Genomic DNA, 144,179 nt, shown 5'->3' with positions numbered 1-144,179 from the left:
GCTTTATTGAATAAGCAATATGCAATGTGAGTCCAGGTCCCACTGGTGTGGGTACTTAGTAACTGAAGGGGAGGGCAGAGGGATAGCAGCACGGGGAATGAGGGTTTGTGCTGGTCTGTAACTGTGCGGGGTATGAGGGTCCGCAACTGCAGACGGGAGGGAAAGTCGAAGTGTGAAGAAAAAGTGGCACAGGGGGTGGTGCGAGGGGCTGGCGTCCCGTCCCCCCGCAGTGCACCTCTCACCTGTGTCTGTGTGGTCGTCACGGACGGTCCCGCGGCGTTCCTGTGAGTATCCTAGCCGGAGCACTGACAGCGTGTGAGCTGTGCTGTGTGCCGGGCTCTGGTGTGATGACGTGTGCGCAGCTTCTGGGTCCCGGCGCCTGGTTGCCAGGGCAACCCCGGCCGCGTTCAACTACGTCCTGGTGCAAGCTCTACTCCCAGCCGGGAGGAGACTTGTAGGTGGCGGATGTCTGAATGCGAATGCGAATGTCCAACGCGTTTCAACCGCTGTGCGGTCTTCTTCAAGGATAATGCACATGGAGTGGTGTCCATTTCTTATGGAGTACAAATGTCCCGCCCTCTGCTCAGATTGGCTGTGTGCACAGGTGGGAGTGTTCATTACTGGATTACGTAATGCCAGCCTCTCATGTGTTGTGCATTATGTCGCTTTTGTGCAGTGCCTGGAGTGTATCACAATGCATTTGGGATGGAAAAAATCACAAGGTGGATGATATGATCAGTTTATATATGAAACATGATGAGAGTAATTACTCTGTATCACAGGTTTGCGAGGGGAATAAACTCATTATCCCAGTGTGCCATTGTTAAATTCAATGTTGAGGCCTATGGGGTGTAATGTTTTAAGGGTAAACATCCAGTATAATTCTCTTTTATTTAAGACGTCAGTGTGGTCACCCCCTCTCCAATTGATGTCGGGGGCTTCAATGGCGGTAAAGACTAGTCCCTTGGGGTTGGATTGGTGTGTCTCTTTAAAGTGCATAGATACACTATGCTTGGTGTAACCCATTTTGATATTACGAATGTGCTCATAAATTCTGATTTTTAGGGTCCTTGTGGTTCTACCGACATACTCTAATCCACAAGGACATGTTCACAATCAAGACAGCATCTTATCATAACTTCCATCATGACCCATTCCAAGATCGACACGATGCTCTGTTTCTGGATTTCCATCTAAATTCATGATTACCATCATCTGTTTTAAACAGGGTAATTTATAAGAAAGGTATTTCTACACAGGTGATGGTAATCATGAATTAAGAGGGAAGTCCAGGAATAGAGCATTCTGTCCCTCCGGGAGAAGGTCATGTTGGGAGGTACTGTATGTCTAATGTGGGGTACACACCAGAACGACTACAATCGTCCATGACCGATAGACGACCATGGAACGATTTACCTTCGACTTCCTGGGAGCTCCTGGGCCGTCCCCAGCAAACGATTTGCAAAAAGTGTGTTTTTTGGCGGAACGATCTTGATCCGATCCCGATGCGACCGTGATGGTCGTAAAGATGGTCAGATCGCAAGTTTTTGCAAGAACCCCTTTCGACCATCGTCAGATTCGCCTTTGAAATCTAAATAAAGGGGCTGAACTAGCTGAGGTGATAGGAATAGGAGCAGCCATTTTAAACCAGTGTATTTCTGCTTTGTGACTAGTGAGGCTTGGTGTATACCTGCTGAATGCTTCACATAGCTATTTTACATTCCTTTGTTTTGCCTGCCATTACAAAGTGTCTTTTAACCCTGCACTGACACTGTCCTCTATGGAGAACGCAGTGATAGGTCATCACCAGCAAGATTACCTGCTCTATTATGCTGTGCTGAAGCTCAGGCGTCAGAGGGCCCAGCGTAGGAGAGGAAGATCATGATGGACAAAGCAGTGGCTACTGAAGCATCAGACTCAGTCTCACATGCCACTGCTCAGGGATATCAGGGAAAATAACCTGGACAACTACCGTAACTTTTTGCGGATGAATGATGTCACCTTCCAGGAATTGCTGTATCTAGTGACTTCCCACATTGAGAAGCAGGATACCAAGTATCGCATGGCTATCCCTGCTGAGGAACGACTGGTGGTGACTCAGAGGTTTCTGGCGACAGAACGGTCTCTTGCTGACCTTAAGTTTGGATCCCTCATCTCCCCGCAAGTTTTGGGCCTCATCATCCCGGAGACCTGCAAAGCCAATGTGAAGGTGCTGCAGTACCAGTATTGCAAGGTAAGGAGGAAAAATACACCGAACACTTTATTGTGCAAACAAAATTGTTTTATTGATAAATTAGGCCTAGGACAGAAACAGGTTTTTTAGGCCTTTAATATATAAAACATTTGTAAATATATAGAAAAATGTATAATTATTGTGTTAACACAAATATATCATAATACTGTATAAAAAATATATTTGAAAAATCACACTACTATATATAAACATTTAAGTATCACCCAGTTTTAACTTACCCAATAAGTATGGGCTGTGTGGCAGAGGTTCTCTGCCGCAGATATTTAAAGGCTGTGGCACACATGGCGCATGGCGCAGATGCAATGGGTCCGGCCCCATTGATGTGCACCATGCACCATGTGAGCAGTGGCCTTCACATATCTGCAGCTGAGACCATTTCTGTCACACAGTACCCCATACTTCTTTTAAATGGCAAAATAGACTATAGTTTACAGATCCTCAAAAACAGGAGACTCCGGATCGTCCGCCAGTAAAGAAGAATATACTGTAGGTGACGGTAGTTGGCTGTTTGAGGCGGCTGTGTGGGGGTTGATTGGGTGGGTGTTGGAGGAAATTGTGTGCTGGAAGAATCTGGTACGGTGGTTGGGGGAGTAGGCTCCGGTGTTTCTTGTGAAATAGCCATGCCAAATAATTTGGTGTCACTTCGCAGATAACATAAACTGCCCTGATACACCAACTCCATGCATAATTTCTCAAATTTAAGTTGCTGGTCAGGAGCCATGTGGCGTACACACTCTGCCACGTAAGTGAAATAGTTGTTATGTTTGTCAGGGTTCCTTTCTAGGACCCGCTGTGCCCGCGCCAGAAATTCTTCCTCTACTGCTTCTCCTTTTTTCCCCTTGCCACACAGTTTTTTAGCACGTTGAAGTGGTGGAGTGGGTTCCAGAGTGGGTGGCGGAGTGGGTGCCGGAGTAGCAGCTTCACTCAATGGGCATGGATTATCAGACAGCTGAGACAGGTCCGGGGTTAGAGGTGAGTCATCGCCAAGCTGTAAAAAAAAATGAAAAACCACAAGTACTAATCAATTGTATTTACTTTTAATTTCAGCTCCCTATCAGAGTGAATGAATGGAAAGTCATCGCAGAGGAGTTTGAACAGCGATGGAACTTCCCAAATTGTGGAGGAGCCATTGATGGGAAACATGTCTGCATAGCCCAGCCTATCAATAGTGGTTCCTACTACTTTAATTACAAGGGCTATTTTAGTATTGTACTAATGGCTGTGGTTAATGCGAACTATGAGTTCATCTTCCTGGATGTAGGAAGGAATGAGCATGCATCAGATGGTGGCACTTTCAAGGACACAAAGTTTTATGAAAGACTCACGGCCAACACACTTCACTTGCCGTCTGTACAGGAAATTAAAGAGTGGCTTAATTTTGTGTTTGTGGCAGGCGAGGCTTTTGGCCTGCACGAGCACTTAATGAAGCCATATGGACAAAGGGGCCTTAACCATCAAAAAAGGATTTGGAACTACAGGCTATCCAGGGCACTGCATGTTGTTGAAAATGCTTTTGGAATCCTGGCTAGCCGGTTTCGCATATTCCACACTGCCATCAACCTGAAGGTGGACAAAATTGACTGGATTGTCACAGCCTGCTGTGTCCTGCACAATTTACTACGCAGAAAAGCCACACAGCAAAGGGCTAAAGGCACAGCACTCCAAGAAGACCCAGATCTGCCAGAGGAGGTAGTGCAGATATCCTCCTTGCAAACCCCAACACAACACTTCACGGGGAGTGCACGAGCCAAACAGGTGAGGGAACAGTACATGGCCTACTTTAATGGAGAGGGGACTGTGGATTGGTGGGAGGAATTGATTAGATAGGCAACAAACTTGACCAATGTGTATGTACTTACCAAGACGGATTGCGAATTCTCATCCTCATTCGCCGTCACTTGGGTTCTCATGTTCCACCATCAGGACTACTCCTGTCCTTATCGACTTCTGGCTGAGGGTGAATGTCATCCTCTCATAGTATCAGAGGGAGGTTTGTTACACCTGGTCGACTCCAGCACCAAACTTCTTGGAAGCCTCCATTTTTTGTGTTCCTTCAGGAAAACTGACCTGAGATTTTGAATGCGTTTTTGCACCCATTCTGCATTGGCCTCCGGGTGGAATAGGAGGCTGAAGTGAGCCAAATCCTCCAGGGCATGGTTTCTTTTAATTTTGTTTGAATACTCCTTGGACTTTGTTCTCCACAGGCATTCGTGGGAACGGTACCACTCAATAAAACCTTCCACGAATTCCTGCTCTTTCGCAGTAGACATGGTGACTGTAAAAAGTAAAAAATATTTGTTGTTAAATTTATATCCATGTTTAATATAGTTCGTTTTATAGTTATAGTTTTATAGTTATAGTTATCAATTCACCTAGTTCATATGTTTAAAGTATTTAAAATGTTAATAAACTTTTATGAAAAACACTATACATTTTATTGCGCACATTGCTATTCACACACACAGGTGAATGGAGCCTAGGACACAGCACATAAAAATCAGTAATGGTGGGCAATGGTTATATATATACACAGACAGGTGAATGGGGCCTAGCACACAGCACATACAAATCAGCAATGGTGGGCAATGTTTTTATATATATATATATATATATATATATATATATATACACTATATATACACAGACAGGTGAATGGAGCCTAGCACACAGTGCCTAAAAATCAGCAATGGTGGGCATTTCTGCGTTTAGTCACAGAGACTTCTTCAGAGGGCTCTGACGAAGTCTCTGTGACTAAACACGTTGGGGCATGGCCTGGCGTCGGTCTAGCTGCAGTACAAGCAAGAGTGTGTAACCGAGTGTAACCGCTCCCACAAACGCTGCCCGGAGCATCCGGCATACGCTGTCATCACCCGAGGTTGTGCCTAACCGCTGATTGTGGTACGTGATACCATTTCTCATGTGTACCTGATGGTAACTTTTTAAATGTCTGCACAATAAATTATATAAGCACAATGGAGCGCTCCTTTCTCTCTTCATAGAATAAATATATATATACACACACACACAGGTGAATGGGGCCTACCCTAGCCCACAGTGACATGGGGCCTTATTCTGGTTGGAGCGGCCGGGCCGTACGTGTACGTCCCGGGGTTTTTTCATGATCTGCGCATGTGCAGATACGCTAATGCGCCGGCGCGAACACTCCACAACGCTTACGGCCGGGCTCTCAACGTGCGAAAAAACCTGTACGCGAGTGTACGGGTAATGGGGCGGCATAGGGGCGTGTTGATGGGAGCGGCCGAAATAATGAGGGAAAATGGGCGTAAATATGGGCGTACACGGGGGTGTGCACCAAAAATGAGCGGTGCTACTACCGCACGATCGACTAAGGCACCGTTCATTTCGGACACCAAACAGGCGGCCGCCAACCGCCAGCTCAAACCACCCCTACAGATACCGCATGCCAGCGTGCGCCTGAGTTGGCTAATTAACGCTGATTACTACTCAAACACATACACCTGAATGTAATAAGCAATGCTGCAGTCTATTAAGTCCAAACCATGATTTCACTACCTGCAAGCCACACATACAGCACGCAAACACATTGGAAGCTTATGTTTCTATACTTCTCCACATTTAAAGGTTTGTTTAATTTAAGGTAAGAATCTTTTTATACGCTAAGGTAGGTATTTGCTAAACAGTTAGACACATTCACTACCTGCTTTCATAGACTTTACGCAGTAGCACACTCAATCTACACAAGTCGACATGTGTCAACGTGTTTACTCTAATACTAACATAGGTTTTGTATTTAGGATACAATAACATAAACCACATCTAACACCTACAAAGGATGTTTCAGCAATGTTTTAAGCCCATGACCACTATTTTGCACACAATCTTTGTATAGTACCCAAAATAATGACCTGTACCACTATCTCATCTGCTATGATTTGGATTTGACTACACTCTGGATGTAAGATGCCACCAATCACATTATTGCACTCTCATCTCTCTAACAAAGGATTCCTACATCTGCTTATGACACTGTCAAATCATATATATTTAAAAAGTTATGCATGTTTGTTCACAAGCTAATTTATCATGTTTGGCCCATTCACACATCTTTTTTTAGGGAGGACACATATGCATTCCTACACAAATGTACCTTTTCACCCTTGTTTGTCTGCCTCACCCACTCCATGAGGAAAGCATTGTTCTGGACCTGCTTTTACCTACTACTGTAGGAGCTACCTCACCTGCACACAAACTGCTTTCTCACCTATTAAGTTGCTCTGCACATGTGCTGACACAAACTAATTAGCAGGGAAAAGTTGGATAGGAACATGGGAATGGCCATGGAGAGGGTTACACATGGGAAACTTCGACCACACTTCAACAAATGTTCAAAAATACCCTGGTCAGTAAGTACACATAAATCTAGTATTTGTTTCACACAAGAAATGACACATACCACAATTTAGATTTAATTAGTAAAATAAATTTATTTGCTGTTCAGCATCACAGCTTGACACTTTAATGTGAGAAATCAAATAAACAAATAAAATAGACACACAAATAATAAAACAGCCAGAACAAGAGGTTGCATATCTCCAAACATGTGTTACCCTGCAAATGCAATGGTGAAAGAAATGGGGACACCAGAATACGTACTGCAACAACCAGGGTGAATACTAAGCAAGATACACACCACCAAAAAAAAAATTTGTAGAGGTCAAAATACGAACTTTCATGCCCATGGCACGCAAATGGATCGATGGCCAACTCAGGAAGCGGATGTCCAGTGCAATTAAAACCTTTGGCCTCCAACCACAGAGGAAGTGAACCAGGTCTCATTTGGGCCCTTTTTTCCCCCTTTTAGATGGGGCCTTGGGGACAGGGGCCTTTGGCTCAGCTGGCTTTCGGCGTCTTTCCCTAGTCGACACAGGAGGGTCAGCCGAGGTGGAAGGTTGGGGAGCAGCTTGGGGTGGGGCAGCAGATGGGGGATTGTCCCTTAGGGACCTGGCGGTGGACAGCTGCTCCGCAAGAAGTTCATTCTGGCGGCTGAGGTGTTGGCCAATGCTTACTATGCCAGCCGCCAGAGTTTCATTAATGCGGTTCAAGGCCTCAACCTGCAGCTGGTTTGTGGCCTTCCACTCCGCCAGAAAATCCGCCACCTGCTGCTGACGGATCGCAGCATCCACCCCTTGCTGCTCGATCCTGTCCAGCGTCACCAACAGGCTCTCATTCCATGTCTCCTGTGGCTGGGGCTGGGGGCGACGTCTTGGTGGAGGCTGGACCACTTGCTCCACCTGTGGCTCTGCAGAGGAAGATGCTGCCGGTACATCCAGGCTTTCTGCTTCTGCTAGGATAAGAATTGAAAACAATGTCACCATCACATACGCAATAAAAAATATCTTTCTAAATACAATGCATTACTGTGACTTACCATCAAAAGCAGCAGCAAAGACCTCCGCCGGGAGCTCACTGTCCATATTGGAGATCCCCCTGATCTCCCCCACATCAATCACGTCACAGGAGTCCAGCTCCAGGGGGGTATACTCCAAATGGTCAGGCATAGGACCTCTCCCGGTGGACATGCTGTGGTTGTACCGGTCAGTCATCTTCCTCTTCAGTGCACTTTTGAAGTCAGTCCACCTACAAGTTTAAAAATACAAATATCACCATGAGATATGTGCACCACTGTGCTACGTGTAGGGTTACCACCTAGTCCCTTTAATTCCGGACACATGTTACTTACACAGGTTCTGTGGCAGTTTAAAATTAGGTGAAGTGGAGTCTTGAAGTCAGCCAGCCACAGAACCTGTGTAATTAATATGTGTCCGGAATTAAAGAGACTATGTGGTACCCCTAGCTACGTGACATTTCCTAGTGTGGGTGATCTTATGTTTTTTTGCCATATGTGTCCCACACACACATTCATGTCTCAATTAGGAGGCATTTCAGTGTCTCATCTCATTCATTAGGCCACTAAATGCACATACATACATCACTATGCAGAAATGACATCATCCATGGCCAAATTAGGCACCTCCACCTGGTGTGAAACTACACATTCCACCATAGCTTGACAATGTGGTTATTATGGAGTAATTTAACTATGGAATGGCATACTGGGATGTGTAGTTTCTCATCAGCTACATGTGCACAGTTTGCTCATTCTTGTTTCAGTAGCATCATATGGAACATGTTACAACAACTCTTTCAAAAACACACTTTCTCTTGTCCCATCACATACTTCACATGAGCAGAACTGTGCCCATAACCTCACATCACACCAATGGTGCATGTTTCATATATCAATGTGGGTTATTAGACATGGTTGTGTTCACATGTGACATTGAAGTGTAGCACTATCTACAAACACACCTTTCTATTAGTCTCAAAACATACATGTAACATATGTACACACATATGACATTATCAGGGGGACAAAGACCAGGGCAATTTTTCAGCAGTCTCCAGCAGGAACTGAGGCCCTTATTCTAGTTCACTCTTTCTGCCCAAATATTTCTTTGATGGACAAAACCATGTGCACTGCAGGTGAGGCAGGTGTAAAACCCCACCCAAATCTGATTATCTCTGCACAAGTAACACCTGCCTCACCTGCAGTGCACATGGTTTTGTCCATCTAAGAAATATTTGGCCAGAAAGAGTGAACTAGAATAAGGGCCTCAGTTCCTGCTGGAGACTGCTGAAAAATTGCCCTGACAAACACACTAACCTTTTCTTCACCGCGTCCCAAGTTCTGACCACTGGTGCCACCTGGTTCACTTCCTCTGTGATCTTGTCCCAAAGGTTTCTCCTTGCACTGGCACCCGGCTTCCTGGTTGCCAATTCAATCCATTTGCGTGCCCTGGGCACTAGAATTCGCATTTCGGCCTCTACAAATGCAGGGTTTCTCTTTCTGGTGGTGGTATCCTGCTCAGTCATCACCCTAGATGTTGCAGCACGTTTTCTGGTGGCCCCAGTTCTCTCACCATGCACCTGCTGGGTCACACCTGTTTGGAGAGATGCAACCTCTTGTTCTGGCTGGTTGCTTGGCCCTTGTGGAGCTGGTGGAGGTTCACCAGGGCCTGTTACTGAGGGGCCCGCTTGATCTTGCAGGCTACTCCTCTCTTGGGCCCTCCTTCTCCTTCTCCGCTCCTGTTCCCTCTTGTTCAGTGCATCAAGCAGGGATTGTGCTGTAGCTCTCTGCAGAGCGTCCTCTGCTGCTGAATCGTCAGAGTCAGACATGTTTGCAGCAATTGTGGCCTGCATCTGACTGAATATTTATATGTTAATTTCCCGCCATGAACAAGGGGGCGTATATTTTTCCACGCAATATAGATGCAAATTTACGCCGATATTTCCCGCCGATAATTCCCGCTTAAATTACGCAGGTCTCAACGCACCTGATCAAACACCTGTATATGCACATACACAGGTTGTGGAGCATTGTGCTACATCGTTAAATGTGGGCACCTGTCATTCCAATGCGCATGTGCAGATACGCTAATGCGCCGGCGCGAACACTCCACAACGCTTACGGCCGGGCTCTCAACGTGCGAAAAAACCTGTACGCGAGTGTACGGGTAATGGGGCGGCATAGGGGCGTGTTGATGGGAGCGGCCGAAATAATGAGGGAAAATGGGCGTAAATATGGGCATACACGGGGGTGTGCACCAAAAATGAGCGGTGCTACTACCGCACGATCGACTAAGGCACCGTTCATTTCGGACACCAAACAGGCGGCCGCCAACCGCCAGCTCAAACCACCCCTACAGATACCGCATGCCAGCGTGCGCCTGAGTTGGCTAATTAACGCTGATTACTACTCAAACACATACACCTGAATGTAATAAGCAATGCTGCAGTCTATTAAGTCCAAACCATGATTTCACTACCTGCAAGCCACACATACAGCACGCAAACACATTGGAAGCTTATGTTTCTATACTTCTCCACATTTAAAGGTTTGTTTAATTTAAGGTAAGAATCTTTTTATACGCTAAGGTAGGTATTTGCTAAACAGTTAGACACATTCACTACCTGCTTTCATAGACTTTACGCAGTAGCACACTCAATCTACACAAGTCGACATGTGTCAACGTGTTTACTCTAATACTAACATAGGTTTTGTATTTAGGATACAATAACATAAACCACATCTAACACCTACAAAGGATGTTTCAGCAATGTTTTAAGCCCATGACCACTATTTTGCACACAATCTTTGTATAGTACCCAAAATAATGACCTGTACCACTATCTCATCTGCTATGATTTGGATTTGACTACACTCTGGATGTAAGATGCCACCAATCACATTATTGCACTCTCATCTCTCTAACAAAGGATTCCTACATCTGCTTATGACACTGTCAAATCATATATATTTAAAAAGTTATGCATGTTTGTTCACAAGCTAATTTATCATGTTTGGCCCATTCACACATCTTTTTTTAGGGAGGACACATATGCATTCCTACACAAATGTACCTTTTCACCCTTGTTTGTCTGCCTCACCCACTCCATGAGGAAAGCATTGTTCTGGACCTGCTTTTACCTACTACTGTAGGAGCTACCTCACCTGCACACAAACTGCTTTCTCACCTATTAAGTTGCTCTGCACATGTGCTGACACAAACTAATTAGCAGGGAAAAGTTGGATAGGAACATGGGAATGGCCATGGAGAGGGTTACACATGGGAAACTTCGACCACACTTCAACAAATGTTCAAAAATACCCTGGTCAGTAAGTACACATAAATCTAGTATTTGTTTCACACAAGAAATGACACATACCACAATTTAGATTTAATTAGTAAAATAAATTGATTTGCTGTTCAGCATCACAGCTTGACACTTTAATGTGAGAAATCAAATAAACAAATAAAATAGACACACAAATAATAAAACAGCCAGAACAAGAGGTTGCATATCTCCAAACATGTGTTACCCTGCAAATGCAATGGTGAAAGAAATGGGGACACCAGAATACGTACTGCAACAACCAGGGTGAATACTAAGCAAGATACACACCACCAAAAAAAAAATTTGTAGAGGTCAAAATACGAACTTTCATGCCCATGGCACGCAAATGGATCGATGGCCAACTCAGGAAGCGGATGTCCAGTGCAATTAAAACCTTTGGCCTCCAACCACAGAGGAAGTGAACCAGGTCTCATTTGGGCCCTTTTTTCCCCCTTTTAGATGGGGCCTTGGGGACAGGGGCCTTTGGCTCAGCTGGCTTTCGGCGTCTTTCCCTAGTCGACACAGGAGGGTCAGCCGAGGTGGAAGGTTGGGGAGCAGCTTGGGGTGGGGCAGCAGATGGGGGATTGTCCCTTAGGGACCTGGCGGTGGACAGCTGCTCCGCAAGAAGTTCATTCTGGCGGCTGAGGTGTTGGCCAATGCTTACTATGCCAGCCGCCAGAGTTTCATTAATGCGGTTCAAGGCCTCAACCTGCAGCTGGTTTGTGGCCTTCCACTCCGCCAGAAAATCCGCCACCTGCTGCTGACGGATCGCAGCATCCACCCCTTGCTGCTCGATCCTGTCCAGCGTCACCAACAGGCTCTCATTCCATGTCTCCTGTGGCTGGGGCTGGGGGCGACGTCTTGGTGGAGGCTGGACCACTTGCTCCACCTGTGGCTCTGCAGAGGAAGATGCTGCCGGTACATCCAGGCTTTCTGCTTCTGCTAGGATAAGAATTGAAAACAATGTCACCATCACATACGCAATAAAAAATATCTTTCTAAATACAATGCATTACTGTGACTTACCATCAAAAGCAGCAGCAAAGACCTCCGCCGGGAGCTCACTGTCCATATTGGAGATCCCCCTGATCTCCCCCACATCAATCACGTCACAGGAGTCCAGCTCCAGGGGGGTATACTCCAAATGGTCAGGCATAGGACCTCTCCCGGTGGACATGCTGTGGTTGTACCGGTCAGTCATCTTCCTCTTCAGTGCACTTTTGAAGTCAGTCCACCTACAAGTTTAAAAATACAAATATCACCATGAGATATGTGCACCACTGTGCTACGTGTAGGGTTACCACCTAGTCCCTTTAATTCCGGACACATGTTACTTACACAGGTTCTGTGGCAGTTTAAAATTAGGTGAAGTGGAGTCTTGAAGTCAGCCAGCCACAGAACCTGTGTAATTAATATGTGTCCGGAATTAAAGAGACTATGTGGTACCCCTAGCTACGTGACATTTCCTAGTGTGGGTGATCTTATGTTTTTTTGCCATATGTGTCCCACACACACATTCATGTCTCAATTAGGAGGCATTTCAGTGTCTCATCTCATTCATTAGGCCACTAAATGCACATACATACATCACTATGCAGAAATGACATCATCCATGGCCAAATTAGGCACCTCCACCTGGTGTGAAACTACACATTCCACCATAGCTTGACAATGTGGTTATTATGGAGTAATTTAACTATGGAATGGCATACTGGGATGTGTAGTTTCTCATCAGCTACATGTGCACAGTTTGCTCATTCTTGTTTCAGTAGCATCATATGGAACATGTTACAACAACTCTTTCAAAAACACACTTTCTCTTGTCCCATCACATACTTCACATGAGCAGAACTGTGCCCATAACCTCACATCACACCAATGGTGCATGTTTCATATATCAATGTGGGTTATTAGACATGGTTGTGTTCACATGTGACATTGAAGTGTAGCACTATCTACAAACACACCTTTCTATTAGTCTCAAAACATACATGTAACATATGTACACACATATGACATTATCAGGGGGACAAAGACCAGGGCAATTTTTCAGCAGTCTCCAGCAGGAACTGAGGCCCTTATTCTAGTTCACTCTTTCTGCCCAAATATTTCTTTGATGGACAAAACCATGTGCACTGCAGGTGAGGCAGGTGTAAAACCCCACCCAAATCTGATTATCTCTGCACAAGTAACACCTGCCTCACCTGCAGTGCACATGGTTTTGTCCATCTAAGAAATATTTGGCCAGAAAGAGTGAACTAGAATAAGGGCCTCAGTTCCTGCTGGAGACTGCTGAAAAATTGCCCTGACAAACACACTAACCTTTTCTTCACCGCGTCCCAAGTTCTGACCACTGGTGCCACCTGGTTCACTTCCTCTGTGATCTTGTCCCAAAGGTTTCTCCTTGCACTGGCACCCGGCTTCCTGGTTGCCAATTCAATCCATTCGCGTGCCCTGGGCACTAGAATTCGCATTTCGGCCTCTACAAATGCAGGGTTTCTCTTTCTGGTGGTGGTATCCTGCTCAGTCATCACCCTAGATGTTGCAGCACGTTTTCTGGTGGCCCCAGTTCTCTCACCATGCACCTGCTGGGTCACACCTGTTTGGAGAGATGCAACCTCTTGTTCTGGCTGGTTGCTTGGCCCTTGTGGAGCTGGTGGAGGTTCACCAGGGCCTGTTACTGAGGGGCCCGCTTGATCTTGCAGGCTACTCCTCTCTTGGGCCCTCCTTCTCCGCTCCTGTTCCCTCTTGTTCAGTGCATCAAGCAGGGATTGTGCTGTAGCTCTCTGCAGAGCGTCCTCTGCTGCTGAATCGTCAGAGTCAGACATGTTTGCAGCAATTGTGGCCTGCATCTGACTGAATATTTATATGTTAATTTCCCGCCATGAACAAGGGGGCGTATATTTTTCCACGCAATATAGATGCAAATTTACGCCGATATTTCCCGCCGATAATTCCCACTTAAATTATGCAGGTCTCAACGCACCTGATCAAACACCTGTATATGCACATACACAGGTTGTGGAGCATTGTGCTACATCGTTAAATGTGGGCACCTGTCATTCCAATGACGAGTGTTGTCAGCTGGTATCTGTTGGAGTTCGTGTATGCTTTGTGAGTCACATTTCAAAACATCACGTTATAATGCTTTCCTTACATATGTACTGTGTATGAAATTGTCATACAGCAACATGTTGCATTGTGGCCCTTTAGGCAGCGTAGTTATAAGTAGAGGGTTGCGTGTATTATTTTCCGCCTACTGTATATACAGTACTCCTCTCCATGCATATCGGTGCATCGTGCCCCCTTTAAGCAGCGTAGTTATAAGTAGAGGGTTGCGTGTATTATTTTCCGCCTACTGTATATACAGTACTCCTCTCCATGCATATCGGTGCATCGTGCCCCCTTTAAGCAGCGTAGTTATAAGTAGAGGGTTGCGTGTATTATTTTCCGCCTACTGTATATACAGTACTCCTCTCCATGCATATCGGTGCATCGTGCCCCCTTTAATCAGCGTAGTTATAAGTAGAGGGTTGCGTGTATTATTTTCCGCACACTGTAAATACAGTACTTCTCTCTTCATTGAATGCATGCTGTTGGTTGTGGTGTGTGTATATCGGAACGGTCCGCGTAAGTTTCTATGCGCATCCAGTTTGTTACTGTAAGAGGGATTAATAAAGTTAATACCAAACAAACAATTTTTTCGACCAATCAGCAAGCACCAAAAGTGATATATGTACCTGCAATTAATAACTGCGCCATTGCCACTATGACGTCTAATCGTGCTAGGCCCTTTTCCACCCCTGAGCTGTTGGCCCTGGTCGACGTTATGGACCGTCACCTGGGGCCCAGGGGCCCATATGTTAGCAATGCCGACAATGGCGGGCGTATACTGCTGCCCGCCGCCTGATCTTCTCTACGACCGGCGTCCGCAGAAGCCTGGGGCAGGTTGAGCGGCGCTGGTCAGACCTGCGCCGGCGGCAGCCGGTTCTTCTCAGCAGCCTTCGCCGCCATATTGCCCGATGTAAGTTTTGATTACTAGTATGTCAGTGTTTTTTAGCAATGTTTTGTGTACTTTTTATAAATATGTTCCTGAGTATGGGGGTGTATATGGGGGTGTATATGGGGGGTATATGGGGGGTATATGGGGTGTATATGGGGGTATATGGGGGTGTATATGGGGGGTATATGGGGTGTATATGGGGGTATATGGGGGTGTATATGGGTGTATATGGGTGTATATGGGTGTATGGGGGTGTATATGGGTGTATATGGGTGTATATGGGTGTATGGGGGTGTATATGGGTGTATATGGGGGGTATATGGGTGTATATGGGTGTATAGGGGGTGTATATGGGGTGTATAGGGGGGGTTTAAGTAGTTGATCAGTTTTTGGGTGTAGGATATCAAATAGTTTGCATGATAAATGTCTGAAATATCACAGCAATGATAATTTTGAAGGTTATGAGCATGACTAATGTGAATTTTTCTTTCCCCCTTTTTTATGAAACCCAATCTTCGATTTCTATGCCATCAACATGAACATTTCAGCACGGGCAAGGGCACGCATGGAAGCCCGGGAGCAGGCAGCCCGGGACCAGGCAGCCCGGGACCAGGCAGCCCTGGAGGAGGAAGAGGAGGAGGAGGAAGAAGAGGAGGAGGAAGAGGAGAAGGAGGAAGAAGAGGAGGAGGAAGAGGAGGAGGAGGAGGAGAAGAAAGAGGAGGAGGAAGAGGAGGAGGAGGAAGAAGAGGAGGAGGAAGAAGAGGAGGAGGAAGAAGAGGAGACACTGGGTGCAGTTTGGACCCACACAATTTCCCCATCCCCTTCCCCCTCCACAACCCCCACCCCCTCCACAACCCCCACCCCCTCCACAACCCCCTCCCCAACCCACACCCCCTCCCCCTCCCCAACACTGGAGACACTGGGTGCAGCTTGGACCCACACAATTTCCCCATCCCCTTCCCCCTCCACAACCCCCACCACCTCCGCAACCCCCACCCCCTCCACAACCCCCACCCCCTCCACAACCCCCCCCCCCTCCCCAAACCATGTTTAAGTTATGTTTTTTTTTTTTTAGCTAAATGTTTTGTGCATGGGTGGGGTAGTGCTGCAGCTTCACCTATCTGCCAATGTGACAATGATTTATGGTGCTGAGCATCGGGAGCCAAGGCACACTGATTGCACAAGTGTGCAGTGCATTTCTGGGAGTTGACTAAGTCCCATGACACTTTGCACCAGAGGACAGAGGCTGAGAAGTTTGTGCTGAGCTCTGATTGGTGGAGCTCATTACATGCTTCTCAGGTCCATGGAGAACAGCAGCAGCAGCTTAGTCATAGGAGGGTCTTTAATCAGAGGCAGCACTAGGACTGTGAGGTCTCCTCCAGAGTAAGGGGCAGAGGGACAAACACAGGCTTTTCATGTGGTGTGTGTATATATATATATATATATATATATATATATATATCCCCTGCAGGTAACCATTGACCAAGTTTATTCTGCCTTTACTCTGTGTTTTGACAGTATAATATTCGCCCATGCAGTGTGCGGCCAGTAATGACAAGTGCAAGGGGGCCCCCCGCTCTAAAGTACCCCGGGCCCCCCAAAGGCTTAATCTGCCACTGGTGCAACTTAAATGTAGAGATTGTTTTGGTAATAGTGTGTGAGGCCATGCGGATGCATGCTTTACAAACATAGCTGTAGGCCTATAATTTGTACAGCAATGTCCTAAATTTAAAATACTAAGGAGTGCTTAAGCCACAACAATGTCATAACCCTTAAATAGCACAGGCTAATTGTGAGGTTAGAGGACAGTCCCCCAAAACCAAAGTACCAATTGGGATACAGCATACATTCATTGATGAAGGAGTAATTGAATTAATGTTATTTACTATGTACAGTATGTGTGTGTTAACATATTATTTTTTAGTACTGTGTTTACAGCAGACCCATCTTCAATGTAGTTTACAAATGTATGTGGCCTTCACACATAACTCTGAACTTTTTATTATGTACAAATACAACAAACATTTGTGTATGTTATATATTAATTATTTTTTTTTATCCCTTCACTACAGACACTGAACAGCACCAGGAGGAGGTCGCCAGAATCATGAGGGAAATGTTCCTGACCCTCCTCTATTTATTTATTCTTTTTGGGCAACTGGAGGCCCTCATTTAATTTATTTTTATCCCCCCCCCCCCCCTTATTATGTTTGTTACAAATAAAAGTTTCGATTCTGTTATAAATTGCCTGTGTTTTTACTAATAAATATGTTAAAGGGCTTGTAAGGGTAGGTACATACAGATGTGTACTGTACGTTATACTTGTAATTTGAGGTGAGGGGTAATGATTGATGTGTGAATGTGTGTGCTTTTGAGTAAAATAACACATAGTGAAAATGCATGCATGTTTAATGTTGTTTGATTAAAACATCACACATAACATCAGGGTAGGTATACATGTTACACATTGTGGACAAAGTAATTATGGACATAATTTAGTACATATACAGAAACACCAACATAACTTGATGTAAAAGTAACAGCAATATGGGGACACATAGATAGTGATTAAAATGCCACATTAGAACATAACAAATATACATGTAATGAGGGTTCAAATGTAGTTTTATTAGGTCTTTATTAAGGTAGACAATTGAGTTAATAGAAAACAATAATTGAATAACAAATAGATTAATTAATCAATTGTCAGATTAGTAGTTGAGAGGCAAGATTTGCAGGTCCATATATGTGAAGGGTATGCCAGCGTGCACGGACGTACGCTCACTCTCACGAGCGGTGACAAAAGCTGAGTTTTCCATTGAAAACAATAGGGACCCGTCCGTGCAAGCTGGCGTACGCTCAGATCTCCGCAAGAAGTCGTTGGGAAGACGGACGAGAGACGTCCGTAAACGGCGCCGCACGCTTAGTTGTACGCCAGTTGTCGGAGTGTAAGGGCTGGGCCGTCCGTGTACGTTGCCGTACGCTCATCTGTACGCCACTCCCCATCTACGGTATTTCTGCCCGTACGTAAGCGGCTGATTTGTGGGTGGACCTAACCCTAACGGCCGCGTACGGCTAGCGTGCGGTAATGGCGAACGTACGCACGTTTGGCCGCTCCAATCAGAATAACCTCCATGGTCAGGTGCCCGGGTGATGGAACAAACTAGTGCTCTAATAACAGACTATATACATTGGTGGCATCAGTGGGCATGCATAGGAGAGCAGTGGGAGAGCAAACATACCAGTTTGTTGTTCTGGGAGATGAGCCAAGAAGGAGAGTCCAACTGCTGCGCCAGCGCTGTTTGCAATGTGGAAAAACATGGTGCTGGGGGGAGTGTTTAGGAAATGCCACTCAAATAGGCTCGGTCGCACGACGGTCGCCCTGACGGATGGAAGCAAAAAACACTCACGACCGGCACGCAATGGACAGTCAGTCGGGCTGGTATTGACGGATCCTACATGCAGCACGTAGGACCCACGACGCGACCAAACGAGTGGCGGGTACACGCATTGGATCGGAATCGGAACAAAGAAATTACAAAAAAGCCCAAAAGTACATACAATCTACATACAACCGATCGGCATTGTATCAGGTTTGATGGGATTGAGGGGAAATCGTCCTGGTGTGTACCCAGCATTATTTAGAGACCCTTCTTTGGATTGTAGCCATATTCCTAACTAGTCTTAATTCAGGATTCAAGAAGAAAAACAATAAAATACTCTCTGACAAAACCAAGGTTGTTTATTACCAGCAAACTGGAGGCCATCTTTTCATATGAATTGGTTATCTGAGCTCCTAGTAGCTTTTCCCATGGCTTCTTGTACACATAAAGCCATTAATCTTTGAAGTGACTCTTGTTCTCCTTGTAACTCATTTTTACTGTAATGTAGTATTTGTCTTGTGTTAACTCCTATATTCAGAAGAATGAATGTGTGTGTGTATATCTATACATAATACAGTATATTAGGGTCAGAACCTGTAAGAGTGGAGAACTTCTTTGAAGGTACAGTAATGTAATAAATGACTAATCTTTCCCGAGGCTAAGATTGTATAATACAATATATTGCTGAATGCGTAACCGCCTATCTGACAGTCATGGTATAGTGTAACAAAATAGGAGCGTTTATAAAACTTGACTTAGAACTTACATAAAGGCCTTTTACAAAGTGGCCATATGAATGCTGCTAGAACAGGGCTGTTCTGCTCTTACAATTATTCATTATTAATATATACCTGGGGATGCAATCTGTACAGGTGTAGGATAGTACACAATAAATAGTTTTATGAATAGATAGAAATATAATATACTAAATAAGAGTTATCATCCAATGGTTAATATGCAAATAATTATGCTAATTTGTTGGAAAAGATCAAAGGGATAGATAATACTCATGCAACTTACAGTATAACACTTGAAATCATAGCAGAATTTTAAGATTACTATTAATCCCTTTACAATTTCCCCAGCTCCTTAACTTTGCCTCTTTCTGTAGAAGACAGGTCAGACTCTTATTTAACAAACATAGGGCAGCTTGTCACGGAGCTATGACTTTTGTCAACATTATTCTGATACCAAAGCTAGATAGTAACTCCACCTCTATTTACAGACCAATATTTTTGCTAAATGTTGACTTTGCTAAACTTTTAACAAAATAAACTTACCCAATTGTTTTTCTTCCCTGATACATCTAAATTAAGTTGTCGTTACACTAGGATGGCCAGCACGCAACAACTGGGGAACCATTAATTTGACCCATACTGTTAGGATGTGATTCTGGTTGGTTTGCAAAAGCAAACTCCTTCTTTATTGGACAGAACCATGTGCACCGCAGGTGGGGCTGATGTAACAGGTGCAGAGAGAGTTACATTTGGGTGATTTATTTTGTTTCTGTGCACAGTAAATACTGGCTGCTTCATTCTTACACTGCATTTTAGATTTCAGTTTTAACACACCCCACCCAAATCTATCTCTCTCTGCAAATGTTAAATCAGCCCCACCTGCAGTGCACATGGTTTTGTCCATTAAAGAAGAAGTTAGCTTTTGCTGAGGTCCAGGGCCATCTTAACGCATTGGCTTACTGGACAGCTGCCTAGGGCTCCACAATTCTAGGAACCTTCGAGCAGGAGTTTGCTGGTGCCTCCAGAGTTTCTTGTGAGGCTAGTTGAGATTGCTTCCTGGCTGCTTTGATTGTGAATTACAGAAAATCAGAGCTTCTGGGAAACATTCTCTACTGGCCTGCAGCCAAACAGTTACTGTCATTAAGCATGCTAATTCCTGGGTGGCAGATAGTAGGTGGAGAGACACAGCAGGAAGTTGTGATTGTTTTTTTACTTAAGTAGGGGCCCCACCCCCTGTAACATTATAACATTGACAACAGGAGGCACTGCTCCCACTGCCTCTAAAACCAACAAAGACAACTTTATGTTGTAAAAATGAATTAAATTATATAATGCAAATACTTATGAAAAATAATATGTGCAAATTGTAAAGCGTGACGGAATATGCTTTGCTATATAAGAAACTGTAAATAAATTAATAAATAATAATAAATATTATTTTATTTGGTTTATCATTAATGACAGGGGAGGCCCTGCCTCCCCTGACTGCATGTCCCTGTGGTATGGGACATGTTGGGACATATACATAATCTAAAATAACACCCTTCCTGAAAAAGCTGGTTACCACCTGCAAATGCCGGCATCCTGTCAATCAACTTGCGAACGGCTAAGATGGCCTTGTGCATGCGCACTACAATTCGTACGCATGCACAATCAATCAATAATCATTCGGGTTGCAAATTTGCAGCCCAGCCATCAGGTCTGACTAACCCCCTAAATTGCTGCAGTCCTGTAGTCTGCCAAGTTATCCCCATGTGTCCACCCATATCTGCTATAGATTGTAAATTCATATGAGCAGGGCCCCTGTGTCTTTTCTATAGAATTGTGCAAATTGCATACTGTAATTAATTATGTATTGATGTGACAACATGTTTGTGTCAGTATATATTTCTGTAAATTATTCCATTTTATTCCTGTCGTTTTATGGAACCCTTGGGGCAGCTTTTAAATAATAAAAAAATAATCCTAAAATGCAGATATAGTTTAATTTGACATTTGTAAAAAAAAAAAACAATCAAAAACACAAATGTGAAAATATTCATACCTCAACGGAACATAAGATGCTTGAAAAAATATTGTCTTTTGCTACGCAGCTAAGGGTAAGCTATTATTCTCTGTTATCAACCATTTCAGAGTTTATGAGCTTCATTGTCTGTTTTCTTACAATAGATTTATAGACTGTCGTGCGGAGGAAAAACATCTTCACTTATTATGACAATCCTACACGTACACATTTGTGAATGTTACTAACTGATATTTTATATAAGACAACTTGCATTTTCTAAGGGAAGTAAATCTATTAGTGGAACTTATGAGAAGTATAAACAAAAATGGTTTTGTCCCACTTGGCCTTTTTAACAGTGATTTCAAATAACAAAGGGGACAGTCATCCTGGACCCCTAAGTTCATAGAAGCCCCAAGGCTCAGAGACACACAAAAAGGAGAAACGTTTCCTAAATTTGACCTACATAGCAAGGTAATCCCCGACAGTGAACTTCTTGCCTTTAACACCCAGCGGCCTTCATTACCTTGTATGCATTATTGCAATGAATGACATCATGTTACCATTACATGCAACACTGTCCCAAAGCCGGCTCTTCTGCCCAACCTCCCTGCCTGCTGCTGGCTGCTAGCAGAAGAAGCAAGCTGGAGAATTAGCAGCAACAGGGCCGTCTTAACTGCATTGTGGGCCCTTAGCAAAGCAATGCACTGGGCTCCTACTTAAGTAAGAACTTTCTGTGGTGTCTCTCCTCCTGCTATCAGCCACCCAGCAATTAGCATGCTTATAGCCAGTAACTGGCTGCAGGCCGATTGAGAATGTTTCCAATCAGCTTTGATTTTGTGGAATTCACAATCACAGCAGCCAGGCAGCAATCTCTACTAGCCTCACAAGAAACGCCGGAGGCACCAACAAACCCCCGAAGGCCCCAGAATAGGGAAGCCATAGGGCTTCTGTCCATTAAGCCCAGAAGTTATGATGACCCTGAGCAGAAAAACTGCCTGTCTGCTCTGCTGACTTCAAGACACTTTTCTCTGAGGCAGCAGGTGCTCCATAAATTAGAAGTAGATTCTGATTGGTTACCCATAGCAACATGACATGTGAAATATAACTCCCATCTTAGTAAATTTCCCCTCAATGAGCTACCCCCAGTCCCTTTGTTCCCTTGAATAGATGCAGCAAGCACAGCATCTATTCACCGCTGCTCTGGTAGCAATCCCAATTTCTGCACCCTCCCCCCTATTGCGGAACACTGTGGCCCATTAGAGAGACAGTGGGATAGTCCCAAAAAAAGTGATTGTTTTGCGAACAACGGGACAGTTAGGAGGTATGCATTCAACAAATCCTGTTCCATACATATAAGAACATCTTATATGCCAAAATCTCAGACAAAAAACTACAAAACCTTTTAGTCATCACATTTGACTATTGCAATAATAACCTTATTAGACTTCTAAACAGTCTTTTACCCCTGCAATGTATTTCCCTATTTTTAATGATTTCCCTAGCTAATGTCTCCTGATATATTGATGTTATCCTCACATACAGTATTGATTTCACATTTTGTCATAACAATGTTAAATCTAGTAAAATAGCATACTGTAGTTGCAGCATGGGCACATAATCCTGTTTACCAGTGGTTTCCAAACTGTGTGCCGTGGCAATGCAAAATTATTTATGGTCATTGTAATAGGACAGTGGTAGCCAACCCTAGCCCTCGAGAGCTACCAACAGTTCACATTTTCCAGACAACCTAGCTGCTGCACAGCTGCACTCATTAATCACTGACACATTTTAAAAGATACACATATGGAGCTAATTAGCTCACTTGTGATTCTGGGAGGAGACCTGCAAAACATGCACTGTTGGTAGCTCTCGAGGACTAGGGTTGGCTACCCCAGTAATAGGCAAAACCAGAGCTTATGGCTGTCAATCTTAAACTATATGAAAAAACCTAAGTGAATCCTGTCCTTGCCCACATTATTAAACCTAAGGATGACATACAGTATAAACCCAATTTATTTACTTTAATATTGTTTTTATAAATTTCTCAATAAGAAACTTTTTTATCCTAGGGGAGCCGTTAAAACTTTTTTGATATTCCGGGGTGGCGTGATTCAAAAAAGTTTGGGAACCACTGCTGTATACACTTAAGTATAACCAGAAAAAGGAACTCTAAAGGCATGGATTAAATAAAAGTATGTATTTTCTTAAAATAATGAAAATTGAATTGATTAAATTAACAAATCTTTCCCCAATATTTTATTATAGAACTGCAAACATAATATAGATTTTAGAGGATAAAGCATTACCCATTAATAAAGAACATCAAGTAATTACAGAACAATATAATAAAGTTTTATTACATTGCAATATATCAGTCCATTCTTGTAAGAACAAACAAACGTTTGTGTTTAACCCTTTGAGTGCCAACATCTCTGTGAGATATGTTCAAAATATCCGATAAAATTGCCAGTGCCATTTGTTATATAAATTTAAATATAATATGCTGGCTGTGTAAAAAAAAAGATTATATTTCCTATATAAGGTAAACATTACAGGTCATTGTGATGAACGAAAATGTTTGCTTGCCAATTTTCACACCTATTTTGACAAATGCACTTGGTACTCAAAGGGTAAAAACTCACACATAAAACTAATGGATTAAAAAGTAATATAGATCAATGCAATAACATAGGAGTATATTTAAAAAACAAAACAAAAAACCCTGTATTTAATATTGACAGATCAAAATGGAAGTCTTTCTAACTTTAAAACTTTTAAAATGTACTATGAAGCTGTACGAAAAGAATCTATAGAGTCAAGTGCATGTTCTAATTTTTCTACCCTTTTATCTTTATTCATGGACTTCTCTAGCCTATACATATGGACTTCTCTAGCCTATACATATACCTATTTTGGCATCAGTGAAGTCAAAGATAAAGTGTCTGAAGATATCCTTTGTGATAAAAAAGGTTTTCGAAGCAGCCGCAGTAAGTTTAGCCAACAGTAACTTTCTTCCTCAAGGTGAATCACGGCTAGACACAGTGGAATGAATATCCCACAATGCCTATCCTGATGTAATCTTAAATGGTATCTTGAGCACCTCAACTATGTAGACCTGTAATAACAGCCAAAAATGTTGGACTTCTGCACAATGCAATGTATCAATTCAGCTGATGTAACCATCGAAAAATGTAATTTAGTTGTTATGCATTTAATGAAACTTCAGAGCTGATAATATGCAAATAAAGGTATGACAAGTTATTGGTGTGTTTGCTTTAATTTATCAAATGTAAGAATTTGTTAAGTACGGTATTCTTCTCCATAAAATGATCTATTAAACGAATACGTTTGATACAGAGATGCCAAAGTATTAGAAGCAAAGCCTCTAGTGAAGTTATCATTATGAATCATTTCAGCAGAATTAGGGTACTTATTTCCTAGCAGGGCGCCCAGATTTCCTACATACGCTCAGTAGTTAATTTAGTTCATTTATTCACTGCACCCTGAGTGAAATCGCATCGTATGGCCCTTTTTTGTGGCGTGAGATGTGAGATGAGATAGATACGATCTCAGTAGTTTATATGTTAAAACACCTAAAACAGCACCACTCTCCATGTCACCCCGAAGCGTGGCGAGCCCCGTGAGGGGCGGTGGAACGCATCCTCCAACCTTTTCATACCCCCACTATCCACGTCGGCGTGGAGATGATTTTATATAGTGTGACGAGCGCATCGAGCCACCGAGTCCGAAGCGTGGTGAGTGCAGCGAGCCCCGCGAGGGGACGCGTAATACATGTAAAGTAATCCGCGTACGTTCGACACGCTTCGGGCTCGGTGGCTCGCTGCGCTCGCCACACTATATAAGATCATAAGACCATGCCGACGTGGAAAGTGGAGGTATGAAAAGGTTGGAGGATGCGTTCTGCTGCGCTCGCCACGCTTCGGGGTGACGTGGAGAGTGGTGGTGTTTTACCATATGAACTACTGAGATCTCATCTCATCTGATCTCATCTCATCTAATCTTATCTGATCTCATCTGCGATGCGATTTCACTCAGGGTGCAGTGAATAAATAAACTAAATTAACTACTGAGATCGCATCGCGCACATCGCAAGGCACAAAAAGCCGTGCGATGCAATGTGCGATGCGATTTCACTACGCAGAATAGCCCACTAAGCAAATAGCTTAGTGGGCGCCCTGCTAGGAAACAATTACCGAAATTAGTCTCCAGGCAGCACAGGTAGCAGTACATTTGCAGGAAATGTTGAAGGTTGCATATGTAAAATGCTAGCAAGAGGCGTGTCAGGACACCCTACTTGAGCTATCGGTGTACATACATAATGATCTGCATTTTTCAACCAATCAAGTGAATATCTGTCAGTAGTTGCTAATGCATATATAAGTGTGCATGGTAGATTTATACCACATTTAGCAGAGGGTTGAGTTAATTTAAATAAAGTGATCCTCATTTTTTTATCTGCCCAAAGAAACTTGCTGATTGGCTTATTCATTATGTTTTTAAGTCTATCAGAAAGCAACAGAAGTAACATTTATATTGGTTACAGGAGTCAGGGAAACAATATCATCTTAATTAGATGACATCTACCTAAATCGGATAAAGGCAGATGATCATTAATCTGCAAAGCTGCAGATGACTGCTAGTAGATAGCCAATGGTACCCATGCTCAGTCATTCGATAATCGCTCAATTTGCAAATTCACTAATTAGCGATCAACCCTGAATCAGACCCCAAATCAGGATATTGTACTCTATATAAATGTAATTGATTAACAGGAATCTTTATTCCTAAGTATTTAAAGGTGGATTTGGACCAATTAAAAAGAAACAAGGTACAGGTGTAGCCACGCTCATCGCTACCATACCAATCACCATGTGTGACATCTGTGATGATCGTGGCGATCCCGTAGCCACACGTGTGTGTCTAATTCGCTCCCGCAGCCATAGAAACACATTGAGCGGTGATAGCGTAGCAATTCCACACTGCGAGTGTTACATTGGCACATCAATCAAGCACAAGTGGCCATGGCGCAGCCACGATGAGTGCGGCTATATGTACCCCATTTTGTCTTTGCTGTTTTATGTAGCGCAAGAGCCTCAGTTTTTGTTTTGTTAATCATTAATCCCAAAATGTCATGAAAATCTGATATCATAAAAAACAGCTTTGGGATTGCTAAAATATACAAAAGATCATCAGTGTATGCTGTCACTTTTAGTTCATGAGAGCCAATAATCACACCTTGCCAATTGGTTCACCTATAAAATGTATAAGTGGATCCAGCGCTAGATTAAAAAGGTGATAGGAGACATTCCTGTCTGGTACCAATATATAGTTGAAATTAGGTGGTATTTAAATTATTCACCACAATAAATGCCTCAGGATTGTTATATAAAGTTCTAAAAAGGGTAATAAAAGTGTCCCCAAAATTCCTAATTAAATAAAACAAAACTAGTATACGGTAAACACATTATAGTGATGATATATATACTTGCTGTAATTGCTCCTTTAAAAGAAATGCATATACTCACTCATATGATGAATTGTACGTTTTTGAGGTTGTACAGCTCTGAGGTTGGCCCACCCCTAACCTATATACTTGGTTTTATAGCCCCCATTATCATCGCTATCAGACCGCGCTTGCATCAGCTCTGTCTTTGGTGCAAAAGAACAGTCTTAAAACATTGAATTTCCACATACACAATTGTGCACAGCCTCCAGTTCCTTCAACATACCCTCACTGAGCTTCGGCTACATACGAATACCCCCATTACAACCCAGTTACAGACCTTCAGCCACAAGTGGAGATGAGACTTGGTTATGCCAGAGCATTAAATATGCATTTGGCAAACAGATTTGCATCACATTTGCCTATCCTCATGGAAGCTGCGGTATCTCGATTTGCTTTCATTATTTATACATTGCTGATTATGTCTGTCCTTTTACAACTGCACTTACCTCCTTCTCTGTTTCCTTCTCCTTCTTTGGATTCCAAGTGGTTTAAATAATTCTGATTAAAACTTTTTTTGTCATCTTCATAATAATGAATCGTCAGATAAGTGCAGATATTTACAGAGGAGGTGCAGAGACAATCAGATAAGTCTGTCTAGGGAGCACAATATCATTTTTCTACACAGTAACATGAAGACTATAAATAAAGCATTGTATGTACAACAGTAGACCACCCTGACTTCCTCTAATGTCATCTAACACAAAAACATATTTCTTACATTAGCTTTAAAGTATACACTGCTTAATTCATATGTGCTTTCTGTGGGTCATTAGGCTTCTCCCCCTACCAATATAAATGTCAAAGATACAGTATGAAAGGCAGCAGTGTAATCAGTAAGACATATCATAGGCTAAGTGGCATGGGATAGCCTAGCCACAGTTATGGGGCCAGATGACCTAAGCTTCAAAAGTGATAAAATGTAGAGTAATAAACAACCAAGCAATCAACTCCTGTCTGACATTTTTCAAACACAGTCTGTGACATGCCAGGTAGGAACTGATTGGCTGGCTGTTTATAACTCTCCATTTTATAATTTTTGAAGCTTAGTGCATCTGGCCCATTGTTTGCCGCATGTCCCAAGCCCCCAATGGGGAAATGGGAAATCAAACATTTTTAACATGTTTATATTTCCCGATAACCGATGGATCCCAATTTATTGCAGATTGACGGGCAACAGATCAGGATCGGTCTGCCTGATATTTGTGCACCATTTCTCTGCATATCAGAACTAATTTGTTAATAAAAAGGGTGAATACATGCTAGCAAATTTTGGATAAAAACACCACCTGCTTTGGAAATCAATTAGTCTTATTACCCACTGAGTGTAATCATGCTACTTTGTACTATATAATTAATTTATTTATTACTCCACAGTGGCATAACAATGGCACTGCAGCCCAAGTGGTAACTTGGGGGATCCGGCACTGTAGGGGGTACATGGTCTCTGCAGAATCCAATGGGTATGGCCATCCATATAGAAGCTGCTGAAAATGTCCATCCAAAAATGGCCATCGTCTTGGAGGATACAGATGCTAGAGGTTATACTGGACATTTAATTTAGTATGCATTTAGGAATTTAGGTTAAAAAAATATAATAAATACTACTGCTCCTTCAGCACCTTAGTTCATGGGTAGATTCACCCTGTCATTTTAGACATAGCTCCTTTTGTAGCTGAGGACCATGGCTTTCCAACGAGCCTTGCCCTGCTTCTCTAGGCCCGTGGGAACCAGAGATACCGCCAGGGAAATCTGGAACATTTTCCCCATAGGATAACATGGAACATGCTAATTCCGCCCCCCACCTGGTTCCGATGGCTGCCAGCATCACAGAAGCTTGTGGTTGATCTCATTCGAACCCACATCACTGGGCCTTCAATCTGATACCAAGCTCGTCCATATGGATCAATTGGTTCCAGAGATATTGCAGTAATCCATTTTTTTTATTTCTGAAATGTAATTTCATGGCTGTTCTTTGAGGGCAGATTACTCTGGAAACAAACGGCCCAGTTTCACATGACCAAAACCATTTGAAGCCCACTTTAAAGTTCATCAATATGATACTGATCTCATGTAAATGGGTCAGTTGATTCCGAAGATATAGCCGCTTAAATGATATAGCTGGTGAAAGGGAGGGGAGGAGATGGTTTTCTCTCAGGGACTAGGCTGCTGTGAAAGGGGCCAACCGGGAATGTCCCTGCATGATTCTGGGACCATATTCCCGTGTAAGGCCTTGAATTTTCTGGTGTGGTATTATTTCAAAAAGCCGGGACCTGCAGTGCTCTGAATACAGCCAGGCAGCCTCCCGCTCTCTGTCCCCCAGTTACAGCGAGCAAATATTCCCCTTTGGCAACGAGCATGTAATCCCACATGGCAACGAGCTTGAAACCCCTGGCAATGGGCATGGAACCCTTGGCAATGAGCATGTAGGTAAGCAGCACTTATGTAGCATAATTTGTAATAGGCATTATGGTGTTTGGCATAATATGTAATGGACATTATGGTGTGTGGCTTAACATGTAATGGCCATTATGGTGTAAATTTTTAATGCGCGCCTTTGGCGTGCACTGTCCCTGTTTATGAAGCATATTGTGAATTTTGGCTTAAGCTGTGTGGCATTATGTGAATTTTGGCTCTATCCATGTAGCATTATGTTAATTTTGGCTCAATCTGTGTGGCATTATGTGAATTTTAGCTCAATCCGTGTGGCATTATATGAATTTTGGCCCAATTCATGTGGCATTGTGTGAATTTTGGCTCAACCCATGTGGCATTATCTGAATCTTGGCTCATTCCATTTGGCATCATGTAAGGGGCAAATATAATGGGGTCTAGTATTTTGTTGCATAATGTGTATAAGTTGTATATGGTGTGGTATACTACACTCAAGGACACCCCACCTTTTTGAGTGACCACACCCCCTTTTCCAGAGCGCACAACTACATGCTTCACTTTTGTCGCCAAGGTGGGCCTGTGTATTCCCGCCCTCTCTCTCGACGCTCTCTTAGCAAGTACACTGGCAGCACTAACACCCCCCTCTCCCCCTCTCAAACCCTATCCTATCATGGTGCCCCCCCTCCCCCCTGTCATTTTCTTCTGGTTCCGCCCCTGCCTTAGTTTGTTGTAGTTAGCATGTACATTAAAAAGTGATACACAGAGCATATAAGAGCTGGCATACTAATATTACTTTCCTCAGATTTATCTGTCTGTTTACTAAATCATTTGAGTGAATTATTGTGGGCTTCACACTGCAGCCAACCCATTGAAACCAGTGTGAATGACATGACCTGGGCCATGCTTATATAGCTGCTTATTATTAGCAAGCTCAGCAGCACCTGGGGATGACTTCATTTTAAAGTCACGTGTCTGAAAGGTGTATAAATAGGAAATATTTACAAAACCAGAACATTTATTCCACTTACTATTTTAAAACTACCTTTCAAAGTCACTGGTGATCGACAGCATGTGACACTATTGGGTACAATTACAAGTTTCGGTTTATAGAAGTGTAGATGTTACCCATAGCAACCAATGAGATAGTAGCTATTATCATCTAGAAACTGCTACATACAGTAAAACTGATTGGTTGTTATGTGAAACATCTACACTTCTATAAACCTAGTATAGGGATTTGCTTATGGAGGGGCAAGAAATAGACCGGCGCTTGATTGGGGGATAATGGGGAGGAAATGAAGGGGGGGGGGGGTCAAGGTGGGTTTCACAGAGTGACGAACAAGAGTGTAGAGATAGAAAAGGAAATGAAAATAAATATAAAATAAAATAAAGATAAAAAAAAAAAAATCCTTGAAAAAGCGTCCTAGTGACGTGAAACGCTTTGGATCGTTTTAAAAAGAACCCCCAGGGTAGAAGAAGACTTGTCAAACGCTTCCTCGCTACTTCTACAAGTTGCCGAAGAGACGGTGACGTCACCCGCCGGAGCTCCGACACGCTGGAACCAGCAAACAGCGCATTGCCGCAGCATCGCTTGGCTGCACAAGGGAGCTCCAATAACGGACTCCAGGTACTTTAGATAGAGTTAGCACAGTACAGGTCAACCTCTGGGACATTCTAAAACACCTCAAAGGGGCTGTAAAACATTAAAGCCATTTTTTATTTTTTTTATTTTATTATTTATTTATTTTTTATTTTTTTATTTTTTTTATCTTTATTTTATTTTATATTTATTTTCATTTCCTTTTCTATCTCTACTCTCTTGTTCGTCACTCTGTGAAACCCACCTCGACCCCCCCCCCCCCCATTTCATTTCCTCCCCATTATCCCCCAATCAAGCGCCGGTCTATTTCTTGCCCCTCCATAAGCAAATCCCTATACTACCATTGACCACAGGACCTGGCAGCTTCAACATAAGCGCAAGTACTGTTTTGTAGGAGCAATTCCTACATATTCCGTTCACTTCTATAAACCTGCACTTTGGTAAAAATATACCTACTGTATGTTTCTTAAATGCTCTACATTTTCTTAAATAGCTTTTGTTTACACTACTACATTGTCTCCATTATTAGCCAGCCAGTGGCCACTATTGTTGAACAAAGACAGTCCTTCAGTGTGTCTCCGGAAAATATACTTTAAGTGTTTTTTTTAACTGTAAATTATTGTTAATTATAGAAATGTAATATAATGTGAGAAGAAAAAAAATACATAATGTAGCCTATTTTAACCTATTTTTAAGGAAATGCAGAGCCAAAACAAAAACCAAAGCATAGTCAAATGCAAAAAATTGCTTTGGACATTATGAGTATGACTTACCTGTATGGGTATTTATAGGCTGTAACTACCCATTCCCGAGTGTGCAGCCCGTTGCTTTTCTGTCCTGGGCAATCTCCTCTACAGCCATTTTCTGCAATGCATCCAGGGTACTCCAGAATGCCACGTGGAGCCCTTCCCGCCAGCTCATATCTGTGGGATCTGCCATGTTGCTATGAGTCAGTATTTCCTCCACTGTTAATACAGCATCTTGTACCACCATAACCAGCATGATGGCCCGTGCAAACTCCAATGCTAATATAGCATCCAGTAACATCCGTACCAGCTCAGTGTCAAGTGCAACTCTCACTGCAAATACAGCATCTAAAACCACCAGTATCAGCCTGTTGTCCAGAGCAATCTTTGTTTGACATAACATTTAGAACCACTGCCACTGGCCCACAATCCATAGCAAATCTCACTATTTGTACAGTGGCCAGTACTTCCAATACCAGTCCAATGTCCAGAACAATTCACGCTACTAATAAAGCATCCAGTAAAACCGATACCAGTCCAGTGTCTAAATTAAGCTGCACTGAGATGAACAAAATTGCGAGTTCGTACTTACAATAGTGCAGAAAAGTTGTTGGCAAATAACAGTAATTTGTGTTTAAAATTTTAGCTTGGTGGGATAATTTTTACTATCCCCAGCAGGCGCTTGAAGTTATGAAAATTTGACACAAATTTGAATATTTTCTAATAAGGTGAAGGCACATATTCTAGCAATGACGTTGTTTTCAGGTGAAAACACTTCAGTTGAACTCCAGAGAGGCTGCTTAAGATTTGGCACTTGATATGCCAAATTATCCATGCAATAAATTGCATGCAATTTATTTCATGTGTATCCCTGGGGAGCTGTCAGCGGTGGGGGCGTGCAGGGGGGGCCGTGCGGTGTGATGCAGGCAGCAGGGTCCCTGCGGTGCTGGGCATTAAGTCAGCGAGTGGGGTCCGTGCGGCGGATGGGAACTAAGTAGTGCTATTCGCCGGGCATCGGTGCGGGAAGCACTGCTGAATTTGAAAACACTGGTCAGACACTGATTGGCTGACCCCGCTGCCCGCCCTGCACCACATGGATGCAGCTTCCCAGCCGCCGCTGCCTGGACCCCACTGCTGCACATAGGTGTGTGACAGCGGTGCTTCACCACTGTCACACACCTGCGGATCGGACCAACACATCGTGGGTGCTAAAAAGCACCCGCGATGTGCCACTGATGGGTCCGATTTGAGAGATTGAACCTGTAGCAGGTTCAATCTGTAGGGTCCGATCCAATGTGCACGGGACTGCGCATCGGGTTGGAGGGGATGTGAAACACATCCGATTTGGACCAATTTCTCTGCCAGTCTGGATCAAGCGAAATTGGCCCAAATCGGACAAGTATATGGCACCTTTAGTGTCTTGTTGCATAGTTAAACTGTAAAATGTGTGCAGCTCTTTGTGTCCTTCTATGTATAATGGTAACTCAGAACTGATAACTGCTGCACTGCGAGTTCTGCCCTTACCCAACCCAACCAAGCCAATCATCCTGTGGCTTCTGGACCGCGAGTGCCTATTGGCTAGCGCGGTCCAGCGGGAGATGTGAATTTTGGTACTTGTGTATTAGCAGGGCGCCCACTAAGCTATTTGCTTAGTGGGCTATTCTGAGTAGTGAAATCGCATCGCATACAATTTTTCTGTGCGATGCGATTACACGTTTTCATACCCCCACCTTTTCATACCCCCACTATCCACGTTGGAGTGGAGATGATTTTATAAAGTGTGGCGAGCACAGTGAGACACCGAGCCCGTAGCGTGGCGAGCTCCGCGAGGGGACGCGTAATACATGTACAGCGTAAGGGGGGGGACGCGTAATACATGTACAGCGTCCCCTCGCAGGGCTCGCTGCGCTCACCATGCTTCGGGCTTTTTAAACTTCGACTCCATGCCGACGTGGATAGTGTGGGTGTGCATGGGTGCTTTAAAATTAAGTACCATCACATCTCATGATATGGGTGCTTATACAATGAAAAATCGCATTGCATCGCATTGCACAGAAAAATTGTATGCAATGTGATGCGATTTTCCTACGGTGCCATATGTATGTAAATTGCAAATACACAAGTACCTGAATTTTAAATAGCAGCACTGTGCATGTCTCCCGGACACAGTGGGGAGCCGGGATAGGGCAGGCCCAGCGACAGGGGGGTGCGCGGATTGCACCACTGCCTCTGGGGGGTTTAACTGCAAGCTGCATCTGTTAGCTCGGGCGGGGGCTTCGGTGCACGGACACTGTTTTCCCGACCCGGGGGGGTGCCGACCTCACACTGCCCCTGACAGCAGTGTGTGGTATAATGTTGGGCCTCGCCCACTTTTCACTGTGCAGGAGCCTCACCTACTACAAATGGGGGGGCGCAAAACATGCCCTTGCTCCGGGCACCGTGGCACCTAGCTACACCACTGCTGTTCACACTATGAAGGAGGCAGCTCTTGGAGATAGCTTCAGCTCCAAGCGCTGCCTCCTCCTCTGCCCCGATGACCTGCTGCGGCTCCACTATGTCTGACATCAGCCGGGTCGACCCAGCATTTGCAATATGAAAGGGGGTATTGCAATTTTGCTTTTTCAGCCAACCCTAATGTAGAAGCCTTCTTGTCTTCACAAGTGCCAGTGAAGTGTTTAGATTACCAAGTGAGTACTGTAATATTGAATGAGCTGTAAAGCTCATTATAATTTATAACCTTATTTGGCATTAGTATTAAGGATAAATGGATACTAATATGCCTTGGTTTTGTATTTTTATGTATTTTCTTTTACTGACATTTGAATACAAATTGTTTTATATAGTGTTTAGATTATCTACATACACACAAAACTGTAACATGAAAGATAGTAAAATGAAAATGAGTGAGTAAAAATGTTGAAACCATACTGAATGTTCTGAGTTTATAAAATTATAAAAATGTACATCCTACTGCTTAATGTTTCAAATAGCAGATATTCTGTAGTATTAGGTTAAGGTGTATTGTTGCTATGAGCTGGGATTTGCAATCCTCTGAGGTTCATCCACTGACGCTTCTGAACTTCCCAAGGAACAGATCAGACATGCAACCTGTGCCTTTCAGTGGCATGGTAACACAACCAACATCAACACCTCTTAGAGAGTTGCAGGTTGATTTATCAAGAAGTGAAAAGCGTGGAGTGAACCAGTGTAGAAGTTGCCCATGGCAACCGATCAGCTATGAGGAAGCATTTATTATGTACATTCTATAAAATGAAAAGTAGATACTGATGGTTGCTATGGGCAATGTATCCACTAATCCATTTACCACTCTCTTTTTCCTGCTTTGCACGTAACCCATTGATTACATTTGTAGCACGCAATCTGGATGCACTGCCCATTAATATTCCCATGAGACTTAAAAGTCAGTGTCAGAAAAATGAGTGTTTACAACAGTGGCGTAACAATAGCCCCGCAGACCCCGCGGTTGCAGGGAGGCGATGTATAGGTGTGGGCGCCGGGGTCTGCAGGGCTATTGTAATGCCGCTGCCAGGGAGCTCAACTGTGGTCGGAGCCCAGGACCCGCAGAAGATTTGTCTGCGCCACGGTCCCGGCTCCCCTGTCCCCTCCTGGCTTCTGCTTCTAATCTAAACAGACCATAACAAAATGTCTGCCCACATACAGCAGAAAATTGTCTGCTGTATGGGGGCAGACATTTTGTGATGGTCTGTTTTCATTAGACGCTGGACTCGGAGCCAGGAGCAGACAGGGGATCCGGGACCACAGACAAATCCTCTGTGGGTCCCGGGCTCCGACCACAGGTGAGCTCCCGGCAGTCAGCAATACAGGGTGGGGGGTTAACTGTGAGAGGGGGTGCTGCCGAAATTTCGGCAGGGTGCGCACAATTTTTAGTTACACCACTGGTTTACAAACTATGAATACAGTTGTCTATACTATTTATTACTGTGCATTATGAAAATATAATATTTTTACATTAATTACACAAAGCTGTAAGGGGAAACGGCTACTGCATGCAGTAGATAGCTGGGAACAAGCACAGCCCTCCCTGGCAGCTACCTGCTAGGCAAAACCACAACCTCACTTCTTGTTGCTGCCTGCATTTAAGATGCATAGTACTGTCCCATGAGTGCTGCCAATGCAGGAGCCAAACCCAAAACTTGCAGCAACCTTGCTTTCAAATTCACTCCTCCTATACTCATGGCACACACCCCCTCCCAGCCACAGAACATCCACTTGTGCCGTATGCTTGAAGCCCCCTGCTCATTTATACGCCACTCGCTTATTCCCTTTTTCAGTCATCTCTCGGAAATGAGAGAGATGGTGTTGGGACAGAGAGATGAAAGATAGCGAAGGAGATAAACATTGAAGGACAGAGACAGAGATGATGAAGATGATGACAGTGCATAGTATAGGGAACATGATACACACAGTTCTGCATATGCAAATGACATCACTATCTGGGTGCGGTGAGTGCGGCCCGCACCTTTGTGACACACTCTAAACGGGTGACACCAAAGTGCAGGCTCTTCTGCAGTGACAGGTGCTGGGTACTGCAGTGTGATATTCTCCTGCAGTGCTTGGCTCCTGTCAGTGATAAAGATGCCACTGTATGTAAACTCTGGAGCAACCTATGCCCATTTTCCATTCATCACCAGAACCATTATTTTCAACTGTACATACTTTAAGGACCTGGAACTGGATTTGCTGCTGAACTCTACATACTGCATACATCATTATACAGCCATCAACAACTTGCTGTTGCCCATAGAATAATATTAGAGTTATATTGTACCTAATGGATAAAAATGATGTTGTTATCCTCTGTTAGTATAATAGATTTTAAATGATACCAATTTCCTGAATTAGATACAATTAATTTAAAATCTTTGCAACATCTGGATGCTAATTTGTGAGTAGCTCTAATCCCTAGGCACGTCATAGGGAAATGTCTAAGCGCACACTGTGGGAGCATAGCAATTTCTGTCTGTATGGGCAAATATGGGAGAATGCTACATAATAATAATCCTAATAATAACATTAAAATATTCAGAGTTATAAAACTATTGTCCATATACTGTAAATTTAGATTCACCAGTAGTTTGAATTCTATGAGAATAATATACTGGATGAAATAATTCTAGTGACAAAACAATGATCATAGAATACGTGATATAAGATATGTGGATTTTATGTATCACGGGTAACATCTGACACAATTTATACAGCAGCAAATTAGAGTGTAAGCTTAAAGGCCCATACACACTGAGAGATTTTCACAGGAGTAAATTACTTTCTATAGTAGAAGTCTATGGAAAGCTGTTCATTTGTTCTGTCAAATAGGATGAAGGCCGGCAGTGGCCGGTGATAATGTGGGAACGTGCATCAGCGCTCACCGGTCATTGCCCGGCCATACAGACTAGGCAGTTTTGAGCTGAAAGCAGCTCAAATGGCAAAAATGGCCTGAGAGATACCTGTGAATATCTGGATGAATGAGACCTATAAGGTGAGAGTGTCTCATTGTACGATACCAGAATAGTTATGTGTCTTTATTATGGAAATGCTATTCTGATTTATTATTAATAAATATTTTATTTATTGAAAAATACCTCTGTTACGGAATCCTTTCTGTTTATCTGGTTCAATATCAACCCGTTACGAGAGTTGTGAACTAAAACTTGGAAAGGGAACTTATTCGCCTTAAAGAAACCTTGATATGATTCATACAGCCATGTGTTAGGTATGCCTAACCATGTGTGGATCAATGGTGATTGGAAGGTGCACACTGCATGTAAATCAACCTAAAGATACCTTCATAAACATGATACCTTGCACTTGGGTTTGAGTACAGAACGCTACGAAGTGATGATAATATGTGTCTTTTACTTTATTTTATAAAAAATTCCTGACACAGAACCTTTTTCTATGTAATTTTGGGTTAATACATATCCTCCAATGAGAAACACCACAGAAAAAGCTTGAATGAAGGGAGCCAATTGGAAAATAAACCTTTATGTGGTTGATACAACTGAATAAGGAACGCCAACTTTACTATGACGTCACCAAGGGTTGATGGATGGTGAACTGGACAGGATATACCACACCTAATCCACAAAAAAAGATGCCTATATGATCGTGACACTCCTCATCTTGGTGTGAGTATGGTACACTGACAGAGACTGAAAGAAAAAACTATTGCAGCATCATTTTGGATGAACTGTCCCTTGTTTTAGACTCTCTACACTAGTATAGCTACTGATTGATTTATTGATTTATTGATTTGGAGGAGGACATACACGGAATACAGCATTGTCTTCTGAGTGGCATATATAAGGAGGAATCTGTGATTTTGATTAAGCAGTCAAAATTGCTTAGACGAATCGCCCTGTGTTTACACCCCTTAAGTTAGATTTTAAGTGTTACTTTATTCTAATAAATACCAATAATTTCTAAAACAGGCTGGATCTGTTTGGTAAAATAGTGTTATGAATCTATTTTTTATCAAGCAGGATCCTACAATGTAGAATCATTTATTGTGTGACATCAACTGAACATACTATTTAACTGGAATAAATATACTGGCACCTTAATGGGAAGAAAATATTTTCAAGGGGAATCTTTCCCTTTATGAATCTGGAAACTGTTCAGCACACTTTTATATACAGATTACAAATGGAGGGGGATTTGGCTGTACAAGTTTCTCACATTACTATTTTCAGTTGTGAACTAAGGACTTCTTCTGTAAGTTAAGAAAGAGTGCTTCTTTCTGATTGGTGGAGGTATTTTATATATTAGCTATGATGGGACAGTCTTCACAGTTGTGGCAACCATTGCCTCCATCTAGATCTCTTACGTTGTCCTCTCATTAATTTAAAGTTAGTTATTTGCCAGTCAAAATGACTGAAAAACATTAGAGTAATGTCAGCACCGGCGGCTGTGTGTGCCCAAACGGAGCAACAAGTGAATTACTCTGTCTGGCACCATCTAGTGGATGTCAGCGCACAGCACACTTGAATACCCTTCATAGAGGTGAGGTGAAGCATTAGCCCTTTATTATACAGGATAAAATAGATTTATGTACATGAGGGCATTAGTTCTTTGAATGTATTTTAAATGTACCGTATATACTCGAGTATAAGTTGACCCGAATATAAGCCAAGGCACCTAGTTTTACAACAAAAAACTGGGAAAACGTATTGACTCAAGTGGGACCCTCACTCGAGTATAAGCTGAGGGGGGCTTTTTCAGCATAAAAACTGTTCTGAAAAAGTAGGCTTATACTAGAGTATATATGATATTTTAATCTTTTACCAGACCCATACTGAGCAGGTCCAGATATAGTGGTCCTCTACAAAGGGACTTTAACAGTATAGCCATTACACACATTGGGGTTAATTCTAAATTGGGAACAAAGCAAAAACTTTGCACATTGGCAAAACTATGTTGCACTGCAGGTGGGGCATATTTAAAATGTAAATAAAGATTTACGGATCTATTTACTAAACCTTGGAGAAAAATAAGCTGCAGAGAGAGAAATTACCAACCAAATTTTATTTTTGAAACACAGTCAGTAATATGGCAATTATTAGCTGGTTGGTTGGCACTTTAACTCTCCAAGGGTTAATAGACACCTAAGATATTATACGGGCCCAGTATTTGTGGGCTACATGCAAAAGCAGCTAATACTTACCTTGCATGCAAATTAAATCAAGGTGAAAAAGGAGGTAAGGAGAATGGAGCGTATAACAGTGCTTAGTGCATTGTGTACATAGCTTTATTACTTAATACACAAGTTGTGTTTAAGGGATATATTTTATAGATCCAATATTTACCCGTAAACAAAACCAAAGTTCCAATCTTACAGACTTACTTTGTGTGAATGAATGAGTGACCATGAGTCTATTGGTGACAGCCTGTTACAGCATTTACAGCCAACATAAAGAGAGTTTAACATAAAAAGTAAATGTATTACAAGTAAAGGCAATGACTTGTCATTCAGGTGATCCTTCCACACCTTCTCACAAACTAATACTCATACACTGTGTATTGCATGAATTTCTGTACATTCAGCGAGATTTCCTTCAGAGTGATGACCCTAACATCCATTGAACAACTATGCTTCAATAGCCTCATAATTAGGAGCCTAATACCCTTTCTTTATCACACAGTCCTAAGCAAAGCAGGCTCCATAAAACTCTATCATGAGACGAATTGGGATTCTCACATCGGTAACAAGTTGAACATGATCGATATATGACTAGGACATGCTAATCTACATTAAATAGAACGTGACAGCAGATTAAAACCATTTGGCTCATCTAGTCTGCCCATTTTTTAACTACAGTACTGTATACTGGCTAATAAATTTTTGCATCAAGAGAATGGGAACAAACTCCTACTATTGGTACCTAGTCCTAACCAAATGACACAAATTCTACCACCCTGCCTTTTCTCTCTGCAAGAGAAATGATCAGATGGACAGAGGCGTATTTAGACCTCATGGGGCCCTAAGCAAGACACCAATTTGGGGGCCTCGTTTCTGAAACTATCCCCAGTAAGTGCCTTCCCCCACACTAAACAGGCAGGCCTCTGCTTAGTGTGCCCCCTCTTGCCAGTTTATGCCCCCCATCCTGCAACCACACACACACACCACCACCCGATTGTTGCAGATAGATAGTGGTGATACTAGTGTACTTAAATTCACCCTGAAGCCACTGGACACAGACGGACACAGACAATCACAGACAGCCGGCCAGGAGTATTCAGCCAGCCTAATGCTCTGATGTTCTTTTGGTGCCCTCCCAGCTACTTGATTCATCCTTGCCGACTGGGAGCATGGAAATGCTGTGCCCTAATAGGCTGCTTTGGTTACCTAGTGGTAAATACACTACTGTGCTTGACAGATGACAGGCATTTTTCATCAAATTTGGAGAGATTTTGGTCTAATGTCAATGCTCTTATTACATATCTGCCAAGCATCAATGTCTTGTTCTACTTTCAATATTTTCTCCTCACTCCCCCTCTTTCAGACTACGTAATCTGATAGATGAAAATTGATGATTTCTGCTTTATAGCTGGCGTTTGGAAATCTCAGACCCTTCTATCATGAATGCTCTCAAGAATACAATCAGGTCCATTTATGAGATGGAATTCATGAGACATTCCCAAGTTTCACATGATAAAACTTGGGACACTAGGGCCCAACAAAAAAATAATACCTTTTGCTGTCCTAAATAGATATATTCTGGAAAGCATGACTTGGACCATCGCTTGAGAAGTTACTAAGGGACCCCTCCCCAAACCCCTTACTTTAATACTCCCCGTGTGTAGGAGTAATGGCTGTTGAACTTTCTTTATTAACTTTATGGGGGGTATGCAATCCCAGATCATGGCTGTTGATCCCTTCGGACAGCTGTGATCCAGGCCCGTTTGTGTTTTGCCCTACAGCAAATTGGCAGGTGGGATTCAATGTCCCATCTGCCGCTCTGCGAAAAGTGGGCGTGTCCATGTAAATGGCCGTGGATTGTCGATCTGTGGTCGGAATTTTTATAATCCTTGCCCGTTATGGGCAGAACGGGCGTGGATTATAAACGGTAAAGACAGCATTGAATAGGGCCCCGCCGCTATTAATAAGTCAGAAATTGCATACCCCTCTAATACTCCCTCTGCATTGGAGTAATGCCTGTTGTGGATTCTTTGTCTTTCCTTTGTACCATTTGATGCCTTTGATAAAGTTTTTTTTTTAAATGAATGAATACCACAATATAACTACAACAGTAAATCAGTTGGTCATACCCTTTCATTTAATAATTAAGAAAAGCTTATACTGTAATTCTAGAATTTCTCTAAATTTGTACTAGACTTTATTTTTTTACTTGGTCTGCAGAGGAAACCTTAATGTAATTTACATCCTCTGACAGCAGCTATGGAAGACCTTAACATTTTAGATGGATGGGGAACCTATGTCGGCAGGACTTCTGAAACAATTGGAGGAAGGTATTTTAAGACCAGATTCATCTTTCAGTCTAATGTGCATCCACATCCATTTAATAGACATAACTTACTGCATTTCATACATTTATAGCTTTGAAAAAAAAAAGTACGAATGACATTACTTTGGCTATTGTTTATTGATAATTAGCGTACAACGTCAGTTTTAAAGTATTTCTTCCTTCTCATATATCCAGTATAACTACAAGAATACAGACTTTATTATTATGCCATCTCCTAAGACTTAAACCCTTGCATTCACCACTAAATATTTTAACTTAACACATAAATGTACAATGCTTCAGACGTTTTTGGCCAGTTGAAAGCTTTGGTAGTAACTAAAATGGCATGGATTTATCCAATATTATTCTACTCATTTCAGCAATTTGTAACAAAACATTTCTGCAGATAAAATCTAGTGTATGTGTCATAATAGCATATGAGGAATGAGTCTTAAACTAAAGTGAGTACAGCTGTTACACCTTTTGTGTTTGCACCGTATGGAATGAGACGTCCGGCATGACTGAGAAGCTCTGAGATGAGCGCACTGTATTTTTCTTTGCATTTGCATTTCAGTTGCATCACAGATTCAGCGAATAGCTGCTCAGAGTATACCAGAGACATTGTCACATTGGGCTATGACTTTAATCACACGGGAGATGGTATACCACACGTACAATGGCTCAGGTGAAGCACAAAGGAATTTGGCCTGAGAAAAGGTGAAGCTGCTTACATCTGAGCCCATGTTTTTACCAGAAATTAAGGTGTACATATACTAAGATGGGAATTCTATTGAAGATGGGATATTTCTCATAGCAACCAATCAGATTCTATTATTTATTTAGCACTTTCTAGAAGATAATATAAATAATCTGATTGGTTGCTATGCGCAACATCCCATCTTCAATAGAACTCCTATCTTAGTAAATTATCCCTGTCTCAGTGGCAAATAAATATACTGTAGCCACAGTATATATACACCCACAATTTTGTTTTGTCACATCTAGTGCTTTTTAGTCTGCCAAAATGACACATTGAGGGCTATTCTGATTTATTTGGCAAGGCTGCGAATTCACAGCCTTGCAAGGCCGCCCGCAACCCCCCCCCCCCACACACACACACCCCTCGCACTGGGTTTGCCGGCACTGGCTGCGAATGGCTGTATAACAAAACATCCATTCTTAGGCTAGGGGGAACCACCCACATTGTCGACCATCAAATGATGTCCAAGGTGCATGCATATCTAAGTGACTCTCAGGTCATTTAGATAAACGTGGGTGGGCATCGGCATCTGCCCACCCCCCTGAACCCGCTTTACCGGGTGAGTCACATGGGAAAGCCCAGCGTTCTCATGGGAACACCCATGAAATGCTGGGCACTTCCATTGGAAAATCGTCCGGCTCTCTGCCGCACACCCCACACCCTGTTCGCCCTGGCCGCATGCACCTTGCGAGCGCATGGGGGATCTGAATGGACCTGAATCAGGTCCATTAGGAGCAAAAATAATCTTAGAATGGCCAAGTCACAGGCTCCATGACGGGGCCACAGTGTATAACAGCACATCTATTTTTCATTCATCTCTTTCATTTCTTGAGTTATATAATTGCTAAAATCAGAAATAAATAGACGTTTTCTTGGAGAGAAAAGTAAAAGAGAAATTAGAAGGAAAGTCCAAATGCCCAAATGTACTAGTTGGCATTGTTGAACAAATGTATGTCAATGTGCTTTGCCATAGCATGTCTAGCACCATAATTGTATCCTATAGTCATAACTCTCTTATCCATGGAGACAGCTCTTCCTTTAAAACATATGTAAAGCAATGAATCCATCTCTGGTTCAGAGCAGGATCCTTACTACAAGTCTTTATCTCTTGCGTAAAGGTTAAGTACTTCCTCTCTATAATAATAAACTTCCTCTTGGTAGGGATTTTATTGCTACTCAAATCATAGTTTCCATTTAGAATAACCTGTAATTACTTATAATGAGGTACAATAACATCTTAAGATTGGAATATTGCTATGACAATTGAAACACACGTTTTATACACTAAAGCATAGAAACAGTTGATGCACTTTTAAAGAAGAAATAGCAAAATAAAACACACATTATTAAGAGTAAAATGCCATCAGCAGAAGAAATGTGACTTCCCATTATAGGGTGTGATTCACAGTTGTACGGAATTGCACAGGCATCTGGTGGAAATAGACGCCTCTTGCCTGCTTCTGCGTCCTCAGAGACAGAAAAGGATCAGTACAAAATGCATTGCTTCCCCAGCTCACTGAATGGTATTAGTAACCATTCTTAAAAACTACATGATAATAGAATTCATAGATATTGGTAACATATATTTGTGCAAATGTAGAATAAGCCCCCAAGCTGTTGTCAAGGCTCCTCTGTATATGTGGGGTCCCTAGTGCTAATCATGTAGTATTCAAGACTGGTTACTAATACCACTCAGTGAGCTGAGGGAACATTGCATTTTTTACTTACCCAGTATTATCCCCTCCCTTTTATGCACCTGAATGGTATTACTAAACTAATTGAGCATCTACCATTACTGTATATATACATGACAGAAATGGATCACTCTGTGGGACCATCAATCATCTGAGTAACCTTGGGTTTACTTAGAATCACCATCTCAGATCCACAGCAATGCCAGTAAATCTGCATCAGCAGATATAGAAGCTGACATTGGCTCTTCCAGTCTTATAAAAAGAACCAACAGGGTGGATGATAGATTCCTAGGTAGCCCTCTTCATGTACTAAATACACATAGTAAACTAAAACAAAAATTAACAACACTAAAGATAAAATGTGTCTAAAGTATGTGAGATGTAGTATCTACAATGATCATCCGCAGTGTTGGTTACAAAAAGTCCTTTCTCCTTTTTCTTTCCTCCTCACATATGGTTGGAACATTTGGAAGGAACAAAAAGGATCAATATAGTGTAGTAAGTCATGAAATGTTCAAAATGGTCCCTCTGGTGAAAAAAAGATTCCAAACAGGGGGTGGGTTCCTTATAGAGCCATCGTAGTGTGCATGGAAGGTGGTAATGGATGCTTACAGAAGGCTTACATTTGTCTAGGTACGGAAAACATATAAAGGTGTATTTCAACTCAACATGCAGTTTGAAAAGAAGGTCAATGGCTCACATGTATGCTTACATAAGCTGGCAGTGTATCCTCATGTAATGGTTTATTTGTGGAATCCTCTAGAGGTGGTGTTTTAATCATGGGCAATACAGTATTAAAGGTCAAACTGTTTTATTCTTTAAAAAACAAACAGTAACCACAGGGCGTCACATAATGATGTACAATACAAAAGATATACCATGGAGATTAAGAACCTGGGTAAAGCTCACCATAAGTAGATCTTAAGTGGATGATGTGGACACTGAGTGATGGACAGGACAAAACCGACCCATTTTGTCAATAAGTGTCTTTATCAAGGTGTTATAATATGGACTGGTCACATCTGCTCCCTTACCCAATCAGGCTGCGGCTCAAAGAGAAATACTTAATTCAGCAGCAGACTGTTTGTTAAAAAAAATAACTCCAAAGAGTATATGGAAAATGTCACTTTACTTCACTTCATTAAAATAAAAGTCAGTGATTATATGTAAATCATTTGTATTGTCTCTTCAGTGCTTAGGACACATACATCTCTAATGTGGTAAGGAATAGTCTTGTTCATCTTTAGCTATCATGCCATTTAAAAAAAAAAACTAAACATTTTTGATTCATCTGCAAAGGTGCGGCACCCAGAACTGGTGTGGCAAGCGGAAGCAGTGCGGCCGGCAGGGCGGACTGTGCAGAGCTGCACAGCTGGGGGGTAGAAGAAGCTGGGCAGTGCCTGATTCAATCCTCACCTCGGGATTGGCCACCCTAATCTTCATGCTCATCCATGTTCTCCAAATTGGAAGCAGTGGAAAGTAATGGCTAATGATCATCAATTCTTCTTCTAAAATCCTCAGAAATTGCCCAGAACTGTCATTCTCTCCTTTGGGATGCAAGCATCGGTATCCTGACCGCCGGACATCCGTATGTATCCCCTTAAATTGACCTGAAAAAAAAAATTTTGTTCACACTTTTTAGCACTACTATAAATTCCAGGATTTATTATGTCTTAAAAGCCCTGTGATAACCAAAAAAATAAGGACCACCACCAAATGTTCCAACATTTTTGGTCCTATACACACATTATGCATTAGACCAGTGGTTCCCAAACTGTGTGCCGTGGCACCCTGGGGTGCCGCAGAGCACTTGCAGGGGTGCCCTGGGATGGTGGTCCAGGAACATTTCATTTTATTTATGGTCAATGTAATAGGGAAAATCAGTGCTTGTGGTTCCAATCATACAATATGTGAACAAACCGAAGTGAATCCTGTCCCTCACCACATAACTGGACCTAAGGATCACAAATAAACACAAATTATTTAATTTAATATATATTTGTTCAAAGAATTCAATAAGAAACTTTTGGCCTAGGGGTGCCACGAAAAAAATTCTGATACTCCAGGGCGCCGTGATTTCAAAAAGTTTGGGAACCTCTGCATTAGACACATTATTGCACATATCCTATGTTTAGAATTCCTTTAGCTACTCAGGGGTAACCAGCTCTGCCACTTACAAGCAGCAAATTAACAACATAATGCATGCTAAAAGAGATGAAACAACACACACACAAGTATGTGACATAAAAAACAGGTTGAAAGCTTTCGCCTCTGCTCGTGTCATTGTTTGTAAACAACCCACACTAATTATAACAATAAATAATCTTCCTTGTTATCAGTAACATAAATAAGGTCGCAAAACCGATTTGTATTATAATAAAACAAGTAGTAACACAGTTATTAATATCATGTTTTATGTATAGTTGTTCTTATGTAAAGTTTAAGTTTTACTTTAAATTTACCGTCAATGAAGTAGGAGTAAATACAGAAACAATACATAATACGGTACTTGTTTCCTAGCACGGCCACAATCTTAAGTAATCGTGTCCCTTAATTAAGGGACACGATTACCCCCGATGGACCCGATTTCTTTTGAAATCAGGTCCATTTAGCCGGCTAGGAGACAATATCGGGGGCATCGCGTCGGTCGGGACCATTAACATTGGTCCCGACGCGACCGACGCGATGCCCCCGATATTTCCATAGACTTCAATGTTAAAAAAAAATTTAACATTGAAATCTTGTCGGGAAAGGTAAAATATCGGGGGCATCGCGTCGGTCGGGACCATTAACATTGGTCCCGACGCGATGCGACGCGATGCACCCGATTTTTGCATAGGCTTCAATGTTAAAAAAAATTTTAACATTGAAATGCTGTAAAAATGTGAAAAAATGTGAAATGGGCCAATATGACCCATTTCACATTATAGATGTCCCCGTCGTCACCCCACGATAGACGCCAACCCGAAGCGTGGCGAGCGCAGCGAGCCCGCGAGGGGCGGCGGTACGCGTCCTCCGACCTTTTCATGCCCTACTATCCACGTCGGCGTGGAGTGAGAATAGAATAGTGTGGCGAGCGCAGCGAGCCACCGAGCCCGAAGCGTGGCGAGCGCAGCGAGCCCCGCGAGGGGACGCGGATACCTTCACAGTTATACGCGTCCCCTTGCGGGCTTCACAGGTGTCCGTGGCGACGCGGACACCTGTGAAGCCCGCGAAGGGACGCGTTTACCTGTGAAGGTATCCGCGTCCCCTCGCGGGGCTCGCTGCTCTCGCCACGCTTCGGGCTCGGTGGCTCGCTGCGCTCGCCACACTATTCTATTCTCACTCCACGCCGACGTGGATAGTAGGGCATGAAAAGGTCGGAGGACGCGTACCGCCGCCCCTCGCGGGCTCGCTGCGCTCGCCACGCTTCGGGTTGGCGTCTATCGTGGCCTGGGGTTAACGCGCTTAAATTTGGGGGGGTTGGGAATTTTTTTCATTGAATCCAATGTAAAATTGGGTCCCAGGGACCCAATTTACATTGGATTCAATGAAAAAAATCGGGTCAAAAATCGGTCGGTCGCGTCGATCGCATCGCATGCGACCAAATCGCATGCGATGCGATCGACCCGATTTTTCCGACACGACCACCCCGATCTGAATCGGTGTGGCCGTGCTAGGAAACAAGTACCCATAATACTGTATATGGGTCAGAGGTGGATTTAGACCTCATGAGGCCCTAGGCAAGATACAGGTTTCTGTCCCTCCTACCAGCACTACATTTGTTTTTCTTAATGCAGATTGCAGCCAGTACCGATAGAGTACTTTGGCGGCTGCTAGTCTACCAATAAATGCTCAGCTGCGTGAATAGCACATATAATGTAAACTGACTGCATGCGATAGTTAAAACCACTTTGTGTGTACAAACATGTTTTAATCCTATCAAAGAACTTTAAAGGGACTTTCAGAGTGTGGGCAGGTCTACGTGATGTCATAGTTTCACGCAGTAGTCGCGCTATGAACCTCTTGGAACATTTTGGACGGACAGAATATCTTTATGGGGCCCCTTGTGACTTCCTCTGCCCTAGGCAGGTGTTTAGGTTGCTGGTGTAATATCTGCCTCAGTTATGGGTAATTGGGATTATTTGTTCATAAAAGTGTATTAATAAAGATTTTAGTAATCCTTTATTGATATAGCCTCATTACCCAGTGCATTATAAAGAATATTCTTATCATTCACACCAGATTCTGCTCCAGTGGAGTAAGGGAGATCCCGTCAGAAGGTTGAGAGTATAACGTCAATTAGGTTTAGGCACTACTGGGAGGGTTAGACAGTGGAGGATGGTTAGGGATTTCCTGCATTTTAGAGTTTGGCACTAGGGAGAGGGTTAGTAGAGCAAGATTAAAGGGGGGAGGGAAGCAGAGGCAGTCACCATGGCAAGGCCAGCTCCAGACACGTTCCATAGGAGCAGCTGCGCTGGACGCTGATTCCTAAGGGTGGCCGTTAGCAGAGCCGGCCCACACGTTATACATAGTAGCAGCTGAGTAAGGCACCAGACTACTATGGCACCTCACTCAGCTGACACTTACTAGGAAGACAGCCACCAGCCGTTCACAATTTAAAGCCGTGACAGCTGGGCAGAGAGCTGTGCGCTGCCCTGCTGTATACTCAGAGCAGTCGTCCGCGGCTATTTTGAACTCTCCCACTAGACCATGAGCCAATCGGAGATTGCCGCCTGGCGCTGTATCAGGAGCGGCAGTGGTGGATCCTGATTGGCTGCTGGACTGCAAGCTCCGATTGTCCTACGGTCCAGGGGTATTGAGCAATTCACTCCCCCCTTGGCAACAAGCATGTATTCCTCCTTGGCAACAAGCATGAAACCCCCTGGTATCAAGCATGAAGCCCCTGGCATCGAGCATGTAACCCTTGAATCGAGCATGTAGGTAAATAGGCACTTATTTGACATAATGGGCATCACGGTGTGTGGCATATGAATTATGGGCATCTCGGTGTGTGGCATATGTATAATTGGAATCACAGTGTGTGGCACAATGTGTAATGCGCATCACGGTGTATGGCAAATGTATAATGGACATCACGGTGTGTGGCAAATGTATTATGGGCATCACAGTGTGTTACGTATGTATAATGGAGCATGGTTGCCGCATTGGGGGGGGGGGGGCCTTCAAAAAATCTCACTGATGGTGGCAGTAGGCCTCAAACTGGCCCTTCATCCCGGGGCCTCCACACACAGGAGGCCCTGCCAAATTGCACACAAAGTGAACTGCTCCTGCTGTTCTGCTTGTACAGTCAGTGCTGTAGTCTCCTGACTGAATTCCCAAATCAAGCCTGTGATTATCTGTGTAATTAATTCTGTCCGGAATTAAAGGGATGAGGTGGTAACCATAAGTACAGTCTTTCAGACCACCCCACTACTACTGACCTCAGGGCTAGTCCATTGTCATAATCCTCTACTAGCCTGGGGCTAGTCCATTGTCATAATCCTCTACTAGCCTGGCTCATCATTTACTGTACATGAGCTTACTGTTTGCCATGATCCACTCCACCAAACTACTGTATGACACCTCCTTCAGTCTTCATTCCATCTGCCCTCTCCTGTTGGGCAGGTGCTCAGCTGCATCATTCTCTGCCAATGTGAGATTCAACTTGTACTGCTGCTGTCGGCTGAGTCTGCTTAGGAGCAGCTATTACAGCAGGACAGGAGGAGAAGCTGCCTCCCACCCCTCACCCTGGATGTGGCTAGCGGCTGAGAACAATTCACTTGTCACTGCCATCAGGCCTGCTGTGCTGTGATTATTTAGGCTCTGCCCATTCACAGAAGTGGGCGGAGCTCTGCAGCATGAGCCAGCTGGAGTCTGCTCTGCAGGCAGTTACTACTGGCAGAGACAGAGCCTATGCGTAGCGGAGGCGCCTAGTGACAGTGAGTATGCAGTGCAGAGAGGAAGTACACTTCGCTGCCATGCTAAACAATAATGCCAGCCTCTGATTCACCGGTGCTGAGTCTAGGAGGGGTGGATGGTGTTGTTAATGCCGGAGAGCAGCAGTGTCTAGAGCAGATAAGATTCCTGTAGATGGCGTGGGCCTATTTAGGAGTGTGGGCCAATCAGGCCCATTGTTACTTTAAATAAGAGTCAGTCCACATATAGGCCCTTATTCTGATTGATGCGGACTTTACCGCGTACTTACGGATCGCGTCTTTATGACGTCTGCGCATGCGTGGAGAACGCTACGCGCATGTGCCACGCCTTGACTCGGTACCAGTTCGGCCAAATCCCGTCCAAAACTGTTCACCGCTATCAGTCGGGAAATAGGGGCGTATTATGGGCGTCATGCGGAATGACACATGGGCGTAGTTTCAAAGTGGGCAAAACGGGGCGGAAACATGGGCGGACACGGGGGAGTACACTTATGTTGGGGGGCGTACATTCGGAAACCACTCCGAATGCACGCGATGAAAAAAGGGCAGAAATGTGCGGTGTCCACAAGTGTACTATTGCTTTGCGGACACCACTCGTTCATGCGGTAGGCGAACGTACGCCTAATGACTACAACCATTAACACCTGAACCCAATAGAATCTACTCCTTTACTCATTACTCACTAATAGGACGCTTGTCAGTGCTTTAATTGAAACCATTGCTGCTTCAAGGAAACCTTAGTAATCCCCCACATATGCTGTACTTGTCCCACACTTAAAAACTGCTAACAATGGACATGACTGAATATTAATACTAGCAATACAGAAGATATATAATAGTGGGTTGTTTGGCGTAAATACTCCGCTTACGTGCGGTAGCACCGCTTGGCTCCCGTTCGGATGCGGTATTCCCGAGCATACTCTGTAATACTCTGTAATACCGTGCCGAATCGGAGTGTTTCTCCCGCACACGCATGATTTGTATGTCGTCCGTAAACACGCCCTGTTCTTAAAGAGTGAGTCCGTCCGAATGCGGAGGACACGTGGGCGTTTCTACGGACGATGGCCGCATGCGGCAAAACACCGTGGCGTGCGGACCGCTCCGTAAGAATGCGGGAATTTCCGCACAGATCAGAATAAAGGCCATAGTCTGGAGCGCTCTCCCCCCTGCAGCTGCTGGATCCCAAATAGAAATATTCAACCTTATTATTATTTCAAAAAACGATTTTTGTACAAAGCAGGGATAATCTGCAGCGCTGGGTAAATATGCAATATATATGGGATTCGCAAGGTTTCAGAAAAAAAAGGGTTATTCCAGAGATTTCTTCTTTTTCTTTAAAACACAGTCTTTTATTTATAAACCCAATATATGTGCAAAAGGATTGCCAAAAATACGACAGAAATATAAAAAAAATATAAAAAATGCAACAATTGCAATACAAAAAAGATACAGTTCCTTGCAGAAGAAAACAAGTTTTAAATAGGCTCACCGGACCTCTCGGGGGCAGAATCTCCTACCACTCTAGATGTTTTTAAATGGGATTTCTTTCCTTTAGCAGAACAAATGCTGCTACTTCACTGGTACTCTTCCCTTCAGGCACCACACTGCCACTGTGGTGACCCTTCGGGTTTTCCCTGTGTCTGGATGGAGTGTTCCCTGGTGTGTAGGAGACAGGAAAGGTAATCCTTAGAGCAAAACACACAGCCCGCACTGCTCTCACCGGCCAATACCTTCCTGCGCTCGCAGCCTGGCAGGGTCACAGAGGCGCTGATCTTTAATTTTCTGCCCTGGTGCTCAGATGTTATCCGGATGCCTTTCCAAGACTCACTGGGTGTCTGTGAGCCTCTCAAAGTAGATGGTGTGTACCCCGGTACTGCTCCCTTGTGTCTGGCCCATTGTTAATCCAGCCCTGGATCTTTTAAAATGTGACAGTCAGTAATGAGTGTACCTGTCGGGTGACCTGCAAAGCATAAACTGTGTGGGGTCCTGAGGTCCACTGCTCTAGTGTGACCCAAATTGCTCAAAGCATGCACACTGCATATGCATAAAGAATACCAGCAGAATGGCAGTATCTGCTTTTTTAGGTTGCAGGCCAGGCCTGATGTAATGCTTCTCAGCACCTTAGGCTACACTTACTGTCACCAATACCTACTTACCAGCTTCTCAAGGGAAAGAGTGGAGATGGTGTCTTAGAAGTTCCACAGCTGCCACCTGCATTAAGTACAACAAAGATGTCTTCCTCATAGACATTCTTAGTTATTTGAGAGACCAAAAAGAGTAAAGAAGGACAAGAACCAACCTAAAGGTTGGAACTAAAGGGCGCTTGAAACGAGTGGTCTTCTAGCAGCTGCTAGAAACAGGTTAGTTACTCCTGTAGGTTGTGTACATAGAAAAACAGAGAGAAAACAGCGCTGTATCTTTGGAAAAAACTTAAAGATATTGGATGATCTTTACAATAAATTTGTTAATAATAAAATGAATTGTAAACATTTGTAAACATTTGTTATTTGCCAAAGGTCTGCCTCCTTCTCTTTGCCATTAATTTTATGGAAATAGTAGTTAATTGGATGATCTACTGTATGAGTTCTAGGAAACCAGATCATTTGTAGTGGTCTTTGGCAGTGGAGGGTGGGATCTGACGTCAGAGGGGCCCCACGATAACAAGCATCATACAGGTGGTGCCCTGATGGTAATGGAACTGATGCCTTCATTTTTTTTCAAGACAGCAATACTAACTACTGTGTCATCACAAAAAAAATATGGAAAAAAAAGTTATATTAATATACTACTACTACTACTACTACTACTACTACTACTTCTTCTTCTTATTATTATTATTATACAAAAATGTTTTTTACTTATTATTATTAACAGTTTCTTATATAGCACATACATATTCCTCAGCGCTTTACAGGGAATATTTGACCATTCACATCAGTCCCTGCCCCAGTTATTGGAGTTTACAATCTATAATAACTACTACTACATGTAACCCCATAATTACAATTCAATTCAAAATACAATTTTGAAAATAAAAATCTACATGGATATATAACGATCGGCCATCTAACAATTATTACATTAAAGTGAGCTACAGTTTGGTCCATGCAATCCCCATGCTGTACAGCTCACTGAGATTCTAATGTGTTAATAAATCCCAATGAGAGCGGAGCAGGCGTGGCAGGAGCCTGTAGCTGCAGCAGGGGGAAGTCTCCTATATAACTACTAGTGATCGGGATCAGAGTGCACAATCCGAGCAACTGTCTGTGTGTGTGTGAGAGAGAGGCTTACCCGGAGATTACAGGAGAGGCAGCACAGTGATTCACTGATTACCACTACTGGACAGGAAAAGCCAATGCACGGATTAGCTCAAATATGCTGGGGCTCTACAACAGCTAAAGGGATACTATACAAGCTACCTGAGCTGGATTGCTGCATCCTTTCCTTATGAAGAAGACAAAAGTAAGTAGCTGGAAATTGCACATCTGTCAGATTGTGATCGTGCATGGAACGATCTCTGCGCCACACTCATTCAGTGGAGCGTGCAGCCGGGATGTATGGATTGGCGTATTTGCGCCCCACTGTCTTTCATACAGTATGTGCAGGTTGTTGTCCCGTAAGTATGTCATTCCTTATTAGGACAAAGCATGGTGCAGAATATGTACTGCAACGAGCCTAAATGTCGAGGGTTAAAGCAAAGTACAGAAAAAATGCTCTTTTCAGCCTGCAAGGCAGGGCATCCAGTGCTTGCACCTGGAGTTGGGTGTCCAGCCCCAGGCTGCCTGGTCTGGCACAGAGACTGTGGTGCTCAGGACTCCTGGCACGGTGCAGGGTCTGGCTGGATCCTTTTCTATACCAAGGAAGAACTGTCGTGTTGCTATTTGCATTGTCGTATTGTTCTTTTGAGATTTATTTGGCTCTTATCCGGCTGAAAATTGTTCTTGCAACACAGGCTTTAAGTTATAAATCCTTCATTGTGAAAGATCTGGAGAGGCAATAATTCTGTATGGTCTGCAAATATTTGCATAGTATATTTTACAGTATATGCTGGAAGTCCCCATTCACCGAACAAGCGCTGTGCCCTGCAGCCTCCAGCGCAAAATGCGCATATTTCTAGGGTTATTAAACCGCTGCGTTACGTTGTCAGCAATATGCCTTGTGGCTTATTATGTGTTTTGTAATCATTATATGACAGCAGTCTTCAAGAATGTACAAACTGTGAATTTTTACACCTAAAGCTAAAAAAATGAATGCAACTTCCAGGGTGATCTTGTTTTATGTAAACCAGTGATTGAAGTAGCTTTACAACTGCACTGGATATACTGTACTGTAGGAAAACCTTTCATTAATCAGAAACGCATTCGTTGGCTGACAGTAGGAGTGGGGTTGTAGAATGTACACCCAGGCTAGTACAGAACACAGTCAGAATATAACCCATTAATGTTCTGTGTATTGTACTGTCAGCACTTATTCTCATATTGTCAATTCAGTAAATATAGATCTATATTAATTACTTACATGAGAACTTTTTTTTTTTTTTACCAATAATCAAAATGAAATTGTTAATAATGACACATGATACAATATTGAAGACTGTACTGTAGCAGGATGTTCACACAGTTACAGTGTGTTTAGCGGTACTCCTAGGGTTATATTGTTCTGCATGCATGGTGCACATATTGTAGATCACATTGGCATTGATGTATTGTCTGGGTGGTGCTTACTGTCATTTCTGTCAATATTTAGTGGCAGTGTTGTGTGATGTCTGCATGCACTCTGAATAGAACTATCATTAAAGCCACTCCCGTAGAGAGAAAAAAAAAATGAGGGCATAGGTATTTTATTAAATAAGCAACAGGATACCAGAACAGCTGTATGGTATGTTTGATTACAAGCAATAGAGCTATTTAAGGTTTTCTGTACAGTGGTGTCAGTAAATCATATCTTTTCTTTATAGCTGTCTTTTGCAGTGATTTCAAATTCAGAAGTGAATTGCATTATACTCAGGATTAATAGACCTTGCCAGCAATTAGTTGCATGATTTTATAAGGCTTGTACAAGCTTTTTAGAGTGAAATGACTTTGAAGTCGGGCAGGACTAAAGGTTGCAAGTACATATGAAACTCCCTGACTTTGCCAGGGTTACCATCAAAGCTGGAATGTGCCAGAGGTGAGGGGTACAATTTACCTCCGGTCTGTAATGACTAAAAATATCTTCTGTCCCACATCTGGTTACTGACCTTATGTGCACAATGACTTAAAATGTTTCACCAGCTTGGGTGAGGCCAGAGACTTTATCAATTGTCAGATCCTTAAGTTCCATATGTACCCCTGAAAAAGATTGATTGAGTGCCCTGGAAAATTGCCACTGATGCTGATTTTATGTAGAGCAGTGGTGTCAAACTCATGGACCTCCAGCTGTTGTGGAACCACACATCCCAGCATGCCCTGACATAGATTTTATATAATGGATTGCTAAAACTGTGGCAGGGCATGCTGGGATGTGTAGTTCTACAACAGCTTGAGGGCCATGAGTATGACACCACTGATGTAGAGCATCGTCATCCGACTACTGAACTACAAATTCCAGAATGCTTTGCCAGACCTCTACTCCCAGTGTCCAGAGCTGACATTTCTCCTGGAACTTCAGATTTGTCCCCAGCTTACGTAACATTTCCTGACAACTATTTTTGTATTCAACATCTTTGTATTCTATACTGCAGCATCCGGGTGTGGTATTAACCATTCAAATAAATGTCAATATAGCTCTAAAAATCATTTTAAAATACAAATAAATAAATAATATTGTTAGTGGTTTTTTAAATGTCCTTGTCTGATCAATCTCTCTGTACATTCGGAATAAATAGGCACCTCCCATTTTGTCTACATAACTTATTTAGTGGTTATAAAAGGAATATGTAACAACATCAGAAAAGGCAAAGCACACCTAAGCATTAGGAGCAGCTCATTGTATATTTATAACTTGTTTTTACTTGTTAAAGAACTTGGAAATCAGCTCAATAATTGTGTAATATGCACATGTTGTACCTCACACAGTGATTGGATAGTGTATCGGATAGTGTACATATGTCATGTCCAGTTACCATATTAGAGATAGCTTACCCACTGCTAACTCTGAGCACCTTATCTCACAAGAGACCAAGACATTTTTCCACCAGCACAGGTTTGGAGTTCTTGCAATCATCAAGCATAAACTCACAAATGTGACCTGTGCTATGCATAGATGCTTGGTGTGCGTACATTCTGCATGCAAAATGTTTAGTCTTACTGTCAGTCTTTAACACAGTATCTTATATATCATGTCCAAGCTCAGAAAAAGATTAGTATATGCTAAGCAAAATCCCTAAGCCTGTGGGATAACACATAGACATAAATCTTTTGTAGAGGTTTATAGTCATAGCTACTGCAGTTTCTTAGGTAGCTGTGTCTTGTGCAGCTACTACAATCTGTTTCTGAGATCTCCTTTCAGATATACAGATATGCAATACATTCTGGTAGGAACCAACTTTGTTAAGGTTTCAGACAGAGGCGTAAATTCATACCAGTCACCCAGAGGCTAGTTGGAGTCTGGAGTCTGGTGCGCCCCCCCCCCCCTCCCCCCCCCCCCCCCCCCCCCCCCCCGGAAAAAATAGCGACCATAGCCTGTAGTATTTTGGCATTGCTCCAGCTATGTTGCAATTTTGCTGTCTCACAGACCAGCAACTGTGGTGAGTGCACCATCGCTTGCTCCAGCGCAGGCTCAGTGGTACCAGGCAGAAGCCATTGTGTTCCCTATTGCAGGGCTTCGAGGACAGAACCAATCAACTCTACAGCATCTGCATGTGCAACGCACAGATCCATTGGAAGAGCAGTGGTCACACTTGGGTCCCGCTGTGAGCCACACTGGTGGTGCTGTATATACATATTCCCCACCTGGGGTTGGAGCCTGGAAGCAAGCATCTCCATTGTCTCTGGGCGTTACTCCTGTGGTTTCACTAACACTTAGGGTCCCGAAGCAATGGCACACTGAAACTTGGGTCCCAGAGCATTGACACATTGACACTTATTGTTATGGTGCAATGGAACACTGACACTTGGGGTCCTGACTCCCGGAGCAATGGCACACTGACACTTAAAGTCACAGAGCAATGGCACACTGACACTTAGGTTCCAGAGTAATGGCACACTGACACTTAGGTTCCAGAGCAATGGCACACTGACACTTAGGTTCCAGAGCAATGCCACACTGACACTTAGGTTCCAGAGCAATGGCACACTGACTCTTAGGTTCCAGAGCAAGGCCAAACTGATACTTTGGGTTACAGAGAAATGGCACAGATATTTTCTGGATGATTTCTGCTGCAGCATTGACACAGGACTTCAGAGAGGTAAATCAATTAAACATACAGTAGGTGCGGAGGCAATTGACTTAGGGTCCCAGAGCATTGACATTCTGACACTTTGAATCCCAGAGCTTTGGTAAATTCTGGAGCAATGGCATTCTGACACTTGGGGTTCCCAGAGCAATGGCATACTGGGGGAGATGTAGGAAGACTTGGACAGTGAAAAAGTGGAGAGAGATAAAGTATCAGAAATTCAGCGTCTAACTTCCATATTACACACTGTGTTTGAAAAGACAGGAGATGATTGGCTCATACTTTATCTCTCTTCACTATCATTCTCCATGGCTTATTATTTCTGTCCTATTAATATTTATATTCCCAGAGCAATCACACACTGACATTCAATGGAGAGGCACTTTAAGAGAAAAGGGTGCCAGTGTGCTTGTGCCAGAGTCTACTGTGCATGTGCAGGTCTCCAGGAACATGGTGCCCTTGCTGCATTCCTGTGGACATATCTAGTGTGCATGTGCTAATCACCAGAAATTGGCAATGGTGGCCATTTTTACCAGTGATGTTTTGTATCTGTATAGTCAGTGCCAGACTGACGGAGTGGTGACTATAATTAAAGGGTTTTAGGATGCGCAGTGCTTTGGCTCCCCTGGATCCAGGGATCCTCACACCTTGCATCCATTACAGATATGCCAGTGACTCAATTTGTAATCTACACAGATGCGCTCCACATTTGTTTTACAATTTGATGTTTTATGATTTTGACTTTTACATAGGGGGGGGGGGGGGGGGCATATTTTTGTTTAAGTGCAACATGATTCACCGATAGTTATGAAATGAAAGATATAAATGTGACTCATGCTGCCATATCAAATAAAAAAGGTCTGTTTCAATAGCAACTATTTTTATTGGTGAGTAGTCCAATGAAGTATTCACTTTGAAGAGGTATTTTTCATTTAACAATCTGCAGTCCAGGAAACATTTGTGAAAATGCCACCTGCTGTGCGGGAAAGAATCTGGTAGTAGTTATTGGGACTGCGCAAGATTAAGCAGTGCTACAGTACATGTCAGTGGGGTTCACCTGGTTGAGGACTCATGAGAGCTGGCCATGTGATAACATCTAAAGTAGATAATTATCTTAAAATGCTCCCTGACTACTTTCATCCCTACCTTCTTTTGAATTTACCAGTGTGTTTAATTCTACCCTGTGTTCTATTTTATTTCTGTAGACAATTACCCTTTAATACTATACAAAATGTTGCCGTAATTGTCATACAGTTTGTGGTGTATCCTGTAGAATTTGCTGTGGTTATTTATGATACAGGTTGTAGCTATTAGGACAAAGGGGTGAGGCTTTACGTTGGTTTTGTCACAAAACTTACAAAAGGTTTAGAAATTCACCATTTACCAGCAGTGCACTGGTAGAACACGTTTTTCATTCTGAGTTATTTGTTGAATTTAAATGAAAATTAGACCTTTTCTTGGCTGCCACTTTAATTGCTGCCCCTAGTTTCCTCCAGGCCTTATATTTTCATACACCCTGTCTACCTGGAATCAAGATACTCAAGTCATCTGCATAAATGCTTTGCAACTCTTAAGAGAAAAAGTTTTAGATTAGTCAACATTTACTTATGCAAACCCAACTCTTCTGTATTGCGTTTCTCTCCTTCATTTACAGTAGTTTTCCCAAATGTGGCCTACTGGTTATCTATCAGTAATAGAGGTGAAAAAATTGTTGTAGAATAGTTTTTTCAATATCTATTCTGTGATTTCACCAACATTACTGAGAGAAAGAATACTATATTATTCTCTGTAATGTTAGAATGGACAATGGAAGAACATAGATCATTTATAGGTGAAATCTAAAACTCATTTGTGAATATAGCTCTTTTAACCCACATTTATTGTTCAAACAATAAAAGTAAGGGGCATGGTCAAAGGAAGTACTGATGCTTAACCCAAAGGAAAGGTATCATATATCTACACCTGAAGTCATCGTTTCTTAGATTTTACTAGAAAAACCTTAACACACATACAATTCTACATTTGTTGTTGCCATCTCTTTGTAGAGTGCTAAGACATGGAAGTGGGAGTCACTAAGCAGAGAACATTATTACTTTATATAATAGTTACTATATATAATGTACCTTAGAGTTTGGGATGTCAATAATTAAAATATAGGGCTTATAGATCACAAACAACATATTAACCATTAAAAAGGCCTGTGAAAAAGTAGACAAGGCAAATGCAATGCAGGAATCTTTAATAATGTGTACGAATGACCAGTCAACCGTATATATAGAGTAAAGTTGGGAAAGGAAAGCAGTGTGGCATCCTGCCAAAGAATGGAAGAGGTTAAAGTTGTATGCAAGAAGGATTGTGGGAACAATATAATCATGTGAAGGGTGAGCTAGTGTTGAAGTGTGGTAGGGGGACGTATCAAGCAGTGAAGAGTGAAGAAATGGATCAGTGAAGAAGTTGTCCAAAGCATCCAATCAACTTAGAGGTAGCATTTATCACATACATTCTATAAAATGATAGGTAGAAGCTGATTGGCTGTGAAGAGCAACTACTCCACTGGTACACGTCTCCATTCTTTTCACTGCTTGATACATCAACCCCCAAGTTTTGTTAAAGGTTATATTCCATTATATAGAGTGAGTGTGCCAAAGTCTGTTCAGTATTCAATGCATTGTGAGTGGGGTTGACTGTTTCCATTCTGCCACATGCTAGCAGGTGGCAGTAGAGAGAATATGCCTTAGCAGTTTTTGTGACCATAAATGGTAGATTATCCATAGACTAAGATTTATATTTTTGAGGTTTTTTTCACCTGTAATTTAGATTTCCATTTATTGTAATGGGAGTTGTGCAGAATTTTTGTGTTGTTGTAACAATCTACCATACTGCATATTATAATATAAGTATCATTTCCATATGTTTTATATTTCATAAATAATGCAATACGATACACATTGCGCCTTTGACGTGATTGTGCAAAGTGTAATTTCTAAGAATACATTTTTTATCCTATGCACCAGTGACCTTTGGTCATTTGTTCAAAAAAAAAATTAGTATCTATTACATTTTAAACAGACTAGGGCCAGGGAACATCCTTTATATTACATATTAGGGCCAGGGAACATCCTTTATATAACATTAGGGCCAGGGAACATCCTTTATATAACATTAGGGCCAGGGAACATCCTTTATATAACATGTAGTATAAGGCAAACTCTTGAAAGCAGCCATTAACTTTATAGCTCTATCCAGTGCTAATGAGCTATTTAAGACACACCTCCTTATTTGTTTCTGTCAACTAAATATATTGGGCTAATTTATGAAATGCCTTGGGCGTGCAGCACAAATCGCTTTGGCTGTGCATCGATGCTCCACCAAAGACAATTTCAGATGCACAATTGCTCTTGCAAGAGGTGCATACTACAGATGGATAAGCATCACATCCTAGTCCAATCTTCTACAATTATAGACCCATCCCTTTCACTAAATGACTCTTCAGTTTTTCTTAACAATTACTGCTGTCTACCCTCATTTATGATTTGACTTAATCATGAATTAGGGAACTTATGCACTATATCTATTAGACGTGGCATTATTTTATGTAAAACTCTTATCATTTTCACATTAGGCAAAGCTGTACTTTCCACGGACTATTCAATGATTGAATACTTAGTTGTACCAAATATTCGCCTTAAGAAATGATTTTTATTTCCAGTACTGACCGTGGTTACAAAAATTAAAATCTGGTTTGATTTACTTTAGCAATTTAGTCATTATTAAGGCTTTATAATGTAATATTTTTGAAGATGAGCATTTAAATGCAAATGTATTAAACATTCTTACTATAAATTCTCAGGCATGGTGTTTTTCCTTTAGTTTCCTGACATGCGATTCAAAGTACAGGTTGAGTATCCCGTATCCAAAATGCTCGGGACCAGGAGAATTTTGGATAACGGATTATTCCGTATTTCGGAATATTTTAATATTTCAATTATGTATTTTGAAGTATCTTGTATGTATGCTGTATAAACACATAAAATACACACAAATATATTTTATTACCACATAAAATACACACAAATATATTTTATTTGTTCAAAAAACAAGGTTTCAAAACATGAAACAAAATTCGTGTACTATCTCAGATATTGAATTTGAATGCCAAGCAATCATTTTCTTGCACATATATAGTGCCAGTTACATATCAAGTCACCAGTAGTGCTGTTACAAATGTCCCCAGTGAGTTTTTAGCAAAAAAAATATTTTTTTTTCACTTTCTGGAATGTATGGTTTTCGGAATAATTCGGATAACGGATACTCGGATACGGGATACTCAACCTGTACTATATTTGAATTCAGTACATAGATCATGACAGAAATGTCTTATGTCCCACTGTAATGAAAATAAACAAGAAATTAGCGGCGTTGTGTATAATAAACAGATAAACGTCATTGTAAACATAAAACTCTTTAAAAAAATCTTTTAAGGATGCTAATACCAACAGATGGTCAATCTAGGGATGGCTATCGGCACATCCCCCATCAATGGTTGCCATCGATGGCTTTTAAAGCAGGAACCATCGATGACTATAAAACATTCTACCCCTTACCATTGATGGTTCCTGCTATTGATGTGCTGCACATGCGCAGAGCAATGGAATGGCAGCCGCGGCGCTGCGGACGGCCTGCCCAGCTGGGATGTGCACGAATGCGCAGAAGAAACTTTAACTAGCCATCCATCTACTTTAAGGTTCTTCTGTGCATGTGTGCACCTCCCGGCGGGGTGAGCCACCTGCAGCATCACCACTGAATAATACAATGCTGCGCACCCAGTGTGCACGCGCCCCCAACCTTACCATCGCAAGCCATCCATCGATGGCACAAAACTATTTGACCCTAGCCTTTCGATGCCCAAAACATTGAGCACTAGGTCCCAACCATCAATGTTTTGGGAACATCGATAGTCGATGGCCATCCCTAGATCAATCCCTTCTTATGTATACATTATTTTCATGTGTTTTCTTACAAATGCTACTAAATATTTTGAGTGGCTGTTATTATTTTTAAAATTGCTTAAAATGCATTCAGTAATACTGTAATTATTGTTTGCCTTCTACTATTAGCTGTGCCCGTGTTATCTGTTGGTTGGACATAACACCTTGACTTTCTAACAAAATTAATTTGTAGAGCATGGTTATTTTTTTATTATTAGTTGATTGTGTCAGTGCTATTAGCTGTTGCTACTATGCTTTGTGTAATCATGTTTTTCTATGCCCAACTTGAAAGTTAAGATTGTATCAATTCTCGCCTCAATTCAAGGATAAGCAATTGCATTCTTTTGAAAGATAAATTGGCAGCTGGTCTGCTCTCACTCCTACACACAGATTTCAGCTGGTGGAAAGCAAATCCTTTTGCCTTAAAATAATCCTCTACTTCAGATTTAAAAAACAAACAAGAAAATTCATGCAGAATCTGACAGACGCTATTACAAAACTTTTTACTTACACTCTAAGGCTAACTGTATAAATTATATAACAATTGCATTCCTCATCAAAACAGTATCACAGTTTTGCATTCAACTCAGAACGATATGTATTCCATTCGAAACGACGACCAATGAACCGATATATATATCTCACGGCGGTACACACTGCACAATTCTGTATTCGTCTTCATTGTGTCTTCAGCCCATCTGACATGCATGCACAGCTGCTACTAATGAATGTGGATGCGTAATTCAGTGTACACATTGAGTGACATTGCCGATATATATACCAGACAACATATCGCTTAATGTGTACCAGAAGCATAATTTTAAGTTGAATTTTTTTTTGGGGGGGTGTTTTAAATATTTTAAAGCAAAAATTAATTTATCATGGATCCTGCTGGCTATTACAGGAACCTAGCTCGCACAACACTGTCACATTGTGGTTTCCACTTCACTCACACCTACAGGCCTGGTAACTGTAAAGGATGTGGGGTAGGTCCACAATCTCCGCATGCTTCCAAATTCCTTTCTCTAACCTCCTCTCTTGGCCTCTGCCAGTGGTTTGACTCCTCTACTCATAAAGGTCACTGCCTTGACCTTGTTTTCACCAGGCTGTGCTCAGTCTCTGATTTTACTAACACTACCTTCCCTCTCTCTGATCACAATCTCATTACCCTCTTGCTCTCCTCTATTGACCCAAGCTCACTGACACTGAAATGATGCAAGCCTACTCTAACTCGCAGAAATACTAATGCTATTAGTTTTCCACAACTTTCTACCTCTCTGCAACAACAGCTCTCACCAATTTCTACATTTATTTCTCCTGAATGCACTATTTTTCACCTGTACCAGACTCTTTAAACAGCTCTTGATGAAGTGGCTCCAGCTTCACATTACACCACGGGCAGGCTTAAATGCCAACCGTGGCACTCCAAAGTAACAAGACAACTACGAAATCAGTCACGTAAAGCAGAACACCAATATTGTAAGTCTCGTAATCTGAATGATTTCCTCACATACAGTATTTATTTATTTATTTACAGTTTCTTCCGTTGCGCTTTACAATAGTAGACAGTGATAAAACAAACTGGGTAACAACAGACAGACTTGGAGGTAGGAGAGCCCTGCTGCAAGCTTACAATCTAAGACTATATACCACTCCTACTGCAATGCTTTGGACACTGCCAAACAAACATTCTTCCAATCTCTCATTTCTTCTCATGCCATCAATGCTTAGCGACTTTTTAACACATTTAAGTCTCTTCTGTACCCTCCCCCTCCTCCCACACCAGCTACCATCAGTGCACAAGAACTTGCCTCTTACTTTAAGGTCAAGATTGATAACACAAGTCATTAAAACTCTATCTCCTGTGCTTATCCCAGCCTTAAGTAAAATATGCATTCTCTCTTGCTACTGGTACTTCTTCTTCTCTGTTCAAACATGCAGTGATTACTCCCATTCTGAAAAAAACATAATTCTGACCTTAACTCTCTAACAAATGTCCTATCTCTCAGCTCCCATACTTCGCCAAGCTACACTTTCTTAACTCTCAACCCCTATTAGACCCACTTCAGTCAGGCTTTGTTCTCAGCACTCCACCGAGACAGCACTGACTAAAGTGGCTATTGAGCTGGCCACTGTTAAGTCTAAAGGCAATTGCTCACTTCTTATTCTTCTAGATTTTTCTGATGCATTTGACACTGGTGATCACACTCTTCTTATACAAACATTACACTCCCTAGCTCTTAATGTTACAGCTCTTTTCTGATTCTCATCTTATCTATTATTATTACTTTATTTATAAGGCACCACAAGTGTTTCACATCGCCATACAAAGGAACAGTGCAGGGAGACAAAACTTAACACTACAGTAAATAAATAACAAAAATAGAGTACAGGTAAAAAGAGCACCACAGTTCAATACACATTACAGCTTAAATGTAAGTAGTAGAGACTTGATCAACATACTACTAGGGGTTGGTGGCAAAAGATGAAGATGAGTAGGTGGACGAAGATGGTCCCTGAGTGTTTGAGTATGGGAGAGCTGTGAGTGAAATCTGAAGAGAAGAGGGCTTTGACAACAGGAGTGAAGAGGGCCCTGCTCTGAGGAGCTTACAAGCTAGTAGGAAGGGGGAGACAGACAGATTACATGAGGTGCAAGCAAGAGGGGGGTGGCTTGATAGCAGGATGTAAGCAGGCAGAGATGATCAAGGCATGAGGCAGGGGGTTGGCGGACCAGCCTCATGACTAGGTAATGAAACGGAAGGGTATGCTTTGATGAATACAGTAGTTGAGTTTTCAGTGCCCATTTGAAGCTTTACAAGGTTGGGGAGAGTCTAATGGAGCAAGGAAGTGCGTTCCACTGAAGCGGTGCAGCACGGGCAAAGTCCTGAACTCTAGCATGGGAAGCAGTGATCAGGGTGGAGGAGAGATGACAGGGCTGATGGCCCTGTATATGAGTGTGAGGTGTTTGAAGAGGATTCTGTAGGGGAATGGGAGCCAGTGCAGAGATTTTGTTGAAGGGGAATGGCAGAAGTGGAGCGGCAGGAGAGGAAGATAAGCCTGGGGGGTGCCGGATGGCTGACAGGCAGGTAGTTGGGATTCCGACAGTCATTACACCGACACTCGGGGTCCCGACGGCCACCGGCTATTCTCGCTCATGGGGGTCCATGACCCCCATAGAGGGAGAATAGATTAGGTGGTGAGTGTAGCGAGCCACTGTGCCCGCAATGGGCTTTGTTGTGCTCCCCTCGCTTTCTGAGTCCGGGCAGTCAGGATCCCAACAGCGGGCTAATGACTGTTGGGATCCCAACTGTCAGGCTCCTATACCACACCCAAGCCTGGCTGCAGAGTTAAGGACAGATTGGAGAGGAGCACATTGGGAGTGAGCAAGGCCAGTGAGGAGAACATTGCAGTAGTCGAGCTGTGAGATAACTAGTGAGAGGATGATAAGTTTAGATGCACTAGCGGAGAGAAAAGGCCTGATGCCAGCAATGTATAGTAACTGAAACAGACAAGAATGAGCCAGAACTTGGATGTGGGGTGCAAAGGAGAGGTAAGAGTCGAGTTACACCAAGGCAGCGGAGTTGGGGAATGGGGGAGATGATCGTTGTTTCAGTGTTTCCTTCTCTGTCTCCACCTCCTTTTCCCTACCTCTGTCAATCGGAGTTCTGCAATGCTCGGTTTTATGTCCTCTGCTTTTTTCAATCTGTACAACATCTCTTGGCAAACTAATCAGCTCTTTTGGATTTCAGTATCACTTGTATGTGGATGATACTGAAATCTATCTATCAACCCCAGAGTTGGCACAAGTGGTTTTGGGCCAAGTCTCTGAACGTCTCTCTGCCATCTTATCTTGGATGTCCCACCAGCCAAGAATAGTTACCATCCTGATATCTCCATAACTGTTGACAACTCGACAATCTACCCTACCCACAGGTTCGTTGCCTAGGAGTCATCCTCAAATCTGAACTGCCCTTTGTTCCCTACATTTAATCTGTCTCTAAATCATGTTACATGCGTCTAAAAGACATATCCAAAACACAACTCTGTCTTACACAAGACACTACTAAATCTCTTATCCATGCACTCTTTATATCCTGCATTGACTATTGCAATAGTCTCCCCTGGTCTTCCCAAGAACAGACTCTCACCACTGCAATCCATTTTAAATGCTGCTGATCTTCCTAGCAAGATGCTCATCGTCTGCTGATCCACTCTGCCAGTCTCTCCACTGGTCGCCTGTTTTTTACCATATTCAATATAAAATACTTCTACTCGCATTTAATGCTATTAACCATACTTCACCAGCATATATCTCTTTATCTCAAAATATCTCCGAACACAACCACTCCGCTCTGCACAAGATCTGCTTTTCTCTTCTGCACAGATCACTAGACTTTCTTTGGGCTGCTCCCATCCTATGGAATGCCCTTCCATGCACAATAAAGCTGTGTACACACGGTACAATATATTGCTCAGTGTCTCCTTTTCATCAGTGACCAGAGATGGTCGCTGATAAACAGGAGACTCTGCCAGGGGAGCCGCATAGGGAAACCGCTGATTGCAGGGACCATTAGGAGGCTGAACACGGGAGCATGCACCCAGCGATTTATCGCTGCAGCACAAACAAACCGCTGGCAATAAGGACGCTCAGGCAAGCCTTTATTTAAGTTCCACAAGCATAACCCTCTGAGGCACTTATGTATCTTATAGCTACCCTTGACTTGGTGGGACTGTTCTGCTATTACTGGTGCCTTTCCTTGTGTTACCATCCTATGTCCCTATAGATTGTAAGCTTGCAGCAGCACTCTCTTACCTCCAAGTCTGTTTGTTCTATCACTGTCTACAATTGTAAAGTGCTACAGAATCTGCTGCGATATATGAGAAACTAAATAATTAAATACGTTTTTGATTAATTGCAATATTTACAGTCTATTTTCTTCCTCCGTGACATCTGTGATATTATATATTGATATAAGTATAGAAACAAATGCAGATGCATGCTGTATGGCAAAATGAACTACTAATCTGAATAATTATAATACACTCTGCAATGTAACATAGAAAAAAAATGAGGTGCTTAGCTTAATTTATTGTAGCAGTTGTTAGGACCATATTGTTTCCAAAATATTCGGCTAAATACCTTAGTTTTCCTCTGTTAAATTGCAGAGTTTATTATAATGATTCTAATTAGCAGTACTATAGAGTGTTCATCTACAAATTGTATTCATTTATCCTGTGTGAAATTACAAGTCTCAGCATGGTAGCACGTCTTATTATATTTAGTATAGTCCAAGGTCACCCTCCCCAGATATTATATTGTTCCCTATTAATAATTGCTTCTCTATTTTTATGTACTTATTTTGAAACACTATGATTGGTATTCCATTTTTATATTGAACCCGCTGAAGGTGAGGGGTACTCTGAGGGGTACCTTCAGCGGCAGCGTTAAGGTATGTAAGTTGCACCACTGGAGTGTCTTGGGACGCCAACCTCCTGTGACATCTTCATACCCCATTGATTTCTGGACATTTTTCTGGACTGTTCCTGTTTGTTATTTTTAATGTATGGTACACACCAGGACGACCCGCTCACGATGCACATCGTGAGCGGGTCGTCAGTGTCTCGTCCGACCCGCTCACGGTGACGCGGTGGGGCACGACCCGCTCACGATGTGCACCGTGAGCGGGTCCGATCCAATGTCGACCCGCACCCGGCTGTATGGTCGTCATTGAGATCCTACCTGCAGCAGGTAGGATCTCAATAACGACCGACCGACCCGCGGGACCGCGCATCGGATCGGTATCGGTCCACACCAGGAAAGAAAAGGGCCCAATCACCACACAATCTACATCCAATTGGTCGGAATTGGATCTAGATTGAGGGGATCGGGCCCTGGTCGTCCTGGTGTGTACCCGGCATAAGACCAGTGCTTTCTGATATGTGTCTGTTCACATATGTAATTGGGACCAATAACAAACAACTTTGCAACATCCTGCATTATAAGACCTGCTTAAACATTCACTACAAAGCTTCAGTGTAGGAGAGACCAGGTGTTGCAGACTGTCCTCTGTTTTCAGATGCAGTGCTGGTAATGTATGTCCACTCTGCTTAGAAGAGGTGGTCACATACTGTATAATAGAGTAAGTCATGTGACGCAAAATAGGTCATGTGCTAGGTTATGGGGTCTAGTGATGGGGTTCCATTTAAAAAATAAGAGCAAATACTTTCCTTTAACCACCATGGATGACCACAGGCCAGTGTGATATGACCGCACTGTGACATGGTCACACTCCTATTCATGCACATTATATCCCAATTAAATATCATCAAAAGTTTGGCGGTTTGGTTAGATCTCTTTTAAGCATCTCATTTCTATGGCTAAGAACTTCCTCCTGTCTACTGATTTGTGTGCTGGACTATAGATAGTAGTACAGACAGGTCATCAATATATTAATAGCAGAAGGACAACTTTTATGAGGGACTTATTGCATGTGATACCAATGTCTGAGCAGAGCACATCATACTAAAAATTAAAAGTCTTGGTTCGTCATTTGCAGAAATATATTGATTTTGTAGTTGGTTGCTTTGTTTTGGAGTTATATGGTAAAACGTCTGCCTGCTATTTACGGTGCATCACCATTGTGCTCTGATTGTTGGTGAACTCTCCCTGCGCACCTGTTTGGTGACCAAGAACATGTGACCTGTGGGTGGTCTGGAAACTGTGACAGTTATTTTCAGCCATGCGCAAAGCAGGGATTTTCCAAATTCTTCTCTGTTGGTGAGAGGAGTAAAATGTTACACCCAGCAAACCTTTGCCCATTTCACACCAGGCACATTAGTGAATTATTAATATTTTTAACCTTATTCACTCTTACTACAAGTTAGAAAAAAACTGTCATACTGTAAGTGTTATCTGGTTTATGTTATAAAAATATTTTTATTACCAATAAATTCAGAATTTTGGAAACTGCAAGAAGGTGGAGTGACTATAGCATAAGCATCCATTTGCAGCTTGTGTGCGGGGCAGAAATCATTTGATGGTCACCGCGGGTACTGGCTGCTTTATCTTTACACAGCAATTTAGATTTCAACACACCCCACCCAAATCTATCTCTCTCTGCACGTGTTACATCAGCCCCACCTGCTGTGCACATGGTCTTGTCCATTAAAGAAGGAGTTTGCTTTTGTAAATCAACCAGAATCACCCCAAAGTACCAGCCAATCAAATACAGCCAGTAACATAGCAGTTATTAACTGGTTGGTTGGTAACTTGTCTCTGTCCAATTGATGACTCCCTGAAGCTCAGTACGACTCCCCCTGTTTCAGCAGCTGAAATTGGTGTACTTTATTTTTTATAGTACAAAGAAATAATATTTTGAATAATTCCTAATCTATATAACCATAATGGGGAAAAAAATGTGTGTGTGTCCCAGGAACTTTATAGTATCAGAGTAAATGGAGTAATTGCATATTTGGTATAGTGCTTATTTTAAAACCAGTTTATAATAAATATATACAGTATGTCATGTCAACAAAGTAATATTTCAAATAGGCCAGGGAAATGTTCCATTGTAGTGCATTATTTCGAGCTATGGGAATAAGCAGTCCATTTGCAACTTTCAAAAACAAAGTGACAATTATATATTTGGGAGAAAAAAAAAACATATTAAGAAAATATTGCATTGTCATAGAAAGATTACATGCTAAATCTACTATAGCCCAGTAGCTGATATCTTTTGTATGACACACTATCAGCTTATTTTAAGATGATGACAAAAGTTTTAGTTCAATTTAGTCTAATTTAGCCAGTCTGCAAAATCCATCAGGACCGCTATGCAAACTGGCTTTCATTTTGTGTACGGTGAAATTATATTATTTCAGGATGGAGCTCCAGCAAAGTAATTTCCTGTTATTACTGTAATTCTGTGTAACCAGTGCCATGGGTTGTGGTCGGTAATCATTGGGAAGTCACTCACGTACATATATGGCTGGAACTTCTGTAAAGTTCACACAAGCTAAACAATTATTCTCCACTTAAGCACATGCTGCTTCCTTAGACTTTTGTGCCTAGAAGCAGGATTGCATGCTATTCCTCCAGGAGTTTACTTAAGTCTAGCATCTGGACCATAGGATTCAGCTTTAACAAAAAACTCCTATTGTAGGAGTAGATCCATGCAGTTTTGATAGGCTTCCCGGGTAGTGATAGAGTTGGGCTTCATCAGCGGGTGTGTGGGGGGGGGGGGTGTGCTGGCATCAGTGACTGTGTCAGAAGAGGTCATTCTATTGATATTGGCTGCCATGTTCTGTCGGACATAGTGGTGTGCAATGCCCAATGCTGCAACTGATGTCCTCTTAGTGACGTGACTATTTATGCACCACAGTGGATTACAGCTGCAGCCAGTGAGCATCTCAGTAGAAAGCAGTAGAGGCATTGGCATACATTTTGCATTCACATCCATCTCTGAACCAGGCCCTATGTGACTTATTATGGGTATCCAAAGAGGAGATAGACTAAATGCTTACCACAGCTCCCTGTTTGATTCATATTACGGATGAGACATCTCTAAGCAGTATAGGCAGTTAGCATGTACAAAAAATGAGCCTGGCCCCTGCGGGAGCAGTGCAGACATCCGGTAGGGAGCGGGTGGCGGTGGCAGCAGCAGCCAAGCTGCCCGGAGAGCAGGTGGTCGAAGCTGCAAACAGGACTCAATGGTGAGGGGTCACTCTGGAGTGGATATGGGCCTGGGCAGTGTGACGGTCAGAGGTCATGCTGCGCAGGTCGGACTGTCCATACCTGCTCCAAACTGCAGGCTGGGGATTGGGAACTCCTGGGCAGTGCGAAGCACTCGCTCAGACACTGCCCTGCATTAGATATGCACATCTAATCCCGGGATTGGAAGGTTCAATCCCCGGATTCAAATCCCAGCGTTTTTTCGGACAAATCCCGTGATCCCGGGATTGGCCACCCTAATTCATATATATAGTATGTTTAAGAGTTTATATGAATTTCTGGGAATTTCTATGAGTTTCTATGAACTTCTCATAAAGAACAGATGTCCCTCATTTCTGGGTATTCCAACCAACTTTTTTTTTTACTAGTTTTACTAGTTTCACATGTGCAACAATAATATGCTGCCATTATACCTAAACCAGGAAATTTTGGCAAAATCTGCTTTTTATGTTACTGACTCCCAGGGTAAACATTTTATCCTCAGAAATATATTATATTAAATGCTTTTTAAGGCTACTGCTACCCTTCTGGGGTGATCTATGATGTGGTTCCAGCTAGTAGGCATGTATAAACTGATAACCTGTAATAATATTTTGGGAATACATTAATACAATATATTTAGAAAAAATGAGTGACAGCAGTTATGAATGTAACACAATACAGTGTATAAATGAGTAGCCGTGCCTCTAGTCAGTACACAAATGATGGCAGGTATGATGTGACTGTTTTGATTACCAATAACTCCTATTTGCTGATTTTAATAAACATATGATCATTAAGGTTATTCCATGAGATTTCCGTTACACTCCATGTTAATGTTTAGATGCATCACACACAAAAAATTAATCTGAAATTCAACATTTTAACAATATATCAATAATATATGTTTTTTTTTTATTTTATTGTTTATATTCCTGCCTCATGTTACAACACAATGAACATAGGAACTGTGGGGACCTATATATTTATTTAAACCTGCTCTCCTAATTATTTTTATAATATGATTGTTATACTATACACTTTTACTACACAATACTTATGATTGACACACACATACAAAAAACTGAATGCAACCACTCATGTTACATATAAATATGACTCGCATTACATTTTTGTCCCCAGTCAAAGAGTTGGATACAAATTACTCAAACCTGTAGAATCCACATGAATTAATTAATGTAGGCCTAATAATCTTTCTGATAAATTGATTAACTGTAAAGATGTATCTGGATGGTTGCTATGGGCAACATACCAATTTCAATAGAAGTCCCATCTTAGTAAATGTACCCCTGCATAGTCCCCATCTCTAGTGTCCTTGATCTCACCTGGGTAACTTTTTCAATCATATTCAACATAGAACCAACATTAACTACAGCACACCACCCTCTGAACTCACTATGATCTCTTTAGCAGCATAAATACACTAAATTGTTAATGGTTATGTGAAATGTAATTTTCATGTATTGTGTCCTACTATATAATTTATGGAATGACCCATTAGAAATATATAATCATAGTTAAACAAAAGTGCATATCTTTAATCTAGTGATCCTAAATATGCAATAGCATGGGAGTAGCAGGTAAACTAAACCACCCAACCAGTGTATGCTATAGAGCAATAGGAGTACTAACTTCAGATAGTACTGTGACTTCTAAGTGTCTGATTGGCTAATTATTTGAACAGACATAAGCATCAGGAAATTAACCTTTTGTTTGCTAGACTTACTTTACCTTGGAAACTCGTACTAGTTACATGGAAAACATTCTATTTTAAGGAATGCATGAAGGGATTAAGATCAAATGAAGCATTTGGCATACAGTGTACCTGACGCTTGCTATCACTTTTTAAATAAATATGTTCTACCAGTACAACTGGATTGCTCTGTTCTTGCATTTGCCCCCTTTGACTTAAATAATAAGTACACGATACACATATTTTCATGAGGGTAATTGTTTGTCCTGTTATTCAATTATACAGTACCTGAGCAAATCAGATCACATTTCAATTGCAAGTAATGTCCATTAAGCGGGTCATACAAGGCACAATTATAGGCTATTGTTATTGACCAACCACTAAGTTCTGCTATCGGAAAGGTTTGTACACAATTTTACAAGAATACAAGCATTTAACTTGGACCTCTTAGACAGTAGTCTGCAGTATATCTCTGCCTAATGAGCCTAGTCTACTTTATAATGTAAGTAACTGATCATTATAGCTGTATAATAATATTTTCAAAATATCTTGAATTTGGTAATGTCTCAAGAAATTGTTAAGAGTTTCTATATTAAATTATAGCAAATATGGGAAACATCAATGTCAGTTCTTTAAAGACATTATATAGGGTTCTGGTAAGTGTTATCATCAGTATGTTTTTCCAATGAACATAGTTTAGAAGACGCAAAGTACACTGTAGTCATTTATGGCAATGAACATACATTAGAATACATGTAGTACTTTATGTTGTAGTAACTTCAGGGTCTATTTAAAGTACCAACCAAGCAACCAACCAACCAACCAACTCCTGTCTTTTTTTAATAACAGTCTATGACATTTACATGAAATATATTGGAAGAGTCACGATTTATGGTCGAATAGTACTTCTTAGAGCCTTGATGGTTAACCTTGACACTTCAGCTGTTGTTGTACTACACATCCCAGCATGCTCTGCATCAGATTTAGCATGGCCAAATAGCAAAACGGAAGCAGAGAATGCTGGGGTGTGTAGTTCAACAACAGCTGGAGTGTCAAGGTTAGCCGTCAAGGGTCTTCTTAGTGCAATGTCCATCATTCCATTTGGATCAACTGCTCAGGATGTGTGGAGGAATGACCCATTCACTGCATGCACATGTGGATGCAAGGAAGTTTTTAGGAAAAGGTTGTTTAGGGTGTTTGATGGTCACATCGTCTTTATACAAAGCTGCGAAAACACACAATGTATAATTGCCGGACTTCAATGGTTGTTAGATATGTATTGTAGTTACATTAGGCCAGTGCACTTGGATAGAAGAAATGAATTATATTTTAGTACTGATTTAAACAATTGCCATGATATAGAGAGTTGTGTTTAATGCTTTCAATTTAACAAAGCTGAGAAACACATCTCTTGTTCCTAGTAATTGCATTGGCTGGGTGCTCTTAGAGCCTTTTCTTGCTTACTGCTATATATCAGCTTACACTCTGCTGAAAAGTGACATCAGATGCATCCATTACTTATAGTGAGAGTGGAGTGAAATAAAACCTATTAATCAGTAACATAATTAAAATAAAAAAGGGATATTTTCAGTCTGTTGTTTAGAGCTTGGTTATATCTTTTGTATTTTATTTGTCTTTTTGGTGTGCTAAAACTATTCTAAAGAGATTCAGACAATATTTAAGAGCTTACCTTATTGTTTTATGTTCTTTTTATTTATGTGAATTTATATGACACCATAAAACAACTTTTTGGCCTCAAAGTCAGATTTGAATGGAGGGTTATGTCTGTTGCAATTAGTTAACATTTATATGTGCCTAATGCATCCCACAAAAGGGAATCACAATCTGTGAATGCAATTGAAGAAGTTTTTATTGTAGTAAATTAAGTGCTAAGCCCCTCTAAGGAATCAAGCCTAGAAATTGGAAATAAGTGTGAGTTTGTGGTAACCTTAATAAGTACACTGGGAAATGTATACCCACTACAAAATCTGTGACATTAACGGCGGTAATGACTTGTTCCAGCTGACTTCAATTAAATAGGCAGCTCTGTCTTGCCTCATTTCATGTTACAAATCTCATATCTTTCCCCATCATTAGCTGTCCTGGGAATAAGTGTGACGATAGAAGTAACTCTATTTAAAACATTGTACGGGTTCTTAAGTTGCACCTGTAAGTAATATAATAAAGTGTGTAACTGAAGAACAATGAAAGTTTAAAGAAAGTGGGAAATATCCTGAAAAGTCCTAGGGGAAAAAACTTCATGGCATTTAATGTGTTCGCCAAGGAACTATTGGCATGGTACGAAAAAGCAGTGCAAAATAATACTTTCAGATTCAGCAATACATAAATCCATCATATAACGATTGAGCACAGTTAATTGCAGATACTAATGCAATTTAAATTGTATTTTGTTGTGTTTGGTAGAAAGCAGTTTCATCTTTGGATAAAGTGTTGTGGCCAGATGACTGATGGCGTGTGGCAATGCACACCATGTTTTACAGAAAGTGTTGCTGTGACTGTATAGTGCAGGGAGGAGCTGTGTAATAGCCTTTGTATAATATTTGTGCATGTGCAGTCCTATAGAGCAACCAGCTTCAGCAAGTTTCACAATCACCGTACCAAATATTTCAGAGGGGGCGGGCAGGGGCAGACATCGAGCTGGACCAGGGAAATGCCCAGCATTTTATCAGTGTGTTCATGAAAACACTGGGTGTTCTCCTGGGAATGTAGGCGAGCCGATGCCTGCTGGGGCAGGTGGCTGACATCACATGATGTCAGTGCCCGCCCCCTCTTCATTGGACACCGTAGGAAATAAAAGTCAGTATAGACTGACTTTTCTTTCCGGAGGGGAGATAAATCATTCGATGGTCAGCGAATCGAATGATTTCTCTCCCCTTCAGCTGCATGCGAGGGGATGTATTGGCGTACATCCCCTCGCAGGGTTCTGGGGAGATTCGGCAGCGGCGGGTGGAAGTCTAGCCGGGCGGCATTTCAGGGAACAACCACTGCTGAGCGAGCCTTGCTGAATCAGGCCCTATGTGTGATATAACATTAATGATATTGGTATTGTGCATATCATTAAAGATATATTACCCAGTGTGTACCCAGCATAACACTATGCAAAGTAGATGGATGTCCTGTGCAATTGGCACCATCTCTTTTTCTACATATTATATATCACAGTGCAAATGCTTTTTTTATGGACAAATATGCCAATGCCCACAAAAGGCAGGATGTAAAGCTAAAAATATGGTTATGGGCTTCTATTTGCATTGTGCACTGAAAGGGATCCAGTGTCCCCTGCAAATTACGTGTCATGTGACGTATGTGCAGAATGACTCCAGGGTTATAAACATGGAAGTCCTTGTATTATCAGGAGAGCTGTCCTGTGCAGTTTTCTAGGAACATGCAGGTGAATCAGCAATTGGTGTTCAAATCCTGTGGCACAGGTCAAGGTTGCACCAACGTGTTTCGCTGATATAACTAGCAGCTTTGTGGTAGTTTTCCTGTGCCACAGGATTTGAACTCCACCTGCTGATTCATCTGACCATCACGTCCCACCATTTTGTAAGCCCTCTGCTTCACCTTTCCTGGACAATCAACCGCATCATTGTTGAGGTTTCCTGAATCTGATACAATATCATCTAAAGCATCAGGATCAATACCTCCAGCGGCATCCAGGACTTAGGGCCTTATTTTGGATCATTCTTTCTGACAAAATCCTTCTTAGATGGACAAAACCATGTGCACTGCAGGGGGGGCAGATGTAACATGTGCAGAGAGAATTAGATTTGGGTGAGTAATTTTGTTTCTGTGCAGGGAAAATACTGACTGCTTTATTTTTACACTGCAATATAGATCTCACTTTGAAGTAAAACCCCACCCAAATCTAATTCTCTCTGCACATGTTACATCTGCCCCACCTGCAGTGCACATGGTTTTGCCCATCTAAGAAGGATTTTGTCAGAAAGAATGAACCAAAATAAGGCCCTTAGTTGGACGCAAGTCTTTATTCAGCCTCACCTACTATGTAACTATGTAACTATGACATCAGGACTCCTCCACACGGGACTATTGCTTTGGATCAGTGCATGTTACTTATATACCCATTGGGTTGATTTAATGTTGCACATGGTCTCAATTTTCCTGATATTTGCTCCTTTCTTTGTGTTATTAAAATTGCCATTTCAATTGATTCACTTGCCAGATTATTTTAGTAGTGCTGTTTTTTTTCTCGTTTTTGCTCAGTTACCACCATAGTCCTAACTGTGTGGAGTTTGTATATTCTCCCTGTGCTTGCATGGGTTTCTTCCGGGTACTTCAGTTTCCTCCCACAATACAAAAATATACTGGTGGGCTAATTGGCTCCCAACAAAATTAACCCTAGAATGTCTGTGTGTGTGTGTGTGTGTGTGTACATGTGGTAGGGAATATAGATTGTAAGCTCCACTGGGTCAGGGACTGATGTGACTGATCAAATATTCTCTGTAAAGCGCTGCAGAATATGTGTGCGCTATATAAGAAACTGCTAATAAATAAATAATAAGATGTAATTCCAGGATATATAAAAATTGTATACGCAATATATGTGTTTGCTTATAATAAGAGTTAAAACATAGAGACACTTTAATGCTACAAAACTAAACAGACTAAAAAAAAAAAATAAGGATAAAAGCCTTATTTTGTGCGTGTGTGTGTGTAATGATTGCAATTGCCACAACTAATATGCCTGTGAGCAGGCTTGTGCATTCACCCCCAAATTAGGAATCATTTGTTGCATACTAGTATGCATGACCATTCTACCGTATTAAATGGTGTCTAGGAAGATATATCTATAGTTTGCAGTGTATTGAATTTTACAAGGCTTGATAGTAGAAGCCAGAGAGGTAGGCCAACCTGTCTCTAAAATCAACACGAAATTTGGATTTTTACATCTTGCAATTTCAAGTATGAGCAGTGACCACTCAATGTCAAGACATACAGCATGAGACTCCGCTGTGGCCAATCATGGACAGTGTTGTTCAGCACAAATTGTACCTTCAGCAACCATCCAACATTGCCACAGATAACTGCAAAATAAAAAAATTCTCAGGCCACAAGTAACATCAGCGTCCTAACAGTGCAAACTTGTCCATCAATAGGGTGCAGGTCAGGAGCCACCTGCACATGTGTCCCATTGCAGACCCCACTGCACAGTTCTCATCCATTTGGCTTGTAGACATCAGCACTAGATGACTAGAAATATCTAGCCTGGTCTAACAAGTCAAAGTTGTACCTAATTTGGACAGATGGCTTATTACATGTGTGGAGAAAACCCCATGAGGCAATGTACCCCACATGCAAACAAGGAACAGTCTAAGGTGGTATAAAGTGGAGTGTTTTAGCTTGGTATGCATCACTCAATGGGGTGCATTATGTAAGCAAACTTGCTGGTCATTTGCACTTGCTAATATTATGCGCTCATTCAGGTGAGAGTGGGCTATTTCAGCAAAACAATGTGCCAGTGCACACGTCTGGAGCCACCAAATTTAAGCAGAAGGAGCATTCAACTGAGTTTGGCATGATGAGTTGACCCCCTTTGTCTGCCAAGTTTGAACCCAATAGATTGCATGTGAGATTCAGTTACAAAAGCAATCGGTAGCAGGGTTCCATGGCTGTTTAAAATTTAAAATATTGTGGACCAGTAGGCATGGCATACACCAGGCGTGGGCTATAAGCGGCCTACTAGCTGTTGATGAACTACTCATCCCAGCATGCCTTGCTTTAGTTTTGTTATTTGGCCATGCTGAAACTATGCAAGGCATGCTGGGATATGTAGTTCATCAATAACTGGAGGGCCACTTATTGCCCACCCCTGGTGTAGACTATCTACACAACACATGAGGTGGAGATTGAGGCTTGTGATTCATCAGGATCACCACCCGTCACCATTTACAATCAAAAGCAATTCAGGCCCCTTACACTTCTGAGATTTTGTGAGATTTGACCCAATTCAGGTGGATTGAGTCAGTTTATCTGACAAAACCTTATGTGCCTGATGTGTAGGACACAATGCACAATCCTGTGCTATTGGGTATAACCAAGAGATTGTAAGAGATTGATCCTCCTGCACATAGGATAAATCTCGAGTCAATCAGGTCCAATTTGTTGAACAATAAGTTGAACAAGTGTAAGGGGGCCTCAGTTACAGAATCAGAGGAGTCAGAGAATAAAAATCCATCAGGGTGCAAGGTTAGTTTATAGAATGTGTCTACTAGAACTAGATGGTATTGTACCTTTTAAGAAATGTTTTTACTGTAGTATGTAAACGTGATGGCAGAAAAGCTGTCAATAGCTCTGTTCAGCTGTACGTATCAAATGGCAATGATACTGAAACCATGTTCACTGTTTTCTTTAAACCTCTGCAGGTATGTCTGTAGTTTGAAAATAATACAGCAAATGCAAATAATAATTTGCATCATGTTTCCTTTAGTAAAATAAATTGATATATTATTTTTACAGAATATTTTACTATGTTTTTAGTTAAAGGCTTTCAGGATTAATTTTTTTCAGGGTTTTTTTTGTGTATGTTTAAGTTGTAGGTGGAATCAATTGCTCTGGCAATTCAGAGAGCTTTCAACTATTGCTACTTATACTCGAATATAAATAATGTAAGCATAATCTAATACACATATATGGGTGGTATCCAATTACCTGAGCTCATAGGGGGGCTATCACAAACATACAAACCTGTGTGTTCTCCGGACTATAGTGTTCTTTATTGTGTAACCTTATTGGATAGCCATGAAAAAAGCATCTGCAAAACACAGAGAAAAAATATATATTTTTTGCTCCCGATGTTTTATCGGGGGTAATTGGATACCACCCTTACTTAGCATGCTAAATATTTGTATTTAGCACTTATAATATTCATGAGTAAAGGTGCCCATAGACGGTCCATTCCCGGACCGTCCGTTCTGTACTATGTGATGCGCGCTCCCGCGCATCTCATCGTACGGTACAAAAAGTATGTGCTGCACATACTTTTTGTACTAGATACACATCGCATCGGATGGCATTGCATGCACAAGGCATGCAATGCGATGCGATGTGTGCTAATTAAGTGCCGAACGGATCCGTTAAACGGACCGTCTATGGGCACCTTAAGGACTAATAAACTATTTTTCTGAGTGGTACAAGTTTTTATAGTTTGTTTTTAAAATAGAATAACAGAAAATTCTAACGACTTTCCTGTATGATACTACTTTTTTTTGCAGTGTATACTTAGAACATCATTTTGAATACTATTTTTTAAAGTCAATTAAAGTCTTTACAATCTTTATTGCAATTTAAAATTATTACTGTCACATGACTTCAGAGGATACAAGAACACTCAGTCATGTTACTCACATGTTATGACATTAACTGCATAATAGCCATATTTAAATCTTTCTTTTTAGAGGTATATACAATCCCGGTATGTATGCATGTATGTACAATCCCAGTACTCCAATACAAATAATGAAAAGTCATCAATAAATGGCTTTTATACTAGCACGATGAGACTTGCCCATGCTGAATGCAGGGTACACACCAGAACGACAAGGGCCCAATCCCATCAAACTAGATCCAATGCCGACCGATTGGATGTAGATTTTAGGTAGATTCCGCCCTTTTTTTGCGTGTTCTGATCCGATCCCGATCCGATGTGTGGCCCCGCGGGTTGGTCGGTCGTTATTCAGATCCTACCTGCAGCAGGTAGGATCTGAAAACGACCATACAACCGGGTGTGGGTCGTGATCGGATCGGAACCCGCTCACAATTCACATCGTGAGTGGGTCGTGCGCTCCGCATGATTGTGAGAGGGTCGCCCTGGTGTCTACCGGGCAGAAGTGCTTAAACCTGGCAGCACAGAGCCAAAATATTTATTGTGGGTCTTTATCAGTTTCATTCCACTTAAATGGCCGGAAGCCATGTTTATTCATATACAGCACATTGTTCCTTTTCAAGATAAGGTGCTCTCACATTTTGCTAACTCAAGAAACTTAAATTTGCAGATGTAACCAAATCAGTAGAATATAGCAGAAGCATGTACATTACCTGAAAACCACAACGTAGATAGTATCGTTGTATGTACTTTTGGTCACTTGTATTTTATAATTTGATTTTGCTTAAGCACTTATATAAATATAAAAAATATAAAATATATATATATATATATATATATATATATATATATGTATAAATATTGCATTAGACCTCAGCAGTGATTGAGAATAAAATAACACAGCATCCAGCTGACAGCGATTGATTATGTTATTGTTAGTGAACTCATTGAAATTACAACTAGACAAACATGGTTTGCATAATTTGTTCAGACACCTGTGAATTCCAGTTTAGATTCTTCTGAGGTTAATAGTCCACCATTTGCCCAGGAGCAATGTTTGTTAAAGTAAAAGAGTTTACTTTAACCTGATATGAGATCGTTAAGATGTAATGAATGTGTTATTACTGATGAAAATAATTTGAGGGTTTCAAATCAGTCTGGCTAATTAACAATATTGATAATAACTGTCAACTTTTGGGACATTCTTACCTGGATGAGTAGTCCTGTGTGCAAAGGACAAAGGCCTTATTCTAGTTCACTCTTTCTCTTTCTGACAAAATCCTTCTTAGATGGACAAAACCATGTGCACTGCAGGGGGGCAGATGTAAAATGTGCAGAGAGAATTAGATTTGGGTGAGTTATTTTGTTTCTGTGCATGGTAAATACTGGCTGCTTTATTTTTACACTGCAATATAGATCTCACTTTCAAGTAAAACCCCACCCAAATCTAAATCTCTCTGCACAAGTTACATCTGCCCCACCTGCAGTGCACATGGTTTTGCCCATCTAAGAAGGATTTTGTCAGAAAGAGTGAACTAGAATAAGGCCCAAAGTTACAGCATTTTGCAACAGCAACAATAATGTGATTCACTGAAAATTGCATCAAAAAGGCCTCACCCGCTGTACTGGGTTTCCCAAACATTCTAGGAAAGATGATAATTATGATATGGAAAAAAATATATATATGATCGAGGAGGACCTAAATGCATATGACTATTCAATTCATATTGACATTGGTACTGATACAACCATATATAACTTTTCAGCAGACCTTGCAAAGTAATCTTGTTTTATATTACCAATGCTTTATGATCAAATCATTGACTTTATGTTTTATGTGTTTCCCCATAGACTTGGATTATCACATGTATTTATCTTCAACTACTTTGCATTTGCTTTGGAAGTCCGTGCAGTAACCCTGTCACTGATGCTGTGAAAGACATTGAAAAACTGGTAGGGATAATTGTTTTTCATACATTTTTTTATAGTTTTCATTAACAACAATATTATAATTATCTTAAATATAATTACATTTTCCAATGTCCAAAATATTTGGAAATCCATAATTTTTTAGCGCTGCACAGAAACATTGTTTCATGTACAAAATGATTGAAATATTCTATACGATTATCTGCAGGCCATGTGTATAAGTTGTATATGAAACATAAATGCATTTCAGTTTAGCTTTGGGTACCATCCATTTTGTTATGCAAATATTCAAATATATGGAAAATTAATTAGAATTTCAAAATACTTCTGGTTCCAAGCATTGTACTAACTATTGCATAATCCTCTTTATTTGTTAAAGCCTCTGTACCAGCAGAAGTATAGCCAATGTCATAAGATATTTTCCATGGACAGAATGCACCTTTCATAGTATCACCAAAAGATCTCTTATTTGTATTAATATGTATTAGTTTCTACTGTGAGAAGTTAAAATTCAGGTAATTTAAAAGACTAAAGTGTTTCCTGTTACACCACTTTATTATGTGCATTCAATGCCCCCCAGTATTGTAAAGTAACCACCCTAAATACTTTTGGTAGAACATGACAAAGGCAGATGAGTGAAATTTCAAAAGCTCAGTAAAAGGATATGTCTGTGTGTCCTCAGGGGCCCTAACTTGCTACACCACCTCCAGCAAACAAAAACATCAAAGATGTAGCCACATAAAGACAAAATACAGAAAACTAGCATAGAATCCTGGAAAGGGTAATTATATTATACCTGTATCATTTATTAGTATCAGATGGCTAAATGAAAAGGTGCAACATAGGGGATCTTATTTCATTTTAAATATTTTATTGAACTTTGTTCTAATTATATACCCAAAAATATTTCGTGAAAAATATGAATGTGATAATTTCCCTGTCACCCTGTCACGTATGTTACAGTAATTGCTGTACTTGCCCTAGTTGACTTTTCATACTTCTTACATAGCTACAAGGCTGTCTGTGTCACTAATCTGCAAAAATGTCACTTCAATCTTTCCCTGCAGTCTCATTTACTTAGAAGATTGCTGAAACAATCAAAAATATTTCTTTGAGCACACCGCAAAATCAAAAGTGACAGAAAACATTTAAAGATTTATATAATTACATGTTGGACCATTTACTTTGTTTTATCAAGAACTGATTCATTAGATTGGGAATGAAAGGGAGTCTGTCTGGATTTGCACCTGGCAAATGCCATTGCCTACTGTTGTACACAATAGAAGAAGACCTATCACCTTGATGTCAAAGATGAGGGAAACAATGTGTAATAAGGATGTAATAGTTAAAATACATAAAAAAAAAAAAAAAACAACAGACTGAAAGTAACTTTAATTATGGTCTACAATGACAGCTCCTTATATAGAAACATAGAATGTGATGGCAGATAAGGACCACTTGGACCATCTAGTCTTCCCATCCTTGACTTTCTTTAAATGAGCCCCATACCAGCTTGCTGCTTATTTTTAACATTTGGATGCTATACTGTGTATGAGTACCTTAGAGCCTGCTGCAAAAGTGTAAGAGAATTGAAGAGTCAGCATATTTATGTTACTGAAAAGATGTATAAGTGCACTTTAGAAAATAGTGACAAGGAACCAGCAATCGACATGGCCTGGTAAAAAGTCTTTCTAATTTCTATAACAGTATGTTCCTAATTCTGCCTATTTCTGAAAGCTGTGGGTATATTTAATGATGGTGGATATATTTAGTGCGTGACTACGGCTGTATCGGTATACAAAATGCTACATTACAGTGTTTTTCAAACAGGAATATAGCATGTTGTATGCAGATATGGCCACATTTGCACACATAATGTAGGCATGCTGCATATTCTTTTAATCAGCAGAGTCTGCTTGTCTATCCCATCCCTTTTTTGCATATAGGGGGAAATTTACTAAAGGAAATGTAAAAAAAAAAAAATAGGTGTATTTGTATCCAGAAATACACTTATTATTTGACTTTGGTATGGTTCGTTATGTTAACAAGTTTTAGGTTGACAGTCATTAGGTCGACCACTGTTGGTCCACAGGAAGAAGTTGACATGTGGAAAAAATGTTGACATTTTCAAAATGTTGACTGAAGCAAAAGGTCAACATGCAAATGGTCGACATGGAAAAGTGCTCGGCACACTATTATATTCTCCCTCCACATCCACTGGGATGGTAAAGTCCTATTTTTTGAAAAAAAAAGTGAAAAGCTCATGTCAACCTTTTTTCCATGCCGACCTTTTGCTTGTGTCGACTATTTGACCATGTCCACCTAATGCATGTTTACATGTGTCGGCCTACTGCCTTTTGACCAATAGTGATTGGCATAATGACTGTTGACTAAGACACTGTCAACCCAACGACCGCATACCGTTGAATTATCATATTTGATGATGAATAACATTAAAAAGGACTATAACTAGAAAACTGCAAATTAAATGTGTGATATTAGTTGTGTTTTTAAACTAGAGAAATGCATGACTCATAATCTTTGTCAAATAATTTTCCTCATTTAATTTTTTCCTGACTTTTATTATGAAATGAATGTCTCCATAAATAAACAACTAATAATTGCCATTAAACATTACATTTTTTGCATTGTTCATTGTTCATTGAATAATTATTTTATAGCTTTTATATACCATATATATTCGAGTATAAGCCTACTTTTTCAGAACATTTTTTATGCTGAAAAAGCCCCCTTCGGATTATACTGGAGTGAGGGTCCCACTTGAGTCAATAAGTTTTCCCAGTTTTTTGTTGTAAAATTAGGTGCCTCGGCTTATATTCGGGTCGACTTATACTCGAGTATATACGGTATATATATATTATAAGCGTGTGTTCTGTATCTCATCTCTATGTAGACGGCTGGGCATGCACAATATTTTGTAATTAGGCCCAGATTTATTTCGCAAAGATCATGGGCTATTTTCTTGTTCCTTTAATTCAGGGATGGGGAACCTTCGACCCTCCATCTGTTGTTAACCTACACATCCCATAATGCATTGCTACAGTTTTAGCATGGCCAAATAGCAAAACTGTAGCAGTGTATGCTGGGATGTGTAGTTTAGAAACAGCTGGAGGGCCAAAGGTTCCCCTTCCCTGCTTTAATTATAGGTTAGTGACCTTCTGATATGCCTACAAATCTTGAGGTGTCTTAATCACTTTCTGTGTCTTCATCAAAATTATTCTAAGTTAATTAAATACTTTTAAGGTCCAATGCCCGAGTCACAGTGACCTACTTTCCCAGATCATTTATGCCTCCGGAATTTCTAGTTCTCCCACACTCCAAAGAAACTTCCCTGAACCTGTCACTAGAGTCATAATTATGCTACTTGTGGTGAATGTGGTGAATCGTGTCATCGGGGCTACTGTATATACGTCAGACTTCAAAAATCAGACATACTAGTAAACCTTATATTTCTCAGTATGTCTTCTTCAAGTAAACAATCGACGGCCTTGAGACACCCATAAAACACAGACACCACACACAGGGCTGGATCGCTTATGCAATCACAACTGAATAAGGCCCTTGTATAATAACTGCTTGTAAAAATATAAGAAACTTTAATTTCAAATTAAAGAAACCTTAATATATAAAAACAAAGTCTCAAGCAAAAGGTCTTACTGAATGGTAGAGACAGAGGCACCACTAGGGGGTGCCGGCTTACTGAGTTGTCACCCTCCGATGTGTGGTATGAAAATAGTCAAGTTTGATTTTTTTTTTAACAATCTAACTTTAGTCACAATTTTGTGTGATGCTTTAAGCCATATTTTTTTTATGATAATACCAGCTTTTTTTAATTCGAAACTTGGAAGCAGCCATTTTTGTCACATACCTAACTCTCCTGATGATCACAGGTTACTGCTGAATTCTTGAGGTCTATTAGAAATAATCGTGGGACTTGATCTCAAATAGCATGGTTGGGCTACATCAGGACTGTGTGCAATTAATTCTGATTTCTCCACCAGGAATGTTGGGAGCTATTAGAATTCACCATATATATATATCTTCTACACCTATACTGCTTTCAGATCGCAAATGCAGGGTCACACCAGGTCTTTTACCCGGTTCAGACCTGGTGTGACCCTGCAAACAGCGAACCAGCAATATTGCCGGTTCACTAATGTCATCAGGGGCGCGTCGGGGCACTGGTGCATCATTGGGGGCGAGGAGGAGGCAGCGCTTAGAGCTGGCGCTGCTGCAATCGCTGCCTCCTCGATAATGTTAATGGGAAATGGGTCGCTCGTCACGTTTAACCCGTTCACACTACACAGCAACACTGCAACGAACCGTTAAGAACTCTGCTTTCTTACCGGTTCTAATTGCCGTGCTGCTACCCTTTGCGGCACCCGGTAACCCTTTTCACATCGCACTAATTACTGGGTTGAGCCGGCAAGTAACCTGCTTGTACCCGTTAATTAGTTGCGATGTGAAAGGGGAATCAGTGGCATCCCCAAAACATTTAGTGTCAGTTATTTCACTGTGCTCAATTGCTTTTATTTATTCCCTAGTGAATTTATAGGATAGATTTTCAATTTTCTCCAGCATGTACACCAGATTAGTGCACTTTATGTGGAAACAAAATATTTTCACAAGCCTGCTACAAAAACATAATCTGGCTATCAAAATCATTTGGCATGACTGTTGAATAAATATGTTGTAGGACCTAGCTCTGTCAGCCGTTTGTTTGCATCCACTCTGCGTGTGTTGCCAGCATTTTTTTTAATTATTAGCACAATAAAGCAGCATTGCAAACACAAATTCATAATGAAGGTATTGGAGCCAAACCTTAATCCTGAAATTTGGCTCTCTATTGTAACTGCCATGAATGAAATGTGTTGAATATCTATTGCTCAAACAGCTTCTTAATATGCTTGGGTGAGTGTAAGTACAAAATAAACTCTTTCTAATCCATTACAAAATCATAAAATTTAGTGTTCCACGTCTGTTTACTTACTATGAAAGAAAGTTGTTTAAATAATGAGTTGGTAATGCGCCAAACCTGCCTACATAATGGGTTTGTAATGAGCCATATCTGCCTACAGTACAAGTTTTTAATGAACCATAACTGTCTACTCTCCTGTAATGTCCAGAGACTGCTGGATTTTGAAGTGCACTCCCAATCTCCCAAAAAAGTAATCCTGTTCCCAGATCTGCCCATTCCTCTTGCCTTAATGGAGCAAATTGTGTAATCGCATTATTGGGCCACCACACCTGTTATCCGGTGCTGTTGTTAATCATAGCAGTGCACTGCAGGGGCAGGGCCAGGATCACACAATTACTCCATAATGGCCCACACACCTCACACCTTCCTCCTGGGTTATCTCCCGCCAGCCAAAGTATAATGTTGGCAAACATCTAATGAGCTGTGGGCAGAGACCATATTGACAAGGATGTTACTATACCTACAGTATAACCCTCTTCACCAAATAACTTAATTTAACAGGTTTGTGTTAAATTAAACTAGTTTTAAAATGAGATTGACTTATGTCTACACACAAACCATTATGCTTTAGTAAAAACAATTATTTAGGATTTTGATGTCACACACAAGCACAGAGAGCTATCTCAAGACGATTCTGGCCAAATCTTCAGGTTTCCCCCACAGGCTGCACACACAGTAGTTGGGAAAGAGCAATGCTGTATGTGCAGCCTATAGTTACTGTCTCCATCTCTGCTAGTGCCTTTGCTGTGCTAGGGCTTTGCCCGGGCAGTCTGTTACAGGGGCCAGGAGTGTGTAGCTGCACCCGATTGTCAAGACTGCCATCAGGGGGTTGGAGGCAGTCAGGACTTCAGTCCCAGGCCCGGACCAGGAGGGGGCTTTGGTGGCATCAGTACGGAACAGGGCTGGTAGGCAGCCACGGAGGTACAGAGCCAGTACTTTTAACCGGAGTGCCTCCCGTGAGACAATTGGAGCTTGCAGACCAACAGCCAATCAGGAGCTATCTCTGTATGTGTGTGTGTGTGTGTGTGTGTGTGTGTGTGTATGTGTGTGGCCAAGGGGGAGTGTAAAGTGGCTATGGCACAGTGCAGTAGTGTGATTCTGCTGGGGAGGTGGGGTGTCCCTGAGTGCATCCGGCCCAACTCCAGCGTCATCTCTGCTTAACTCTCCCATTGGGTTTGACCCTGTCTGCTATACAGCTGCAGCCAGAAATGACATTTTTAGTTATAGTGACTAATTGCATATATATGTATAATTATTGGCTGATATGCATATTCTGTATTGTTTTTGTCCTGTTATGTTCGTCTTGTAGTTTGGAATCCACTTTATGCAATGGTACTGATTCCTTTTTGCGTCCCATAAATAACAAAACTGAAGAATCATTATTGAGAAAATCAGTCCCTACTCCTTATTCCATTTGACTCATTTCGTCCACTCTCCGTTATATCCCTGTTTTCTCCAGCACACAAGAGCTTCTTTAGGTCAGAGGCTTGCTGCCTTTCATACTCCTGGGTGACTTTTCAGAGCAACACATTCATAATAAATGGTGAAAAGGCAGAAAAAAAACTGAAAATAATTGTGTTTTGTAATTCATTTAACAGGAATTCTTCGGCAGGAGTTGATTGTTTTTTCTCTCTCATGGAGAACACAAAACATAATTATTATAAAACTGTAGGCTGCAAAATGTAATATTCATTTTGTGCAACATATTTCTAAATCAAACGTTAATTGTAACAGTTTATAACAACCATTTACAATGTAATTTTCAGGTTGGAAATCTCCCAAGCGATTACATTATGCGTCTGAAACGCGTCCCAGTAAAAGAGCATCTGGTAAGAATGTGTGTTTACTTTGTGCTGTCTTTGTGTGTGTATTTGTCTGTGTGACGTGTGTGTGTGTGTTTGTGAAATATAACTATACACAGTCCTGCATACTTCCATTATTCTCCTACTTCTTGCTTCAGACGTATTTATACCTTAAATAAATAATGAGTAAGGAAAGTGTGATTTTCTGTTACATGTCTCACTACTGTGAAATCTTTATTGTCAGCAGTTTATGCAGTGCGACCACTTAGCACATATAAACATACATGTGAACATGTATGTAATAAATGTGCCGGTGAATCCCCTCCCCGGGATTGGTAGAGCTGAATCAGCATAAGGCTTCAAACACTCAAAAGCCCACCCCCGTACTCTCATTGGCTAGTTTTAGAGGAGTCTGGGGGCAGGCTTAGGAGTGCAGTGCATGGTTGGGTACCTCAGACCAGTCACTGTTTATTGTATTGATAGACTTCAAAATTAGTCTGAATCGCACATGTACATCCGCATTTGATGCTGATTCAATCCCAATGCACATCCCCGCAAGATTGGAATTGGGTGGGGAAATAGACTGTGATGGCAAGACTGTATAATACAAATCTGTACTATATAGTCAGGACCGAATGTGTTTTGGTTACTGTGCGATTTCATCCCGATTATTTCCGAATTGAATCAGGATTCAATGAAAAGAGCACCATGTGTACACACCTTAAAATGGAAGTTCTATTGAAGATGGGATGTTACTATGAGCAATCAATCAGATTATATCTATTATCTTCTAGAAGGTGTTAAATAAATAAGAAGTATAAGAAGTAGAATCTGATTGGTTGCTATGGGCAACATTCCATATGCAATAGGAAAATATGTACTACTCAGTCACTTCCCACTAATATTAGTAGGAATGACAAGGATCATACCAAGGTAATATGAGTAACATGCACTTTCACTGGCCTCTGTTATCAATATTTGTTAATTACCCAGACCTGGGCTTGCTGTAGGGGTCCATGTTCAACCCCTCACCACCTCTACCACCACCACACGCTACTGTGTGTTCGAGGCCAAGTAAAACTGTGTAGCAGCGGCAGTACTTGGCCTCGCTTTGCGAACAGGACTGAATTAGGCCCAATGTCTACAACATACAAATAGAGATATGTTTTAAACATAACAACTTTCTGCTTGGTAAATTTTGGACACATGTTCTACATGTTTTTCATGCAGATCATTCAAAGTAAATAACCTGGCTAAACTTTCCAGCCAGTGATATGCAGATTTAATAGGTGATTACTTAATATTTAACACTACCTCCTACAGTATGGTGAACATTAACCTATGATTAATTTCATTATTAACTATTAAACAAGCACTCTAAAATAATAAGATTACTGCCATAATTAAAAACATGATTACTGTACACATAACGCTGTTGGACAAAATAAACTTCGGTGATATAAAGCAGGGGACCACTTGTGTTAGAGGGTGACAAAGATATAGCTAGTCAGTGACACAGATGACTCTTAGCTGCTATACTCTTAAGGTGGCCAAACACTACTGTGACTCGGATAAGTTGCAGCCAGTCCCCCTTGAGCCGCCCGGGACCTTCCTGGGACCTTCCTGGGCACCAGGTTCGCATGCGTTATATCGAACGTGGCCCTTTTGCATGTGATATATCGCAATCTATTCCGTTCACCCCTGCCGGGAGGCGGTCCTAGTCAGAGGTCGGATGTGCAAGCAGATGCGACCTCCGACTCTGTTCTGATGAACTTAGCAGCTCCGGCTGCATGGGCATTTTTAGAGAGATGGAGGCCTGTGTGCAACCTCCTCTGGCCGTGCCCCCTCTTACTGCTGGGAGTAGCGAAGAGTAGTACTCCGACCCTACTGCACGATGGCCATTTTCCAGTGATTTTCGCGTCAGCAGCATTTTGGTGGCTGAGCACTAGAGCACTCTATTGCGCATCCGTTCCATTTTTCTGGTGAATTCTGAAGCATTGCTGCCTCCGCCGACTGAGTCCGGAGGGTACGTTTTAAAAAAAATAGGTGGGGCATGTGCATTATAAATACACCACTGTCTGGCTGCAAAGTATAATGGACTGATGCAAGGTTATATATGCTGCATATGGCAAATCAGTTTTTTACTGCAGGTGTTGTTTGATCCCATTACATTAATGTAATTGGTAATAACATTTCATTCAACAAAAACTTTTCATTGTCCGATTTGTACAGTCATACTAATACTATTGGTAGCAGTGTATATTTGATAAAAGAAAACCAAAGAAACATAAGGCCTGATTCAGACCTGTATGTTAAGCTGCATGTAATCACAGCCGCTGCCCGCCACCAGGGGTATCCCCAGCGTTTTTATGGGTACGCACATAAATAGCTTGGCGCTGCGCATATTCGCACATGCACAAACCTTGAACACCAGGGATGGGGCAGAATTCGGCCCATAACAAACGGGTCTGAATTGGATCCATAATTTGCTGTTCTAATAAATAGGGAGTTAATCAAACCGATCAGTACTCTGTTAACCTGTGATCAGGTAATCGCCACCCAACCAGAGTGAAATCCCACCTTGTTGCAAGGCTTGCAAAAAGCTTGCCAAAATATTTAGCATCCGTACTACAAGCCGTATGCATGCGTACTACAGCCATGTGATCAGTCCAGAATAACCCCCACTGTTTGGTGACAATTAGCACTTATCTACTTTTGCAACTCTTAAGGTGTGTACACGTGGGATGCAGTGTCTTTGCCGGAGATAAGCCGGCTGCCATCCCTAGCAGCAGCCTGTGCGTACAACCGAATAGACACTGCAGCTTTTAGTCAAAATATTCTTGCCTGCACTGTCTATTTGGCCGGGCGGTAATGGTGCTGCGGGACCGCGCATCGCTATTGCCCACTGTGTTCACATTGGGTTATTTAGGCAAAACTTCTTTCCATGTGAACAGAAGAATCTTCCCATGTGAACAGCCCTTGAGGCTTGCTATTCCTCCTGGGGCATTGTTTATTGTGTGCAAGCTTTGCCTAAATTAGTCACTATAAATTGTCCAATTTGAGCAGCATCCAAAACATCTCTATTCCCTTCAGTTTTCAAAACTCCTAATCTCACTTATAAGAGCAGGACAACAAAATGGACTAAAATGCTTTGTTAAAAAGAAACATTTATAGATATTACTGAACAACTTGCTTAAGAATGTTACATTTTCGCAGAGATAATTGTCAATAGGACAAAGATAATGCTGTATTATACAACCATAACTAAGGATGTTCCCTACTATTTTTACTTGGATTTCATCAGATAATAACGAATTGCAACTGCTTTTTTTTAAGATTTCTATTATAAAATAAGCACAGACCTATTTAATATACACTGATGCACTGTAGAATCCTAGTGATGTTTATGAAAAATTAAAGCCAGCTACATAAGTTTATTGGAATTTTTATAAACCACTAGACTACAAATAACAGTGATTTGCAAATTGCCATAATGGTGGTGCACAAATTAACTTAATTGCTAGAAATTACATGTACCAACAAAAGTGCTGCTTATAGGAATGTGTTAGGAATGAAAAGTTAGGCTAAAGCATTGTTTTAGGAAAACATTGCATGTGTCTTCCCTAAGTGGTTCTAGGTGGAACCATAATTCTAAAATCTTTCCGAAAACTCTTATAAACTGCCAATACTGTTGCAATAACACAGTGCCAACATTTATGAAAAAAACCCTAGTCATTATTTTATGACTGGTATGGAATTAATACATATAATTGCTAGGCTCTGCAGGGCAAGGTTAAACATAATATTGACATCAATAACATTGTATTTCTAACCACTTGTTGGCCTTGTTTGTTGTGGTGTATTTCTCCATTACACCCTTTGGTCAGTCACCTGACTGTGGCTCTGACTGCTTTTTGTAGACATCTAGAAGATGTCCCTGCAAATGCAGATTTAATAGCAGCAATGTTTGTACAGTGCACATAGTATACTTTCAGGGACCGATAGTGATTATGTCACTATATTGACCTCTTATTGCCAGGATCTTGACTCAAAATTAAATGCTTACAGCATATTACTCAAGGCAATATTATAACTCTAAACATGCCGCTAAGATTAAAAGCATGACAAAGGGACTGTTGACGTTGTCTCTGTCAACCTCTGTTTCCAACCTATAAAAACTTCTCCTCGCTCCAACTTTGCTATATTTGGAGTACTATCATGTGTAGTTTCAGACCTTGTGGCTCCCATACAGGAAACAAGCATCATAATGTAGTTTCTACTTTGAAAAGCCTCTACCTCGAAACATGGACATAGTGTTATAAAGTATTAGCAGCATCTCAGCAGACCATTCTTTGGTTCTTATGGCAGTTTGGATAACTGTTAAAAAAATGATTACGCTCACGAGTCCAATGGAAGTATAGCTTATAAACTCTTATTCAAAACTAGAAGTTAGTCATTAGCTTTTGTTTCTTAGTCTCCCATTAATTGTCATTAATCTTCATCTTCTGCATGTCTCATCCTGGAGCTAATAAGACCATCAGAATGTTCATCCTGAGGAACCAGATAGAGGCAAATAGGAAACCAGAATGTTTCAGTTAGGATTAGAACAGTCATGTTCTTTTTAGAATTACTTTTTTTTTTATTGTATTTAGCACCAGTATATATTGTTGCACTTTACAAACAAACAAAGTTAAATGTACTGATATATGACAAATATTATTTACAAATTCAATGTGTTCCTGTTCGAATAAAGGTTCATGACCAGGGGTGGAGCTACAGTATGGCAGGAGATACAGTAGGTTAAAATAAATGCATTGGGATTGCGAACAGCTGTTCTTCTCATTTGGCTAGCTGAACCTTTGGATTACTGACCCTCCCTTTTGTGATCAGACAGTTCTTTGATTGGTTTAAATTCTAGGCTGCTTCCTACTTGTTAGGCAGCTTCAATACCCCAAGGAGATGATCAATTGCCTGTTTAATATAATTAGGAGCTCATTGAAGTTAGTCTAAAAAATGTATGTTTAAGCTCATTCCCTTGGAATTAAAATCAAGCAGCATTTTTGGTAGTTTAATATCAAAGTCTGTTACTCTCATCAAAGAAGCGTTTCATTGAGTTTTTTTCCTTGTTTTGTTAGAAAATACTTTTTTTATTGGTTTCAGCCTTGTCTAGCTAAACTAAGATGCATTTTGTATGAAAGATCTTTTGACAGAAACCAATGGAATGAGAGTCATTCTTAACGACTCTCTAAAGAGTTCTTTTCACTTGTATTTTTAGAAATACAAAAATTTCCAATTTCCAGGCCATATAATTTTGCATTGCAAACAATAAACAGCTGTAGTAAATGGAAAAACAAACAAATATATAATAGTTGTTAAAAGTAATTTGACTTTGTGACATAATGCATTGAGTCATTTTGTTGTATAAATGGTTCCTTATTGTCCGTCTGTAAATGTTTATACTTAATAAAACCATTGTGAGTGCACATGTCTATATGTCTGTTTACAACCAGTATATGCCTGTGTGTGCGTGTGTGTGTGTGTGCATGTGTACACTGTATGTGTGTGTGTTTTATATATATATATATATATATATATATATATATATATATATATAGACTTTTGTAGGGGTAGACGTAGCACTCCAGACACTTGGATAATCCAAAATAGAAAAACTTTATTGAAGACAAGCAACGTTTCAATACTTGCGTATTTTCGTCAGGCTACGCAAGTATTGATACGTTGCTTGTCTTCAAGAAAGTTTTTCTATTTTGGATTATCCAAGTGTCTGGAGTGCTACGTCTACCCCTACAAAAGTCTACATACTCTTCGATGAGGCACCCGACCAGCAAAGCGTTCAAGGGCAGCTGTGCTCGGCCAAATCTACCAAGTATATATATATATATATATATATATATATATATATATATATAATCTCACTTCTTATTTTTTATTTCATAGGCAAAACACTGCTGGTTGTACATTATGCTGCAGGATGTGTCGAACCGCCTTGGAGAACTGTTACCCAAATTTTCAAAAACATCACAAAATTATCATATCTTAGACAATCTTTCCATAATACTTCGAGAAATAAGGTTCTGCGTTAAACTGATTGAGCAAGAGGTACTGTATAGTGCTATTTGTACTATTCCCTTCTGCAGTCTGTATAGTGGGGGGGCCCTGCAGTATCCCTAACATGTGCATTGTTCATAAATGTGTAGATTTTCCTCATGTATTACACTTTTAATTACAGTGTATAAAACATTTGCCATATTAATAGGTAACCGTTTTATATAATTTAACCCACAACTGATTCATTATGAAATAACTGCCATTTTGACATCATATGTAACATATTTCAAACATGTTTGCATGCAATTTGTCAATATACAGTATGTTATAATGACTTTTGTACAAATGAAGGGTCAATTGTAATAGGGTAAGAGAATTAGAAAGTGAGAGATTTGGTAAGAAATCTCCAGTTTTTTTAAAGCAGCAATCATTTACACTGCAAAATCAAACTGGTTTTGCAGTGTAAATGATTGCCGCTTTTAAAAAAAACCTGGAGATTTCTTACCAAATCTCTCACATTCTGATTATCTCACCCTATTACATTTCATCCGAAGAATCTTCATTCATATCTACTGTGCATTATTTATTAGATGTCAAAATATTACACTTTTCAGATTTTTCAAATAGCCCAATGTTTTTGTTCTCTGTATCTGTACTTGTAGGCCAAATACTAAAAAACTATTCCAAAAATGTTTTCATTCACAAACAAATATGCTGGTCCACAGGTTGTGCAACCTTGACATGGGTCCTACATTTGTATCAACTGGTCACATGTTTAGCTGGAAATGCAAAGGAGCCTTTTCTGGTTTCTTAGGGCTTACTGCAAGCCTCAGAAATGTTACATATTGTGAGCGTTTAATATTTAATGGGTCATTACATATTTTCTTTTATATCTAATATGTTCAATGGCAATTCACCAGAAATGGATGGAATACATTGCTGAACTAGACTTACTTCAAAATATGACACAGGCCCCCCACAGAGAACAGAATGTGGCTGCAGGCTGAGTTATAATTACTGGAATAAGCAGCACATTCTTTCATGCGTGTGCAGATAGGTGGAAGTACTGAATCCCAGTAGCTAAAGCACAGCCCCCGGTGACTTTTAATGCATTACTTATTTATTGTACTTTTAATTTGATCACATCGGTCTGTAAATTAGATTTATTCAGTTATGCTTACTATTTAATGTTGACCTGTTTCTTATATTATTTTCTTTTTTTCTTTAACAGGATTTTGTATATGAATACTTAGATATAATTCCAGAGGGGCCTGTTAATCCCAGTGACTTTTTTGAATATGTAAACAACACTATTAACCTTTTCAAGGATATAAACAACACACACTATTTCGATACGTGTATGGTACCTACAGATGATCCTGATGAAGGTAAGCAATTATTTTTGATGGATTTAGTAATTTTGGGGTAAATGTATGAAGCTCGGAGAAGTGGCATCTATCCCCATAAACAATGTTATGTGCGAGGTCATAAAGCACCAGCCAATCGGCTCCAATATGTAAATTGTCAGTTAGGAGCTGATTGGCTGGAGCAAGCTTCATACATTTACCCCTGTATCTCTTGTGCAACATGGGAATATGGATTGAAAATGTATAGTACATGTACTATTTGTCTATTCTAGGGGATAATGTCACAAAGGGAAGCACACAGTATGCATCGAGTAAATTAAAAAATAGCAGCAAAATTGGTAAGTAAATCTGTAAAATTGTATAAATCAACATCGCTGTAGTTGCGTACCATCGGTTCTGAAGTGTGCACACTGCAATAACACGCACAATTTAGTCATATACTGTATATGTTGCACTCCTTTCAGACAGGCTTATACTGAAAAATTATTTATGATTTCTGCAGTCATACAAATGCAATTTTTAGATGGCTCCATAATATGTTACTTTTTACAAGCAATTTTGTAAAAAAAAAAATGTATAACAGAAACAAACATTTGTTTAAATAAAACAGAATAAAGATTAGCCACAGAAATCACATCTTTTAAAAACATTATTAGTCTAAAAAAAAAAGCAGCACGCAAAGCATAATCCCTGATAATTGCGAGATTTTGGGGCTAATTGGGTGCTGTGCCAAATCCATCAGCTGCTAATTGACTACCGCCTGTTTTCTGTTTGTTAATACATAATTTTGTTTTCTTCCTGTGGGGTAGATTCAGTCCTATTCATTACGGGTCGAATTCACGGCCATCCCCAATGGTCGAGGTTTGCGCATGCAAGAATATGCGCAAACCCCAGATATCTACCATCAAATGATTTCTCCTCATAGCCGCATGCGAGGGGATGTGTTGGCGTACACATCCTCCCACATGGCAGAGAGGGGATTCGCGTGGCAGAGGGGGCAGGCGTTCGACCAGGCGAACAGGTCTGAATCAGGCTCAGTGTTTGTTCATAATTGTAAAGCACTACAAAATAAGCTGGAACAATACAAATAAATGTTTAAAATAATAATAATAATAATAATAATAATCTTATATATGGAAGGATCCAAATAAATGTTCAAAAATAATAATAATATTTATAACCTTCTAGTTATTTTTATACTGTATAATGTACAGCAGGTAAATGACACAAGGGAATATGATCTGGAGTCATGTGGAAGTTTCACTGTCTTTTCTATTCTATGGTGAAGCTATTTATCCTCATAGCGTTCATGTAAAATAAATGACCTACTTTTGCAATGTCCTCTGCGAAATAAAACCTATAGCACAGATGTGACAAATGTGCTACCTTGTCTCATGGGACACAATTCACAGTACTGTATGTGCTACCCTTCTGCTTATTTCATTCTAATTGGCTATATGTTTGGAATGATGTGTTCCTTTTTATAAGAAATAGGGAAAATAGTTTACTGAATAGTTATAATGTAGTCATTTATATTTTATACTGTTTATTAATTTTAAAGATTGACATAGAGATTTATCTGGATGATAAGAATAGTAAAAATAACTTCTGTCTTGTATGTATAGCTTGGTATCATGGGCCTTATTCACATCTGATCACAGGTCTCAAAATGGTTACAACCATGTACAGAGTTCGATTAAAGTGGGGTGTGTTGAAACTGAAATCTAAATTGCAGTGTAAAATAAAGCAGCCACGATTTACCCTGCACAGAAACAAAATAACTCACACAAATCGAACTTTCTGCACCTGTTACATTTGCCCCACCTGCAGTATAACATGGTTTTGCCCTTTTTGATGTAAAACACAAGCAGCCATCACTCTGTTAATGCATGACATCGCTCCGTGCATAGGGGCATAGCGATAGTGATGCGTGGCCCCGTGCTTCGATCTCGCCCCGCAATCGATATCCAGAATGCTGGATAAATCATGTTAATTCCCAGGGTCGTTGGGGTCAGGGCCAGTGTTCTCAGGGGAGAACACTGGCCCTGACAGATCGCTCAGCGAACAGCGCTTGCACATTGCTGTGTGCTGAGCAATCTCGCTGAGCATTCTGAGCGATTTAGCATCGCTCAGAACACTCAGCAGGATCGCCACGTGTATAGGGCCCATTACTCTCTTCATATAATGAGCTGTACTCTCATCATATATGTTGGTTCTATTTTACATTTTGCAGCACACAGGAGGATATAAGCTTTCACAGCTAAATGAATTTGCCTTGGGACATATTTAATAGCTTGCATTAGAAGATTGATTTCTATTAGGTTGTAGCTATATACATCAAAGTGAAATTTTAGATTTAGACATTTTTTTCCACAGCTAAGGTGTGACATTGCCAGGAGCGTTACTGTTTATTAAATGAATAATGACATAGCTGCACATAAAGATTTGCACAATGAGAAGTGAACTAGATAAGTGTTTCCTTATGAGCTCAGTAAAAGTGTTGTACTGCAAAACTGGCTATGTCCACTAGAGAGGAGGTGGCACAGTTATGCTCAGTTCTGTAGCGGGGCTTTACTGTGCAGAACACGCCAACTATTAACATACCATCATGATGTCTAGATTGGGCGGGAATAACAGCACTGCCAAGATGATCCTCATGATGCTCCAGGACTGTAAGAGCTGCAGTGTGCACTGTGTAGTGCCTGCCCACACTGCAGTAACAAGTCTGGCTTCAGGGAGAGAGCCAAAAAAACACCATTTTATTACAGCATGCATGGAAGGCAGCTGTCTTTGATATATATGGAGAGTGATTACCACACAATCACCTCACTCTTGAACTGCAAATTGGGACAAAAAGACAGTTCTGAGATGAGACACTATCCTGACATTGTGACTGTTCTGCCAGTCAGAATGGTTGTGAAATATGTAGGCTCATATAAAGGCTTAGCAGCCCAAGGTTCAGGGAGTGTAGCTGCTGTGAGGCCCATTACAATATATGTAGCTATGCCCCTGGACCTGCTCTTTGTAATGTGGTATAAAATATACTCCAGAGCGTTATAACGTCATATTATATGAACTATAATGTTTCACAATATAAAATGGCAGCACTATAGTGTGGCACAATATGAACAGGGGGCACTCTAATGTTGCATAATATGAACTGAGGACACAATGTCATAGTGTGAATTGGGGATACTGTGTTGCATCTACAATGTGACATAATATTAACTAGGACCCTACTGTGTTTCAGAAAATGAGCTAAAGTAGGGCACTATTATGGAACATAACATTAGCAACTGCTGCAGACCATTATAAGGTCAAGACCAAAATGTCAACAGTTACGACATCAAAAATGCTGAAATATCAACATAGAAAGAATTTCAATATATTTACAAGCTAGGTACACACTGGATCTATGTTGGGCCAATTTGCCATTTTGTAACGACAAATCATCTACATCAGTCAGTGTGTACAGGTAATTGCTAGCTCCCGCTGTCGCTAGTGATGGGCACTAGATTTGATTTGTCACCAGTGTGCAATATCGCTAGCAATCTTTTTTAGGCTTATAATGGATGGGATATGATCGTCCTTACTTTCGAAAAAAAATTCTAATGTGTACATAGAATCTGGGCTCAAGGGCATTTATTTCCACTGTTGGAACAAATGTTCATCGCTCCGCAGTGCACCGAGCTTAATCGGTTTACAGTATATAGTAGGAAGTAGGATGCCCAATTGCACAGAGAGCGTATTAATGTCAATCTTTGTGTTATGTGGTGTCATCAATATTAAAAAAAGTTTATTTCTATATTTAACTTCCTAAATGTGAATATTTGACAATTATGAATGAATAGATGATGGATTTTATATAATGAAAGTATAATGTTTCCTTTATTAACTAAATATATTTAGGGGGTTATTCTAATTGAATCAGTCCCCCGTGTGTTCGCATTTCTGCGCATTTGCAAATACATTGTTGTGTGTGGACCAGAATTAGGTCCTTAATTAGCCACAACAGCAATTATTTTATAACCTTTCAAGCAGTACTATTAGATTTCTGCTTTTTCTGATTGCATTTGCGAAGTACTGCGTTCTAAAGAATATGGCACACAAGATTGACTCACTTGGATTTAATTTAGTTGTATTTTACCAATTTATTTTGAGTTCTAAGAAAAAAATGAGTCACATAAAGCGATGACTATTTACTTCATTCTGTTAACTCGTTTTTATGCTTTCCAGATGAAATAGAAATTTAAATGCAAGAAGTTGCTCTTGCAGAGAACACTCATAACATGGCTGCCATTGTTCTCATGAATTTCTCCCTCTATAATGCTGCCACCACTAGTGTAGCCCAGCAACCCAGAAAGTACGATTTCTGATGCCACCTTTCATAACATGATTGTAAATTTATTATTTCCAGTAAATTAGTTAATTAGCACAGTATACATAAGGAATATTTCACAACTTTTTTAAATTCTCCTTTTGTGGCATACGATCAGTAGCAGAATTGTCATGTTGTAAATCCATTTCCTGCTGTCGTTGCAGCACAAATGTGATCCTGCACTGTGCCAAGGAACACAAGTATCTTGCATATTTATCTAGCTAGAAAGCATTCCATGATATCTGAAGAACTACATTTCTTCTGGTACTTTGTCTCTTGTTGTTCTGCTGTCTTAAAAGGTTATCTAAGGATCCTTTCATTCACCTTAAATACTCCACAGAAGTATAATGGAAGTAGACATGAGAATAAAATATGATTTTGCATTTGGGGGCTGTATGCCAAGGAAATCAGTTTAACCCACCCACCAAAACAACGCTGACTTCTTATTCTTCAGTAGACACCCAGGAACAGTGCAAACCATTCTAATTAGGCACTTATGGTAGCCATATCATCTGTTTAGCTTGATCCAGTGTGGCCACACTCCTATATATTATACCTAAAGATGTAACCCAACAATAGCACTTAAAAAATGCAACTGAGTTAAGCAGGATGACCACATTCCTTCACCAGGAAAGAACTAAAGCAGCCCATACATCTAGACTATAGGCCAGATGCACTAAGCTTCAAAAAGTGAGGAAATGGAGAGTGATAAACAAACAGCCAATCAGCTCGTAACTGTAACATGCCTGCAACATGGCAGGTAGGAGCTGATTGGCTGGTTGTTTATCACTCTCCACTTGAAGCTTAGTGCATCTGGCATTACAGTATATCAGAGCACTGTCTCATTCTGCCAGAGTGAGGGGACTGGAGAAATCCAACATGTTGGTCCATCTGGATCTTGATTACCTCACATTGATGTCTTCTGATTGGCAGACCTGAAGGGGTGTGTATTTAATACTTATTCTATTAATACTAAGCTTTGTCAATCAGTATTCTCCTCATTTTCTTCTGTAAATATGCCCCCCCCCCCCCCCCCTCCCTTATTTATATTGTTTTTCTGTCTGATGGTAGCAGAATGAATGCATTGTTTACGTGTGGGTACATTAATGGGTGCACTCTACTTTATATGATATGATGGCCAAATAAATGTACTTTGGAATTAACACCAACCCTTCTGGACTAAAAAAAAAAACATTTAAGTTGCTTGTACTGAATCATGATCATTCTTAAAACCTGCTGCCTTGAGGGCGAAGTTGGAAACCATTGGAAAGATTGATAGGACATTTATTGGACAGTATCTAGTGCAAGAATATAAGTCGCTTTGATGTTGTCATGGATTTTTGTTAGCGAATAACTGCAATAAAGGCTTCTGAGGTCACACTACTAAAAAATCTTCCAAAAACATTCAGAACCCCATCTCCCATGAAGCTCAATAGTGACTTATTACTGAATTGGTTCAGTTTAATGACTGTTGCCAACAATAACCTTTTTCACAAAGTACCTGCTGTCCGGAACATGTTTAAATGTGACTGTGAAACACTTGAATTTATTGATATTTAGATAACGTATACTAATGTTATACAGTTCAATAAGCAGTGTTCTATATCAGATTAACCTTCTCCAAATATTTACATTGCTGCATATTCCTGTACTATACACTTTACCTTCCATATTCCAAATAGAGAGACGTTTGGAGTACTTGAAATACTTTAAACTTCGTTTTTTTTTTCTTCTTTCTTTCCTTCTTTTTAACTTGAGATCACTACAGACAATCTTTTGTACTTACTATTCATATCTGTGAAATTTTTACACTGAATCTCAGTTGTAAAGCAGGGACTGGAATGTCAGTTCTAGGTTTGGTATTTCATTTGCTCCTGGTGCTCTTTAAATATACTCCTTTCATATTTTTTATTACCTATTTTTAGCTGAACTCTGTCTCACGGACAAAAGATAAAATGCTGTAGTTTAATAACTAGTAACTAAAATAAGGGGTGGATGCAAGTACTAGAAGTTATAACAATGCATTATGATACTTTATCCTTTGGGCGTTCTAATGTGTTTTTATTCTACCTTGGGAAACAAGTAAAATAGACCATAATATGTGTATTATAGGCATTTCTATAATGGGTGCATTGTGTGGTGCAAGGTTTCAGGGTCCCGGGGGCCCACACCCATATATTATATTTATGCCTCAGGAGCCTGCAGACACAAATCACCGTGACTGTTTCCCAGGAACAAAACATGGGCACCATGTTCCCAGAGAGCTGCATATGTGCAGTAAACTCTGGCATAATGTCACTCACTGTCAGGAGAGGGCCCGCAGATTCTCTCCTCTTTTAAAACGCCACTGGTTTGTATATATGTATATGTAGTAGGAATTATTACAAAATTATTGATTGGAAGTGCATTTATTTGTGCAGTGTCAAATCTGAATATTGAGCTTGCTCAGAAAACAGACAAAATGCTTGTCTATATATAAAGATAAGAGATAGATTTTGACAGCAGATAAGAACCTAGCTAGTCTAACTGCTTGGATTTTGTCAATTGTGTCAATTAGAAAATGGAGTTTCATACCTCCCAACTTTCATTGGTGGTCCAGCGGGACCTTCGCGCGCGGCGGAGGTGTGTGCCAGAAAGTGAGGGTGCGTGGCCTTCAAATCACCTCAAAAGTGTGAGGCCACGCCCCCATTTTGTCGCTGCTGCCCATCTAACTGTGGGGAATAGATGCTGTGCACATGCGCGCAGTGTCTATTCCCTGTTGACAAGCGGTGGCAGCGGGGACTCCCACCTGCCTCCCCCGTCACGGGACACCACTGGCCTCGGCTGGGCCTTGGGAACATCTCTGAAAACCAGGACGTTCCCGTGGTAAACTTGACAGTTGGGATGTATGGAGTTTTGAGACAGAGGAGGGAAGGGTGTATTCTAATTGTGGGTCAAGCACAGTAAAGGTATGTGCATGGTATTGTGAATAGATGCAGACTTTGCACAGGAGTTCACACACTCTTGTGTAAGCCAAGTTACTTGCAGATTACAGAGGCTGATATCATCAGGTAAACAGTTAATATTGGCTCATTGGGATTATAACACAAAACTCATAGGTGCTTTCTTCATTGCTTATGCACATATTATAAGATTTTATGAGTGAATGTTTATAAGATTATATTGGTATTTTGACTTGATTGTACAAGAGACACATACTCCTGCTGTATTCTAGAAGGATGTTCTTAATTTTTTTTATCAAGCCTAATAGCATTTATGTTTTTCATTGTCAAAATAAATCTTTCATAAATGTTTGTCAGTGTATATGACATATTATTGACATGAACCCGGCACTTACTTTACTGGAGCAGAGCTAGACGTGTTCTACAAATGTTAATGCTATTTTTTGAAATTCACATAATTGTGTTATTTTTGGAAAAGTCTTTTATATCTGCAAAACTGGCCAAAAATGCGTTATAATTCAGCATTAGCCTCCTATGTAAGACTGAACGTGTATACACAATTATATTGGAGATTAAGTACTTATATGTAAGAAAATGTTCCCCTTTAGAGTCATGTCTTTAGTTTATTCAGATTTAATGTCTCAGTCTTGTCTCCAGGATGTAATTATACATAATCTCACATCCAGTTATTACTACATGTCCAAAAAAGATACTAGAGTATTCCATGCAGGTTAATTGCTTATAAAGAAAACTAAAGTATAGCTAAACAATATTTATATAAAGAATATCATGTAGAATTGGTTCCAGAGGATGAAGGCGGGGGAGGGTGGGGGTGAGAGGAATGGACTGGAGCTTTCACTGCCTTTAAAGGACTTCTAATTATAAAATACTTGTGGCTTTTGTAACAGCTATTAATATTGGGTGCCAGAGGACTCACCAGCAGTCGCGATTCAGACAGTCATTGCCCCGACGTCGGAGTCCCAACTGCTAAAAGCCCGACACACAGGCAGCAGCTATTCTCCCTCGTGGGGGGTCCGTAGAGGGAGAATAACATAGGTGGAGAGCGTAGTGAGCCACTGTGCCCGCAGCGTGGCAAGCGCAGCAAGCCCGCAAGGGGCTTTGTTGGACTCCCCCCGCTGTTTGAGTCCCCGCAGTCGGGATTCCGACGTCGGGCTGACTGTCGGAATCCCAACAGTCGGAGTGTTATACCACACCCATTAATATGATACACTTCCGGAGTGGGGGTGATTCAATTGTGTTTGTGCACCCCCACACCCACGCATGCCCACCGACAGCTTTCCATTGTTTCCACCAATGAGAGTGCTAACATAATTTCTGCTCAAAGCCTCATGAGGTGGCAAATACAAATGTGCAAAAAGCTACCACTTTAATCAAGTTTCACTGTTTTTCATGTCTACACCCGGTATTTCTGGGCGCAATCACTGCAATAAAACAATGGGCATCCAAACAATTGCATACCACCCCATAAAAAGTGATAGGGGAACCCTTTTAAATGGTATCTTCATTGCCCTTTCCCCTGCTCATAGTCCTCTGTCCATTATACTAGTATCATTTTCAAATAAGCTTTAATAAAATAAATGACTCCCTAAAAACTTTTGCTCTTTTGCAAGCTCAGCTTTTTCCCCAAAAGGATAAGATACATAGAGTGTGTCCTTTTGATGATGCTCCAAAGTGGGAATTTGATCTGGTTTAAACCTACTTAGGGTTTTCATGTCCTCTGTGATATTAGGAAATGGAAAAGAGAGAACCAGAAATGTGTAGTAATTGTCTTCTGTATATGACACAAAAGAGCCCTTTTCACCACATATGGATTATTCACGTAGTGCCGTATTTTTGGCTATTCATACTTAGTTTAAGAAGAGTTGTGAACATACATACTGTATAAAGGTTTCTTTGAATGCAACAGAGAATACTTTTATGTGTCACGCAAACACCACATGGAGATAATCAAGTGGGCATACCCACTTACTCAAAACCGCAATGGTCGAGACATAAAGGTTTCTTCACATGTACAGTGGAAGTGTCATATTTATAATGGGTGCAATGTGAGGGGCCCATACTGTAGACACTGCACCCATTCCAATCACCCAAAAAATGTCTGCTGCATCATTTTTCCTGGCAGTAGAGTCTGAGCTCTCTAGTGCACTAGGTGGCAGGTAGGCGCTGCACACGTTCTTCTTCCTCTCTTAAAGCGCCCCTGACAGTGGATTAATAATGTAGTTGGGTGTACCCTACTCACATCACAGGTCAAATGGTCTCTAACATCAGAATTTATTTTGGATCAATAAATCTTCTATAACCCATAATCAGTTCTCCATGATGATCAATCCAGAAAAACAATATATTGTCAAATATAAAAAAATAAAAATAAAATGAGAGGATCCATGATAGTCCAGAAAGAGTAACCCCTATATTGGTATAGATCTTACAAGTCTGGACCAATCACAAGCTGAGCAGGACTTACCTGATGAGTTACCTGTTGAGGATCCACTTACTTATTTTTCTTGTTAAACTGGAGGTACTTTAGACTGCCCTATGATTGATCTGGACTTTTACATTGAGCCTATATTAAAATCAACTCAAAGTGTTAAGTTTGTTTTTAGTAAAATCAGAATCTACAAAATATTCTTAGTTGCCTGGTACGTGTTTATTTTTTTCAGTTTACAAGTTCACTAAATTACACAAGTTCTAGAATTTGTAGAATATTTCCATTCTGTCATGACATACCTTGGCTGATGCCTGCAGGGTTGAATAAATTGTGTAAACAGATTACTTGGCAATATACTAATTAATCATGAATAGATGTCAGTTATGCACTTAATAGGTGTTGAGTTATTTTATTTAACGTCAAAAACATTGTTATGTAAGAAAGAGGTGTTAAGATTTATGTTTTATTCTCACATCGGGGGAGATTCTCTAAACTAAAAATGCGGTAAAAACACCGTTATCTGGGTTTTTACCACATTTTGGGAAGCTCTAAGCATCCCCTGCCGAGTTACCACGACGGGGGGCATCACCAGAAAAATCTGGCGATGCCCCATAGAAGCCTATGGGCTTCTAATGCAACCCCGCACTGACCCCCACTGCCCCGCACCGACCCCCCCCCACCTTTGTCCGGGCAGCACAGAGCTGTGCTGCCCGGACCTGTGACCTCTCCTCCCTGCACTGTACATCCTCTTCCGGGTGCAGGGAGGAGGAGGAGAGCCAGCTCCCCTGAAGCAACAGCATCCAGGTCGGATAAGAGAGGGAGGAGGGAGACGCCGGGACCCGCCGCTCATCGCCGGGTCACCGCAAAAAACAGCTCTTAACGCAAGAGCTGTCTTTTGTCATAATTATCGCATATGTTAGATCATATGCGATAATTATGTTTGCGGTAGCCGGCGATGAGCGGCGGTAAGGGGGTGCGGATGTTAGAGCAACCCCCCCATATTCTGAATACACAGTATAAAGTTTTGTCTAACCTAGAAAATGTACTTGATATCCCAAATATGACTGGATTACATACATTGTGCAATGCAGCAATAACAATGAAACACATTTTACCTGTGATCTATCAAGTGAACATAACTGTCAAAATGAAAGCCTTGTCTTGTTCTTGCTCTGTACTCTTTTTGTCAGTTTCCAGCATTATTGTTGTATTACTGTCTTAGTTATTTACTGTTACACCCTTTCACACTATGTGTTTTCTTTACAGGGCCCCCAGAAAAATCTCCAATTAGCAGCAGCCCATCATTACCATGGCCAAGTATAGCCTCAATAACATTGGCCTGTCTAGTCATTGGATTTTTACTTGGTGTTATGTGCTGGAAGGTAATTTATATTATACTATATATGATTGACATTGTATTGTTGCTATTGTCTATAGTAGTACTATCATTTTTTTAAATATAAATTTATATGCGTTAGTCAAAAGAAAAACATGTATAAATATCTCTATAAATAATGCATGGCATACTGTACATGTAGTTGTGTGGCACTACACTTAATTGAGATTTCCAATTATTTTTTCTATCATATTTACTAGACAAAATACAATGTTTCCACTCTTTGCAGAGCATACGTGAGGGGAGGAAAATTTTGACTAGAAATGTAGGTTTACTTTAAAGGTGCATACACGTGGTACGATCAAATTTTGGTTATATAGTCTAAAAAAAATATAGTCAAAATCTCGATTAAATGTAGTCAACATTGTATAGTTCTCGGCTCAGGGGAGTTCAAGGGTAATTGCATAGTCAAAATCATACATAGACAAAATCCCACTGTGTGTAAGCACCTGTGGATCAGCACTGTCTCTATTTATTTTTTGGAAGGGGGGGGGGGCATCTCTATAATGCAGTGGTAGCCAACCCTAGCCCTCGAGAGCTACCAACAGTACACATTTTCCAGACAACCTAGCTGCTGCACTCATTAATCACTGACACATTTTAAAAGATACACAGATGGAGCTAATTAGCTCACTTGTGATTCTGTGAGGAGACCTGCAAAACATGCACTGTTGGTAGCTCTCGAGGACTAGGGTTGGCTACCCCAGCTATAATGCATCTAAAGTGTACAGTAAAGTGTTTATACATTTTATCTATTTTCTCAATGCATTTGTGTGAAAGAGACTGCAATGTATATGTTTCTTACTATGTGTATACATCATGCTTATATGTTTATACAGGTAAAGCACCAAAGAGGTCAAGCAGAGAATGAAGTTTCTGAGATCCACATTGATCAAACAGAGGCTAATGAATTAAATAAGTAAGTTGTTTTCGGTACGTTAGATTCACCTCCTCTGTATCCATCTGTTTGGGTTGCGGTGGCATGGTTACAACCAAATAAGTCTACTGCCACTAGCAGGGGCTTATTAAATGTGCAGAGGGGGCCTCTGTGCAGCCTTCATCTGGGCCCCCTCCTCTCTAGCCAATAGTTCACTAGACTCTAAGCTAGGGTCACTGCTAGACCCTAACATTGTGCCAGAGACTAGTGAGCATGTGAAAGTCTGCTGCCATTTTCCTGTGGACTTTCCTACTACACATGCACGAAATGCTGGAAAAATGGGAGCTTCACCATTTCCCTAGTGGTTTCTGCAGTGCAGTTGCCACCATTGCAGAACGGGGGGGGGGGGGGGGTACCACCTATTTCTAGTGTAGATTGGCAAGTTAGAATGAGTACCAAGTACATTTCACCAAAGTAACTGCATGACACAGTAATTTAGATCAGTGACCATGTGATCTAAGAAAACTTTGCATGAGGACAACTAGCAGGCTCTGGTGTTACTGAGTAATAACAGTAGACCAGAATGTGTCACATTACTCTGCCCACTCACATCATTGACTGGTCTCTGTCTAAGAAAATAAAAACACCTGCATGTCCGTTTGATATGTGATTCATAAAGTTATTTTCATTAGATTAGACAGTTTATTTTAACATGCTTTCCATAACATATTTACTGTAATCTGCTAAATATAAAGAATTTGTAGTGTTTGTGAATTTGTGCACCAAATATAATAGATGTTTATAAAATTGTTGCATTCAGATTTTAAAAACCACAATAAATACATTATATTTTCTTTTAGTAAATGATTGGTATAATTCAATACTTGATGATATTTGTTTTTTAGCATGCTACAACAGACAACAACAAATGTCTCTGTAATATAGACGTTCTCAGAAATATCTGGTAAGTTATGAATCTGTTTTTGCATATTTTGTTGACTGGACATATTAGGATATTTCACAAATTAATAACTGCCAAACTACAAAGTTGCTTTATCCAAAGGATTTAGGAGGTCATTCTGGTTAACTCGCAGCTCTGTGAGTCAACCCAATGTCATCTGCCGCCCGCACAAACACCCACCGCATGCATGTGAATGGATGTTTTGCATAAACCTCCATTCACAGTTTGCATGCAGGGGCAAAATCATTTGATGGTTGCCAAACGCATGCGCAGTCTCTAATAATCGCTCCCCTGAGTGAAGGGGAGCGAATGGATCAGAATAAGGGCCATAGCAACCATCCTTTGTGAGCTCTAAAAGTGAACTGTGGTTTCAAATCCTTGAAAATGACAGTCACTTGCTTCTTTATATCCTCCTCCCCTTTCAAAGTCAGTAGCTCCAGCACCTCTTCATCCCTCCAGTGCTCCATGTCTCATCTCTATGCAGCAGTAAATGGACACCACATGTCACCTGATCTCATTCCCCAGCTTGCTTTTTCACGTTCTGTGTAAAAAAAACCTGGTCTCGACTGTTCACACTGGCATACACCCGTGTAATTCCCAGAAATAATTCTGCAAAAAAACCCATGTAAAATTCCCGGGGCACTACACCTGGGAATTTCACTGACACCCATTCGCACTGAGCCATGACACTGTAAATTACTGCTTGCCCTGGCAAAATCCCTGGTTTTTGAGGCAGTGAAAACGGGGTATCAATAGTAGCATTGGGTTATAATAATTAAGAAGAAATATAGAATATAACTAGATAGCAAGCTGATTGCATCTTCCCTTACCTTGGTGTATGTCAGTCAGTTTCCTGCAGGAGACACAATTTTAATAAATAATGACTAAAATTTGAACAAAAATGGGGTTACACCCGGGTGCCTGATCCATGGAATACCTCTCCATTTTATTTTGAGTTATCATTCATTACCAGTTAGTTATATAGCACACACACAATCCACAGCGTTTTATAGAGAATAATTTGGCCATATTCTGTACTGAGGATGCACCCTCAATCAAATGACCACAGAGGGGGGATTTCTATTATATCACATGCTACTGACAGACCGACGTATCAGGAACTACTTTCTCTTTAACTGTAACAGTAAACACATTATGGATGCATCAGTACAAATACATTATTTATTTTTCTTTGTATGTATATGAATGACAGGGCTATTGGCCTGTGTATGCTGTCACTTCCCACACTAACAGACATTCCTCTGTGGTGTCTGTAATAAACTGAATGCTGGAAAGGTCAGATCTCATTCAGTATGGCCAATCACATACTGTATGAATGTGGAAGAATGGCAATGTGTGCGGGCAGCTCTCCCAATGCACATTGTGCACAGTGTTAGCTGAGATACATGGTCATTCATGGTAATATTGTTACTATCTCTCTCATCCATGAATCTAAGTATTCGAACCTACTATTGAAGTGATATTAGTTAAGTCTGGACATCTTGAGCTGTATTTTAAAAGCAGATCTTGACAACACTAGTATACGAAACAGTGTCAAATCTTTTTTTTTTCCTGTGAGCATTTAATAACATTTTGTTCTAGATCATGTTTCACTCATTTAAATTTACTGTAAGTTAAAACACCAGCCAACACAGTGCAGTAATCTGGCGATGCTAGTTTCTCAGTTATGACATTTTCAGCAGACAAATGATTATATAAGTTGTGTTTACAGCACACTTATCTCAAAGTAGATATCCATATTCCACTATCAAAAAAGATTTCTTTAATAATTTAAAAAATTATCTAAATTTTGATAATTTAATCATGCTAATAAATTGCTGCGTCTGCTAAAGTCCAAAAGAAATCGTCTCAGCTACTCCACCCTGCCAGTTGCTATCCAGATCAGTCTCTACAAAGGGTTGTGTCCCTTCCCTCTTATTTACTTGAACTTGAAACTGTTTATCAGCAAGACAGTATGATGTGACCGTGGGGTGTGGCATATTAGGTTGACTAGTGCCTAGATCAGGCATTCCCAACCACAGTCCTCAAGGCACACCAACAGTGCAGGTTTTAGTGATATCCAGGCTTTAGCACAGATGATTTAATCAGAATCACTAAGGTACTAATAAAGCCACCTGTGCTCAAGCCTGGATATCACTAAAATCTTCACTGTAAGTGTGCATTGAGCACAGTGGTTGGGAATGCCTGGCCTAGATTGACAGTCAATAGGTTGACCCCTATTGGTCGACAGGCATGAAACTGTCGACGTGGTCTAGCTCAATGTGGAAAAAGGTCTTCACAAACACGTCGACACATAAAAAGGTTGACACAAGTCTTTAACTGGTTTCTGTCCACATGTCGACATGGACAGTGTATTAGTGCACCGCACCCCCTCGCCTGGCTTGCTGCACTAGCCATGCTTCAGGCACACTAGTATATTCTCCTTCTATGCGCACTGGAATCGTGAATTAAGAACAAAAAATCATGAAAAAATTGTGTCAAACTTTTTTCTGTGTCGGGCAGTGACATGTTGACCTTTTGCTTGTGTTAACTTTTTGTCAATGTAGATCTAGACCTGGGGTAGCCAACCCTAGTCCTCGAGAGCTACCAACAGTGCATGTTTTGCAGGTCTCCTCACAGAATCACAAGTGAGCTAATTAGCTCCATCTGTGTACCTTTTTTAAATTGTGTCAGTGATTAATGAGTGCAGCTGTGCAGCAGCTAGGTTGTCTGGAACATGTGAACTGTTGGTAGCTCTCGAGGGCTAGGGTTGGCTACCATTGATCTAGACCATATCGACCATTTTCATGTACCGACCTATTGCCTGTCGACCAATAGTAGTCAATCTATTGGCCATCAACCTAACGGATACTGTGACAGGAGCTATAGCGCCAATCATATTGACTATCTTTTAAGTGCATTTGTATTCGTATAGCAAGCTAATTGACAGTCCCAACACTGTTACCTTCAATAGCAATGGCAAGTCTCTCTAACAGCTGGGAGAATTTTATATTGGACACACAGGACATAGTATCATCATAGCTGACAGCAAACGACCAAGGCTTTTGAAGTATGTTGCCACATCATTCCAAAGGGATCTTGTGTTGGCCACACAGTTGTCCTTTCTCAAATTCTTTAGGGTTCCAGTGTTTGGTAATATTGTACAAAATTATCTTTCAGAATCAAACTGTGTCTTTTGACAGTAATTGTAACATATATTTGTTTATATATATATTTGTTTATATATATATATATATATATATATATATATATATACACTTAACATCGGCACTCACCTTTCCTAGTTTTGGGGTGCCCTGTGGCTTGTGACCACATTGTTTAAACAGACATTGGATGGGCTCTGCACACACTAAATTAACTGATAATAAATAGTGGAGATTTGGTTCATGAATTGATCAATGCATTTAAGCCTGCAGCCCCCGTCAAGGGACCCCACTGTTCTGCAGGTCCTACCACTAACGCTGAAAATGGCTGCAATACACATAGCTATCACATCAATGTTTGATACCAGGCATGCTATCAGGTCTGAAGCTCACAGCAGACTTTGCTTTTATAGGTGAGCAGCTACCAACACACCTGTCACTAATCATCTAGGGAAATGGCTAACACAAGCTATGTAATCTTAGTTAAAAGCAGGGTGCATGAGAGAATGTGACCACAATAAGACTAATTTAAAAAAAATTAATCTAATAAACAATATATACACTTAACATCGGCACTCACCTTTCCTAGTTTTGGGGTGCCCTATGGCTTGTGAATATATATATATATATTTGTATGTTAAAGAAAAGTGTAGCCACACCCAATTCCTAAACACTTTCTTCCATTAATAAAATTCATCAATGTTTTCTTTTTATTTACAGGTTACAGCACCATGTCTGCAGTGGTTAAAAACAGACTCTTACCCTTGAGATGCAACAAACTATTGTTTGGACTCCATTGTTATAATGTAGAGATGAATGCCATCATTGCCACTGATTAGACCACCCGCAGTAATATGTGCCTCACTGGACTGTTTATCATGCACATTAAGACTGAGGGATGCCTGTGAGTGCAGGTGAACAGAGAACTATTGCTACGCCAAACACTAAAAAGCCTACGGAAATTTCTGTGGTATTATCCTGCCAAAATTGAAAAAGCAAAACAAATTTTGGGATCACCGGAAAATGATTTGTTTTTCTGTTTGGATTGATCCAGCTGTTAATCAGCGTTGTGTTCCAACCATCTGCATTTATGAGACAGACCAGAGTGTGCTGTAATTTGATGCCAATCTGTGATCTTCTGCACTCTCTATTATCCTGGCTTAAGGAATACGGTCACTGCATGACAAGAAACAAGACCGGTGACAGTAGCGTGAAGATATTTTCACAGCCTATTGTATATCTGTGGATGAGTTCCTTGGATACCAAGAGCCTTGTTCCTCCAAAGTTAGCACAAGTGTCAGGATCTACATATATACATTTTTTTTTAAGTTCACATAATAAATATATTTTTTTATATTGGACACACATTTCTGTACATAGAGTATTATAATATGTACCACTTACATTGAGTTGGTGAATCTGGTGGCTTAATGGGCCTGGAAAGAATAAACAGAATTATTTTATATAATATGACAAAAAAATATGAATGACATTATCTATTTAACTTCACTTCACAGTGAATTATTGTGTTGTAGTGCTCAATGCAGCCATACAAAGGATACATGCACACTGTTTGTGCCAGAGAGAATGTTTCTCCAGAGCGTTACCATGTGAGTCAGTGCTGGTGCTGGGAGAGAGTGTACAAATAAATACGTTCAGTTTTATCCTGAATGCTAGAAGAAAGTGGTCTGTATTTATATGCAATTTAAATTATTTATTGCAACCATTTACTATAGTAGAAATTTACAATCTTAAATACTTTATTACAAATCTGATGTCATAACATAAATAATTAATCTTACAGCATATGCCAGTAGTAACATTTGCTAGTAGTGCTTCAATGGAATCTGTTATAATATTTTTCTCATTTTATCCTGTGAATGTTAACACTGACATGAACTGATGGTAATCTTTACGATAAGTACACCTACTTTTTTTTTTTTTTCATGTTTTTTTCAAGAGAATTGTCAATATATTTTCAAAAATGTGATAATAGTAGAAGAAGGAAAATATTGCTAAAAAGTGTTTTGATATATACTTTTGTGTGTGTATTTTTCTGTCATGTATATTAATCTTTTTCATCTCCTGGATTGTTGCTATATATATATATATATATATATATATATATATATATATATATATATATATACATACACAGTATATATACACACTGTATATGCCACTTATGTCAAGTTTTGGCCATTTCAATTCTATACAAAAGGGGCATTTGCTCCAGTCCCAGGGAACATTACTCCACCATTTAGGAAGTATTCAATTAGCCCCAGTGCATTTTTTCATAGATAAGAACAGCCTGGTATCCAATTGGCGGCTATTTTTTTTAGCTAGAAATGGACCTGCCATCATATGACAACATATGGGATCCGGGAAAAGTTCAGTATCTCATGTGTTATAACAACTCCATCAGAGATTACTCTTTGTGCGCCTGCATAATACCCGATAATTGCCACCGGCTGCTTGCATTGCAGCTACTTACGATATCCCCTGGTGATAGAATGTTTTTTTTAGCTTCCTAGTATACTAGTAAAACAAAAAGCCATATTTTTGTTTCTCTTCTATAAAGTTATTTGCCCAGCAAAATCAGAAAAAGCATAAACATGGTGCTAAGCTGAAACAATAGTAATAATAATTAGGATCCCGCCACTAGGATACCTAGTATCCACTACAGCTACATATGCGGGGGGGGGTATCTAACCAGCGATGGTAATTGGATCCAATTAGCTCTGACAAGCAGATGTTCATCATGGACTATGTTTTGTGCAAAATCCCTGGTAGCTGGTCCTTAGAGGTCCATTTTTTTATGTCTGTTAGTTAAAAAACAAAACGTCCATTTTTGCTATGCACCCGTCATAGTATATCTACCAATAACCTTCTAGGATTCTGCTGTAGACAGTTAACAAATTATATAATCAAAGCCTATAGTTTATGAAGACAGAGCAGAACCAAATATGGACAACGGATGTCACAACTATATGGAAGGGCTGAGACACTACAGAGAGATGGAATTGAATACAAATTTAATTTTATCCCTAAATCTAACCAATATTATAAAATTAGACAAATATTTATGTTGCTATTGTGTTTTACAAATGAGTGTAAGGTCCACAAATGACCATCCTGAATGGCATTTAATTGGTGAGTTTGACAGGAAGCTAGGTAAGGATCACTTTATAGACAGGGAACTCAGGGGTGAATTTATGAAGCTTGGAGAAGTGTTATCTATCCCCATAAAGAACGTTATGAGCAAGGTGATAACGGTTCAGCCAATCAGCTCTTACCTGTCAATTTACATATTGTAGCTGATTGGCTGAACCATTATCACCTTGCTCATAACGTTCTTTATGGGGACTTCTCCAAGCTTCATAAATTCACCCCTCAGTAACTTACTTGAATAAAATATTTTCTCGTTTTTAAAATAAAAACTTTGTTTTTGTTCTCCAAGAATACAACATTCTTTGTGTTGTACAATATGATGCATACGTGCCATTAACAATGGTACATTTAAAATTAACAATTTACAAAATTAATTTACAAAATTAACATAAACCTAAATTTTTATTTAACATCTAGAGTTTGCTGGGTTCCACTTGGTCTCTGAACAGTCTAATCAGGTTTTATTGTACTCAAAATTCCACTCAAAAAACTAGATTCTTTACTGTGTTCCATAATGTGGTCAATATGAAGTCAAACTAAAAACAGGTATTTGTAATGGGAAGTAGCTTGATAATGCAAACATATATGAGTAGTATTTCCTAGAAGAACATTGTCTGATATTTATTTTTGAATAAACACTTTTTACTTTCTCTTTTGTAATGACAATATCTATACTAGTTACTATAACTGAGTAATCCTATGGACAGTACAGGACACTGTTCTGATATACGGGTGCAGTGAGTGCAGTGCACACTGGCTCCTGAGTTCAGGGGGGCCCACACTGGTGTGAATAGAGAGGGCACCCATTTCTTGAATACTTCCCAGTGTTTTAAAAAATCTGCGGATGTACAGTAGAGTCTGAGCCCTCAAAAGCTCAGACTCAACAGCGCTGCCGGCAGAGAGAAGGGTTCCCAGATGGAAGAGGCTGCACACGGGGCTACCACTCTCTTTAAATGCCCCTGCTACCGGGATAGGTAAAAATTAGTTTGTCCCTCAAATGGGGTGTATTCAGTGCAGCCGGCGAGAGGGTTAAATGGCGGGATCACCAAAAACAAGCAATCCTCGCCATTTAATTACCATGCCGGCTGCTCACCATATTCAAAGCAGCTGGGAAATCCTCGCTGTCAGAGTACAGCGAGAATTTCCCCCAAACAGCAAGGCTTTCTGCTAATGCAGGAAGCCCGCTGCATTTAGCCATGAGCCTCACTGTTTAAGTGGCCACACACCCCATTTCCCCAACGCTCCAAAAACGGTTAAATACTGACCCTGCGAGCTGTGACAGCCAGCAGGCAGCACTGCTGGCTGTCACAGCTCGCAGAAATCATTGAATACTGCCCATTGTCTTCAGGTTTGCTCTTAGGATGCATTCAGATGCCTGAAGAACATAACAGGATTGTAAAAAAAAAAGCAACTGGTATTACATTGAGCTATTTGGTGATAGTTTACTTTCTTACAAGAAAATGTTATAATTAAAGTTGCTAAAGACCATTCACATATATGCAGTGACAGTTTTATTGCAATACATAAAACACATACTGGTTTGCTGTGGTTATTCGTTAAACTCCACTTCTACGAGTTTTTTTGTTTTGTTTTTTACTTTTTATATTATTTTTACTTGTAGTTTACATGTCTAGATGAATGTTTATATGCTTTAAAGCATTTTTATTTAGTAAAAGGGCAATACAGTACTGCCTGTAAAAATAGAACACCTTGCTTTTGTAAAACCTAAGATGAAGCATTCTAGTTATAAAATTTCTTGAAAGTAATTTGTTCTAATTTAAATGTGCAGCTGTGAATGAAACTTTCTTGATATGCAAATGCTGACAACGAGGTGCACCACGTAATGGGTATATACGGCAATGGTCAAAAGCTACACTCTGGGATAGCCATAAGGGCAATTTCTGTTCACCACTTTTAAATGATTTTAGTAAGGGTGTGTGCAGGCAATCCAATCAGAAACTACAATCTCTATATTACAGTATAACTCCCTCCACAGAATCACGGTACTATTAAATTGAGAATAAGAGTATCCAATTAGCTCCGCACACACATTGGGAGCAAAAAAAAATGGAAATTATTCATTATTTTTTGGGGGGCTATCCAATTTTCTCGCCTAAAATTTTTTTTTCTCCATGAAACATACGAGTTCAGTGAAATGTGTATTTTCTCCAGCATCAACCCCGTTTTAACTTTTCTGGGATTTGCTCATTGGCTTATCGCGGCTAATTGGATAGTTCCGGGTGAAGCAATTATCTGCTGCCAATGATCGCTTGTAATTGGATACTGCTTTAATATATACATTTTACATAAGCTTTTTTCTGGATACTAGCTCATAACTTATACCACTTCTTATAAAACATATAAAAAACAGTAGACATGACCATGTACAAATCCATATTAGAATTCCGTACAGTCCCTAACCATACAAGTAGTCTTAATTATTAATTGGTTTACATATACTCTCATGTGAATGGCTGTACCTTTCTTAAGTATACCCACTTTGTTTCAGATAAATCATTGATAGCTATTTGCTCTGTCTTAAATCTTATGTCATCTATGAATTAAGTTCCATGATACAGTAGTTTCAGGTAATGCAAACTAAAAATGCGTAAGAATGACAATTTACAAAAACATTCCTACATAATTTGAGAATATAGTTATCCAAATGAATGTTTTAGTGCAATTATTATTTTAGGAGGTGTATACCTTTGCGCCAACCATAAACTTCTTTAATTACTGCCACAATCATGACACAATGGACAATGGGTGATAAATAATACAGCCATTGGCTGTTCTCATCTTTTGTATCTGTTTACTTTTATTAAATCAGTTTACTAGTGAAAGAACACTCTGGGATTAAAACATGTTTTGAATCTTTATGTTTATACCATTTAAATTAAAAAGCCATGAGACCAATGGATGAGATAAGCAGTTATTTTTCTAAAGTTGTATAGTGGTCACTTTTGAAGCACAACACAGGTGATATCCGAATGTTAGAACTACGGTGTTTAGGTTGACACCAACAGGTCAACATGCAATACAGTAGGTTGACATTGACAAAAGATCGATGTGTACATTTTTTCAATGTCAACCTAGTGCAGATCGACAATGACAAAATAACAACACGGACTAGGTCATGAGTGATAAAAGTCAACATGGCAAAGTTCAACACATGAAAAGATCGACATGAATTTTTCGTGATTTTTTCCCCCATTTTTTGGACTTCCATGCCTTACTATTCAAATGGACTGCAAAGCATGGCAAGCGAAGCAAACCATATGATGGAATGCGCTACAATAATTTGTTGTCCATGTCAACAGGTGTCAACACTGACACCAAAAACCATGGAAAAGTCAAGGTAACATAATAAGCCACTGGTTTTGAATAGCAGTGGAAAAAATAAACTCTCTCCTCTCAGAAGAACCTGAGTTTTCTAACAACCTTGTCCTGGCAAATCAGGTCTTGCCCCACACTTCTAATGTGGGGAATTGTTAACCCCCTAGTTGCTGTTCTACAGAGAAATGCTTTTCTACACATGGTAATGTTTTAGAAACTTTCTAAAGAGTTGTAAGCCAAAAATTAAGCTAAACCAATAATAAAATATAGCAGAAGTGAATTTAAACCATTTTATTTAATTACAATGACATTTTTAAATTGGTAGGAGGTTGTATAGCATGTCCCTTCCTATTTTTTCACATCTTCACAGACCTGGGCACATTTCTAGCTGTTGTTGAGCTGCACATCCCAGCATGCCTTGCTACAGTTTTGCTTTATGGCCATGCTAAAACTGCTGCATGGCATGCTGTGATGTGTAGTTCAACAATAGCTGGGGGCCAAAGGTTCCCCATCCCTGCCCTAAGAAGAATGGGAAGTACACCTTGATGTACAGTACGCATGGTGGGTCATCGCAGCACCCACTTGGTTGGACAAAAGGGTTTTACAATGTATATTGAGTTTTATTTATAAAGAACCATTGTGTGCATTTTAGTTAATTAACTGATTTAGGCTATAGTTAATATAAGTAACAAATACATCTCTCAGATTTCCATTTCAAGATGAAACATGCAAAATTTAAATAACATTTGTTTGCCATTTAAATGTACATTTTAGATTGTTAAGTAATATGAATGCATTGTCATAAGCCATGACCAAAATAATGTAAATACCATACTTCCATGTGTTAGGTTATTTCAAAAGATGTTTGTATCTTATAATTTATTTGCATTGAAATGAATGATACATTTTCAGATGAGTCTTGCACATTATCTTTGTTTTTACACCTTTAATGTTATATTTTTTATTGTCAGTCTAAAGATCCCAAAAAATATATATTTAACAGATCCAAAGCATTGCTTACTACTTACTAGTGGTATAACAGTCATTTGCAGTCATCAATTTTTTCCCCCAAAAAATGTTACCATTATTACTGGTGGTAACATACAGAAATGCTTAATGGCACTTGAATAAAATTGAGGATGTTTACAGCAACAGTGCAGGTATCGGCGGTATAACCATCTGATTTTATGGGTTGCATAATTAAATTCTGACTGCAGGCAAATGAAAAATAATGATAGACTTTTATATATTGTGATATGTTTATATTTGTTTTTACATTTTATGTATGTCCAGATTTATTTTTTACTGGTTTGAATTTGGTATTGCTTTGTATACATATACTTTATTGTTATAAATAAAGAATTCTATGCACTGCCATAGTACTGGTGTCTATTCGTTTTTACAAGGCACAGCCTTATAAAATCGTGCTTACCTACGCTACCGGAGCATCGCGGCGACCAATGAATTTCCCTCAGACTCCTGGAAAGAAGATGACTCTCCTGCATTCACAATTTGTGACATTATGTAGTGAGGGAGTTGGGATAAATGACAAGAAGTACACACTGCTGTATATAAATAGGCTAGCAACAACACTATATATATATATATATATATATATATATATATATATATATATATATTAATATTAGTGGTGGGCAACGATAACAATTTGTAATCGCGATTAATAGCATGAAATTTTTGCGATTAACTGAGATTAATCGCGCTGATAGGCACATAAGTGCCGCTTACCTAAAATCTCCTTGCCAGGGGTTCCATGCTCATTGCCAAGGGGGATTGCATGCTTGTTACATAGTGGGTTCCATGCTTGTTGCCAGGGGAAGTTTACTTGCTTATTGCCAGGGGGTTTTTCTTGCTTGTTGCCAGGGAGGTTTACTTGCTTGTTGCCAGGGTGGTTTACTTGATGGTTGCCAAGGGGGCTACTTACTCCATGCCAGGGGGGGGGGGGTAGGTGTTCCATGCAAGGGGGGTTATGTGTTCCATGCCAGGGAGGTTTACTTGCTTGTTGCCAGGTGGGTTTACTTGATGGTTGCCAAGGGGGCTACTTGCTCCATGCCAGGGAAGGGGGGGGTAGGTGTTCCATGCAAGGGGGGTTATGTGTTCCATGCCAGGGAGGTTTACTTGCTTGTTGCCAGGTGGGTTTACTTGATGGTTGCCAAGGGGGCTACTTGCTCCATGCCAGGGGGAGTTGGGTGTTCCATGCAAGGGGGGTTATGTGTTCCATGCCAGGGGGGTTTACTTGCCTCATGCCAGGGGGGGGGGGGGGCGTTACTTGCTCATTGCCAGGGGTTGCATGTCCACAGTAAACCCAGAATCCGCACTGGGTACTCTGCACTTCCCACCCTGACAGATGCTAGAGGTAAAGGTGCACCTCTAGCGTCTGTCTCCTTAACAGAAAAGAAAATGTGAAGCCCTGCGCCACACGCAAATCAATAAAATTCAAATTTATGATCAGTAGGCCAGGCTAATATGTAAACACTGTCCCTTCCCATCTATTGCTGCGGTTCTGAGGGGGATAGCTCACCACCCCAAACAAACCAGGGTATAGGAAAAAGTAGAACTGCGCAATATAAGGGATAAAACAGTATTGGCAATTTATTTGCTCTTTAGAATAAGCAGAATGTACAACACATCACACAACAAATAAAAAAAAAGGGGGGGGATGGATCCTGTTAAAATACAAAAAATACACAACCGGTTGTGACTACGTAAAGCATGCATAGATTAGTTGATTAAAAGAAATGGTATTAGGTATGGATTGCTTCTCTTGACAACCTATTTCCTTGAGAAAGCCGCTGATTCCTAGTTAGGAGGCGGGGAAACGCGTTGGAACACTGAATTTGCACCCAAGGGATACCACATACAGCAGGAAAAGACCATCATTCCACAAGGCGACTCCAGATAAAGTTGTTTGATCAGGTGATTCAGCACTATCAACTGGGAGGCCGGAAGGTTCATAGGTGGCAACTGTAAGGTACCCTTACCATGTCAATGTCTGGCCAGACAGAATACCAGGACTTTATTTTATTAAATTAACTATTTCTTTCACATCATCACTGGTTAATTAATCAATCACTAATCCATAAACAGACTGTGTACTAACCAACCATTGCATCAAGCTAACAATAATATATAAATTGACTGCTAATTACTGGCAAGAGAAGCAATCCATACCTAATACCATTTCTTTTAATCAACTAATCTATGCATGCTTTACGTAACAACCGGTTGTGTATTTTTTGTATTTTAACAGGATCCACCCCCCCCCCTTTTTTTATTTGTTGTGTCATTTGTTGTACATTCTGCTTATTCTAAAGAGCAAATAAATTGCCAATACTGTTTTATCCCTTATATTGCGCAGTTCTACTTTTTCCTGTCTCCTTAACAGCAGCAGCCATATTTGGGGGGGCACAGGGTCTCCGTCTGCATGTGTGGACGGAGACTCTGCAGCCCTGCAGCGAATCCCCGTCTCCCGTCCGTTTCTTGTTCCGGCCAGCCCCGTTTCCCACTCCCTGCCGCCGCAGTGCCCCCCCCCCCTGCGTTAACTGCATTAACATTTTTAATCGCAGTTAATGTGCTGCCGCGTTAACGCGGTATTAACGTGTTAACGTGCCCAACACTAGTATATAGATAGATAGATAGATAGATAGATAGATAGATAGATAGATAGATAGATAGAGAGGTAGATTTCCTTATTGTAATCCAACCGGACTCCAGGAAAAACTCGCACCAGTCATAGAGAAATCCAAAACTTGTTAGAATAGCATATTTATTCGGCCCACGCTCACATCAATTAGAGACACCCATCAGGCAGATACATGCAGTATACATTACTGGTCTCCTCGACGGCCGTTTCGGTTCTAGAGAGCACCTTTCTAAAGAGTGGTCATCAAAACACTGATGGCTAGAGCTAGAATTTAAGGGTTGCGAATGACATACTCACCTGTGTGCAATCATCATTAACGCGGGACACTCTACACTCCAGAGCAGAACCTGCCAGCACCTCCCCGCATTCAGTCCACAGCGCCGTCCGATACCGGAAGTACACCCGGCATTGTGGAACTAATCTATAGGGCGCGCAGGCAGGGAGCCTGTCTGAGGTTCGTATGTCCCCGGAAACGTCAGAGCGCACACAGGCTGTTACCATGGTGACCTAATCAACAAAACAGATACAGAAACATAGAAACAGCTGCAATTACACAGCAATATCCAAAAAATAAAAAATAAAAAAGAAGAGATAAAGAGATAAAGAGACCATATGTTTAAAAAGAATAAACATACAAAAATATATAAGCTTGCAAAATATATCAACACAATCGCTGCAACAATACAGCCATTATGTTGACATCGGGCATATAGAGCGGTGCACATAACCCAAACAATAGAACCATATACAATCCTATTTAATAAATGGAGAAAATGAAAATTTCTCATTTAAACCCAACGGGCGCATGCTGTTTAACTCATGTATCCAATAACATTCGATTCTCATGAGCAAAGCATGCCTATCTCCACCTCTCCTCAGGGGGGGCACATGTTCCAATGCAAAGTCCTTAATAGGATGTCCACTATTGACAAAATGTCTCGCCACCGGTAGCGTGCTGGCATCAATTTCCAAATAAGCCTTATTTATAGACGATCTGTGTGCACCAATCCTCTCTTTTAACATACGCATGGTTTTGCCTACGTATAGTTTGTTACATGGGCACTTGATAATATAAACAACATATTTCGTCTCACAGTCCATAGAATGTTTCAGCATGTATCTCTTGCCTGTATCTGGGTGTGTAAAGGAGTCTGTGTGAATAATATGTCGGCAGTTCACACAACCTGAGCATTTATGAGAGCCAGCAGCCCTAGACAGCCAGTTTCTTGTCTGGTCTACTTTAGGACTATACAGTATATATACACACACACACACACACATATATACCAGTAATTTATACAGCACACACATATTTCACAGCACTATACAGAGAATATTTCAACAGTGCTTCAGTTTACAATCTATATTCCCTACCACATGCACACACACACATTCATTCTAGTGTTAATTTTTGTTTGGAGCCAATTGAACTGCCAGTATGTTTTTGAATTGTGTGAGGAAACCCACACAAGCAGGAGGAGAATATACAAACTCCACACAGTTCCTCACCTTAGTGCTATCCATTACACTGTCCGTGCTGTCCAATATATATATATATATATATATATATATATATATTGTAACACTGTAGGGGAACTGGGGTACAAGGCAGCAAGCAGCAGATGAGAAATCATACAAGTCCAGTCTTTGGGGTGCAAATGGCCGCAACCAGTATTATTATGCAGAAAATAAAAAATAAAAAACAAAAGAAAATACCTTGCCTGTCCGGCACTAACTAAACACAGGATATTCCTAGAATGTGGAAGAAAACACCAAGTTTTCCAGTCACTACTGAATAGCTTATCAGAAAGCTTGTTCCTTTCACAGATTCTGCAGCCTCCCCAGGCAGTCTGCACCCACTGATCAATCCAGCAGCTCTACATGGGTCTTGCACAGCTGCAATTGCTGATTAGCCCTCTGTGAGGCCAAACACCTGAGCTGGGCATTTACTCAGCTTTAACAAAAAAAAAACATTCTCATGGAAGTTTTCCTGTTTCTAAAAGGTGTAAGACAAGAACCTGGGACAAATATACCTGCCCTCAAACACTATTCCAGTGTTCTTGTCACATATCCCCCTCCCCTGTTTCGACCTAGGGGACTGAACACTTGTAGCCCCCAAACAGAAGATGCGGGTCCCGCATCTGCATACCTCCGAACTTAGATGTAGGAGCAGGCGGGACAACGTTGATGCGCACCGTAGGCGGATCCCGAGTATAGGCCATGCCCCCATTTTGCTGCTATGGGGGCATGACCCAGAGGCTCAGTGAGCCTCTAGCCATGCCCCCTGGCTGCGGGAATAGACGCTGTGCGCATGAACACAGCGTTTATTCCCCGCTGCTTAGCAGCCGACAGGGGGGACTCCCAACAGCCCCCCCCTCACCGCGGGACACTGCCAGCCGCGGGAGGGACAGCGGGACAGGCCCTGATAATCGGGACTGTTCCGCTGAAATCGGGACTGTTGGGAGGTATGCATCTACATTGGCCAACTGTGTACCTGGTCTATGTTCGACCGTAAACTTAAAATCTTGCAATGCTGGAAACCATCTAGTTATATGAGCATTCTGACCTCTTTTTACACACATCCATTTCAAAGGGGCGTGATCTGTCACTAGCCTGAACCATCTTCCCAAGAGGTAATACCTCAAGGTATCTAATGCCCATTTAATGGCCAAAGCGTCCTTTTCCACAGTGGCATACCTTTTTTCATGCTCATTGAGTTTCCTACTCAAATAGATGATATGGTATTCATCCCCATCTCTGGTTTGGGACAGCACAGCCCCTATCCCTACCTCTGAGGCATCTGTCTGTACAATAAATTATTTAGAAAAATCTGGTGTTATCAGTACAGGTTGTGAACACAAAGCCACTTTTAACGCTTGGAACGCTTTTTCTGCATCAGGGTTCCATTTCACCATATTTGACTGCTTCCCTTTGGTAAGGTCTGACAATGGCACTGCTGTGGCCACAAAATAAGGAATAAATAGTCTATAGTATCCAGTTATTCCCAAAAAAGCCCTTATTTGTCTTTTATTCACTGGACGAGGCCAGTTTTGAATAGCATCAATTTTGTTCAATTGGGGCTTAATCAGACCTCTACCAATTGTGAAGACCAAGTACTTAACCTCCTCCATTGAAAGTCAGCACTTATTTGGGTTAGCAGTAAACCTTGCTTCTCTGATTGAGTCCAGTACTGCTCGTACTTTAACCAAATGGGATCCCAATTCTGTACTGTGATTTACCCCATCATCCAAATAGGCAGATGCATATTTTCTATGGGGCCTCAAAATGTTATCCATTGTCTGAAAGGTTGCTGGAGCCCCATGCAACCCAAAGGGTAACATCTTATACTAGTATAGCCCCTCCAGAACCGAAAAGGCTGTTTTTTTCTTTTGCGCTATCAGTTAAAGGTATCTGCCAGTAACCTTTAACCAGGTCCAATGTGGTGAGAAACCTGGCTGTTCCCAGCCTTTCTATAAGCTCATCCACATGGGGCATGGGGTATGCGTCAAATTTGGACACCTAATTTAATTTACGAAAATCATCCACTGATTACACAGCTTATCTGGTCTCTGAGTGCCACTTCTTTGTCCCCATATATTGGGAGGGTTGCCAGCCCTCTTAAAGGAGGTACCAGAGCAAGCATTGACTAAGAAGCTAAGTCCTGAGTGACAGGTCCCCAGCAGAAATATACTGTATATATATAACAGATATCATTTTGAATATAAAGCAGTGTATACACTATAAATGCACAGAAGGAAAGGGAAGAGAGAGACAATGTATACAGCAATAGTGTACTGGCGCTCTTATATAAACCTTTTAATAGGGTATTTACAACCTTAAAGATAACAGAAATTCCCCATAGTCCATAGTTGTAAGCATAAGTCTTGTCCAAATGTTCTTTATTAAAAAGTTAATCAAGGGTAAACTGCCTCAGCTCTTTGTACAGTTGGTGGAAGTTTCAATGGCTTTCATATACAAGATGTACCCAACTCGTTTTGTCCTTAGAAGGACTTCATCAGGGGTAATAATTTCACCACTGAAGGTTATTTGAAAAAAAAACCACCAGAATGATTGTATGAAAAGGCAGTTACATACACATACGATCCCTCTTGTAGGTCAAAGTAAAATACAAAATAAAAAGGCCCCAATAAATGACCAGTTTTGACTGTGGAATAGGTTTCTCATAGGGGATGTTTCACAGGCCACATTGGCATAGCTAGGGCTCCGCAGCCCTATCGGTGGTGGGGGGAGCTGGAGCCACAGGGGTGCAGGGTCACGGTGCAGTGACTTATAGGTAGTGGCGGGCTGGGCCGAGGGGCAGGGTGTCATTTGCCCCCCGGGCCGATCAATGGATTTGTGTTCCGCAGGCCACAGCTAACCAGTCTCCCTCTGGTCTCCAGAAACATGGCCGCTGGCCTCCTGCACTGAGAACATGTCTCGTGCAGGAGGGCGCTACAGAGTGCTGATCATTCCCCGTTCTGCAGCCCGCCCGTGTATCTGGCCTGGGGTCAAGATCAGGTAAGAGGAACTATACTGGGGGAGCAGCCTGTGGTGTCCTGTTATTACACAGGCGGAGCAGGCTGGGGGGGGGGGGTTATGCAGGGGGAGCAGCCTGTGGGGTCCTATTATACAGGGGGAGCAGCCTGTGGGGTCTTGTTATTATTATTATACAGGGGGAGCAGCCTGTGGGGTCCAGTTACTATTATTATTATACAGGGGGAGCAGCCTGTGGGGTCCTGTTATTATTATTATACAGGGAGAGCAGCCTGAGGGAGTCCTGTTATTATACAGGGGGAGCAGCCTGTTGTGTTCTGTTATTATACAGGGGAGCAGTCTGTGGGGTCCAATTATTAGTATTATACAGGGGGAGCAGTCTGTGGGGGTCCTTTTACTATACAGGGGGGAGCAGCCGGTGGGGGGCCTGTTATACATGTTGAGAAGCGTGTGGGGTCCTGTTATACAGGGGGAGCAGCCTGTAGGGTCCTGTTATTATTATTATACAGGGGGAGCAGCCTGTGGGGTCCAATTATTATTATTATTATTATACAGGGGTAGCAGCCTGTGGGGTCCTATTATTATACAGGGGGAGCAGCCTGTGGGGGTCCTGTTATGCAGGAGGAGCAGCCTGTTGTGTCCTGTTATTATACAGGGGAAGCAGCCTATGGGGCTGCAGCCTGTGGGGTCCTTTTGATATACACGTGGAGCAGTCTGTGGTGTCCTGTTATTATACAGGGGGAGCAGCCTACAGGGTCCAGTTATTATTATTATACAGTCGAAGCTGCCTGTGGGAGTCCTGTTATTATACAGGGGAGCAGCCTGTGGTGTCCAGTTATTATCGTTTTTTTTATTAATATATATTTTTAAAATGAAAAACTTCCATTTAACGATGCGCTGTTACTATGGTGCCGCTCTGCTCCACCCTGCACAGGTACCTGCTGACATCCGAGTGTCAGTACAGAGCTGGTGCTGTGTGTCGGGAGACCCAGCACTGAGATTGTGGACATCAGGCTCTTCAAGAGAGACCCGGCGCTGTCCTCCTGGAGACCTGGCTCTGCATGTGCAGGAGTGGCTGGACACTGTGTCCCTAGAGACCCGGGGCAGAGACTGCAGAGACCCAGCTCTGTATTGCGGAAGAACCGGCTCAGCTTCTGCAGGACCCGACACTGTGTTCAGGAGAATACCCCGCTTCTCTAGGTAGTTGAACATGATGGGAAGCGGGGAGGGGGCATAGCTAAGTTATTCAGTGCCACCTCTACTATTAAAAGGGCTATGGGATTAAGAAGTATAGGCTGTCACAACCCTATCAAACCCCTTGCTCCCTTCCTCCTCCCTCCTCCCTCCTCTCTCTCCTTCCTCTGTCCCTTTCCCTACTGTCAGTGATGCCTGTCATGCTTTCACATCCATTTCAAAACCCTGCCCCCTCTCTCTCCCCTACTCTCTGCATCTCTTTCCTCACCCCTCTCTCTCTCTCTCCCCCTCTCTCCTCTTTTCTCTCTCCTGCTCTCTTTTTCCTCTTGCCTTCTTTCTCTCAATCCTCTCTTTCACTCCCCTCCATCTCTCAGCCCTTAGTCTCTCTTTATTTCTCAGGGCCTGCAACCCATGGCAACGAGCATATAACCCCCTGACAATGAGCAAAGAAACCCCGGGCAAGGAGCATGTAGGTTAAAAAGAATTGAATTAATGTATTTGGGGGGGCACCGGAAACTTTTTTGGCAGGGGGGGTAGGCAAAATTTCTAGTTACGTCACTGACAGGAAATATGAGATGTTGGAACACTAAGCTTTCAACAGTTCCTGGAACATATGTTCTTATTCCACAAACATAGTAAGGTTTTTCCTCTAGAAATGGTGTAAACAATTAGTCCCTTAATCTTAACAGTTGGTCTGAAAACAGGATGATAAAGTTCCCACTGGTGGTTTACAGTTTTGATGGGTCGTATTGCATAACAATAGCTTGCAATCTATGACAATGCTCCAATTAGACATATAATATACAGAATATCAGAATACAACCACACTACTGAGCACACCTTTGTCCCCAAGCCTCATGCCCTGTCATCACATCAGCGATACATCAGGCAGAACACTGTGCTTGACACCACCCCCAACATGGGGGATGGAAGTACACTGAGTTTCACTAGCATGGAATGCACTCTACTATATACATATACTAATTGCAATTTATTATATTATATATGCTAAAAGAAAGAACACATACATACAATAAATGAAACAATCATGTTTCATTCAGAAAATATTTTAGCAGCATAGGTAAAATCTTAGTTTTCCCTAACCAACCCTGCTATACTTGCTCAGAAAAAATGTGAAAAAATTCTAAAAAGCAATTAAAGGAAGTGTGTTCATTTAGGTCCCTTGGGGACCCAGTGTCCAATTGAGGGATCCACTCTGGCAAAATGCATTACAACCGGTTTATTAGATGTTCTTGGTTTGAGGGCTGCTCAAATTTTACTTCTGATTGTCTGTTCTCTCTCAAAAAGTATGTGTGGTTTGCCCAATGGGTCCGTTTTGATATGCCAGCAGTCAGAATCCCGGTGGTCAAAATGCTGATGCTGGAATCCCAGCTACAGCAATGCCGACAAGGGGGAGTCGTGGATCGCCCCCTCCCTCTTGCAGGCTCGCTGCGCTCTCCACGTAGCAGGCCCGGTGCCTCGCTACACTCGGCACACTATTTTGTTCTCGTGGACACCCAAAGAGGGACAAAGTGCCAGCATTGCGGCACTCGGGATTCTGGCATCAGTATTTCGACCGCCGGGATTCCGACCGCTGGCATATTGACCGCATCCCTGCCCAATATAGTATCACCCTCATGGACATGCCAAGAAATATACAGTACATTTTGATAGACACAATAGCCTGTGTTTAATAGGTATCCTTTGACCTGTATGTGGGGGTGCAAAAGATACCAATCTTCATTGAGCCACAGGTGGTACAGTCATCACAATGGAAGCAACCCTATCTAACACCTGTAACCCAGGATTTATTACTATATTGTGTTCATAGATTCTGTCTCATTAGGAGCTGATGAAGATTCAAAACCCTTTTAAAATAAAGCCGTGGAGGGGTTGCATTCAGGGTATTAAAGGCAGGATCTGTAGTTATTAATGGCAAATGTCTTTTTATCGACTTTCCAAGTTTATGGGAAGCAGTGGTAAATATTGAAATATAAATCATCCTTGTTGGATGAAATGGAGGTTTTTGGTTTTCGTCAAGCAATCTCTAGCTTTATCAAGACACTGATTAACCACAGTAGTAGTGTACCCACATTTGATGAAATCTCTGTGTCATCTCGCCAATCTGTCTCTTTAATAGGTGATAGGTGATCAAGCAAGTTAAGGTACTGGATCAGATCAGTAAGCTCCAATTCTGTGACAATCCAGATGAGAAATATATAATCTATATATCTCATACAGCTAGCGATATGACTGCCAAATCTTTCATGTATTCATGTTCATATTGTTGCATATAAAGATTTGCATACAAAGGTGCCAAGTTGGACCCCATGGCGGAACTCCATTTTTGTAGGTAGAATTCTCCTCCATAACAGAAATGGTTTGGGCTTAATACCAATGTCACCAACTCAATGAGAAATTCTCCTTGGGGACCGCCATGGGATTCAAGCCTGATGACGATTTGAATAAAATTGAAACGTTGCTGCTGAGTTCATGCCTCAACTTTACTTCATTCCCGGGTGCTGCTGTGATTGACAATAGAAAGAACTGGGAGGATTCGATGTACTGCCTGAGACTGGGAGGGGATAGAGGATGACAAACAGAAGTGGGTGTGTTATGAGGTAGAGGGTGGTATATTGGAGTGTGTGGGTTAGGGAGTAAAAGGTTGCAGGCTGGCAATGTGGGCTTTTAAGAAGAACACTTTTTGGAAATGTATCCTGGGCCAATTAAAATTTTGAAGCTGTCCATGACACCGGGGAAGGGTATTGTAATGGGATTAGCATAAAGTCACAGATATACTTCAGGAAAAGACACAAGGACAGCTGCAAATAGGTCCAACTCAGAAATCAGCCTTAATGAGGAAGAATCCTCCCACTTGAATAGACCCCACCCACTCAACAGACTCTGTCTCCATGAGTGCAGCTTCCATAAATAAATTTATTTAAATTTATATAAATTTCCCAGGCTGGTTTTCCATCTTACCCACACTAATAGATAGATAGATAGACAGATAGACAGACAGACAGACAGACAGACAGACAGACAGACAGACAGACAGACAGACAGACAGACAGACAGATAGATAGATAGATAGATAGATAGATAGATAGATAGATAGATATATTATAGTATACTATAAGGCAGATGAAGCATACATACCTCCCAACATGACCCTCTCCATGAGGGACACATTGCTCTGTTTCTGGACTTCTCCCTTAATTAATGATTGATATTACCTGTGTTGAAGCCCCTTTCTAATCAATTAACCTGTATGAAACAGGTGATGGCAATCATACATTATAAGGGAAGTCCAGAAACAGAGCAATGTGTCCCTCCTGGAGAGGGTCATGTTGGGAGGTATGCGCATATCTGACTTATGACCCCCTACAACTTGCAGGGAGGGAGCAGTACACAGTATATATATATATATATATATATATATATATATATATATATATATATATATATATATATGAACCCAATATTCCAAATCGCGCTCTCTGTACAATTAAGTTAAGTTAATCTTATTAGTCCACAATTGGTTAGGCAGCCTTTACCACAATGTCCCCAGAGGGATAAGGGACCCCAACAACCATATAACACCCAGTTGTGGAATGGCGCCAAGATTAATAAAAGTCCATAAATATGGTGGTCCGATATCCAGTGAAGCACTCAGGGTAATTTTTCCGATCACTTTATTTTCAGAAATATTCAAGACACGATGTACAGAAACGTACAGGGACGTTTCTGTACATCGTGTCTTGAATATTTCTGAAAATAAAGTGATCGGAAAAATTACCCTGAGTGCTTCACTGGATATCGGACCACCATATTTATGGACTTTTATTAATCTTGGCGCCATTCCACAACTGGGTGTTATATATATATATATATATATATATAGACCAAGAAAGAATGCAGCACTTCAGCCTTTTCGATATGAAAACTTTTAAGTGAAACAGCACAAGATATAGCAACGTTTCAACACATCAGTGTCGTCATCAGTGATGTGTTGAAACGTTGCTATATCTTGTGCTGTTTCACTTAAAAGTTTTCATATCGAAAAGGCTGGAGTGCTGCATTCTTTCTTGGTCTGTATTTATGATGTGGCATCGTGTGGGCACCCGCCAAGCAACATTGTGTCAAGTGGCTGTGCTGTACCACCTTGGTTTATATATATATATATATATATATATATATATATATAGCACTTACCCAGCCTCCTAGAAGGAAAGGAATGGACCAGCACTCACAGTTTGAAGTATAAAGAATTGTATTAGCAGTTACAACATGATGTGATACAAGCAGGCTGACCCAACAGCCGTTTCAACTGGATGCCTCTCCAGTTTTCATCAGGTGATGAAAACTGGAGAGGCATCCAGTTGAAACGGCTGTTGGGTCAGCCTGCTTGTATCACATCATGCTGTAACTGCTAATACAATTCTTTATACTTCAAACTGTGAGTGCTGGTCCATTCCTTTCCTTCTAGGAGGCTGGGTAAGTGCTATCAATTAATCTTTAAGGACCCTGCATCCCCTACAACATTTCTACATCTATAACTGAGTGCCGTCTTGCATATCCTAGAGTCCTGTCACGTGATTGACCACTCAGGAAGTCGAGCGGAAGCAGAGGCAGCCAGTGGGAGGAAAGACATGGAGGTGGTCCGGTGTGAACACAAAAAGGTATGTTTTGTAATGTGTTTGAATGTCCCTGCCTTGATAACGGAATTAAAACCGAAACGTCAGCCACCTGCTTGTCTGTGTGAGCTTTTCTTCTGATTAAGTCCGAGAGAGTGCCGCAGCCCCCCCCCCCCCCCCCCCCGAGGAGCGAGGAGTGCCCTAAACGAGAGTGTCAGGAATTGTAACATCCTGGTGAGACACAACTCATATTGGAACTAATGCCAGATATGCTCTAATCAAGCTTTTTTTGGGGAGTTCAACTGTGAACTTATTCCACTGACTCTCTTTTGAGGGGATTTAAGGTGTACACTATACACATATTTATTTTTAAAAAGGGGAAACAAAAGGTTTCCATTGTATCAAAATATCCACCGGAGGAATTTGGTTTCTATTCAGACATTTGTGTATCTGACTGTGATTTTCAATTTCATGACCCAGACGGGTTTGAAATCTATATATATAAGATTATGAACCCCTGATGAAGTCTCCACTGGAGACGAAACGCGTTGGGAACTGATCACGGTTCTGAAAAATAAAAGAAATCTTCAAATGAAATAACCAAGAGTGTACTTATTTTATTATATGGACATTACAATTTGAGGGCGCTGAAGACGCTATTGTTGGTGTGTTAAGGAGTATCTAGTCCCAACTAGTAGGGAACTAAGTGTCAACAGCGACCATTCATCTAAATTTCTAATAGCGCAATTTTAGAGATTTTTGTGTTGTGTGTATATATATATATATATATATATATATATACAGTGGTCGAAGTGGGGCGGTATACGGGGGTATGCCATACCGCCACTTTAATCTGAAGATACAAAAAAAACTTTTTTTTCCCCCTCAGGATGCTCTCTGATCACTCAGCAGCGCATATTGTGCTTTTGTAATACCCCTGTACAACGGGGCAGTCTGGCAGGGGACGTTGATGGACAGGGGGGTGTCCGAAGGTGCGCACTATATTCACTCTTTACTTTTCCATACCCCCACTTCAAAATTTCCACACCCCCACTTCAAAATTTCCACTTCGACCACTGTATATATATATACACATTTATGGTATGTATATTTTGGCACACAGGTGTTCTCTGCAATAAAAAGGCTGTATATTGGAAGGAAGCAGGAGACACTCCTTGGCTGCTCTGATTGTGACTAGGATGTCTTTACACATTGGTGGATGGCCAGAGCTATACACCAGTAAAAGCACATTAAGGTGTAAACTCTATGGACTGATAGATAGCAGTGCTAGAGGAAGGCAAACTCAAGTGATTACTCAGAATTTGATTCTGTATCCCCACTGACTTGAGGTCTGATTTTTGACAAGGACACAATTCTTAATTAGGCAGGGGAGGGGTGTGAAGATGAGTATACATTTTAATGAAGGAGGAGGTCAGTTCTGGGGTGTGATTGCTTTTATTGAGGGATGAGAAGTGTCAGATTTTAGTTTTTATTTTTCATGAGGGAGAAGGGGTCAAATCTGGGCTTTAGTATGGAGGGTTATATCTACAATTATTATTCATTGTTTTGGATTAAGGATAGATTATTGGTGTGATACTGTAGTTACTGAATGAGTAGGCCAAATATGGAATATGATTTTGTATGAGAGAGTGAGAGAGGGAATCAGATTAAAGCCCTGTACACATGCATCGATTTTTTTATAGAAGCAAAATCGAATCCTAAACAAAATCAAATGGTTGTTGTGTCACTTTTGATCTACATTCGATTCGATGCACGCTCCCGTTTTCACAAAATCGAACCAAAAAATCTACTGTGCTGCCAAGGAAATATCGAATTAGATCTCGTAAATCGAATGTGTACAGTGTACCATGGATGTATATCGAATTTGATATCAAATTCGATATCTAATGCAAAAGTACAGTTCTAATGCCAAATCAAATGGAAAGATCTAATGCCAGATCTAATAGAAAATCTAATCTAACATCGAATCAAAAGCAAATCGATGTGTTTGTACAGGGCTATAGTCTATGGACTTTTAATGAGTTTGTAAAAGGAGTCATTATCCCCCATAATAATTCTCACCTGTGTACCATTATGGCTGCACATCTGGCATGGAGAGAGAGAGAGGAGAATGCTGTGTGCTGGAATGTGGACAGACTAGGGAGGCTACTGCTTCTGCCATACAAGTGTGTGTACAGTGTGACAGGAGGGATGGGAATTGCTTCCTAGATTCTGCGCTGGTATCATACATTCAAACAGGGGTTTGTTTTGCCTGCTGTTTGTGTGTGGTGCTGTTTAGTGAGTTCTCATAGTATTCCATGAGTCTGATTGTACCAGGATCCCCGAAGTGCCTGGACCCCTTGAAATCTCTGGGCCAGGTGTCAGCGTTCTACTTGTACTTTCTGTCATCGAGACTATCTTCTCAACTCCATTAACTTTTTCCAGCTTTTATTTTGTTCATATATTTACCTATTCTTTTAACAGAGGCTATTTGACAATATTATTATTGAAAATAGGTGTTATATGTTACAATACAAATATTGTAGAATAAAGATTTGTGACGAATTTTGGCAAACTTTTTAAGAGCACCAGAGCCCAAACTAGAAATGGCTATTCCAGCATTAAGTTAAGTACTGTAATATAATTATTTATTAGTGGAGATCAGGGGAGGCTCTAGAAGTGCAGCTGCAGCTCAGTTCAAAATTCAAATAGTGGAGGCACAGCATCGGCCATTCCAAAAGGACTCTGTGGCAGTTGGTGTTGCTCCACTATTTTAATGTTGGAGTGTGCTGCAGCCCCTCCCTCTGGTGCCGCCACTGGTGGAGATCATTGACTTGGTGGTGTAATATTAATGCATTCAGGAAAGTATAGAGACCTTTACAAAAGTTGAGATATCGATCTATTTGTTTACACACTTTTTTAATTGTATTTTTGTTACAGTGAACATTTCAGGGGCAGGTTTAAAGATATATTTGCTGCAGATTGATTTTTCCAAACTTTGGTAGCTTGTCATTTGTATATTATTATTCCATTGCTCTGCTGCAACTTTGTACATTTGTAACTTATTCCTGTGTAGTTACTGTAAGTCACAGCCCACTTTTCTTGTACAGATGGGTGATTCATTGTAGCTGCATAACGAATAGGATCCAACTCTAATGAAAAATGAACACACCACCAGGACCTTCTCTCGCTGCATGGAGTATTGAGGCTTGGTGTATGACACATGCGCATGATACATTTATGATACAATTTAACCGGTATTGATGTTATCTATTGATGCAACCTCTGTCATAAAGAAATATGTTGTCTCCTACTTTCTCACTGAAACAGATGTGAGTAAATGACATTCCTTATAGAACAACTACAATTTATGCTAGAACAAAGTTCATTTTTAAAGAGACTTTTTTACGATTTCATGCAAAACCGAGCTTGGCAAGGGGGACCCTATTTACTTTAGTATTTGCCAATTCTTTTCTTGGCTACCTTGAAAGGCAATTATGTGCATACAGACAACAACTCTTTTCCCTCCAAAATCAAGTTATGGATTAGATTTTTGGAAGATATTCCTCTCATTTGGGATGAATCTGCAAAATATCACAGGAAAAAGGCAGAGGAAATGATTATCCACAAAGTAACTACAGGTTGGGACAACAACACTGGTATACAGTAGGGAGCTCTGAGTGAGAAGAAACTTTTTGACCCTCCATCGACAATATGATCATCTGACATCCACATAAAAGGCTACCTACAAGGATGCCATTCAGATTCAGCCACTGGTCTAAAGGATGATATAACATCTGTTACCTGTTATTATATGTGCTTAAATTTTTTTCCCTTTAATAAACAATTCACAAGCACTTAGCAAGTTTACATTATAAAAGAAAGCATTGAAACAAATATACGTGTCGTGGCTGGAAAGATTCCAGGCCAGGTCAAGTCTAGAAATAGCCAGTATGATTGCAAATACAAGTCAGCTTGTTTTAAAAAAAACTATTAGGAGTAATATCTCTGTTTGCATAGGTCTGTACTTAATTGGAACTAAATTAAAAATAAAGAGAGCGCGCACTGTGTTGATCTATTTGATTTTTTACTCAATTAAAAATAGGTATAATTACACAATAGATTTCAATAAAAATACACAATATAAATGATTACATATGCAGATACAAAAAAATAGATATAAAATTTAATTTGATTGTGGGCATCCGACATTTAATCTTAGACCTGATTAGTAAGAAGTTTCTCTGTTCAAACAGTGGAATCCTTATAGAAAAATCGGTAATAACACTCTTGAGAAGATTGATGTTAAATTCACATTGGACTGTTCATATGAAATGATATAGATATTACCAATCGCTGTCCTCGTCTGTGTGCGGTGTTAATTGCAATCCTCACATCCGTCCGCTTCAACCGGTGTTGCTCTGATGTGAATGAGCCGGTACCGGGAGCAGACTCTGTGATCTGGGTGTCTGTTCGTCCGCTACAACCAGCGTGGCCCCGAGATGGAAAGGGCTGGCGCTGGGAGCTGACAAGCCGCGATGTATGTTGCTGACGACCAGCGTGGCCCCAGGTGGAAAAGGGCTGGCGCTGGGAGCTGACAGGTCGCAGAGTATAGATGGTAGCCCAGGAATCCTGACGGACAGACGCACCTGGAAGGCACTGGGATCGAGGACGCAGAAGGCGTTGAAGTGAAACAGCAGGTAGCCGAGTCCAATGGTATAGGAGTTAAGGAGTATAAATCACTCAGAGGCGGTCAGGTATCTTTGGAGAGGTCGGATGCCACAAGTCCTTGACGCGTTTCTCCGTCTGCGAATACTGACGGTTTCATCAGATGAAACCGTCAGTATTCGCAGACGGAGAAACGCGTTAAGGACTTGTGGCATCCGACCTCTCCAAAGATACCTGACCGCCTCTGAGTGATTTATACTCCTTAACTCCTAAACCTGCTGTTTCACTTCAACGCCTTCTGCGTCCTCGATCCCAGTGCCTTCCAGGTGCGTCTGTCCGTCAGGATTCCTGGGCTACCATCTATACTCTGCGACCTGTCAGCTCCCAGCGCCAGCCCTTTTCCACCTGGGGCCATGCTGGTCGTCAGCAACATACAGCGCGGCTTGTCAGCTCCCAGCGCCAGCCCTTTCCATCTCGGGGCCACGCTGGTTGTAGCGGACGAACAGACACCCAGATCACAGAGTCTGCTCCCGGTACCGGCTCATTCACATCAGAGCAACACCGGTTGAAGCGGACGGATGTGAGGATTGCAATTAACACCGCACACAGATGAGGACAGCGATTGGTAATATCTATATCATTTCATATGAACAGTCCAATGTGAATTTAACATCAATCTTCTCAAGAGTGTTATTACCGATTTTTCTATAAGGATTCCACTGTTTGAACAGAGAAACTTCTTACTAATCAGGTCTAAGATTAAATGTCGGATGCCCACAATCAAATTCAATTTTATATCTATTTTTTTGTATCTGCATATGTAATCATTTATATTGTGTATTTTTATTGAAATCTATTGTGTAATTATACCTATTTTTAATTGAGTAAAAAATCAAATAGATCAACACAGTGCGCGCTCTCTTTATTTTTAATTTAGTTCTTGTTCTTTTGATTCTAGAAAGGCAATTTTGTCCTTCTAGGTGTCTGGGAGCAGCCATCTTAGCTGTGGACCTATATATACAGACATAAATAACCTTATAACCCACTGCGCCCGATTTTTCCACTTAGTGGTTAATTGCTTTCTGTACTTAATTGGCATGCAGCGAGGTCAGTGGCTGCTGAGGCACCCACACCCACCCACCCTCCTCCTCCCGCACAGGGCTTTTGGAGCTGGCCCTGGTTCCCAAAATATGTTGGACAATAAGAGTAGAGGTCCCCTGTATTTTAAGAACGAGCACCAGACTTCACTAGCAGGGGGGTGTAATGCCATGGCCAGGGGACATGCTTGACGGGGTCCCATGGCCAAAACATCACCCACCCTAACTAGTCAGCCTAGGCCGGAGTATTGAGGAGGTGGAGACCCCCCCCTTCCGGGGCGCCCCAGGCTTGGGCTGCACTCCTAGGCAGTGGGCTGGTTTAAAAAAAGTAATATTGCAGAAGTCCCAGCAAGCCTGCCCCACATGCTAGTACTTGGGAGAACCACAGGTACCAGTATGTGGGGTATTACAGGCCTGCAGCCCCCTGTAAAGGAAATATTAAAATAAAAACAAAAACACTGTTTTTTTTAAATATTTTATTAAAAGGCATCTTCTTTTGTTTATCCTTCTGCAGGGTCTTCACCTAGGGGCAGCCTATTAAGTTATTTTGCATGGCTGGCGTCTCCCAGGGCTTCAGCATCTTTGTTCTTCAAAGGAGCTCATCTCTGCTCCTCCTCTGGCATCGGACTGCCTGCCCCCTGTCTCGCGCTGACTAATATAGCCAGTTCAAGGGGGCAGGGTGATAAAACGGCGAGCTGTGATTGGCTGGCCACAGCCATTCTGATTTTTTTTTTCAATGCACACTCTTTCCGATCTAATGTGTCTTGTATTCATGCAACCAATCAGAATCTACTTCTTATTTATTTAGCACCCTCTAGAAGATAGTAGACAGGATCTGATTGGTTGCCCATAGCAACATCACATGTGAAGTAGGATACACATCTTAGTAAATTTCCCCCTATGTCTGTTTAATAGACTTCTTTGGATTTCAACACGCATCTTCTAGTTGACATGTGACTGTGTTATGCTATGAACTACAGTACACCACTGACATCAGCCAGACCAGATTTTGGCAGGTCTCTGAAAGCGTTTATTGTTCTGCAATATACACAGGTACTGTGCATCCAGTTTTCTTAACTGTAAACTGCATTATACTTCACAGTATTGTTCTATGTCTTAAGGTTGCCTCGCATTATTCTACATAACAAAGACTCATTAGTACTATCTAGTTGTTTGTCTATTGCTGCACAATGTCAGAGTTTTCCATCAGCAAGTATTCCTGTGTACACCTGCAATCCAAAGTCAGTGTCTTCAGAGACTTATCATATTGCCTGCATGTCTGCCTTCATACAGTATTGCTGTGAACACCTGCAGTCTTAAATTTTATGTGCCATGCTGTACCTTCAGTGTTTTATTATGTGTTTCTGTGATTCAGTTTATGTGTCTGGTACCCTGTGTTCTGCTATTGCTACAAATGTCATCTGGGATTAAGTTCCGAGCTTGTCGCTAACTATGCATGGTAACCTGAATCATTGCAAAATGCTAAATTTCTGCTATGATGCCAGTTGGGACGCCATTATTACTCTTTTCTCTGTACTCTGAGGTTAAATAAATATACAAACCTGCATATTAATTCTCATTGTTTTAGAATGAGATGTTCACAAAGCAGATGTATTATTATATTTGGGTGTCTGCATAGAATTAAATAGTGTATGTTCAGCCATTACGGAAGCAATGTGAACTTTTTTTAGGAGATGTCTTAGCTTTGCGTGTTCCCTATATGGGAACAGGGCAGGCAGCTGACATCCGGTGATGGGCCCACCCCCGGCAGCCGCATCACTGCCTAATTTCCATGGGAATGCCCAGCAATTTCATGGGAACACCCATGAAACTCTAAGCATTCCCGTGGGCATGTCCCCTTGCCGCCGCCCCACACCCGCAGTCTGCACTGGTGAATGTGAACAGGACGGCAAACTAGCAGTTTGCTGTGCCCACTCACATCCAGCGTATGCACATGCGCATTACCAAAACATCGCCCCCCCCATGCAAAGACACAGGGGAGCGAGTGATACATAATAAGACCTTAAGGCAGAATTGACATAGAGGAAGGGTTTGTAGTTACTGTGGGTTACAGTTGTCGGGAGGATCCAATAGTGAAATACATGCAATTAGTGGTATGCCACTGCCAATGAATATGTAAGTAGAGACGACCGGGTTTGGTTCATATAGAATTTATCTGATCTGAGCAGTTCAATCCTCCACGCCATGTGCGCTGTGTCATTCCAGGGCATGCCATGTGTGCCAAATTAGTCCAGTAGAGTTGCCATTTTTTTTATTTAAAAAAAGTACATATATATATATATTTTTTTACTGCAAGGGTTCAGTTAAGTGTGCTGTATCAGTCCATAGGTATCGCCATATGTGCCGTATAATACTATGGGTGCCCCATATGTACCGTATCAGTCCATAGGTGCCGCCATGTGTTCCATAACAGTCCAGGTGTGCCGCTATGTGTGCCTTATAATTCCAGGGGTGCCGACATGTGTGCTGTATAATTCCAGGGGTTCTACCATGTGTGCCGTACCAGTCCAGCAGAATTTCCCTTTTTTTTTTTTAATAAAAAAGTTTTTGTTTCCTTTTACAGTAAGAGTGCTGTTAAGTGTGCCGTATTATTATTATTATTATTATTATTATTATTATTATTATTATTATTATCCTTTATTTATATGATGCCACAAGGGTTCTGTAGCACATGACAATACATAGATGAGCAAAAGAACAAAACAAGAAAATAGTGATTTACAGTACAAATGCAAATTAGGTACATGGTAAATAAAAAGCAGTTGCAGCAGACTCTGACGCAATTATAACAGTGGCAGAAATATATTCTTAGAAAAGCACATGAGGAGAGAGGGCTTACAGTTAGAGCTTACAGTCCAGGGGTGCAGCCATGTCTGCCGTATAATTCCCGGAGTGCCACCAAGTGTGTCGTATCAGTCCAGGGGAGCTGCCCTTTTTATTAAAAGGGTGCAAGGGTGCTATTAAGTGAGGCGTTCAGTCCAGGGGTGCCATCATGTGTGCCATATAATTCCAGGTGAGCTGCCATGTGTGCTGTATCAGTCCAGAGATGCCTCCATGTGTGCCATATAATTCTAGGGGGGTGCCATGTGTGCCATATAATTCCAGGGGTGCCACCATGTTTGCCATATAATTCCAGGGGTGCTGCCATGTGTGCCATATAATTCCTGGGGTGCTGCCATGTGTGCTGTATCAGTCATGGGGTACTGGCATGTGTGCCTTATAATTTCAGGGCCTGCCATGTGTGCCATTTAATTCCAGGGGTGCCGCAATGTGTGCCACACGAGTCCAAGGAAGCTGTCTTTTTTTATGAAAAGAAAAAAGTTTTTAGATTTTTCCACTGCAAGTGCTATTAAGTGTGCTGTTTAGCCCAAGGGTGCCGCCATGTGTGTGGTATAATTCCAGAGGTGCAACCATGTGTGCCATATTAGTCCAGGGGTGCCATATAAGTCTAAGGGGCCGCCATGTGTGCCGTATCTGTCCAGGGGAGCTACCCTTTTTTTATTAGAGGAAAAAAGTTGGTACTCTTTACCTAGAAGGGCGCCCATCGCGGGCATCACGGGCATCGCGGGCATCGCATGTACCAAAAAATCGCATGCGATGCGATCGACGCGATTACCGCGATTTCCCATAGGGAACAATGTTAAATGTCCCAATTGACCCGATTTTCCATAGGGAACAATGTTAAAAGACTTGATACAGAAAAAATGACACCAGTTACCCGCGCTCACAAACAGAGATTGCTGCTCGAATTCCCACAAGATTGGGATACCACACCCAAGAACAATACCACAAGACTACAAGAAGTGGATCTTCACAGCGCTACCTCCGGCAATGCTTCTTGAATCCCTAAATGGGATCAAGACTCCAATGGTATAGAAGAGAGAAATAACAACAGTGCAGATTTATGGTTAGTGAGAGTCAATATTCTCAATCTTAAAATCTTCCAGCTTCTGATCTGATACTCTTCACCCTGAGGAAGGACTGTTTATAGTTCGAAACGCGTTGGTGTTTTTAAGAATATCTTTGTCTGGACTGACCCCCTACCTACTGGTGTGCTGTCATCTACACCACTTGGACTGCATCTCTTCCATTCCGGGTGGGAGAGGACCGTTCTTGTGAAGTGGGAGGGTGAACGTCTTGTTTTAAGGAATAAATATCGTTTTATTTGGATTACCTACATTGTCCTGTCGCATTGGATTGAAAATAAAAGATACCTTTGGATGAATATAGGGCACTGCCCTCTGGTGAGTCTGCTTTTATTATTATCTATAAAGAAACCTTTATGGGAACATCTCCTAGCTTGACTAGGTGAGTCATTTCAGAAGCTGGAAGATTTTAAGATTGAGAATATTGACTCTCACTAACCATAAATCTGCACTGTTGTTATTTCTCTCTTCTATACCATTGGAGTCTTGATCCCATTTAGGGATTCAAGAAGCATTGCCGGAGGTAGCGCTGTGAAGATCCACTTCTTGTAGTCTTGTAACAATGTTAAAAGGCCCACAGAGGCCAAATAGCCACCCTGAAGTGTGAAATGGCCCCCCCAATTGTTAACGCCACCCCAACGTCAACCCGAAGCGTGGCGAGCGCAGCGAGCCCGAGAGGGGCGGCGGTACGCGTCCTACGACTTAAAGAGTACCAAAAAGTTTTTTGTTTTTTTTACTGCAGGGTGCCGTGTCATTGTTGCTAAATGTGCATTAGCAGTCAAGGGGTAGTGCTAAGTGTGCTGTATCAGTGCATTGGGGCTGCTAAGTGTGCAGTTTAATACCAGGGCTGCTGCCAAGCATGCTGTATCAGTACTGGGGTGCTGTTAAGTGTGTAGTATCAGTCCAGGGGTGCTGCTAAGTGTGCAGTATCAGTCCATTGTTTGTGCTGCCCACTTGTGTCGCTTAGCTTAGTCATTCAGCTACCTCTGTGCAACCCTTTGGCCTAAAAATAATATTGGCCCTTATTCTGGTTGGTGCGGCCAGAGCCGCACACGGGGCTCCGGCCGCACAAACCAATCCCCGCCCACCCTACGGATCGCCACGGCCGTCCGTACACGGACGGCTGGCGATCCGCATAAAAATGGTGGAGGCAACGCCTCCACCATGGTGGGAGCTGCCCCCTGCATTTGATGGTCGTCGACCATCGAAGGCAGGTCCGCACGCCGCGGCAGCTCCCGCAAGCTGAGACCACACGGACAATCGTCCGTGTGGTAGCTTGTATGGGGGCTGAAAGCTGACATCCGGCGACGTCAGCTTTCCGCCCCCATGAGTTGCGTCATGGCCTCATTACCATGCATACGCCCCGCGTTTGCATGGGAACGCCCGTGAAACGCGGGGCGTACACATAGGGAAATGAGGGCATGATGCCTCTCACGCCCCTATACGCCCCCTTTGCGGCGGACGAAATACGTCTGCGGCGAAGGGGGCTGCACATGCGCAGATTGACCTCTGCGCATGTGCAGTGTAAAAACATCGGCGGTACGGCCGCACGCGGGCCGTACCGCACGAACTAGAATAAGGGCCTAAGTGAGCTGTTCAGAATAGACTGGAAATGGGTGGAAATGAATGTTATTAAGGTTACTTATACTGTGGAAACAAACAAACAAAAATTTCTGTCATTTAAGCCGTTTTTATGATTGTTTCCAAAAGAAAAAAATACCGATCCAAAACCAAAAAAGGGT

General features: G+C 41.2%; 1 protein-coding gene across 1 annotated transcript; it reads left to right on the top strand.

Moving 5' to 3' along the window:
• Positions 1–52,967: 52,967 nt before the first annotated feature.
• KITLG (KIT ligand) lies at positions 52,968–115,492 on the top strand. The gene is made up of 10 exons (XM_083182364.1): positions 52,968–53,205; positions 81,748–81,849; positions 88,591–88,653; positions 94,585–94,746; positions 95,927–96,083; positions 96,335–96,400; positions 107,098–107,213; positions 108,067–108,146; positions 109,010–109,068; positions 112,950–115,492. Exons 1-9 carry the CDS (start codon positions 53,191–53,193, stop codon positions 109,047–109,049), a joined length of 801 nt encoding a protein of 266 aa, XP_083038490.1. The 5' UTR covers positions 52,968–53,190; the 3' UTR covers positions 109,050–109,068; positions 112,950–115,492.
• The last annotated feature ends 28,687 nt before the right edge of the window (positions 115,493–144,179 follow it).

This window comes from Crinia signifera, chromosome 4, assembly GCF_055691185.1.
Source record: "Crinia signifera chromosome 4, ASM5569118v1, whole genome shotgun sequence".
NCBI classification, from domain to species: domain Eukaryota; kingdom Metazoa; phylum Chordata; class Amphibia; order Anura; family Myobatrachidae; genus Crinia; species Crinia signifera.
This window is presented reverse-complemented; position numbering and strand designations above follow the sequence as displayed.

What these genes read in the sequence shown, in the direction of transcription:
- KITLG (XM_083182364.1), top strand. An exon ending in AAAAAATAGCAGCAAAATTG is followed by an intron (nt 96,401 to 107,097) that starts GTAAGTAAATCT and finishes TTTTCTTTACAG; the next exon opens with GGCCCCCAGAAAAATCTCCA. An exon ending in GAGGCTAATGAATTAAATAA is followed by an intron (nt 108,147 to 109,009) that starts GTAAGTTGTTTT and finishes TTTGTTTTTTAG; the next exon opens with CATGCTACAACAGACAACAA.